Source organism: Ornithorhynchus anatinus, chromosome X5, assembly GCF_004115215.2.
Source record: "Ornithorhynchus anatinus isolate Pmale09 chromosome X5, mOrnAna1.pri.v4, whole genome shotgun sequence".
NCBI classification, from domain to species: domain Eukaryota; kingdom Metazoa; phylum Chordata; class Mammalia; order Monotremata; family Ornithorhynchidae; genus Ornithorhynchus; species Ornithorhynchus anatinus.
In genome coordinates, this window is record NC_041753.1 from 59,246,080 (window position 1) to 59,390,258 (window position 144,179).

At 43.1% G+C, this 144,179-nt stretch overlaps 1 protein-coding gene across 1 annotated transcript; it reads left to right on the forward strand.

Moving 5' to 3' along the window:
• The first annotated feature begins 6,340 nt into the window (after positions 1-6,340).
• On the forward strand, positions 6,341-112,812 carry TMC1 (transmembrane channel like 1). Its single transcript, XM_039910754.1, has 21 exons — positions 6,341-6,475; positions 7,041-7,059; positions 12,539-12,628; positions 14,935-15,106; positions 20,002-20,130; positions 42,843-42,933; positions 43,585-43,666; positions 57,889-57,995; positions 59,950-60,048; positions 71,832-71,974; positions 79,075-79,219; positions 79,834-80,028; positions 84,252-84,431; positions 84,856-85,017; positions 87,185-87,313; positions 94,755-94,822; positions 100,248-100,487; positions 106,000-106,125; positions 106,893-106,971; positions 107,084-107,271; positions 112,731-112,812. The coding sequence occupies exons 1-21, from the start codon at positions 6,341-6,343 to the stop codon at positions 112,810-112,812; spliced, it is 2,661 nt and encodes an 886-aa protein (XP_039766688.1).
• Positions 112,813-144,179: the final 31,367 nt, after the last annotated feature.

The following is a 144,179-nucleotide window of genomic DNA, read 5'->3' on the forward strand; positions in this document are numbered from 1 at the left end:
AAAAAGCTGGGTAATGGTAATCAAAAGGAATCATAATCAGTGTCAGATCATAAATCTGGGTTGGAATCAAGAGATTTACTTCCTGGAATCTTCATAGATATCTCTGCTCTTCACTAGGGCTATAATTGAACTTCAATTTGGTAGGAATCGATCAATCAGTCGATCAATCAGTGGTATTTATTGAGCCTGACTGTGCAGTGCTCTGTACTAAGTGCTTGGTAGAGCACATACAATACAGTTGGTAGACTCAAGGAGTTTCTAGTCTAGTAGGAAGCTTTGATGTTCCATTTTCAGTCAATCAATGGAATTTAATGAGCACTTTCTGTGTACAGAGCACACTGAATACTTGGGAAAGGATAATACAATAGAGTAACCAAAGTTACGTGGTGCTTAGTGACTGTGCCCTTGATGGTAATAATGGGCAAAGTTGTGCTGGAAAAAATTATACATATTAAAGATAATTAGCACATGGACAGCATTGGTAATGGCAAAGGGTAGAGGGAGCTGGACCTTGGAAACTTAATCAGATGTGAATAACCACTGTTTTGAAAGGTTGAAGACAGGCAGCTAGTGCATTTGAGTTGGAATCAAGAAACTTAAATTCTTGTACTTGTTCCTTCATTGCTTGGCTGTGGGGCATCAAGAGTTACTGCCTCTCTCTGTTGCTCAGTTTCCCACCTCATTATAAAGTGTAACTATCTATACTTACAGCAGCTGTACAGTTACAGTTAAGGAAATTCATTTGGGAAAGTTTTGAACTGCTTAGCATGAGAGGCAACAAAACCCAGACCTCTTAGGTCTCAGTTTCCTCATTTCTAAATTGGGTATGTTATTGCCCTGCCCTAGGAATGAGTTTACTTATTTTGGTGGCTCCCTGAAAGTGGAGGGCAGTTTATGACAGTTTTTTCCTCCCTCCACACATATTCAGAATGACCATCCTAAGTTCTTACATTATCCTGTCATAAGATGCGATTTTTCGGACTACTATTGGATAATTCAGAATTCCATTTTTTTGAGGGTTGGCGCCTTTCTTCTTAACTCCATTCCCACCTTTTGTCGACTGGCCTCAATCTCTTTATAATTTTGGTTTCTAGCTGCTGATTGTCTCAGTGCTTTCGCTGTGGGCGGGGAAAGTGACTACCAACTCTATTATATTGCACTTTTGCAAGCACTTACTAGAGTGCTCTGCACATAGTAATATGACTGATGGATTGACTTTTTTATGGTATTTGTAAACACTTACTAAGTGACAAACACTGTACTAAGTACTGGTGTAGATACAAGTTAATCAGGTTGGACACAGCCCCTGTCTTACCCAGGGCTCACAATTTCAATCCCTGTTTTCCAGACGAGGTAAATGAGGCACAGAGATGTTAAAGGACTTGCCCAAAGTCACACAGCAGACATGTGGGAGAGCCAGGATTAGAACCCTGGTCCTTCTGACTCCCAGGCCCGTGCTCTATCCATTAGGCCATGATGTTTCTCATGTATTGATTAATTGTTTTGGTGGGCACTTTTAAAGATGCATTGTGGATTTAAAATGCCAGACTGTTGTGTCCTGACAATCCCATATAGTTTTCCTAAAGTCTTTTGCTGAACCCTAAACTTGCTGAACCTTGAATCCTTCATCACGGAAAAGGCACTGGGCAGGGCAGTCACATAACTGGACCCAGAAAAAGTTCATAAAAGTTACCACTGGCTTTGGGTAAGAGGTTTATTTGTAGTGTCAGTTTTATCCTTCACTGCCACTGTGAATAAAAGTTAAAGCATGATGTATTCCAACTCCTAAGAAACTCCCTCTTTTGTAGAATACGTCTCTGGAATGACTGCACTTTTGGGAACAGGTGATACAATATGGAGGAGATTAAATCTCTTCCCACCATGCCAGATCCAATGACCTCTCCCATCTCACAATCCTAGGCATCAGGTCTTCTTTCTCATTCTTTCTTTTCAGACTTTCTCCTTTCAGATTTCTTATGGCCAGAGATTTGCTCACCTTAGATAGAATGGGGACAGTGTCTGATAAAAGGGGGCAGGGGGAGAGAGAGAGAAGCAGAGAGAGAGAGAGAGAGAGAGAGAGAGAGCATTAGGAGGAAAGACAGAAGAGAGGAAAGATGAGAGGGGAAGAAGGGGACAGAGAGAGTGATAAGGACAGGGAGAGTGATAAGGACAGGGAGGTAAACTGCTACCATCCTTTACTGGAAAACTTTCCCTAAATAATTCATAACACACACAACATCCACTCTCAGCACTTAGATACACATATGTACGTGGTATTTATTCAAATATGTCTCTGTACATTCAATCACTTATTCAGCTATTTCATCCTCATTTATGTGTACTATTCATTCATTCATTCAATCGCATTTATTGAGCTCTTACTATGTGCAGAACACTGTACTAAGCATTTGGACTGTACAATTCGGCAACAGATAGAGACAATCCCCACCCAACAACGGGCTCACAGTCTAAACGGGGGAGACAGACAACAAACAAAACAAGTAGTCTGGCGTCAATATCATCAAGATAAATAGAATCATAGATATATACACATCATTAACAAAAAAAAAGAGTAATAAATAATATATACAAGTATGCACAAGTGCTGTGGGGAGGGGAAGGGGGAAGAGCAGAGGGAGGGAGTAGGGGGAATGGGGAGGGGAGGAGGAGCAGAGGGAAAGGGAGGGTTCAGTCTGGGAAGGCCTCCTGGAGGAGGTGAGCTCTCATCTTCACTCCCGCTTTCAGTATATATAAATCATTTTTGTCTGCTTATTTAATTGATTTGTAAGCTTCTTGAGGGCAGGAAATCTGTGTCTTGCTCCTGTTGTGCTCTCTTAAGCACCAAGTGTAGGGCACACTATTCAGCAGGAGCTCAATAAGTAACATTGATTGATTGATCGACTGACTGATTTACCACCTTTCCCGTCTGGCCCCAGATATTTTATGAGGGTTGGGAGACTGGGTAGCCACCGCGACTTGGCTCTGCCTAAACTGACCCTTTTGGCCAGAAACTCCTAACCATGGTCTGGAAGGGCCAGGGTAGGCATGCTGGCACCAGTGATGCCAGTGGCAGTGGTGGTTGCCGTTGCCATCATTGAGGAAAGGAAAGGCCATCATTGAAGAAGACAAAGGCTTCTTCTTTAGTCACCGGAACGGTAGTAGTAATGATATTTATTGAGTACCCAGTACACTCAGCTGAGTACTTGGGAAAGAACAACAGAATCACAAGGCATTGCCCCCTTCCTCAGGGATCTTAGGCTGATGCCATTCTCACCATAGCTAAGTTTTGGTCCACCACCCTGGGTAAATCAGGGCCCTTGATTAATTTTACCTTTTTCCTGTTCAGGTATTGGACTGAATCCCTGAAACCATGATCATCTCACCTATAGCGAGATATCTTTCCTCCTTCTCTTGGGTATTTGCTGTGTCCTGTATGTTTCTCTATTCTCCAAACCTCTTTATTAGATCCTGTTTTATTTTTACCTCTTGTTTTGGACACATTTTCTTCTCTCTAGTTTTCTTCTTTCTTGCCCTTTGTTCTCCCTATTTTTCTTACCATTTTTCTATCCTAATTTGTTCCCTTTTCATCTCTCCCCTTTCTCTCTCCATGTCTTTCTCTTTCTGTCTTTCTTCATCTCTCTCTCTCCCTATAAACACACACATACACACACACACAATTTCCTTTGAAGGACTTCTGTTCCCTACCCCTAGCCTACCCCCACATACTGAGATTACAGACTTCACTCTCTCTTCAAACTGGCTCAGTCTCAGGTTATCCTGGGTTCTTGGGATTGCAGAGGAGGGGAGGAGTGAGAGGGGTGGTGGTGGGAGGGGTGGTGAGGGGGTGGTTGAGAAATCTCCTACAGGGATAATGTAACCTTGCCAGGGGGACAAGGAGGGCAGGCTTGTCCAAGAAGATCTTGAGGATTAGAGGGAGAGAAGTGCTGACTGAAGGAGGGTGGCCCCCAGAGGCTTGGCAGAATAACCCCATCCCCAGTTTCAGCAACAATAAGAATAATAATAGTAAAGATAATACCTTGTTTTTGTAGAGCATTTTTCTCTTTTCAAAGTGCTTTCCCATTAATTATCTCAGCCATGCTGAGGACAATGGCTTCATCTGAAAGGGGGCCAAATGGTCACCCTGCTCCCCTTCTCTAAATGCGGAGGGGCTCTCTCACCCCGGTGGGAGTGGCAGCTGCATTAAAATGTGTGCCCACTCCATTGTTCTGGAAACATTGGGGAAAAAAAAAAGCCTTGCAGTTATTCATCTTGAACATGGAGATGCGGATTTTGCTTAAGAAGTTAACTTTCTGGGCATATCTGGTGGCAAGTGTGATTTAGATCTCTGCCTTGAACTTGCATTTTTTCACCTGTATTGGTTTCTGATTTAATTAAAAGGGAAAAAAAATAGTAGGTGCTGAGGTTACTCTTTCTCCTTTTATTGCTTAACAACTTTTTTCTTTCTGGCTTGCAATGCCAAAGGGGAAGATGCATTAAGTAATTATGGTCAGGGAATGAATGGGTGGAAATAAATGGTCACTTTTCTCCAAATGTCAACTGCATTTGCCGTATCGTCAAATTAGACGTTAACACATCTGAAGAGGATTTTCGGGGAATTGTTGATGTCAAATTCATGGTGGAGTCTCTAAGCCTTCTGAGAGGATTGATTCTTCTTGATTTGTCGGTGTTTTTCTTTCAATCATCCCCAACTCCCTGTGAATCATGTCCTAGCGAGGGTCAGTTTGTAAAGTGGGCCCTTTTCTTTCCGATCGCCTGCCTCCTGCCAGTACAGTTCGGTCCAGCCACGGGAGGTCGGTCCACACTAGATATCCAAATGCCTGGTAACCGTCTTTCCTGCTCAGCCTTTGACGACACCTCAAGGGAGCTTAACCTGAAGGATTTGGGCGGGGGTAGGGGTGGGGATTCCTGAAGAGGTTGGAAGAGGAACAGCAGAATGCAGGATCATGGTATGAAGGGGGAACTGATGGACTCAATCCCCAGGATCCATTGAATTTTTCTATTGATGCTGTCAAGCTGAGGAGATGAATAAATCATGTGCCATCCTCATTTCTATTCTGTGCCATAATGCTGCCAGTGAACAGTCAAGCAAAGGGATTAACCAAGAGTTGGAAACCGGCCCCTGAGAACGACTTTATATGTTGTGCTGTTTGAATCTGGTTGCCTGTAAATAGATTCTTAAGGAGGCCATGAGAGTTATGCTGCAACCTCTCCAAAGAGGCTTTTAGAGCTGAACTCGCAAATGCCGACAGAGAATGGGTTTTTTGGATAAGTGCGTGATCCAGTGGCACCTGACAAGACCAAGGGAAAGCTCAGAAGTCAGTGGCTCATCCCGAGGGGAAGTCAACATGGGAACTGGACACACCCGGGTGTATTCCTTGGTCAGTCAACCAAATCAATCGATTAGTGGGATCAATGGAGCCCCTTTGGAGTGCTAGGGTTATCCCAACTCCCTTACCCCTTTTCTTTCTTCCTCCCCACCATCCAGCCTCCAGCATCCCCAGCACCTCCCAGGTGCCAATCAGTGCTATTCATCTGGTGCTTACTGTTTGCAGAGCATTGTACTAAACCCTTGGGAGAGTACAGTGCAATAGAGTTGGTAGATATGATGATAGACAGTTGTGTTTAGCTTCGTTCTGAAAGCTGTTTCACAACATGGTTAAATTTATGCTATAAAAGAAAAGGGAAGGTCTTTTCTGTTTCAGTGGCCCCAAGTTAAGCCTGACACTGGTCCATAGGCCTCAGGTCTGGAGGAAATAAAATTGGGTGCCTCGAAGTGGCTGACCTTATGAATTTGAGAGAAAACCAAGCTGTCCTTTATAGAGACCCAATCCTTCTCACTTTTACCTCCTCTCTTCTTTCCAAAGCCTCTTGTGATTGGGAAAGGGGCAGGAGAGGGATTGCAAAGGCCCTTAAAAATGAGCATGCACATTCAACTCATACAAGATCTAGAAAGCTTGAGGAACTCTCCAAGCCCAGAATGGGATCTGGGCATTTGCACCAAGTGGGGGCCCAGGTCTGCTTAACTGGCACCTGGTTCCAAGTAGGCTGACATGTTGTCTAACGGTGACAGCTCCCATTCCAGGATATTTGCATAATATTCCCAACTAGGAAGGGCAGCCTCCCAATCACCTGGATTGTTCAGGCTAAAGGTGGGTATAAGAAATAACATTCACTTGAGCACCATTTCTATGTTCTTTTGCTTAGTTTGGCAGAAATCTGGCTTGGAACCTCAGAACGCATCTGTGGTACACAGATGCTTGTGCATTCTTAGCTCAGTGATAAATGGAACTGTGGGAGGTGGAGTTGGTGGAGAGAGGCAATGACAGAAGTAAATGTGGGTATGGTCTTTGCAAACAACAAACATGGAAACATGGTAGCCCAGCAAGGGACCATCTTTGTGTGTGCTAATGGGGGTGTGGATTTCACATTGGCGTTTTCGACCATGCAGGTCCCTGTAGGAGAATTTCACCATCAGTGGTGTCTTCTTCAAATACAAAGGACAGCTCTCTCTGTTTCTCTCTCTCTCCCTGTACCTCCTGAATTTGTCCATCTCATTTAAAATGTATTGATCCCCAAGCTACAAGGACAGAGGAGATAGAAGTATAATTCCAAAGGATCTGTATCAGCAGTCAGACTTGTCATGATAACCATGGGCAGAAATTGGTGATACAGTAAGATGCCAAAATGAAGCCAATGTTGCTTCCTCCAAAGCCAGCCTGACAAGAGATGTTTTGTTTTTATATTGTTCCTCTGCAACTTCTTGAGTCTCTGGTGAAGTGGAAATTAAAAGGTGAAATGGCATCTCCCTTTTAGCAAGCCCACAATTTCTCCTCTTCTTTTCAAGTTTTTCTTTCAAACTGAAACCTCTCTGACCTACAAAACATGAAATGTCCTCCTACCTTTTGAATTCTCTTCATTAGCTGAGTCCAGATAGAGAGATGAGAGCAGTAAATTTAATTCCAGAGAGCCCGTGCCCCTCTGAAAAACATAGAGCTGATCATTTTCATCGACCTCTTTAGGTGGAAGTTGAAGCAAGAGGTGAAATGCTAAGAGCAGAAGATTCCTCCAAACTCTGGTTATCTCAGATAATTAAAAGCTCTAAGATAAATGATTTCATTTAGAAAAATACTGATTTTTTGAGTGAGAAAAATGAAATGGGCTAAATAGTTTCAGGCTGTGCAGTGGCTTTGTCTTCCAATGGGAAGGCTGCCTTGGAGATTTATCTTCAGCCAATCAGCAATCTGAGTCACTATTCCATATTCTTTCTTCTATCTGCTTCCATCTGCTTTATTTCTATTTTATCTCCTTTCCCTCCGCTTGGCCTTCATTTTTCCCTTTCCCCTTCCCCCTCCTCCTTTTGTTCTTTTGAAGACAGTCATTAACATTCATTAATGCATGCTGATGAGCATTAATTAGCATTTCCAAGCTGAACAAAGGCAGTGCAAGGAGTGAAGACAAATTGATCAGTGCTCAGCTAATCCTAATCCATGCTCTGTTGTGTAATAAGGGAAAATTCCTAGCCTGGTCTTGTCCATAGACTATTATTATTATTATTATTAATAATAACAACAATAAATTATTATTATTATTAAGAATAACTCACAAATCCAGACAAACATTCCACTTCCTCATCTGGAATATGCAGAAATAATATCCACTGACTATGACAATCACTTGATGTTCTCAGCTGTTTAAAAATGTCAATGTACCAACCAATTGTACTTTAAAATAAATTTGCCTTTTCATCTGAGGATTAGTTCCATTCCATATTATCATGAAAGATTTTAGCAACAATGGGTCAAGACTGAAAAGAGATTTTCTTCTCATTGCACTTGTTTACAGAGCTTACCCTTTATGGTAGTAACTGCACATCCTGAAGACAAGATTAAGCATGGCCAGACAAGAAATGCTTAATTTCAATATGTTTGCCTTCTTAAGCATTTTTTTCAAAGCTAGATAAATGCAACGAGACGGGAGAACTCCCCTGTGTTTTTTTTTCACCCCGAGCAGCATTGAATGTATTTGTAAATAACTCGTCATTAATGTCTTGTCATGTATATTAAAAAAAACCTCAACCTTCTAAACCACATACAATAAACACATTTTTACTGTTTGTGTAGACCAGTAGTGTCATGAAGCACCTAACTGTAGGATCTTACAGATACTCCAGGCATATAATTCTCCATTTGAAGAGCCATGCTTAAGTGTTTCATATTTACTCTTCCTGCTCAAGAGTGGTGGAATTTGGATGAATACCAGCTACCCACTTTGCTCAGCCTGTGTTTAATTATAATTTCATGTGGTAATAAAGCCAGAAAAAAAGTGCAAGGCAATTGAAGCCATTTTTTCTTGATTTCCTTTCTTTGTGTTGGCATAAAATGATGCTCTTTACTACCAGAGCATAATTTTTCATTTTCTTTTACTCCCTCCAATGTTAGCTATCCCCGCTTAGAGACTAAACAATAAAACTTCCCTCCCTACAGATCTCATCCTGTTCCATTTGGCAACCATTGTATTCTATACTGTGTTTTTAATAAAGCAGAAACCAACAACTATTTATTTGCTGTTTCTCTAGGGCCCCAGAGCCTGAGAAGATGGGTTCACTCTGAGGAGAGTTAAGTGGTACTGAAGGCCTGCTCCATTGCCAGTGGAGGAACTTTTTTATTTTTAGTGTGGGGGGAGGGTGGGACTTGTCAAAGCAAAATGATTGTTCTATTTGTGATTTCTTAACAATGGTGGTTTAAAATAGTTATGTAGAGTCTCCAGGATCCTTCAATGACTGAATTTATAACTGATACACTTGGCATTCACTGCACTGCTTTCCTCTGGGGATTGTATTAGAATGTACAGTACCTACTTGGTTATATGGGCTAATGAAGAGAAGCAGTGGCACAGGTAACAGAAAACAGCAGATAATATGCATACGCACACAATCGGTTATTCCCACATACTTTTAATAGGAGACACCCACTCAGGTACTTACTTTTTTCCGTGATCAACACCGTACTCCCTCTGACTTGGTTCTACTCTGGTAATGGTGGTGGACACGCTAGGCCCGGAACCAGCTGGGTGTCAGAAGAGAAATCAGCCGGGGGATGTAATGGTAGTAGAAATAACCCCAGGATTCAATTATATGCTGGCCATAAGGGTTCCAGGAACTCGGAAGGTGGAAGGGGAATGAGTGGATATAACAAGTGCAAAGTGGAGAGCATGAGTGCATGCTATGTACCTCTTCTTATTTTTCTCTTTGCCAGGAGAGAGCTAAAGTAGGGAAGAGATCAGGCTCACAGGTCTGAGGTAAAAGACCAAAATGCAGTACAGAATATGTGATTTTTGCAGCATGACAGATACAGGGAAAAACACGGAAGGCAACATCAAGAAATCTAAGCTGTTTTCCTCTTGCAGAACCATTTGATTCCATCGGCAGGGCTTTGGCAATTGCTGAGTGAATTCACCAGGATCCTACTCCATGATCAATCAATCAGTGGTATTTATTGAGCATTTACTGTGTGCAAAGCACTGTACTAAGCACTTGGGAGAGTGCAATACAATAGAGTTGTACAATAGGCACGATCCCTGCCCTCGAAGGATCCTCATTTCACATTCATTTCACCGGGGATATGCTTGTTTTCAACAATGGACAGCCCCCAATATAGAGATATCAGACCTACAATCGAGATACTCTGATTATTTGTTTCAATTCTCTTGGGTCCCATTCTCTAACTTGCTCCCTGCAGGGATTGGACAGCCAAGACAGTTTTTCAGTACTCAGACATCTGAAGTCTGATGAGTGTGCTTAATAACGCTAATTGAATGAATGAATGAATGAATTTCCACTTTTTGAAGTAACATCAAAAAGCTTCAAGCATCTGCCCACATGCTAAAAAAGGTGGATGAGAGCAGCAGATAAGCCTAATCAACCATTACATTCCACAGTTTAGTTGCTGGTTCATCCTGAAGTGTCTTCACTCATTTTCAATTCTTTTGATTTAGAAAAAACACCCAAATCCAGAGTACCTTCCAAGATTCTGAGGTTCTTCAATACATTTTACATGGGCTATCTTGATGTCATATTTTTATTTCCTTGGGATATGTATTCAAACTGTATTGCACGGGAGTTAATGTGTTCTTATGACACTTCTCTCCTTAAATCACCTTTTGCTTTGTTTTGCTATTTTCAACTTTTTATGGAAACGGAGAAAACATTATTTTTAAAGTACACAGTCAATATTTTTGGGAAGCATCCAGTTCCATCAGTAGAGATCTTGGGATTAGGGCAGGATAAATCAAGAGTAGGGCTAGGAGTGGGAATTGGATCATAGCATTCCAGGGATTGTCCAAAGAGAGAAGGGTGGATGGAGAGGGGTTGGAGAGATTCTATGAGGCATTTAGGTGCCCAGAGCTTTACCTTAAGTAGGGTTGAAAAGAGGGAGGACAGCTGAATTGAAACAGTTTTGACTTTTGGTTTTTCAACATTGCTTAGGAGGTGGGAGCTTGAAGTCATGGAGTTGATAATTACTTTTTTGGGTAAGCACTCTAATTGGCCAGTGTTGATGAAAAGATAGAATGGTCTAATAGTTTTAATTGGGTTTATATTCCACGCTCATTACTTCTGCAGTGAAATATTTCTGCCTTTTCATCCCCTCTTTGCCCCAGGGGCTAATTCATACCTTTTCCTAAACCTTCATTTCAGAGGCACCTACTCTTTATTTGATTTTCATTTAATCTCAGTTACCACTTTCTCCATGCATCCTACAAAACACATTCGTGGTTCTGGCTACATTTGGTTCCTCTGAATATTACAAACTATTGATTTATCTCTTGATGCTCTAGTTAGGAAGTTGGTTGATCTTGTATTTTAGTTCATTTTATTATCCTGCCTGACACAGTTGCTTAAAGATATCCTCTCCCCCTGCCATTAACATATTTCATTAACCTTAATCAATTGCACTCGATGGCAATGAAATCAGCACACTGAATTTTGGGTTATTTTCACTGGCTTTGGCTATCGTGTCTATTTCTGCAAGGTACATTTTCAGGACTAGCACATGTATCAGCATTTATTACCCATCCTCAGCTGTTTGTAGATTGTGTGCACTGATCAGAATCTGCAGCAGTGCTGATCCTCTATCATTAAAATGTTTCCTCAGGGAATTTCTCTTTGGTTGAAGGAGTTGGTGGAGCCATTAGTTGCAAAAGAAAGGCCATGTTCCAGTGTTGAATGGAAACTGATTTCAAAGTTTCCCTCTTCTACACTGCAGACTCTCCCTAATGCTGTAAAGATCTTTGTCCAGTGTAGATCCTGGTATAGCCAACAATGGAAGACATATGGCGAGGCAGCACAAAAGAACATTCATTTTCAAAATGATAACATTTTTGCATATTCCTACAAATTTTTATGCAGTTGTTGTTTAGATGACAGAAAACCCTATCACAAGGAAATGCTTTGTGAATGGAATTTAAACTCTTTGTGTGTGCCTCCTTTTCAATATGCTGTCAAATTCTGAAAAATAACCTTTGCCACATTAATGCAGGAACAGAAACAAGCCGCAGGGTTGTTTCTTGTTTTCAGGACAATGCATTTTGCCATTTTTATTTTATAAACTTGTATCTATCCAAGCTAAATAGCTAAGATATGCTCAGTTGTGTGGCTGTGCAATCCGCTTAGCAAAATAATTTATATGCTATAGTTTCTATGAAATAGTAAGCTCATTTTTACATTGGCTAATTGGTATGAGAGCTACCTCTGGGTAACTTAATGAGGTGAGAAACAGACAAATTTCAAGACCAATTGTGCGCTAGTCAGTGATGATTGACTCAAAACAGACTAAAATATTCTTTGGGAGATCATGTTTCACAGTGGATTTGTAATGGGACCATTTGGGTTTTGGAAATTCATTTTCATGCCTTGCTGACTGAAGTATTGTTTCTAGAAAGTGGAATTGCGTAGCTCAACAAAGCCCACATTCCTAACTGATGATATTGGGGAATAAATTGGTCAGAACATTTCTTAAGCGGAAGGAAGCTTCATTTTAGTGGTCCCGAACAACACTGGCATTTCCATGCACATCTCCATATGGGCATCTATTTTTCATTTCATGATAGTCATCTTGAGCAGATAATCGTAATATGGATTAAGTAGCAAAGCAGGAAATGGGCGTGTGCTTAGAAAAAGGCTCTTCCATTGGTGGGCGCTACTATGTCGATCACTAGTAATGAGCCATCCCACGATTATTGCTCTAGATCCTGCCCTTGCCACTCTCTCTCCTTCAGAGTCTTGGTTACACTCTCCAAATGGTGCACGGGAAACTCAGAAGTAGTAATAGAATTTAGAAGTAATGGTACTTAGTAAGCACATACTGTGTGCAGAGCACTGTACTAAGCACTGGGAGAGAATACACAAGTGTGAATTAGTCATGGTCTCTGTCCCTTGGGGGGCTAGCCATCTAAGAGACCCTGTAGCAAGGAAGTTACACATAACCCTGCCCCTGGTACTGAAAACAATTTTTACTTTCAGGAATTGATCATTCAACCCATGTCATCATTCATTTCTTTTTGACAGTGCAAATCGTTGTGGAGGAGGAAGAGGACAGCGAAGACAGTTCAAGTAAGTGGGATGGATTATTCTTGATAGTTTTACTTTGGAGCAAGGTGAATTGGTGGGATCCAGCTTCTGATTTATGGAAAAGGGTTTTCAGCTCACAATCTATCAAATAACATCTCTCTCTTAGCCCAGATATTTTTGATAGTCAGACATGTCTGTAACTAGTCCAGGACTTGGTTGTGTTCCCATCCAAACTCTGTTCTCCCTCTAATTTTCCCATCACTGTAGAAAGCACCACCAACTTCCCTGTCTCATAAGTCTGTAACCTTGACATTATCCTTGACTCATATTTCTTACTCAACCCATATATTCACTCTGTCACCAAATCCTGTCAGTTCAACCTTCATAACATCGCTAAAATCCACCCTTTCCTCCTCCATCCAAATTGCTACTACATAAATTCAAGCACTGATCCTATCCCGCCTTGAGTACTGCATCAGCCTCCTTGCTAATCTCCCTGCCTCCTGACTCTCCCCACTCTTCCAAGTGCTTAGTACAGTGCTCTGCACATAGTAAATGCTCATTAAATACCATTAGCCATCGACTGAACTCCAGTCCATACTTCCCTCTGCTGCCTAGGTCATTTTTCTACAAAACTGTTCAGTCCAGGTTTCCCCACTCCTTCAGAACCTCGCCTATTTCCTACTTCAACCCAGCCACACACTGCTCTCCTCTAATGCCAACCTACTCACTGTGCCTCCATCTCATCTATCTCGCCACCAACTCCTTGCCCACATCCTGCCTCTGACCTGAAATGCCCTTCCTCTTCATATCCGACATTATGATCACTTTCCCTATCTTCAAAGCCTTATTGATGACACATCCCCGCCAAGAGGCCTTCCCCAGCTGTGCCCTCACTTCCTCTTCTCCCTCTCTCTTCTATGTCACCCTTGCGCTAGGAATTGCACGCTTCATCCACCCTTCCCTCAGTTCTATAGCATTTTTGTGCACATCTTTAATTCATTTATTTATATCAATGTCTGTTCCCACTCTAAACTGTCAGCTGGTTGTAGGCATGGAATACGTTTACCAACTCTGTTTATTGTACTCTCCCAAGCACTTAGTATAGTGTTCTGCACACAATAAGCACTCAATAAATACCACTGATCTATTGATAGTACTTGGTAGAAGCACACTGCAGAGGTGGAGGACATCATTAGGAATTTTTTTTTCCCTCTCAATCTGTCCTCTAATACTGGCTATAGAGAGATAACTTAGAGTGTTGGGACTTGCAGCCTAGATATCTAGTTCGTAATTTTTCTCAAATTTGGGTTCTAATTCCAGCTCTGCCATGAACCTGCTGTGTGACCTTGGTCAAGTCACTTAACTTTTCTGTGCCTCAGTTCCCTCCTCTGCAAAATGGGGATTCAATATCTTTCTCCCTCCTACTTGGACTATGGTCCCCATGTGGTACCTGATTATCTTGTATCTACCCCAGCGCTTAGTAACAGTGCTTGGCAGATAGTAGGCACTTAACAAATACCACTGTTATCATTATTGTTATCATTAAGAATAATAATATAGAGTTCTCTTTTTTTTGGAAAATTCATGCCAGTATTGGAATTAAAGAAGGCATGGTCTTCAAGTCTATGCAAAAGTGAAAGCTTAATATGTAAAGAAGTTTCAGTTAGAGGGCAGATAGAGGATACTGCATCTTCCATGGGCCTCTAAGATACAAGTGGTGTTGGAAAGGTTCACTTAACCATTAGACTCTTCCCCTAATTTGAGCCAACCATAATACTCATTTCTGTGGGACCCAAGCAACTCAGTTATTACTCATCTATGGGCCACTTAAAGTTTTACCCTAGAAACATCTCAGGCCCACGCTGTAGCCTCTGGTTACACGAACAGTTCAGTCACATGAATAATAAGCTACCATGAGTCATGGGCCGTAAATTTGCTCATTTTGCGATCTGAATTGTAGAAATCATTTAAACCATAAAGGCTCATTCTGCCTTTTTTGGTAGTTCTGTGCAAGTCTCCTCTGAGTTGGGTTGGCTTTATGTCTCTTGGGTCCATCTGGGTCAAAGCACAAACTATCTTGCCCTTTGTTTAGGTCACTGAGAATAATATCCTTTCTCTATCGTCTTATAGGTTCCTTGATCAAGTGATGGGTGGCAATGTGTCCGAGTGAGAATGTGAGTGCGTCTGAGAGTGTGTGTCTGCGTGAAGGTTGTGTGCATGTTGCTCTGTGTGTCACTTTCTCGGCCTCCGTCTCTCTGTTTCTCCAATTCGTACCTCTTTTCTGCTCTAACCTTGCAAGAAGTCCGAGTCTTTCTGCTAGTCAAAACATAAAATGCTATGTCTAGGCCAGGATGAATCAGAGGAGGAAGAAAAGCTGCCCCGAAGAGAGAGTATGAGAACAAGGAGGAAGAGGACCAGGGATGTGTACGATGACCACGAGCCAGAGCCTGAACCAGAGGATGAAGCTACGAGACTAGAAAGGCAAAAAGAGAGGCGGAGGAAGAGAAGGAAAGGAGCGTAAGTTCTTCTATTGGTTTGTTCTTCGATTTGATTGAGGGTTCCTGAAGCACCTGTAGATAAAGAATTTCACTAAGCTCTGTCATCCCTTGCCACCCAGTGGAGGTAATTGAAACCCCGGGAAGCAGCCTCACCTGGTGGAAGGAACATGAGCCTGAGAGTCAGTGGTCCTGGGTCTTGATCCTGGCTTTGCCACATGCCTGTTGGGTGTGCGGCCTTGAGCTAGATCTTTAACTTCTCCATGCCTCAGTTTACTCACCTGCAAAATGGGGATTCATTACAGGTTCTCCTTCCTACTTGGACTGTGAGCCCTCAGTGGGATAGGGACTGTGTCTGATCTGATTATCTTATTTCTCCCCCGGCCCTTAGGACAGTATTTGGCATGTAGTAAGTGCTTAACAAATACCATGGTTATTATTGTTGTTGTTATTATTGTTGTTTGTTTTTACTATGGTTATTATTATAATATTATCGTTGTTATGAAAACAGTAGTTAAGCCTGGTTCTGCATTTTTCCATATAATGGGTCACAATTGTTTCACTGCAGGGCCACTCCACTAGTCCTATGTGAAATCACAGGCAGTGCTCTACCCCTGCATCGGTGGGGAGGACAATAAAGCCTATAGATAGTTTTAAATATTCATTCTTTCAGCTGTACTTACTGAGCACTTACTATGTGCAGAGCACTGTACTAAGCACTTGGGAGAGTGCAATGTAACAATAAACACCACATTCCCTAATATTTAATACGTATTTATGTATGTATTAGCTTGTCATTTGCCTCATACATTGTTACGGTTGTGTCTGTCACACTGCTGTTATTGTTGATTTTTCAGAAATGAAGATTTGGGAGAAGGCCCATGCCTGTTTTACTTCATTGAGTAGTTCTTAGGCCTTTGTGGAGCACTGTTTTAGATGCTGGAAAAGTTCAAGACACAGTCCCCGTACTTAAAAACTTCCAGTCTGAAGAAAAGGCGATAGATATGGAGAAATTCAACTGTGATCAGCATTGAAAATCATTCAAGAAGGGAAACCCCAAAACAATCCATAGAAACATCTTGTAACTTTATTGGCAGCTCTTCTAGGCACAGAGCCTTTGGTTTTCCCTTCATTTTTCTCGTGGCCTAAGCTGGTGATGCCTACCAGCACAAAAGGAGGCTTCTGCCTGGCTTCTGAGGTAGCAAAAGGTGAGGCGTCTTCCCTTGGGGGAAGGTGCAAAGGTTCTCATGGCACCCTACAATGCTGCCAGAGTTCTTTTTATTATCCTTAGTAATTATTAATGATAACAATGATAATATTAGTGGGGTAGATAAAAGATAATCAGGTCAGACACAGGCCTTGTCTCTTGTGGGGCTCACAGTGTAAATAGGAGGGAGAGCAGGTATTGAATTCCCAGGCACGGAGAAGTTAAGTGACTTACCCACGGGCACACATTGGGCAAGTGGGTCACACACTGGGCAAGGGCAGAGCTGGGATTACCAATTAATCAGTCAATTGGTCAATCATATTTACTGAGTGTTTACTGTCTGCAGAGGACTGTACTAAGTGCTTGGGAGAGTAGAGTGTAACAGAGTTGATAGAACTGTTCCCTGCCCTGTGCAGAGGACTGTACTAAGTGCTTGGGAGAGTAGAGTGTAACAGAGTTGATAGAACTGTTCCCTGCCCACAGGGAGCTTACAGTCTTAGAACTCAGGTTCTCTGATTCCCAGCCTCGTGCTCTTTCTTTTAGGTCATGCTGCTTCTCAACATTTCCTCCTCTTTCTGCTTAATACTTAGGATGTTTACTGGGCCCTTATTATGTGCCCAAGTATTGTGCTAAACACTGGGGTAGAGACAAGATAACTAGATTGGAAATAGTCCCTGTCCCACATGGAACACACAGCCTCAGAGGTAAGGAGACCAAGTATCTTATCCTCGTTTTCCAGATGAGGAAACTGAGGTCCAGAAAGGTTTGAGTGACTTGCCCCTCTGGTCCCACTACAGTCCAGTGGCAGAGCTACAACTAGAAGCCAGGTCTTGTGATTCCTAGGGCCATTCTTATTCCTTTTCTTGAAATCCAGAATATTCTTCACCCCAACAGATATGGATTTCATCAGTAGCCTCCTCCTCTGCACCCTCACTTTTGCTTAGTAGAGTGCTCTGCACACAGTAAGCGTTCAATAATTACCTTTGATTGTTTGGCTGACCTTTCAGAAATAGAGCTGTTATCTGAATTACTATTACTAATGTACATAGCCACTGCGCTCACCCCTTTTTTAGTTCAAGTACCTTCTACGGCAACTTTGAAGACTCTCAATTTCTTATAGGAGACAGAAACTGGAAAAGACAATAAGCAAGAACACTTTGAAGAGGATTAGTAGGCAAATCAGAATACATTCATTTAAGTAGGGGCCTATGGGAATTTTCTAAGCACTGACAAAGAAAACATTTTATGAATAACTAAAGACCAGAGATTGTAATGCTTAACTATTTTAAGAGGCAGCTCAAGGGTATTATCTTGATAGACAGTTTTTAGAGTGTCTAATAATATCACAGACTTTTCCTGACCCAAATTTAAGTGAATAAGAAGTGATATGTGTTCAGAGCTGTGAGAAACCCAGCATAAAGTGTCTCCTTTCCCTCAAAACTCGCCATTTAGATTCACTAGATATAAAGCAGAAAATTACATTTTAAACATGTGAGATTTAACCACAGATCTCCGAAGATGATATAAATCCATATGTGAATGCATAATAAATACTACTAGATGATGGTTATAACATTACATCCCATGGAAATATGATAATGAAAAGTGTTATGATGCTCATTAGAACTTTTATTCACATGAGCAATTTTCTGGATTATTAATTAGGCTTTATTGTATGGTATGTGGAAGATGAGTGAGGTGAATGTTTAATTAAAGCACAAATCCATTACTTTGAAAGCCACTTATTTCCCTTATTCCTTCTCTAGACCTTGCCCAACCTTTCTCATTTCTCTGTCTCTCTCGCCTCTCTGTCTATACTTTCCCTCCTCCCTGCCATGATACAGTGAAAAAAAACCTCCCTAAACAAAGGAGTTTCTGTATGAAAGGCAGAGTGTGAGTCATCCCAGGTTTGCTCAGCATGACCTAGAGTACCATTTTGCCTTATATGATTCTAATTAGGATAGTATAAAGCATTTCGATATGACTCAAAACAGTATCTTGGCCAGCAGCATCCTCTCCCACCTGTTTGGAAACAGGCTTGTGCTTGAGGAGACAGCTGAATTGGTCGGCATACCGAACTGCAGCCATGGGTTGGTGAAAGCCGAATTTGTGCCAGGGACTGCCGAAGCTGAGCCCCGGCCCCTCTGGAATTGGTAGTTTCTAGCCCTGGAGCCTCCAGGCTTCAAAATCATTATACATTTAAAATGTAAAATGACATCTTTCGTTGAGCTATGGCATCTCTTTCATTCTCACTTTAACATTGGAGAACTGACAGAGCCCAACCTCTAAAGGGTGAAATGGTGGAAATGCCGTGAGTTGCCACTAGAGCGTAAGCTTCTTGAGGGCAGGTATCGGGTCTGTTAACATAGAGAAGCAGCATGGCTTAGTGGAAAGAGCATGGGCTTGGGAGTCAGAGGTCATGGGTTCTAATCCCCACTCTGCCACTTGTCAGCCGTGCGATTTTGGGCAAGTCAATTGCCTCCTCTGTGCCTCAGTTACCTCACCTGTAAAATGGGGATTAAGACTGTGAGCCCCACGTGGGACAACCTGATTACCTTGTATCTTCCCCAGTGCTTAGAACAGTGCTTTGGCCCATAGTAAGCACTTCACCAATGCCATCATTAACTCTACTGTACTCTCCCAAGCACCTACTAGAGTGCTCTGCCTGGAGTGAATGCTCAGTAACCATCACTGATGAATTGATTAATCGATTGAGGAAGGATTTGAATGATCAACCACAGACCTAGTTTATAGCCCTTCCCATTCCCCCACTGGCCCTTTAAATCATGATTTTGGCTAAACCCTGCCTTTCCTTCATTACAAGCTAACTAAGTAGAAAAATATGAGTGTTCCTGAATAATAAAGAACCCAAAGGAGACATGAATAAGTTTTCCTAATGTTCCATGGTGAACTGTGTACACAGTGTAACATAATCCATTATCAAAGAATTGATCTCTGCTTTACGGTACTGCATTCCTCACTTTGGAAAACATACGGTACCCATCGTGTGCGATTTATTTTTAGTCCGTTAAGAACAGAAGTTGGAGAATAAGCAGTGGGCAGAACATAACATCTATTCTCCATAGGTAAATAAATCTCTGCTTGTCCCTTCCCCCTTTTCTTCTTCCCAAAAGGATTCACTCCACATCAAATATGTTTCAAATTGAGTTTCGCCAATTGAACTCTTGAGTTTAATTAACAGATTAGGTTACCTTTGAGGATCAGATCTTTATTCCTCTCTTTCTCAATTTCTTTCTGTCTCCCAAGGCAACGCTAACTGTAATTTTGAGGGCACTTAAATGAAATCTTCACCTTTGGCTCATTCTCTCTGCTGGAAGCTAAAGTTAATGGTGAATGCAAGCTGGGGGAGGGTAGAAGAGGGAACAAACCACCTTGATGAGCTTCTTCTCTGCTCTTTTCCCAGGCTCCCTTTTTCTCTGCCTGTCTCGGGAAATGGCTGACAAGAACGGCTCAGTTTTGAGACTTTAACCTGGGAAAACTCCCCTTTCAGGTTCACAGTTAGAGAAATTCAAATTCCAAGTTGGAAGGCACAAAGCCCGAAGGTCACAGTACGGCTTCTCGTATTTCAAGTGAAAGAGGTTTGCTTTGAGCTTCTATGGCATTGGTAACATAGGTCTTCCGTAGGTTGGGAAACCGAGCCAAGCTTGAATTTGCAGTGTCTATCTTATCCTTTTCTTTTCTCCTTAAAGGGATGACGATGAGGAAATGGATGAAGAGGAACTGAACAAACTGAAGGCTGAGCTAGATGAAAAGAAGCAGTTAATTGCCACAGTAAAATGTAAACCATGGAAGATGCAAAAGAAACTAGAAGTCCTGAAGTATGATCTCATTTTCCATAAATATCCATTTTTTTCAATGATATTTGCACTTGTTATTACTCTGCCCATTTTATATATTGCCTTGTTATAAACTGATTGATAGTCTGGTATATTTGGGAATCCGTTTCACTTAGGCCTCTCCTCCTGTCTTAAAATCAATCTGGCTGGCACTGTGACCTTTCAAGCTCTATTATTGTGCTGTCTGGGTTTGAAGAGACTTAGAATCATAGGAAGTATTCTCAGATCCTCTCCAAGAGTGTCATGGAAGCAGAGAATCCAGCTCCTAGCTTTTTCCTCCCAACCTGTGCCCCTCATTAGAAAAGCTCCCAGATCTTGAATCTTTCCCAGTAGACAGATGAGTTGTGGTGCTAAACAGAGGAGGAAATTTTCTCCCCCTGGAGTGGCCCCTCCCCCTACCCCCCATCCCCCTGACCTGGCACATCTAGGTCAGTCCCAGAGCCTTTTTTTACTGTCAGACAAAACCTCCCGGACCCATCTCTCTTGTCCTGAAATCAGTGGAGCATTCCTGCCTTTGTAATTTGCGTGGGGAGGACCCCCAGGTGTTTGTGGAACACAGTTAAATAACGAGTGGAAGGAAACATGGTCAGCTCCAATAATGGTGACTTTCACTGGTTATTAAATGGGTCCTTTGAATTCAGGGCATCATAGCCTGTGCACAGGGCCTTGTGAGATTTCCATGTATCATATAGGTGCTGGGGGCAATTAATGAATCACCTTCAGTACCAGAGAGTTGCTCTCAGGAGATCACATGTTAAGACAGGTGCCTGAGCTTATCTTTTTGTTTTGTAAATAATATTTAAGTGCTTACTGTGTCTCAAGCATTCATTCAGTCATATTTATTGAGCGCTTACTGTGTGCAGAGCACTATTCTAAGCACTTGGAAAGTACAAAACAGCAAATAACAAGAGACAATCCCCGCCCACAACAGGCTCACAGTCTAGAGGGGGGAAGCATGGTTCTAAGCGCTGGGATTGATAGAAATCAATCAGATCAGACCCAGTCCCTGTTTCACATGGGACTAAGTAGGAAGGAGAACAGGCCATTTTATAGTTGAGGAAACTGAGGCACAGAGAAGTGAAGTGACTTCCTCAAGGTCCCACAGCAGGCAAGTGGAGGAGCTGAGATTAAAACCCAGGTCCTCTGTTCCACTAGGCCACGCTGCTAGTTTTTCAACTAGCTCTTCTCTTATATTTCCTTAACCTGACTTTCCCTCCCCCTGCCTGCTATGACCAAATGAGATAAGAATCATGAAAGGGCTTTGGAAAAATAAAATTGATCTGCAAGTTCAGGCCATTAGTCCTTTTCTTACTACTGGTTATTGAGCTATTTAGGAGATAGGGAGCGGGCACTTGTGTACTCTGAGTTTTCCATTCTAAGGGCATCAAAATTACTCTCTTCCCAATCATGGCACTCTCTCCATACCTACTGAAAAGTCCCTTAGTATCCCTCACAGAGTCTTCAGGTTTTGTTAAAGGAGCTTCAAGTGTCGAGGGTTCTCCATAGCCACATTCATTTCTGCCTCCCACTTTTTTTTTAATGGTCTTTGTTAAGCACTTACTGTGTACCAGGCACTGAACTAAGTGCTGAGGTAGACACAAGCTAATTGGGTCACCAGTGACTTCCTTCTTACCAAATCCAGTGGCTTCTACTCCATCCTAATCCTCCTCAGCCTCTCTGCTGTCTTTGACACTGTGGACCAGTCCCTCCTCCTGGAAACATATCTAAATTTAACTTCACTGACACTGTCTTCAATCAGTTGATCATACTGAGGGCTCACTGTGTGCAGAGCACTGTTCTAAGTGCTTGGAAAGTACCATTCAACAACAATCCTTGCCCATAAAGGGCTCACAAAACAACTAAACTGGCATCAATAGCATCAAAAAATAATGTGGGCAGCAGAGTGCAGTATAGACTGGAGTCGGGAGAGACTAAAGACAGGGAGGTCAGCAAGGAGGCTGAATGCAGTAGTCAAGGCAGGGTAGGAGAAGTGCTTGGATCAACATGGTAGCAATTTGAATGGAGAGGAAAAGACAGATTTTAGCAATGTTGTGAAGGTGGAACTGAGAGGAATTAGTAACAGACTATGTTGGTTGACTGAGAGAGATGAGTCGAGGATGGTGCCAAGGTTACAGATTTGTGAGAAGGAAGATGGGAGGGGTTGGATGGAGGATGGAAGGTGGTTCTCATCTCGTCCTACCTCTCTGGACACTTCTGAGTGTCTTTCGCCAGCCTCTTCTCTATCTCCCACCCCCTCACTGTGGAAGTCCCTCAAGAGTCTGTTCATTCATTCGTTCATCCAATCATATTTATTGTTTACTCTGTGCAGAGCACTGTACTAAGCACTCCTTAATTTACACTCAGTCCTTTGCCTTCTCCTTGCTCATCTGCTCCTCTGGCTTCAACTATCAGCTCTATGTGAGTGAGTCCTTAATCTCCCTTGCTAGCCTTGACCTCTCTCCTTCTTTGCAATTTTGCATTTCCTCCTGCCTCCAGGACATCTCTGCCAGCTTCTCAAGCTCACTTTGTCCAAACCGAGCTCTGTCTTCTCTCTCAACCTTTCCCCACCTAAATTTCCAATCACAATTAACACCATCACCTATCCTCCCTGGTTCTCAAGACAATAATCTTGGTAGTGTCTTGATCCCTCCACCTCAATTCCAATATTCACTCTGCACCACATCTTGTTAGTTCTTCCTCTACAACATTTCCAGGATCCGCCCTTTCCTGTCCATCTTAAATGGCCACTGTGCTCGACCAAGCGCTTGTCATTTCCCGGCTTGACGACTGCATCAGCTTCCTCATTGATCTCTCAATCTCCAGTCTGGGCATGGATCAAGTCTTCTAATTCTATTGCACTGTCCCAAACACAGTGGTCCCAAACACAGTGGTCTGCTTACAGTAGGCTCTCAAGAAAGGTTATTGCTATATTGATTGATTGAGAAGGGGTTACATACAGGAGGCAGATCCTTCCACCTAGTCATGGCCAATCTGCGTCAGCATCATGGAAGTCTTCTTGGAACTCTTGGAACTCCTCCATCAGTATGATTGCAGTAGCTTGTGCCTTCTGTTTAGGGGTCAGCGTGGGCCTACCTCTGGCCTAATTCTGCTATGTAACTCCATTTCCTAGAACTCTTCCTGAAAAATTTCTGCATAAAAGTTGTTGGGTTGATGCAGAGTGTCAGGAACATGGCATTTAATAATGTGTTGCTGTCGTGGAGGTTTAGACAATTTTGGGAGCCTACCATGTGGGGATCAAGTGTGAGAATGAATGATTCTTTATAAGACTGCATTTTCCTGATGACTCATTTGAATATTGCCACAGGATTATTTGGAAGATAGGGCATAACTGAACATCAGTCTTCTCCAATATCTTTTAATCACGGTCCTTCTTGATTCCTCTTGCCTTCTCCTTGCCTCTTTTCATGCCATTCTATACATGTTTCTTGGTGATCTGCTTCCATTCTCATCTGAAGAACAGATGTCTTAGGGGACGGGCCAATTTTTTTTAGTGTGACAGTTCAAGAGGCCCCTTGAGTGTCAGTACTTTGTTCTGGGAACTGGAAGGGTATTCAGGGCCCTTACAACATGCCTCAGAAAATCAAGCCCAATACCCCTTTAAATTGGTGGGAGCTTGGCTCATATGACTGGAAGAAGAATTTGGCTCACTGATGGATTAGGCCTTAAACCTTTATTTCTAAAATTGTTTTTCATGAGTCTGGGCAGATTAGCATCCTCCTTCCTTAGCCAGTTTAGTTGCGCCTCTAGGAAAAACTCAGCTCTAGCAAGCAACTAACGCCTCTCTTTCAAAAATACACCCACTGAACTATCCAGTGCCTGAAATCTGTTAGATTGATATCTAATTGGATAGAAGAGATGAGGATGACTTGCACTTTTGTTTTCCACATCCCAAACCTCACAGAAGGGTCTTTTGGGACAGTGTGGATGTTCAATGGTAATACAAATCTTGAAGTGGGGGAGTAAATTGGTTGTGTCATGAACGTAGAGAAACGTCCTATTCATCAGTAAGAGAAGCCAGTCTGCCATGCTCAGAAACATAACCCATGTCCTGGATGAAATGGTTATTTTAAGGGAAATCCTTTCTGTGATTTAGTTGAACCCAGTCACTCACCCAGTTATGGTCAAGAAGACCCCTTAGCATGTGTTTAAACAAACAATTTAAAAGGAAAAGGCTGAATCTAGGTGATCTTTTCATTGCTATGCCATGTACTAAGGGCTTACAATGTGGAGTGCTCTGGGATTAATGCCGGGAAAAAATACAAGTACATATGACTCAGACTTTATCTTTGGCCCAGGGAGGCTCACAAGCTAAAGGCAGATGATGGAGCTGGAGGTGAAGAGACACAGGGAAAGAATAATAGTAAATTTAGTGAAGAACAATAACAATTCCACAATAAAAGTAGTAATTACTAGTGGGAGGAATAGTCCTTAGCTACTCACTGCTCCGGGCACAACTTTCTCATCTCTTCACCTGTCCTCTGCTCTAGCAGGGGAGCAGGGTGGGCAGAAGCCTGGGAGGTACCTAACCCAAGAAGCCCCACCAGCAGCCTAGCCCTGGGAGAAGAAGGCACTGGCCACTCTAGCCTACTGTTAGGCCAAATCCAAACCTGACTCAGTTCTTTGGAGAGTTCCATAAAGAAGAGTGACTCATTCACATGTCCTATCTCCCCAAAGAAAGATTTCCTAAAAGTATTGCTGCAAGATAAAATAAGGCTTTGGATATGGTAGTGAGGTACATTTTATCTTTCACTTTTCAATCCCAATTTGAGGATAGATGTGTTGATTTAAGGGCAAATGCTCCACCAATTTCCTTTCAAGTGCAGTAACCAAATCAGAGGCAGGTTATGATTGAAAGTAATGCATTCCCCCAATTTATTCATAAATGGGTCCCAGAATTGTATGTCTCTCAGAAACATGCCTGACATAGCATAAATTTTGCCAATCTAAGATTGAACTGATGGGAAAAACCCCTAACCCAGCACCCCCATGAGATGGTGCATTTGGTCTTTTCTTTCAAAAAACTACCATTCCTGAGTGAGGGGGAAGAAACTTAGTAACTTGTTTGGCATTGACTCTGAAGGTACAACAATCAGTGGTATTTAATGAGTGCTTACTGTGTGCAGAGGACTGTACTAAGCACTTGGGAGAGTACCATACAACAGAGTTGGTAGATGTGTTCCCTGCTCACAGTGAGCTTACAATATTACTTTGGATTTATAGAGTGTATTTTCCTATGATGAAAAGTCAGGTTACAAAGTCAGCTACAGTCTCTGTCCAGAGCTGGATGTCATAGTTTTAGGTTGGTTTTTTTTCCAGAAGCAGAATATTATTCACAAGCAAGATCTAAATTAGATTCTCTGGGGGTAGGGATCGTGTTTTATGCCCTCTAAACACCTAGTACTTTTCTCTGCATATGGTAGCTTTCAATAAATATTATTATTCATTATGATGGGGATGATGAAGTAGTCCTTATAATTTCTGAGATCCAGTATCTTCGTTTATAAATGGACAAGGAGAAATGTCTAGTTCTCACCTTAGTTGTGCATTTCTCTTTGTTTATGGCTCCCCTCCTGGGTTCCTCTGCAGGCAGTCATACTGTCAGTCAATCACCTAGTTAATCACACTTCAGCTGTGCGTGCAACACACACACACACACACACACACACACAGAGAACTATTTATTCCCAGAGACCATCAACCCAGGAGCTGCACTGACTCTGTAGTGAGAGTCATTGGAGAGTCAAGGCATAGTTTACACATGACCCTTATGCCCTAAATCCAGCAGTCAATTACTGCCTGGGAGCCATCTCCCAGCCAATTACAGGGCAGGGAGGAACTGACCCAAATGGTGAAATCTTCTTTTTTATACACTCATACATGGAACAAGAGCATACTGTTGACTCTGGAGAGAGACATCTGAAACTTTTTTCTCTTTGAACCACAAAATCCCTGCCTGTGGATATGAGTGTTTCCTCAGTTAAAAAAAAAAAAAAAGAAATCACAGTGAGATTTTTGACTGTTCCTCTCCATCATGGGAAGCAGCGTGGCTCAGTGGAAAGAGGCGGAGCTTGGGAGCCAGAGATCATGGGTTCGAATTCCGCCTCTGCCACTTGTCAGCTGTGTGACTGTGGGCAAGTCACTTAACTTCTCTGTGCCTCAGTTCCCTCATCTGTAAAATGGGGATTAACTGTGAGCCTCATGTGGGACAACCTGATGACCCTGTATCTCCCCCAGCGCTTAGACCAGTGCTCTGCACATAGTAAGCGCTTAACAAATACCAACATTATTAACATTATTATTATTATCATTATTTACCATTTACCCAATCACAGAAATTAGTATTCTTCCACAGGCCAGGCCTATTAAAAACAATCTCACTGCAAGAAAGTCAGCATTTGGAAAGAAAATGGAAAAAATGATCTGCAAAGCCTATACTACATATCTTTAAAGTAGTAAGGCACCCTACTTCAGATATTTCAACTCTTATGAAAGTGGCCAGTAAAGGGAGGGCTAGTGAACATTTTTCTGGCCAGTAAAAGTGTTTGGGTGCAGTGCTCTGCACCCAGTAAGTACTCAATTGATTGATCGGTGCCTCAAAGTCTTTTGAACCTAACTGTAAGACTGACTCAGTCCTAAAACTACAGGAATCAGAGCCCAGAGGAAATGGGTCCGAAAATTGTATGTCTCTCAAAAACATGCTTGGCATATTAGCATAAATTTTGCCAGTCTAAGATTGAACTTATGGGAAAACCCCTAAGCCAGCAACCCATTCCTGAGTGAGGGAGAAGAATCTTAGTAACTTGTTTGGCCATGACTCTGAAGGCATATCAATCAGTGGTATTTATTCAGTGCTTACTGTGTGCTGAGTACTGTACTAAGCACTTGGGAGAGTACCATACAACAAAGTTGGTAGATATTAACTTGATATTCCTATATTTTGAAGAGGATCTGTGCCTCGGTTTGTGTTGTGTGGGGGACAAGATTTTGCATACATGTGTAGTGGAGCTACGTTTGCTTTGGCCTTAAATAGGTCCTGCATGTTCATAAAGAGAAATTTTGAGTGCTCCTGTGGGCAGGGAATGTGTCTGTTATGCTGTCATAGTGTACTCTCCCAAGGGCTTAGTATAGTGCTCTGCACAAAGTAAGCGCTCAATAAATATGATTGATTGATTGATCATATGCAAAATGTGCTGTATCCCTGCCCACCCTCTTGCTTGCTGCACTCCTTGCTCCAATGAGAATACCCTTGCTAGGGCTAAGAGAATTTGAGTGGCCCTGGGCAACGCATGAGCACGTCAATCAATTCCTCTGGGCAGGTTCTCATTTCTAAAGGTTGTAACTCCTCTGTTTTTCTTGACGGCTGATTCCATCATTATCAGCATGATCATGGTGATTTCTATGTTTCCAATGTCAGTGCTCTATCAGGTCTTAAAGAGCTGAACTTAAACTCCCTTCAAAATCTTGTTATTAGTTTCATGCATTCAGCATGGTGCTTCCAGTGCATATATACCACTGCCTTGATGTACAATTAGATATAATGCATCCTATAAGCAGCGTGGCCTAGAGGAAAAAGCTCGGGCTTGAGAGTCATAAGACCTGGATTCTAATTCTGGCTCTGCCACATATCTGCTGTGTGACCTTGGGCAACTCACGTAACTTGTCAGTGTCTCAGTTATCTCATTTGTAAAATGGGGATGAAATCCTACTCCCCATAATAAGTGCTTAACAAATACCATAATTATTATCATTATTATTATCAGTATTATTATTATTTTGTATCTGAGGAATCAAGTGGTATTAGGAAATGTCCACGTTTACTTAGCACTGTACTGTGCACAGTAGAAAGGAAGTTATACAGATGACTTTCCATTCCATTAGGAGTTGAAAATCTGCAATATCTCTTTCAGGCCACAAGGATATCATTCAAGAAACTACTGTTCTGGTGCACTAAAGGGTAATCACAAAGCACCTAATTGACATCCAAAGAATAATTTATGCCCCAGGAGAATTGAGCTGACCATTTACTATGGATAAGACATGTTATATTTACAGAGTACTTTACTGTCACAACATTGTGTTGTGGGTGAGTGCTCATTTCACAGGACTGAAACACAAGGAAGTGAATTGGTTCTGTAAGTCCACTGCAGAAATAAGATTGGGGCAGAGAGCATCTGACTCTTTCTAATCCTGTGCTTGGGCCATGGAGGCAGGGAGTTCAATTGTAATCATTCATTTCCCCATTACATGCCAAATGTCAGTACAAGCGATTGATTTTCTTAAAGAGCACAGGAAGGTTTCAGAAGCAGGTGGAGGAGCAGATCAAGGCCACTATTTAGCCCTGAGGGTGGCAATCTTGATTTCTCCTTTAGGGTGCTCCCTACCACACCTAGTACAGTGGGCACTCAGTGTATGGGGTTGATTGAGTCTTGGACTGAGATGAATTCAATTACTTTTAGAACTCACTTCCTTTTAGAACACCCAGGCTGCTTCTTTCTTTTGAATATAGAGCTCCAACCTATCCCATTTTCAGAAAGTGAGAGAACTGTCTGCAGAAACTCTTATGATTGATCACTGTTCTAGACTGTTTGCAAGACCCTAGCCAAGAAGTCTCCTGAACTGACTAGTCTACTGGGCTAGTGGAAAGAACTGGGTGTGGGGGGGGCTTGTGGGGGGCAGTGAGGAGGCCTGGGATGTAGTCCTGGCTTTACCACCAGCCTGTTCCTTGATCATAGACAAAGCCCTGAACTTCTCTGGGCCTTACTTTCCCCAACTGCAACATGGAGATAATAATGTCTGCCTCTCCCTCCATCAAATGGATATGGTGAGAATAAAATGAGATAATTGATGTGCAAATGCTTTGGAAGAATTTTTCAAGTGCCCTCCTAATTCAAGAAATTATTTCTGGAAAATTCATAAACCATCTACTTTCAGAAATTTTAGTGCAGCTTCAGATTGATCAGTCACTCAGTCAATCAGTAGTATTTATTGAGCACTTACTGAGTGCAGAGCTCTGTACCAATTGCTTGGGAGAGTACAATATAATTCAGCCAGTATACACATTCCCTACCCACACTGGCTTCTGGACCAGCATCAAAGGCAGACATTGAAATAAATTACAGATGTGTGCATCCACTCATCTGGTGCTGGGGATTGAGTGAATAAAGGGTATAAATCCAAATGCAAGGGTGAAACAAAGGAGAGGGACTAGAGGAATTGAGGACTTAGGGAAGGTCTCTTGGAAGACATGGGATTTTAACTAGGCTTTGAAAAAGGGAAGAGCGATTGTCTGTCAGATATGAAGGAGGAGGGAGTTCCAGGCCAGAAACAGGGCATGGGCAGCAAGATAGATGAGATCAAGGTACAGTCAGTAGGTTGGTGTTAAAGGAGTGAAGTGCTGGGTTGTAGTAGGAAATCAGTGAGGTAAATTAGGCGGGGGCAAGGTGATTGAGTGCTTTAAAGCCAGTGATAAGGACTTTCTATTTGATGCGGCAACCACTGCAGGTTCTTGAGGACTAGGAAAACGTGGACTGAACTTCTATTTTGAAAAATAATAATTGTGTTTGTTAAGCACTTACTATGTGCCAAGCACTGTACTAAGCACTGGAGTAGATAAAAGATAATCAGATCCCACTTTGGGGCACACAGAAAAATGATCTAAGCAGCAGAGTGAAGTACAGATTGGAGTTGGGAGAAGCAGGAGGCAGGGAGATCAGCAAGGAGGCTGATGCATTAATCAAGGTGAAATAGGAGAAGTGCTTGGATTAATGTGGTAGCAGTTTGGATAGAGAGGAAAGGGTGGATTTTTGCAATGCTGTGAAGGGAGAAATGACAGGATTGGTGGGTTGAATGAGATAGATGAGTTGAGGATAATGCCAAGGTTATGGGCTTGTGAAAATGGGTTTGTGAAAGTGGAAGGATGGTGATGCTGTCTACAGTGATGGACAAGTCAGGTGGAGGAGAGGGTTTGGATGGGAAGATGAGGAGTTCTGGTTTGTACATGGTAGGTTTGAGGTGTTAGCAGGACACCCAAATAGAGATGTCCTGAGGGCTGGAGAAAATAAGAGACTGCAGAGAAGGAGAGAGATCAGAGCTGGAGATGTAGATTTGGAAATCACCCACATAGGGATGGTAGTTGAAGCCATAGAAAACAAATGAGTTTTCCAAGGGAGTGGGTATAGATGGAGAATAGAAGGGGACCCAGAAATGAGCCTCTAGGGACTCCTGTAGTGTAGGGAGTGGGAGGCAGAGGAGGAGCCTGGGACCTGGCAACTAGTAAAAAGACTTGACTGAGGATCAAGATCCTAAGACTACTCCATAGTGATATTTCTGACCACATCATTATTGATGGGGCCTTGACTGATCCTTTTCCCATCACCGACAAATAAAGTAGAACTGTGCACTAGACCTACTCTTTCTTGTTCAAACCTATTCTATGCAGTCATGATTGAAGATGCAATATTCTAAAAGCAGTTGTTGGACCATGATTCTGATCCTCTGCAAAACATTTTGAACTCAACAGGTCCTATATGCTGAAGACTACACTCCAGAAACACATACTTAAGATATGCATTCAGTTATTCATCCATTTAATGATATTTATTATGAACTACTCAATAGTACCTATTATGGACCACTTTTCAGAATTTGCCAAGTACTATGGATTTCAGTTTATCTGAAGAAGAACAAGATTATATATCAGCCTGTACCTAGCAAACCTTGTAAAAGCAGCCAAGGGTCTAAATCAGCAAATCTGTTTCCCAGACAACTGCTATCTATCATCCAGGGAGGCATCAATAGTCAAAGACAGGTAGAAAACTAAATCAAGAAGGCTAATGTATCCTTTGGGGAATTGAGAGTGTGTGGCACTAATAGGGCATCAAGATCCAGACCAACTATAGATCTTTAGCACGTCTATAGTGTTCAATATTCTGGAAGTCCTGGTCGTCCTTCAGATGCTACATCCAACTCCTAGAGTAATTTCAACAATAATAAGAGTAATAATAATGGTAATATTTGTGAAGGACTTACTCTGTGCCAAGCACTGTGCTAGCACAACATAGAGCACCAATAAATGAATTCCACATACCAGCATGGGTTAGAATTGTTACCTGTTTAATGACTACTTTAAGGTCTTTTGAAATGTTCTGATAGTACAAATTCATTTTGTTTTCATGAATAGTTCACACTGGACATTTCAGGGAAATGTTTGCAAAGTGAACAATCTATCCAGAGTGGACTTTAAAAGAGGGCCTCAGGATAGCAGGGCAGAGAACATGATTGTAGTTCTTTGCTAGAAACCAAAAACTGAAACAAATTCTTAGATTATTCCTTGGTGGCAAAATAAATGAGAGAAGAGATTTTTGTCATTTTCCTTTTCACAGACACTCTATCAAACAAATAGGAAACCATGTGTACCTACAGGATTTTCCCTCCCCCCATTGCCTTCTTGGTTCAAGTCGGGTTGTGAGAATGGAAAATGGGATTGGGTCAGGAGAGGGTAGGGGAAAAAAGGAAGATGATCCCTCAGTAATATTATTCTCAGAGTCTGGAAATAGAGATAGATCTCTTAACAAATGGTGGCCAGGCTAGGGAAGAGTTGTTTTTTTTTTAAAAAAAAAAAACACCCTCCTTCCTTTCAGACCGAGATTAAAGTCCCGTTTCTCTGTCAGTGAAGGACCTGCAGGTTGTCATCGTTGTCATCGTCATCATCATCGACATCATCGATATTATCAGGATTTATTTTTGTGCCTGCTTAGTACAGTGCTCTGTATACAGTAAGCACTCAATAAATATGATTGATTGATTGATTGATCACTGTGTGCAGTGTCCCCTATACCAAAGTCTTTGTCAACAGCAAAAGCAAGGCAAGCATTCTGTCCCCAACACCTGCTAGGGTTAGTTTTGGTCACTCAGAAGTACAGTCTACGACAAGGCCGGGCCACCCTGAGTCTGTGGTGACCGATTCTTTCGGCCCAATGGGGAAAGTATCTCAGACTTCCCCCTCAGACTGGCATCTCTGAAGTTTATGCGTGTCTTCTGTCTGCTCATCTCCCTTTCAAGTGTCCTTGAGACAGTGAAGAGAGTCTAAAGATCGGTCCCTTGTACTCTGGCGGAAGAAAGTAGAGGAGGAACCGAACAGAAGTGCTTCCAAAATTCGTAGAAATCTCTAAGGCAAACTGCTCCTGAAATAAAAATGAGATTCTGATTGCTGCTGAGGGCCAACTACCAAAGATATATAATTTAATCAGGTTTTTAAAAAGAGTCCCTTTGTTCAGATTAGGTCTGGGGCCCCAGGGCCGAGGTAGCTCTGAAGGTCATCATCCTCACCATCATCATCATTATCGTCATCATCATCGTCCTCATCATCCACAAGCACTGTTTGTTCCCATTACCCACTTCAAAACCACAGTAGAGATGTTGATGTCTCAAGCTGCCTTTTATGTGTGAAGATGTCGCTGTTGCTGCGGCTGCTGGTGAAATTGCCTCTGCGTGTGTCATTTAGAGATATTGTGCTCGGAAAAATATACTAGGACACTTATTGGGTCCTTTGACATTTGAGATGAGCATTGCAGCCCTAAATAGGACTACCTGGACCCCAAGAGTGCTATTAAATGGCACCACTGCTTCTCCATCAACGGGAAAGTAGAATGGGGCTGCCTGTGATTCACTGGACTTTAAGTTACGACTGGGGAAAGAAGAAAGGTATGACCATCAGGACAAGCACGCGATTTGTTTTTGCAGTAGTGGTGATGGTTTGTGCTAAGTCGCCTACCCTCTCTTGCCCGGTTTCCCTGTGCCCAGCAGCATGCGTTGTGATTCGACTGGCAAGGACAGAGGGTTCAGTCTGTGCTCATGGAATGGAATGTCCCTGTAAGGCCTCCTGAGCATCAGGAACAGCTGCACCTTTGTCCAGTTTGTCTAAAGCCATTGTTGAGTATGACCCTCAGGTAGAGCTTTAGTAAAAGCACAGGTCTTTTCTGCTTCCTAGCGAAATCCAGTGGGAAGTAAATAAAAAAATGGCAAATTCCCTCCCCCCTTCAAAATATAAAATCAATAAATAGCGGAGGGAAGAAAAATGCAAATCCACACACTCACCAAGCCCTAAAACTTTTGATTTACTAATTACCCTTTCTTCAAGGAAAGTCCCTCTTGTACACTGGACTCTGTCTTTGGCTTCCATTTCCCACTTTCCTCTGCGCTGCCCTGCCCTGTCCCTCTAGAATGGAACCAGTCCTGTCAAGAGCTGTCCATTCCCCTTCCCAGGACACAGGCACTCATCAAGTCTGTCCTCTGAAGAAACTCCAAGGTTCTGTATGAATTTAGAGGGTGTCTTGGGGCAGTGCTAATTTCCCTTCCTTAAATTCAGAGAAAAGTCCATCCAGATGAAAATGACCATGTGATACAAATTCCTGGGATAAGGAAGTGTCAAAAGCAGCATAGAGTGACAAAACTCTTCAGTGTAATTGAGGTTGTATCCTGTGTTATAGGGAAATGATCTATTTCGTTGTTAGGTTAAAGTGTGCTCCCACATCTACTGTGAATGCTTTTTTTTTTTAATCTGAGAGACTTTATTAATCTAATTACTAACACAAGGAGTCAATGAATATTTCATAGGGCTAGGTATTATTGTCATTAAGTAGCCCAGGTTAATTATTTATCTTGAGTGTGGGGTTACAGCTCACAGAACTGTGCATGTTGTCCTGGAGATGGTTGAGCTTTGTGATGCAGGGGATGACTTTCAGAGCTGATAGAATGCTCCTACTGAATACATTTCAAGTGTATTTTTCAATCTGACTGCAGGACTTTTGGGGCCATCAGATTCTAAAAGCTTACCAATCAAAAGGTTCTTTCTTAGAGATCAGTTTATCTCCAAATAGGTTTGCTTCAGGTTACGGAAGTTTCCCAATTAGAGTTGTGTGTGGGAAATGACATAACAATAACGTATCATGTAAATTAAATCCCTTTTTAATTACTATCCTGATGTTGTCCAGAGGAGTTGAGACATTCATTTCAACAGTTTCATAATGCAGGTGTACCCCTTGGAACAAACACCCCACGATCAAATTAAGCTGCTGATATGACCTATAGTGCTGATGCTTTAGCCCAGGGTACATTCGCACAGCCCTGATGTTTAGGCTGAGAACTGAATGCAAGTAAATAATTCCCTGCTCCCACCCCAGTTCTCAGGGTCTTTCCTGTATCGCTTTGGCACATCCTGAACTGTCCTGTTCTATCTCCCCCGTCTCGCCAGGACCCCTCTTGCTCCCTGCCCCTGCTCAAAGCTTTAAAAAAATGAATCCTAGTTGTCACCAATGGTCTCCTGGACTCTCTCCCTCTCCCCCCTCCCCCTTCCCCCCTCCCGCCTCCACCCCACACATACATTCTCTCAGCATGGCAAGAAGCATCATAGCTTAGTGGAAAGAGCATGGGCTTGGGAGTCAGAGGTCATGGGTTCTAATCCTGGCTCTGCCACTTATCAGCTGTGTGACTTTGGGCAAAGCACTAACTTCTCTGTGCCTCAGTTACCTCATCTGTAAAATGGGGATTAATAATAATTGTGGTATTTGTTAAGCTCTTATTATGTGCAAAGCACTGTTCTAAGCACTGGGGGATACAAGGTGATCAGGTTGTCCCTCGTGGGGCTCACAGTTTTTTTATCCCCATTTGACAAATGAGGCAACTGAGGCACAGAGAAGTTAAGTGACTTGCCCAAGGTCACACAGCTGACTAGTGGTGGAGCTGGGCTTAGAAACCATGACCTCTGACTCCCAAGCCCACGCTCTTTCCACTGAGCCATGCTGCTTCTCTAAAGACTGTGAGTCCCACGTGGGACAATCTGATTACTTTGTATTTACCCCAGTGCTTAGAACAGTGCTTGACACATAGTAAGCGCTTAGCAAATGCCATGATTATTATTACTATTATTATTATTAGCCTGGCCTGTGACAGTGGATGGTTGCTGCTAAGTTTTCCCCACAAACCCAAATTAGAAAACAGCTGGGCTGGTTGTGGGGGCCAGGCTAGCCAGGTGAGAGAGCAGGAGAGGAGTCCAGGTGATCCCTGGTGAAATCTGGGGTATATACATTTTTTAAAGCTTTAGGAAGGGATGGAGATGGGTACTGGAGATACAGGGGTTAGGACAAGAAACTTCAGGATGTGCCCAGGGGGTACAGGGATGCTCCCAGGAACTGAGGAGGGAGCAGGGAGTTGTATACCTGCGTTACTTACCCAGCCTAGACTGGGAGCCCCATATGGGACAGGGACTGCGTCTGATCTGATTATCTTGTGTCTGTCCCAGTGCATAGTATGGTGCTTGACAAACACAGTAAGTGCTTAAGAAATACCACAATTACTGATTATCATCATCTACCTGTGGTCCTTACATGACTGATAGATTAATATGAATGGTACTTTCCAAGCACTTAATACAGTGCTCTGCACACAGTAAGCACTCAATAAATACGACTGAGTGAATGAATGAATATGGCACCCACAAGTGCAACCCGCTGGGCACACACAAACACCACTCCTTGCTGTGCTGTAAAGTTTATTGTTTGCAGCACTGCATATGTTTTCCTTTGGAGAAGCCTTCCCCTCTCCAAATGACAGCTAGGAGGACCTGGATCTGCAATCAGACAATCACTAGTATCAGGCCTTTCGATTTTGCCCAGAAGGTTTAAGTGACCTTCTGATGCTGTTAGACCTGCCCTCGAAACCAAAGCACTTTGCCACCATCATCCATACATATGGCCCCACAATGATGAACTGTAATGGAGAAAGAGAATGTTTCTACAAATATTTAGACACTGCCTGCTTGGAATCGACACACTCAGCTCACTTGGGCAGAGAGAATGGGCCAAATACCACCTTGCCTACCTAACAGAGGAAAAACTTCCCGGCTACATCGATGTTCAAAACAGTGGCATATCATCAGCTACATCAAACTGTGGCAGGGGAACCTTGGGAATGAGAAGATCCCAGGAGCCATGCCTTAAGCTGAATGCAGGACAAATCATTGCCTGATACACTCCTAGCTTAAACTGACTACATAACCATTGCCTTGAACAGTGGCGTCCAAACCACAAAGAGAGCGAAACATTACAAAGAGAGCGAAACATTACATGCCTGGAGAACAAAATCATTTGCAAGATACTCTGCAGCAATATCACGGCAGCCACATTGGAACTGGAAACTTAAATCACAATCCCTAATATAAACAAGAAAGGGCATCTATCTGTGATACAGTCTGCCAGGTAACTGTCAAGACACTGGGCATGGCTAAATGCCGTAACCAAGATTGATCTGATGCAAATGACTCAGGAATAGAGTTTACTTGCAGCAAAATGAATACTGAACTAGGGACATCATATTTCTCAGACCAGAGAAACCTGTGTCACAACATGTAAATCAAGGTAGATGTCAGAACTGAAGAGATACAAGGTTATGCAGTTCAAAATGAATCCAAGAACTTTCGCACCTCGTTAAAGATGTGATATGTCACCATACTTGCCATCCCAGCCCTCTGAAGAATGGAGATGACTCTGGCCTCATCACAGAGAAAGAGAGAATCTTGAAGAGATGGGAACATTTCAGTATTCTCCCCTACAGAGGTGAGAGGTGAGAGGTGAGAGAGCGGATGGTAGAAATCATCTAAATACTTAATTTCTTTCCATTGGAGGCAAATTCCTAGCCAGACTACTCCTGAATCAACTATTGAATAAAAGTATCGATTGAATGGCCCTGGAATCACAACAGGGCTTCAGATCACAGTGTGGCCCAGCAGACATGATCTTCACGGCATGTCAGATTCAGGAGGAATTCATGGAAGAGCACCAACGCTTCTATGTTTTTCACAGACTTTGTGAAAGTATTTGACACCATCATTAAACCAGGACTCTGAGACCTGATTAGTAAATTTGGCTTCCCTGAAGAGTGCATTAAAATTCCAAGACTACTTCATTACAACATAGTTGGCTGGGTCAGAGTTTGGCTGCCCTGTATGAGTCATTCACCACTGCCAGTGGAATGAAGTAAGGATACAGAGTTGTACTGGTCCTGTTCAACTTGAATCTATGTAACCATGCTGGAAGATACAGCAGTCAATCAATCAATGGTATTTATTGAATACTTACTCTATGCAGAGCACTGTACTAGGTCCCTGCGTGAATACAATGCAAGAGACCTGGATGTAGATATAACATCCAGGAAATTCTTCCAGTTCAATAGATTTTGAGTACCCTCCAAAGTCTTTGTGAAGGTCAGTCAAGAATGACGGCATGCTGATTTCACCCAAGCCACCCACATAAGAGGACATATAAATGACTAAAAACTTTTTCACCGAAGCAGTGAGGTTTCGTCAGCTGACCGTGAGTCTAAAGAATAATGTTGGTATTTATTAAGCGCTTACTATGTGCAGAGCACTGTTCTAAGCGCTGGGGTAGACACAAGGGAATCAGGTTGTCCCACGTGGGGCTCACAGTCTTAATCCCCATTTTACAGATGAGGTAACTGAGGCACAGAGAAGTTAAGTGACTTGCCCACAGTCACACAGCTGACAAGTGGCGGAGCAGGGATTCGAACCCATGACCTCTGATTCCAAAGCCCGTGCTCTTTCCACTGAGCCACTCTGCTTCCATAATTCATGTATCAACCTGCCCCAGAGAAACTGTACCTACAGCTAAGAATCTATACTGGCAGTACAGAGCAAAACGGTGCCTCGGCATTTTGTCAAACAAGAATCACACTGATTCATATTGCAACAACAGACGAGGAGGTAGAAAATGGAATCAAGAAGACCAGAACATCCTTTGGAAGATCAAAAAAATGGAGTGTGGTGACAAGGAAGTAGACTCCAGACTAAAGTACATGTTAACAGAGCCATAGTCAATTAATCAGTGGTGTTCATTGATGATCTACTGTGTCCAGAGCACTGTACTAAGCACATGGGTGGCTGCTTAGTAGATATGCTCTCTCCCCTCAAGGAGCTTACAATCTAGCTGGGGAGACAGTCACAAAAATGCCTTTTCCATTACTTTGAGACTTGGCCTCCCCACAGATGCCACACCTGAATCTTTGAACAGTTCCTGGTCGAGTATTATACTCAAAATCAAATAGCAAGACTGTATCACAAACAATGAAGACCTGGAACAAAGTATACATCAAAGCTTCCCCCAAATGTGAAAGGGACATAGAGAAGGGGTCTCCAACTTGCCTGCCTTGCCAAAAACAATCTGGGCTCACCATACCACAACTGGTGAGGTATGAAATTGCCATGTGTAAATAAATGACAGAAAAAGGACTCATGCTAATAAGCTAACCATCATGTCATGGGATAGCTGGAAGGCATGCGATGATGAAGACAGTCATTGGCCTGTAATAGGATCAGCTTTAATAGAGCATAGCTGGGCCAGTTTACAGTGAGATCACTAAGTGAGATGTCTACCAGGTGAAGGAGAGCTCATGAAGATTATAACAAGTAAGTCTATGGGAAAACATACCCCACAATATAAACACTCACGATAAACCTGTGTTTTTAAGGAACATAACCTAGTTGTATCGTGAGGTACACCTGGGCGACAATCAGTCATATTTATTGAGTGCTAACTGTGTGCAGAGCATTGCACTAAATGCTTAGTAGAATACAACAGAATCAGTAGACACATTCACTACCCATGGCAAGCTTACAACCTAGATTTTGTGCAAAAGGTCAATATTACAAATTGAATGACATTTTTCTTCAAAAGATCTCCAAGCACTTCAATGTATATGATCTTGTTTTTCCTCACATCTGGGTGTGGTATGGAGAAACATAAATTATATCCCCACAGTACAAATAAAACTAAGGCACTGAGAGATTAAGTGACTTACCAAGATTCATACAAACAGTGATAGAACATTGGCTAGAATATAGATTTCCCTTTTTTTACAATGGCCCCACTGTGCCATTTTGTAGATTCAGGGACTTCATGCTTTACTTGAGAGATGGATGACCACAGGCCATGAACTCAATCTGCCCCACTGAAGAAGTTCCAAAAGCCCAGTGTTAGACTCAGCTCCTGAGCTGTTGCAACACTGCTAGTTGTGATTCAAAGAATCTATGTATCTCCAGCCTGACATGGCTCACTCCATACTGCTCATTTTGTCGGTCTGAGGCAGTTCAAGGGGAAGTAGGGTGGCCTGGAGATCCATAGTGATCCAGGGTAGGCATAGGCCCTGCTTTGGGCCTGGCCAAGACCCTGAAGCTTTGAAGGGTTCAGTCAGGTTCAACAATGCCAGTCTCTTTTATCCAGAGTGTGGCAGTGAAGATTTTGAAGACAAAACAATGTCAGAGACAAATATTCTATTGTTCTTTAGGACAATATCCACTGAACTACTCAATCAGTGGTATTTATTGAGCACTTACTCTGTGCAGAACACTGTACTAGCTCTTGAGAGAGTACAATAGAGTTAATAGCCATGATCCTTGCTCTCAGAAGCTCCCAATCATTGGATTAGTGACTACTATTTCAGCAGGCAAAACTATTTTAATAGCCAAATTTGGCAGTTAAGGGTGAGTCCATGAGATTTGCTGATGCACAAAATGGAATTAATTGTACTTAAGAATTTGCCACAGTTTGGGGAATTTACTCTTGCCCCTCCTCCCCCAAATACCCCTTGATCTAGAAAATTCTGTGAAGACCAAGAAGCCAGAGTCTTCCCCTCTGCAGAATCAATCAAAAAGGATGACATTTGAGTTGACCCTTTTGGAATTTGAACACCCCATATCCAAAGCAAAGAGGAGCCCTGTTTAGGACCAGCTTGATCATTTAGTCTACAGAAATATATTCTTGAGTAACCAACTCACATTCTTGTTCTGTGGCCAAAATGAGAGATGTAACCCACTGCATTGGATGGCAGGGATGTCTTGAGAAAAAACAAAAACAGGCTTTAACACCGGAAGATCTAGAATAGCCATTCATTAGTCCCTTTGGACTTATCTGTGATGTTAGTCACCTGACCCCTCTCTGTCTCGGTGTCCCCACATAACAAGTGGAAATTTTGCCCCTTACCTCTCAGTTACACTGTACTCTCCCAAACACTTAGTACAGTGTTTTGCACACAGTACATACTCAGTAAATATGATTGATTGATTTTGAGGAGAAATAAGATGATAGAGACAAAGAGCTATGATTAAATTGAAAGAAAGTTGCTATGTATATCGAAGCTACTGTCACTTCTGCATGATATAGTTGGATTGAAGTTGAATGAAATTGCAATATAGCTATATTGTAATTGGTAAATAAGTGATGCATACATACCTCATCACTTGGAGGATAGTAATCCATTTCTAGAGTTTATTCTTGGATGAAACATGGCACAATGTGGATATTGAAAGATGATGATTACAAAAGCACAGGGTGAAAGCATAAAAATGAATATTGTTTAAAAAATAGATGATCTAGTTGCAAACGTGTTCCCAGATGAGATATTCAGGTTTGCTTGCGCTCTTTTTTCAAATCAATAGCCCTTTTCTGGCATTTAGTCCATGGTAGGAATAGGATGCCTCAATTTTTATTCCATCTTGTTTATATGGCTCAAGTTCTTTGGCAGATGCTCTTGCATGTGTTTACGGAAGTGAGACTTAGTTTTTCTTAAGCTTCTTATTTGTTCGATATTGGGGAATGAATCAGAAGAAGGTTCGTTTGCTATTCTAAAACCAGATTAAGCTAGCACACAGGGAGAGGAAGGTTAAGCTAATTTCAGGGTAATTAAGCCCCTAAACCTGCTTTTTCATTAGGTGACTAGATAATTTTGGCAAAAGCAGATGTTTTTCTTCCTGAATTATCTGGCACGGAGATCTGACCAAAGAAGCTTTTTGGGATGGTGCATTGTGACAGTGCTGAACTTTCATTTGAATGTGAATTCTGAGACACTACAGTGGACATTAAAGGCCAGGTGTTCAAGAAGCCTGTCATTGGGCCTCCATTTTTTCATGTTCAGTATGTGTGTCGATGAGACATTCATTTTTTTTTTTTTGGCATGAGAAAAAATCTCATATGCAAAACACTTTCTAACAGGTGCGTGCAAATGAATCCACCATTACCCCAGCAACTTTAGGGCCCAGCCTTGCAAAATATGGAGTGAAAAGGCATAATGAAAAACCCAATTTTAGTTCAAAGTTGGGTAGAATTTCTCTTTTAGCATAATGTGCAGATCTAAACTTTCTGCCAACATAAACTGAAGCACTTGGAAATGAATAGGGATTTTGAGAAGCACACACTCTGCCAGGCTATGGGAGAAACTTCTGATTCAATTTCCTTCATGGGTAGAAATAGGAAGAATCAGAGTGGGAAAGTGTGGAGTCTGCCTTTGAACTACACATCTTCAGGAATCTTTTGCATGTTATCGTCCATGACAACAGTCTGTCCACAACTCAGAACTGAACCTGAAAATCTATTCTCTCTTCATCTGATTAGGTTTTTTTTTTGTTTTTGGTTTTGTTTTTAATATTCAAATGCATAATGCATATGCGCTTGTGAGCTAATAGAATCTATTTAGTGTGGGTTGATGCTTAACCCTTAAGACTTAACCCAAGAACTGGTTGAAAGAAGGGTGACGTGTAAGAAGTAGAGTGGATGGTGAGAGCCCATTTTATTTGGAAAACTGGAACTTTTGCAGGCTAAATGATTTTGAAAATGACTTTCAAGTGTAGGTCAAACCAAATAACCCTGATTTATAGGAAGAAACAGACAAGAGTCAGCTGGAACTGGGAGATATCATTAAGTAATCATAGTAGTGGCTTGTGTTAAGCACTTACTATGTGGCAGGCACTGTATGAAGTGCTGGGGTGGATACAAGTAAATTGGTTTAGACACAGTCCCTGTCCCACGTGGGGCTCACAGTCTTAATCCCAATTTTACAGATGAGGTAACTGAGGTACAGAGAAGTGAAGTGATTTGCCCAAGGTCACCCAAGTAGCAGAGCTGGGATTAGAACCCAGGTCCTTCTGACTACCAGGCCTGTGCTCTTCACTAGGCCATGCTGCTTCTCTGGTAGTCAAGGAGGAGTATCCAGGGTAGTGCTTTACCCAAAGTAAGCACCCAACAATATAATTGATGATCATTTAGGAACTGTGTTTGAAAACAGAGTCCAAAGGAGGGTATGTGCATAATCCAGAGGGTACGTGCATAATCCACTGAGCTTCTCTACAGAGTTGATGTGCACCAAGAAAGGAATTTTAAAATCTGGAGAAATGGGGAGCCCTGAGCTTAAGACGGTACCAGGGTAGAGGATAAAATGGCTTATTCGAGGCTCCAAGTAGGAACAACATAAGAACGGTGACGGAAGGCCATTTGAGTAAAGATTTCTAAGGATCAGTAAATAACTTGAATAACTTCTTGTCAGACACTGTCCTCCTCTGGGGATGGACAGGCTGATGCAAGGTGCTGTTCACCCTGGTTCGTTGAATTTTTTGTTCATTTCAATAACCTCTGGCTGCATTATATATGATCCTGTCGGGATGTTTGGAGGAAATGTGAATTCTAAGAGGATTTTATTAAATGGTGTGAAGACTGCAGGTCATTTTCCAGGATGGTCTCATGTAGCTTCTCAATTTCAAAAGTGGGGGATGATTTCTTTTTAAAAATAACTCACACTCCTGTATGGTTTTTGGTTTTTTTTTCTTCTTTTCTCAGGGAAGCCAAAGCATTTGTGGAAGAATTTGAAGGGCAGCTTGGGAAAGGCAAAGGAAAACGGTGGTTTGCATTCAAGATGATGATGGCCAAAGTAAGGCAAAAGAGTGGATTTGATTTACTGGGAAGAAATATTTTTGTGTGCCGTGATCCTTTTGACCCTTATGAGAGATGCCCCATCGACTTTGCTAGCACTCTTTTCTGCTCCCCGGCAGGGAGTTCAACTGTTGACTGTTTTTCCAAGTTTTCAGGACTAGTTACCCATTTCCTTCTCAGGAAGCAACCCCGTAGCACATAAGGAGACACTTCAGTAATGATAGCAGTGGGGTGTTGAATTGGCACATGTTTTAAGTCAGGTTGCAGTCCCTCCTTTAAGGGGAAGGGCTAAATGGTTTGAGCCCAGGAGAGAGCCTGTTGGAGCCAGAAGTTCTGCTGCCTCAATAATTAAGATTTGCTTGCCTCTTGCTGTTGGGTGTAAGATTCAGAGGAGGTTCCTGCCAAACTGACTGCTGATGGGAAGGATCTGAGCTGCCTGCTGAATGCCAAGAGATTTATCACTATTCCAAAATAGGGTGGGGACTCTGTTTAATTCTATGTGAATACATTTGGGGTTGAAGTGACAGGGGTGGAGGAGCAGACCCTTATATGGTCTCTGTATACTCCCTCCCTTTGCCTTCCATTGGCTAATGGGAACATCCTGTGTACCAAGATGCTGAGTGTTCTGTTCTCCTGTCTTCCTTTTCAGAAATGGGTAAAATTTCTGCGAGATTTTGAGAATTTTAAGGCAGCCTGCATACCGTGGGAAAGTAAAATCAAGACAATTGAAAGTAAGTGCGTCGAGGCAGGGTTGGATGGGGGAGGGTGCCCGAGAAGAACCCCTAGTTTCGGTCAAACTTGCCAAGGTTGTCAATTGGCTTTTTCAGGCTTTGCTCCATTAGAAGTAAAATAGCTTCATTTAAGCCATCTCTTTCCCACAGTGAAGGCTTCCTGGAGCCCAGATCACTGCACCTAACCATGCCAATTCTGCACAGAGTACCGGTGGGCTTCACCCTCACTCCCTAGGATGCAGCAAAACATTTCCCTCTGACTCTGCAGTGGAATTTCGTTCTGTGAGAGGGAAAATGGGTCGTTTCAAATGGCGTCTATTCATACCCTGGTAACAACAGGGACTACTTTACTGACATGAATAGAATTTCAAAAACCAAACTGTATATACATTTGCAGTAATACTCATAATTCTAAATATCATCAAAATTTAGAAAATAGCCAGATCTCATTTTAAAATGGCTCAAGTAGGAATGATAACAATCATGTAGGAAGCTGCCATTTTGGTATCGACATAGGGAAAGGAAAGGAAAGAGAGAATTCAGTTTCAAAATACAACAATCCAGCTTGGAATGAAGTTTATTTCATTTTATGATAATAATAATAATAATAAGGTATTTATTAAGTGCTTACTATGTGCCAAAGCAGAGACAAAGTAATCAGGTTGTCTCACATGGGGCTCACAGTCTCTAATCCCCATTCTACAGATGAGGGAACCGAGGCACAGAGAAATGAAGTGGCTTGCCCAAGTTCACACAACTGACAAGTGGCAGAGCCGGGATTAGAATCCACGTCCTCTAACTCCCAAGCCCATGCCTTTGCCACTAAGCCATGCTGCTTCTCATGACCAAGAAGATTCACTGAGCAGATAGAACCTATTTATTATTACCCCAATTAATTCAGCACCAATAATGATACTTTACTAGAGGTTTTCCAGAGTTTGTGAAGAGGAGCTAAATTTTTTCCACCCTACTGTGGATCATCAGAATAGTCCACCTGTCATTCATTCATTCAAAGCAGCGTGGCTCAGTGGAGAGATGCCGGGCTTGGGAGTCAGAGGTCATGGGTTTGAATCCCGGTTCTGCCATTTGTTAGTTGTGTGACTGTGGGCAAGTCACTTCACTTCTCTGTGCTTCAGTTACCTCATCTGTAAAATGGGGATTAAAACTGTGAGCCTCATGTGGGACAACCTGATGACCCTGTATCTACCCCAGCTCTTAGAACAGTGCTCTGTACATAGTAAGCGCTTAACAAATATCAACATTATTATTTTTATTATTTATTGAGCGCTTACTGTGTGCAGAGTGTTGTTTAATTAGAATGGTGATATCATAGGGAGAGGTAATAGCTCATACTTCACCCGATCCCTGGATGGGTTTTCAGAAATGCCTCTATTTGTGTACACACACACACACACACACACACATACACACACACATACACAACCCCCCCCCACCCCCACCCCCCATTCTTCATTTTCAAAGAAAATGCTATTGACGGTCGGTTCCCGCCCATGAGTGTGAACATGATTGGGAAGAACAATGTGGAATTGACATACTCATAGGTTATAAATCATAGGACATGATTTATAAGTGAGGCATAGATCCTTGGGACATTGCTGGTTTTTTCCACATCCAGCCTGTCTCTGTGTCAACTGCTTTCTCCTTCTGTTTTGGTTTTCACAAAGCCTTAGCTCTAGTAGAGCAAGTGATCTCCTGATTTCTGCCCACCACTCTTGTCTGTCTGTTGGAGTGGTCTCCCAACAGTTCACAGCTTGGTTGCATTATTTAAGATTGAACTTCATCATGTCTTTAATGTGCTGTTTCTGGCCTCTGGGTTGTGTATGCCCCTTTTCAGCTCCCCATAGGGCAGCAGCTTGGGTACTCTGCTGTCAGAGAAGCAGCGTGGTTCAGTGGAAAGAGCATGGGCTTGGGAGTCAGAGGTCATGGGTTCTAATCCCAGCTCTGCCACTTGTCAGCTGTGTGATTTTGGGCAAGTCACTTAACTTCTCTTTGCCTCAGTTACCTCATCAGTAAAATGGGGATTACAACTGTGAGCCCCATGTGGGACAACCTGATTACCTTGAATCCACCCCCAGCACTTAAAACAGTGCTTAGCACATAATAAGTGCTTAACAAATACCATCATTATTATTATCCTCTCTCCTCACATATCCCACTCAGTGGAGAGCTGTGTTGCTGTGAGAATTGCTTCAGTGATGGTGAGTTGACTGCATTCCAGGACCTTTTTTTTTTTAAGTGAATCAATCCTGAAATTGGACCTTGAGTACTATATATAGATAATGTCACTGTAAGTGCTCCAGGAGTTGGTTGTGTCCTCTTGTAATAGGTCCAGATCTCACAGCCGTATTATAAGGTTAGGTACCACAACACACTTACAGACCTTCACAGTTGGATTCAGGGTTAATAATAATAATAATAATGTTGGTATTTGTTAAGCACTTACTATGTGCAGAGCACTGTTCTAAGCGCTGGGATAAACACAGGGGAATCAGGTTGTCCCACGTGGGGCTCACAGTCTTAATCCCCATTTTACAGATGAGGGAACTGAGGCACAGAGAAGTTAAGTGACTTGCCCACAGTCACACAGCTGACAAGTGGCAGAGCTGGGATTCGAACTCATGAGCCCTGACTCCAAAGCCCATGCTCTTTCCACTGCGCCACGCTGCTTCTCAACCATCTATGAAGAACACTATCTTCACTCACTTTACTTATCTGTTCTCTCCACCTGCTATTTCCTAACTCAGTGTCTTAATTCCTTAAATCGGCCTCTTAGGTGTACCTTACACACAAATCTCTTGCTTCCATCTCCTCCCCTTGCTCACTCTGTTCCCCAGGTTTGGAACTTTCTTCCTCCTCACATCCTTTCCCCGACTATGCTCTCATCTTCTCTATTCGCCCTCTTCTGCTTGTTAGCTGTGTGACCTTGGGCAAGTCACTTAACTTCTCTGGGCCTCAGTTACCTCATCTGTAAAATGGGGATGAAGACTGTGAGCCCTACATGGGACAACCTGATTATCTTGTATCTACCCCAGTACTTAGAACAGTGCTTGGCACATAGTAAGCGCTTAACAAATACCAACATCATTATTATTATTCTGCATCACTTATGTGATTGGACCTATATGCCTTAAGCACTTGATATTCACCCTACCCTCAGCCCCATAGCACTCGTGTACATATCCTTAAACTCTGCAATTTCCCCTGTTATTTAATTTCTGTCTCCCCCTGTAGACTGTAAGTTTCTTGTGGGCAGGAATCATGTCTACCAACTCTATTGTATTGTACTCTTCCAAGTGCTCAGCACATAGTAAGCACTCAGTAAATACCATTGATCAGAGGGATCACAGCTCTCCTGCCATTCAAAGCCCTCCTAAAATCTTATCTATTTCAACAAGCTTTTGATTTTCCAGCCATATCATCCCTTCAGGTCACTCTACCACTTAGGCATAGTTACACCCTTCTTAGCCCTCATGGATATATATGAGAAGCAGCGTGGCTCAGTGGAAAGAGCCCGGGTTTGGGAGTCACGGGTCGTGGGTTCTAATCCTGACTCCGCCACTTGTCAGCTGTGTGACCTTGGGCAAGTCACTTAACTTCTCTGGGCCTCAGTGACCTCATCTGTAAAATGGGGATAAAGACTGTGAGCCCCACGTGGGACAACCTGATTTCCTTGTATCTACCCAGCGCTTAGAACAGTGCTTGGCACATAGTAAGCCCTTAACAAATGCCAACATTATTATATGCATTTAATTATTTATTTTTACCATTTGAGTGTAAATATGTTTATGTGTGCTTCCCCTGTTAGAGTGCAAGCAGCTAGTGGGCAGGGAACATGTCATTTATTCATTTGGTATTTCCCCAAATTTTAGTGCAGTGAACCACACCAAGTGGGCATTCAATTGATACTCTATTGTCACCCCACCCTTGTCTTGCAGTTTGGTGAAGTTCGGTTTAAAGTTTGTACTCTTTAGAAAATACCTTAGAGGACAAATATAAAATTAAACTCAAATGTAAAAATTAAAAAAATATATAAAACCAATAGAGAAGAGGCAACAAAATGCACTTGAATAGTCCATAAAAGGTTCTCAGCATGGAATCAGATTTCATATTTACCTGAGTTATCCAGCTGGACTCTCTAGGTTACCCACAGTCAGTGTATAAAGATGCCGTAGACTGCTTGGCTGTGGTGGAATAGGTGGAATAGTGAGGGATAGTTTAAAAATACTAATCCTACACCCGGCCCTCAATATGGGCAAATGGGGCTTTGGCCAGACCATGAAGGGAAGATAATTACAAGTTCTCCCCCAATCACTATCTTTCTCGCTGTCTCTCCATGCTTTAAGCATTCCATTTGGGGTCCAAAAATATCAATTGAAATTGACAAAATAGATGGAAACAATGACTTCCAATTTTTAAAATCATTTTCTAAATCTTCCATGAGTTTATCCTATACATTTTTCAGAAGCCTTGCTTTGTACAAAAATTTCAAGTTCATGAAAATATTAACTGAAATCAGAAGGAAATGTATTACTCTGACCAGTGAGATTGTCATTTTCTAACAGTTGGCTAAACATATCTGCATTTGACCTGCTGACTTAGTTTAGCAATCCAACAAAAAATTACCATTTCAAAAAAAAAGACAGAGAAAAAATGGACATCTTGTCAGTTTTGGATGCTTGCATGAGTAAGTGAAAGATCATGTTCAGGGTGGATACTTTTCTCAAAGTGTGGCAAATCACTGAAACAGTACAGTGGAAAACAGATGTTTACCAAAAGGAGACACATAATGCCAAGAAGTGAGGTTTTCCATGAATGCATGGATGATCCAGGTTTCCAAGTACTTCAGCTATTTCATGGTTTGAATTCAGTTTCTGATCTGATGCTTAAAGTTCTGGACTAGGAGGGAGAAGACCCAAATTCTAGTTCTAGTTTGGCCACCAGCACAATGGTTGTGAACTAAGCTCTTGAGCTCTGTTGAATAATTTCCTTATGTAAATGAAGAGATTAATTCTTGGCCCATGGTACTTCATAGGGATTTTTCTGAAGATTAAGTAGATAAAAGAAAAGTTCTGAACAGCAGTTTGAACTCCACAGAGTCTTACTGTAAGTGCTACCCTGAAACATAAATACATCCAAGAGTGAACCTGCAGGCTTAAACCTTATTAAAAGTTTGGTGAAGAAACTACATATTGTAGCTTCTGGGAAACATAACCAGTATGATGCAAAATTCAGTAATTAAAACATCCAGGAGAAGAGACTTCATTGGCTTGCTTTCGAGGGTGAAATGCAAATCCTACTTTGAATATCTGACAAATCACGTGTTTCCACTACTAATATATCTGATTCACAGAGGAAGGAAACATCAGGAGTCAATCCGAATCAGGGAGAGATGGCCTGCTTATCAGACCGGAAACATTTTCAAAGCTTTGAAAAGGTGGCAAGAAGCCCTACAATAAGGAGTGCAAATCTTGTGATATTTGGCACAATGTCTGTTGGTGGAACCAATCTGATACAATTGTATTTCATATTCCAGAGAAATAGAATTGCTTTTAATATTTAATTTAAAATCCAAAAGAGTATTTTTACAGGTATTTTTCAGATTAGCAGTCAGTCTCTTTATCAGAGGATCCACTGTACACACAAAAGGAAGATAACCTTGACAATTAGCAAAAACTCAACTAAACATCAACAAGGTGATGATATTTCCACACTTCCCAAGTCAAGTCTCAGATATTTTAAGAAAACTAGATGTCTTTCCAGTATCAAGAAACAGAGGGTCCATTTAAACCTTAGCTACAATTTCTGAGAAAATGACATGACATGAATATTTTTGTAGGTCCTTTTCTTTGGTTCAGTTAGTCAACTCAGTGTTTCCGCATAAAATCAAGGAGAAGATTCACTGAAGAAAAGGTACTGTGGTGCTTTCATCTACATATTTATGTATGTAGACAGGGGCGTATCTGTGTGTGCATATATATTTCTAGAATACGTCACTAAAATTCTTTGATACATTGATTTAGTTAAAACTCAGTTAAATCATATGATTCAAAGACAAAGTTAATTTTACCTGAGAGAATCACCATTTGAGATAGAACTTTTATGAGACCTGTGGGTTGGTTATCTTTTGGGTATTCAAAACCCTTTCCAGTGCGATCCATGCCTTGGCAGTACCACTGGAAAGTCTTTTGGGGCTCTGTTAAATTGTACTCTCCTGAGTGCTTAGTACAGTGCTCTGCAAACAGTAAGTGCTCAATATATGCTATTGATTGATTAATGGATTGATATGTGATCCCATGCAGCTGCAGGACTGAATTCAATTCACAAAGTGAGTGGATTGTTTTGAGAGAGTAGTTCTTTTGGGTTACTGCATGACTAGGCTCCTCCTCCAGTTAATGAGTAATAAATAATGAGTTCTAAGTTCATTCCATTCATAAAATATGCTGAGCTAGCTGAAGCTGAGGCCATTCTTAACTAGTTAAGGACTCAGGGAGTCCTTATCAGAGAAAATTGGTAACCTAGTAATGAAATGGTATGAAATCATTGGAAGTTGGTTAATGATCAAATATCCGAAACCAAACTGTGCTGCTTCTTTAGAGAAGCTGGCTCCGTGGAAAGAGCACGGGTTTTGGAGTCAGAGTTCATGGGTTCAAATCCCGGCTCGGACACTTGTCAGCTGTGTGACTTTGGGCAAGTCACTTAACTTCTCTGTGCCTTAGTTACCTCATCTGTAAAATGGGGATTAAGACTGTGAGCCCCACGTGGGACAACCTGATTCCCCTGTGTCTACCCCAGCGCTTAGAACAGTGCTTGGCACATAGTAAGCGCTTAACAAATACCAACATTATTATTTATCATTAAAATTGTCACAACAATGTGTCCAGTTCAGCATCACCAGGTGTGTTGGCCTCCGCACATCCCTAAGATCTGAAATACATAGTTTGGGTCTTTATTTTGTTTTTGTTTTGTTCTCTTGAAGGCAAAATGCTTAGAAGGGCCTAGGAAGCCCCTTTTTTTTCAGTGCCTGATTTAAAAAATCTGTCACTGCACTGTGGGGATTACTGAAACTACATCTGTGTAGGCTTGTGAGTTTCTTGAAGATAGGTACTTCCCAAAGACAAAGGAAAACACTTTCAAGAGTGGAATTTTCTTTTGTCATCCCCTTTTATATCAGGGGTGTTCAAGATCAATCAAGCATATTTATGGGGTGCTTACTGTGTGCAGAGAACTGTACTGAACACTTGGGAGAGTACAATACATACAATACAATACTCTTGGGAGAGTAATAATAATGTTGGTATTTATTAAGCGCTTACTATGTGCAGAGCACTGTTCTAAGCGCTGGGGTAGATACAGGGTGATCAGATTGTCCCACGTTGGGCTCACAGTTTTAATCCCCATTTTACAGATGAGGGAACTGAGGCTCAGAGAAGTGAAGTGACTTGCCCACAGTCACACAGCTGACAAGTGACAGAGCCAGGATTTGAACCCCTGACCTCTGACTTCCAAGCCCAGGCTCTTTCCACTGAGCCACGCTGCTTAGTTTACATTGTCCCCAGGTCCTGGAACTCTCTTCCCCTGCTATATCTACCAGAATTTATTCCTTCCTACTTCCAATGCCCTGCTAAAATCCCACCACTGTCAATAAACCTTCCCTGACTAATTATAAATCCCCTGATTCCCATCAACTCTTTAGCCCTCCCTTGCACTTATTGAGTTTTGTTGTATCTCCCAAGCACTTAGTATATTGTGGCTCAGTGGAAAGAGCCCAGGCTTGGGAGTCAGAGGTCATGGGTTCGAATCCTGGCTCTGCCACTTGTCAGCTGTGTGACTGTGAGCAAGTCACTTTACTTCTCTATGCCTCAGTTACCTCATCTGTAAAATGGGGATTAACTGTGAGCCTCATGTGGGACAACCTGATTACCCTGTATCTACCCCAGCGCTTAGAACAGTGCTCTGCACATAGTAAGCGCTTAACAAATACCAACATTATTATATTGCACTGCATTTGATAGGCACTCAATAACTACCTTCAGTACTATTGCTAGTTTCCTCTAAACTAACCAGTTTTCTCCTGAAAGCAGCTTCCCTTGGGGAAAATCCTGGTGAAAAGACATGCCCATGTGACTGACCCTGGATCCTTCAGATTTATACACAAGAGATAAAATTGGCCTATGCCATGAAGCAACTGTAGCTACCAACCCCTGCTTTCTAGAAGCCCTCTCCTTTCCAGGATGACAGTGGCAGGAAACAGAAATCCCTTTTATTGCTACTGAACCTTTCCCTTTTAATTTCGGCACACCTGAAAACTTTGCTTAATAAAATCTTGTAGATGATGATCCTTTCAGATGTTTATTTATCATATATTTTTCTGGGGCATCATGCAGGGCACCTATTTTAAAATTCTTTCAAATATAGATACATATACGCAGGGATGAATTCATTTTTGGGCTTGTTTTCCAACTGACCTGTCCTTACCTATTGATATTTTCACATCAACTAGAGAAAGCAGCCTCTACACTAACCCTCACTAAAATATTTTCATTTATGAAAGTTTTGATCCAGTGGCCTTTCTATCTCTCATAACATATCTGTCAGGCAGCTAAGGGACCAGGTATTATAATGTCTGATTGATAAATTAAGAAATTGATGCATATAAGGAGGACAATTAGCTCCATCAGGGTCAAGTAGTATCTCATTCAGGATTTCTGCTGTGCTGAGGTGATACTGGATGAGCTTTAATTCAGTACGCCTGATTCTGTTACCTGTAAAACATTTGCAGGCTGGTAGGTCTTGAAACTGTTGCCACAAGTTTCCCCCAATCATTGGCCCTAACAGATTTTTTTTTTTTTAGTCATGGAAAAGGAACTAACTTCAGGACCCTTGACTCTATTTCTTAAAATTGTTTGTGTAATCATGCATAAATACACAGATGCTTTGGCTCTATCAGCACTCTTCATTAGGGAGAAGGAAGCACTAAGGGGAAGAGAGGTCAATGGAGAGAGAATGACAAGTCACCCATATTCCACTCCATTCTCAAAACTCAGGTATTCTAGTTTGGGCTGTGCTCACCCCTGTGGGCTCTTGGCTGGAACCTTCACCCACTCAACCTCACCCTGTCTAAAAAGGGAAAGAGTGCAGGCTTAGAAGTCAGAGGACCAAGATTCTAATCCCCGATCTGCTACTTTCCTGCTGATGGACCTTGGGCAAGTCACTTATTTTCTCTGTGCCTCAGTTTCCTCAACTGTAAAATGAGAAGTCAATAGCTGTTTTCCCTCCTACTCAGACTGTGAGCCCTAGGTGGGACAAGGGCTATGTTCATTCTGATTAACATGTATCTACCCCAGCACTTAGAACAGCGCTTGACATGTACTAAGTTAAGTCTTTAACAAATACCATCAAAAAAGGGAAGGAAAGGGATTCCTTGTCTCTGGACTAGCTGTGGCCCTTCATCTCCACCAAATTGAAGCTACAGCCACAGAGTAATACTTTGGCATTCCTGGGACATGGCTGGAAGGACCTTTCCCTTTCCCACATCAGAATTGGAGTTCCAGAACTTAAAAGTTCCTCATAGCTGACTCCCCACCTCAGATGTGAGTTGGAAGTAAGTGAGGATTGTGACAACATTACCAGGAGCCTCCACTACGACCGTTTCAGCATGGTTGGTAATAATAATGATTAATAATTGTGGCGTTGGTTAAATATACTAAGCTCAGGGGTAAGTATAAGTTTATCAGGTTGGACACAGTCACTGTTCCACTTGGGGCTCACGGTCTCAATCCCCATTTTAGAGATGAGGTAACTGAGGCACAGAGTAGTGAAGTGACTTGCCCAAGGTCACTTAGCAGACAAGTGGCAGAGCAGGGATTAGAACCCATGACTTTCTGACTTCCAGGCCTGCTCTCTAGCCATTATGCCATGCTGCTTCACGAGTGTGACTGTTTCAGGTTTGGTGTCAACATTACTGTTTCAGGGTGAGGACATGGGGTAGGTGAACTGAGAAGAAAGAGGGAAAGCCCTCTGGGAAGTCATTGATTAATCATTCAATCAATGGTATTTACTGAGTGCTTACTGCATGTAAAACACTGTACTAAGTGCTCGGGAGAGGACAGTACAATAGAGCAGGTAGACATGATCCCTGCCCACAGGGAGTTTACAGAGGAGAGAGGGAGACAGACATTAAAATAAATTACAGATGGTCATCTCCATAAATGCTGTGGAGAAGGGGTGAAAATCAAAGTGCTTAAGTGATACAGACCCAAGTATGTCGGTGACAGGGAAGGGAGGATGAATAGAGGGACTTTCCCTGACTTTCACATCTCTGTATGTAGCACCATCCTCCTCCCTGTTTCACAAGCCCATAATCATGGCATTATACTTGATTCATCCCTCTCTTTCAACCCACATATTCAATCTGTCACCAAATCCTCTTGGTTCTACCTTCATAACATCATTAAAATCTGCCCTTTCATCTCCATCCAAATTGCTACTACATTGATCCAAGTACTTGTCCTATCCCACCTTGTGTACTGTGTCTGCCTCCTCACTGATCTCCTTGCCTCCTACTTCTTCCCACTCCAGTCCATACTCCACTCTGCTGTCCAGATTATTTTTCTAAAAAAAAAATTTGGTCACTGTTTCCCCACTCCTCGAGAACCTTTAGTGGTTTCCCAGCCTCCTCCACATAAAACAGAAATTACTTACCAATGGCTTTAAAGCACTCAATCACCTTGCCCCCTCCTATCTTACCTAGCTGATTTCCTACTACAGCCCAGCATGCTCACTTCGCTCTAACACCAACCTACTCACTGTACCTCGATCTCATCTATGTGGCCACTGACCCCTTGCCTATGTCCTGCCTCTTGGCCTGGAACCTCCCCTTGCCCCCCCATCACCTTCATATCAGACAGATGATCACCTTCCCACCTTCAAAGCAGCATGGCATAGTGGATAGAGCATGGATCTGGGAGTCAGAAAGTCATGGATTCTAATCCTTGCTCTGCCACTGTTCTGCTGTGTGACCTTGGACAAATCGCTTCACTCCTCTCTTACTTATAAAATAGGGATTGAGACTGTGAGCCCCACATGGGATAAGACCTGTGTCCAACCCGATTTGCTTGTATCCACCCCAATGCTTAGTACAGTGCTTGGCACAGAGTAAGTGCTTAACAAATACCATAATAATTATTATTATTCAAGGTCTTATTAACATCATATCTCCTCCAAGAGGACTTCCCTAACTAACCCCTCATGTCTCTACCCCCTCTCCCTTCTGTGTTTCCTGTGCACTTGGATCTGTACCCTTTAAGCACTTCATATTCATCCCACCCTCAGTTCATTCATTCATTCATTCAATAGTATTTATTGAGCGCTTACTATGTGCAGAGCACTGTACTAAGCGCTTGGGATGAACAAGTCAGCAACAGATAGAGACAGTCCCTGCCGTTTGACGGGCTTACAGTCTAATCGGGGGAGATGGACAGACAAGAACAATGGCAATAAATAGAGTCGAGGGGAAGAACATCTCGTAAAAACAATGGCAACTAAATAGAATCAAGGCGATGTACAATTCATTAACAAAATAAATAGGGTAATGAAAATATATACAGTTGAGCGGACGAGTACAGTGCTGTGGGGATGGGGAGGGAGAGGTGGAGGAGCAGAGGGAAAAGGGGAAAAAGAGGGTTAAGCTGCGGAGAGGTAAAGGGGGGGTGGCAGAGGGAGTAGAGGGAGAAGAGGAGCTCAGTCTGGGAAGGCCTCATGGAGGAGGTGAGTTTTAACTGGGTTTTGAAGAGGGAAAGAGAATCAGTTTGGCGGAGGTGAGGAGGGAGGGCGTTCCAGGACCGCGGGAGGACGTGACCCAGGGGTCGAAGGCGGGATAGGCGAGACTGAGGGACGGTGGACGGTGAGGAGGTGAGGAGGCTCAGTCCCAAAGCACTTATGTACATATCCATAACATTTTAATGTCTATCTCCCCCTTTAGACTGTAAGCTCCTGGTGGGCAGGGAACATGCCTACCAACTCTTTTGCATTGTACTCTCCCAAGTGTTTAGTACAGTAGAGAAGACATATGCTCTAGTGGAAAGAACCTGGGCCTGGTAGTCAGAGGACCTGGGTTCTAATCCTAGCTCTGTCACTTATCTGCTGTGTGGCCTTGGGCAAATCACTTAACTTCTCTGTGTCTCAGTTTCTTTGTCTGTAAAATGGGGGCTCAATACCTGTTCTCCTTCCTACTTAGATTGTGAGCCCCATATAGGAGCTGATTAACTTGTATCTAGCCCAGCGTTTAATACAGTGCTTGACACATAAGTGCTTAACAAATATCACCATTTATTTATTTTTATTTTACAGTGCTCTGTTCAAAATGGGTTTTCAATAAATATGATGAACTGATTGAATGAAAACAAGAGCTTAGTTAGGAAAGGCCTCTTGGAGGAGATGTGATTTTTAGTAGGGCTTTGAAGATGGGGAGAGTGGTAGTCTGTTGGGAGGATGTCGGCAATGCGTCAGTGGTGAGATAGATGAGATCGAGATACAGTGAGAAGGTTGGTGTTAGAGGAGCGAAGTTTGCAGGTTGGGTTCTAGTAAAGCAGCAGGGGGTGGTCCACACTGTTGAAGACAGCTGAGAGGTCAAGGAGGATTAAGATGGAGTAGAGACCATTGGATTTGTTGAGAAGGTGGTCATTGGTACCTTAGAGAGGGCAGTTCCCATGGAGTGGAAGGGTGAGAAGCCAGATTGCAAGTGGTCAAGGAGAGAATTGGAGGAGAGGAAGAAGAGGCAGCAGGTATTAGCGCCTTGCTCAAGTTTTGAAAGGAATGGTAGGAGGGAGATGAGGTGGTGCCTGGAGGGTGTCATGAGGTCACAGAGGGGCATTTATAGGATAGGTGTTCTTTGGGCATGTTTGGAAACAGTAAGGAAGGGCCTTCTGGAGAGTGAGCAGCAGAAGATGATGGTCAGGGAGGGGGCAAGTGTTTTAATAAGGTGCAAAGGGATGGCGTTGGAGTTACAGGTAGAGAGAATAGATTTTAAGAGGAGGTGGGAAGTCTTCTTGCAATACTGCTGGGAAGTGTGGGTAGGAGTAGGGGGGATTGGGGAGGTGCTGGGGGGATTTTAGGAAGATTACGCTGGGTGGTTTCAATTTTCTTTGATGAAATTGAGGTCCCTAGAGGCAGCATATGGGGGAGAGAGGGAGACCCAACTTCCCTGTATATTGCTGCTTTGGGGCCAAAGGTGGACCCAAAAGGGGGACCATAAAATAGGGGACCAAATCCTCAACCAAAACTTTCGTTTGTGTCAGAATTGGTTTGGAGCCACAGTGTAGATTCCTGCCCTTCCCAATGCCTAGGTTGGTTCTCTGAACACCCTGCACAACTAAGAAAAACCTCTTCTCTGTACCATTATGCTTTTTGTTCCAGTAAACAGAGTTAAAACCAAAGTCAAAAAGTACTCTTCCAACAAGCTCCAGGTCAATGAAGTTGTTCCAGAGTTTCACTGTAGTAGTCTGTGTCAGGCTTGCAATTTCGCATTGTAAAGGGATGTGGTTCAAATGCCAATAGTTAGTAACCTGTTTCCATGGAGACAGTAGTAGTTATGAAAATGGGGTAATTTGAGAAATTACAGAGATGGAAATATCCAACCTTCTTTTGGCTGAGAATTGGACCTGTCTCACGCAAACACATGTAGCGTCTTTCAACGGTGTCCATCATGCCACCTACCAGGTCCAAAAATGGAGTCAGTTCCCATGCACAGACATGAAGCTAGCTTGCTGTGACATAACTTAGATGGGTAAGCAAATGCTGAGGGCTGTGCTGTGAGCTGAACTGGAGTGACCACACATGGGGCAGACAGCTAAAGCAACTCTAGAAATACCTGGAGATCTAACTTCAACAATTATGCCTAGTTTTGGAACGAGGGCCCCCAGCAGAAGACATGTCCTCCACTCAGAGTCAGAGGGTCTCTTCTGAAGCAAAGTCTCAGAAAGGCGAAGCCATATACAACAACATGGTCGACATGTTTTTAGTTGAAAATACATTCTGCAGTCCTTCAGTTGCAAACAGTAGTTAAAGCCATTAGCAGCAGCAGCATCTTCAAAGGTGAAAATGATCAATTTTAATTCCTTGTATTTTCTGCAAGCAGTTTAATCTTAGAGGAAAATTAAAGCAGGAGCTGTTATTTTAGTTTGGTCACTTTTTATTTTTTGTAGGTACATTTGGCTCCTCAGTTGCCTCCTATTTCCTGTTCTTGAGATGGATGTATGGCGTAAACATGGTTATGTTTGTTCTGACACTTGGCCTTATCATGATACCAGAGGTGAGACTATTGGGGAGTAGTTTGGAAAGTAGTTTGGTAAATGTCATAAAAAAAGTCCCCTTTGTCAGAACATAAAAACGAACAAGTTACATTTATCTTCCGGAGTGATGGTACACAGACTGTGCTGCGTCAATATGATGCTGCTTGGAGATTTGGAAATTCACCAGAAGATTCCAAACTTTTCCTGAAACTCTGATCCACCCTTCCTTCAAGGGCTAGAGGAAACTTCACCCTCATGAGTTCTCCAGGTCTCTGGGACCACCCAACTCTGAAACCAAGTGGATTTCTCTGGTTCTGCTCCATTCCAAACCTGTAGCTCTAACCTGAGGTGACCCCGAGGGCTTTGATTTGGGGACACTCTGGTGGGGTCACTTGCTGCCAGAGATAACAGATGATTCCTCTAACCCACTGATTCTTAGACTGTAACTCCTTGTGGGCAGGGAACATGTCTACCAACTCTGTTGTAGTGTGCTCTCCCAAGCACTTAGCTTAGTGCTCTGCACAAATTAAGCACTCAATAAATATCATTGATTGATTGATTAAAGTTAAGCAGTGGGGTAGATACAAGTTAATCCAGTTGGACACAGTCTCTGTCCCACATGGGGCTCACACTTTTACTCCCCATTTTATAGATGAGGTAACTGAGGCCCAGAGAATTTAAGTGACTTGCCCAAGGTCACCCAGCATGTGACGGAGCTGTGTTTCAAACCCAGTCCCATTTTCTATCCACTAATCTACACTGCTCCTCAGTATGACCCATACACTGGATCTGGACCACCAATTGATTTACTCACGTGGTGGGTCTGATTTGGGCTGTCAGTTAACTGGATCTGTGGTTTCCACTGTGTCTAGTAGCTCTGGAAGCTGAAGGTTGAGCTTGTTGTGGGCACAAAATATGTTTGATGTTACACTGTACTCTCCCAAGCACTTAGTATGGTGCTTTGCATACAGTAAGTACTCAATGAATATGATCAATTATATAATTATAATAATACTTCTTAGACAGGCTTGGGATCAGTAAGGAGCCACGGAAGGCAGAAGTACAGAAACTTCTGCCTCTAAAATTGTCTCTAAGCTCATTGTGGGCAGGGAATGCTTCTGTTGATTGTTATATTGTGCTCTCCCAAGTGCATAGTACAGTGCTCTGCACACAATAAGGGCTCAATAAATACCACTGACTGGCTGACTGACTGCCCCACTCCATCCTTTCCCACCACTGAGTGGATCAGCAAGGGGACATTTTGTTTGCAGTCCTCATTTGGGTAGTAAAAATCACCCACTCCATTTTCAATGAAGAGACCCTCTGCAAAACCCTTCTCCTAGTTCATCAGAATCCCAGGGAAGACCAGCACCCACTTAATCCTCTCTCCATACACCTCTTGAGCCTCTGCACTGGAAGCTGGACCCAGCCTAGCTTAGACCTCTCTGGGACTTCTGCATTCCAAAGAGGTTCCCTTGAGGTGGTCCCGAGCCAATCCATACCCCTTTAGCAGGTGCGTTATGCCCCACATTTGTCACAGGACTCAAGGACGGGGGCAGCATTCCCCCAGCTACTTAATTTCAACAATATGGTAAAAATCTTCCATTTCAAATATTAGGTGTCATTACTGGGCCAGCAGTGGGATGAAAATCTAATGCTGGATTTCTGTCATGTTGCCCACAAGAGGACAAGCGGCAGAAACATATGAATGTATAAATTCTACTTAAAAGGTGCTGAAAACATAGTGACTAGAGATCGATTGTGAGATTTATGTCAGGAAAACTCAAGGAAGAGGAAATGGAGACTAGTGTTGGTATTTATAAAGGAGTGTCTCGGGCTGGAAAGCATAATCATCTCTCATCAGAGAGGAGAAAAACGTCTGACCCAACAATGCTTTTTTAAGACATTTGTATGGATTGAGTTTATGATACTGCTTCTCAAAACGCTAACCATTTTCCACCTTTCTGGATACAGGCAACAATGGGTAAACCGTATGGAAGTTTACCTAGAAAGACCGTACCAAGAGCAGAAGAGCCAACAGCCATGAACTTTGGTGTTCTGTATGACTTCAGTGTAAGTGTCTTTCAAAAGAAGCGATATTGCAATCTCCTACATTAACCGGGCTCTCTGGGGAACTTGGCTTTCAGGACGTACTGAACATTTAATAGGCAAAACCTCCAGAGAGTCCGTTGCAAATGTGTAGCAATCAGTTCAAATCCCCATTTGAATATTTCTCAACACAGAGGGTTTCCTTAGCTGCAGAATATTATATTGAAATTCTGAGCCTAGATTTCCATTACAGTGCTTCTGTGACTTAAAGGAGAGAAACCTAGTAATAGGATGCTATGATTGAATGTAGATTAGACTTCAGAATGAAGCTGAACTCAAAGTTCAAAGAATGGAAACAAATATTCTTATTTCAATTTTTTTTCTTTAAAAAAAACAGTAGAGTCTGTCATCTAAACTTGTGTTTGCATCTCCGCAAACTCTTATTGCAGAATGACCGAGTCCCTTTCTGCCTCTCTAGAAGGTCAGAGATGTGAATCACTCCTTTTCCCTAAATATAATAATAATGATAATAATGACAATAATTGTAGTTGTGTTAAGCACTGACTGTACAAGCACTGTACAAAACACTGGAGTAAATACAAGATAATCATTGGACATAGTCCCCATACCATATGATGCTCACAGTCTTAGTAGTAGGGAGAACAGGTATTGACTTCCCATTTTACAGACAAGGCGACTGAGACCCCGAGAAGTCAAGTGACTTACACAAGGTCACACAGCAGGTAAGTGACAGCCAGGATTAGAACTCAGGTCTTCCGACTCCCAGACCTGTGCTCTTTCTGCTAGACCAGGCTGCCTCCTACTTAGTTTCCACATAGGTTATTTGGTAATATATTAGTAATTGTTGGGGATGGCATTTAAAAGTTGCTTCATTGACATTTATGCACCTCTTGAGAATACCTTGGGAATTTAATTAATGTGTGTGATAATAGGCATCATCATCATCATCATCAACAACAGCAGTAATTGAGTGCCTTCTCTATGCAGAGCACTATATGAGGGACTTGGAGAACGTACCATAGAAGTAAAAGACGTGGTCCCCGGAGCTTGCGATCCAAAGGAGAGGCCCAAATTGCTGAATGTACAGTGAATAAAAGTGTGAGACTATAGATACAAATGATAAAAACACAAGTGAGCCAAAAAATGATTAAACAATAAATGTATCAACCAGTCCATACATGAGTGCTAAGGTCTGGTGAGATGGCATGATGGAGAAGGCAGGGGGAGTGATTTCAGAGGTAAATTTTTAGGAAGACTTTGAGGATGGGGAAAGGGCAACACAGGAAGAGGGAAAAGTGTGAGCAATAGGTCAGAGAGGGGACAGTCCAAAGTAAGGTATATTTAAGAGGTTAGCTTGGGAGAAGAAAGAATCCAAGATGGGATGAAGAGGGATTAAAGAACAGATAAGTAAAATGGAGGGAGTGGTTGAGAGCCTTCACAGCAATAATTAAGAGTTTCTGTTTGGTGTGGAGAGAATAGCAGCATGGCCTAGTGGAAAGAGCACGGGCCTAGGAGTCAGAAGACCTGGGTTCTAATCCCAGCTATGCCAATTGCTTATTGTATTATCTAGGGCAAGTCATTTAACTTCTCTGTGCCTCTTCTCTGTGCCTCATTCCATCAACTGTAAAATAGGGATTAAATACCCATTCTCCCTCCTACTCTAGTGTGAGCCCCACGTGGGACAGAGACTTGTACAGCCTAATTAACTAGTACCTTCCCAGAGCTTAGAACAGTGTTTGACACGTAGTAAGTTAGAGAAGCAGCGTGGCTCAGTGGAAAGAGCACGGGCTTTGGAGTTAGAGGTCATGGGTTCGAATCCCCGCTCGGCCACTTGTCAGCTGTGTGACTTTGGGCAAGTCACTTAACTTCTCGGTGCCTCAATTACCTCATCTGTAAAATGGGGATTAAGATTGTGAGCCCCACGTGGGACAACCTGATTCCCCTGTGTCTACCCCAGCGCTTAGAACAGTGCTCGGCACATAGTAAGCGCTTAACAAATACCAACATTATTATTATTATTATTATTATTAAGTGCTTAACAAATACCATTAAAAAATAGGCAGCCTTTGGATGTTTTTGAGTAGGACTTTGATATGTCTCACTATGTAAGTAAGGGTGGACAGGAAGCTAGGAAGAGGGCAAGTTATGGGAGGGAACATGAGAAGTTCTGCTTTGTATGTATTGAGTTAAAAGTTCTAGCAGGCCATCCAAATGGAGACGTCCCAAGGACAGGAGGAAACATGAAATTGTAGAGCCAGTTCAGGGCTTTGTCAGGAATGGATATTTAGACATTGGAGTCCTTAAATAGATGGAGTAGCTGAAGCACATGAGTGAATAAACTCCCCGAGAAAATAAATATGTAGGGAGACAAATAGAAGAACCAGACCTGAGCAAGTCTGCAAATTGTCTGCAACATTATTGAATTCATTGTGTATCAATGAGTGGTATTTATTGAGTGTTTACTGTGTGCTTAGCAGAGTACTAAGCACTTGGGAGAGTACAGTATAACAGAGTTGGTTATACACATTCCCTGCTCACAATGAGTTTACAGCCTAGAGGAGGCATTTGTTCTGCTGGTTTTCAACATGCTATGTAAACTGATTTGTTTTTGAAGCAGTGACTTTTTTTTCATACAGCTGTGGAATTCGGGAAGCGAATAAGATAGTTGTGACTCTCAGCCTAGCCAAGGGTTCGCTCAGCTTTGTGGTCAGAACAAGATGTCCTCCCTTTTCCCTACTGCTATGTCAGTCAGCAGCAGCCAGACCCAAGCTCCAAAGGAGCACCATGAATTCACATTAAATTCTGGGGTTCGGTAGGTGGACACATTGTCTGCACACACAGGTTTGAGTGAATCATACTCTTTGGGTTCTCAGTGGATAACTTGGGCCAAGGCCCCATTAAATGACAAGTTCCCCCAACAGATGAGCATGATCACTTTAACTCTACAATTCCATCCTGGATTATCCACTCTGTGATTGTTCCTCTGTCACTAATCACATGGTTTAAGGCGATCCAGCATCAAATTCAGCATGTAGCAGTTTCTGAGTTTTCTCTATTATTTCTGGAGCACTGTAAACTGTTACATTCCCCCCTTACCTTTCATTCACTGTCACTCGACTTTGAGTGCTTACTGTGTGCAGAGCACTGTACTAAGCACTTGGGAGAGTACTATATAACAATCAGCAGACACATTCCCTGCCCACTCTGAGCTTACAGTCTTCAGTCGACCTCCCACGCAGCCCAGAGCTTCCATATTACCAAGGCTCTGGGGTCCGTGGTGGGTCGTTCGATGGCAGGGGTATGCACCCCACTCCCACCCAACACCCCCAACTGTCTCTATATATTTTCAAACGTTGGGAAGGTTGTGGCAGCTTGTACCAAGGACTGTTTACCCGAGTGGTGAAATTCCCAAAGACTGTCCCCTTCAAGTACTGTCTAGATTGTAAGCTCGTTGTGGGCAGGTAAGGGGTCTGTTTATTGTTTTTTTGTATTCTCCCCAGTGGTTAGTAAGATCCTCTGTGCACAGTAAGCGCTCAATAAATACGACTGACTATTTAACTGATAGACTTCTTACTGTCGATAGGTGTTGGATTTTTATCCTGTGTTTACTGTGCTTGCATGATGTGGACAGGGGTTGTGTCTGTTCTGATTGTACTGTAGCTCCCCCAGGATTTAACACAGTGCTCGGCACCTAGTAAGTGCTTAACAAATTCCATAATGATTATTATTCTAATTAATTAATTACAGGATGCATTAAGTGCTTACAATGTATTAATGGTTGGTGTAGTTACAAGGTTATAAATCCTTTACAAACTTACAAGGTTATAAGACATAGTCCCTTTCCCACATGGGACTCACCATCTATCTTGTCCGCATTTTACAGAGGAGAAGGAAACTTAGGGTCAGAGAGGTTAAGTGACTTGCCTATGGCCACACAGCGGGTGAGAGGCAGTGCTAGGATCAGAACCCTCTATTCAGACTGGGAGCCTCTTGGGAGCTAGAGATGGGGTTTGAATAGATTTTATTGAATTATCCCATTGATTGGAACAGCGTTTTAGTTAATCCATGGTATTTACTGAGCTCTTTGTGCAGAGCACTGTACTAATCGTTTGGGAGAGTACAATAGAGGTGGTAGACATGATCTCTGCACTCAAGGATCTTACAGTTGAAGGGGGAGACAGGCATTAAAATAAATTACAAGTAGGGGAAGCAACAGGGGATGAGGATATGTACATAAGTGCTTTGTGAGTGGGGATGGATGGCAAGTATTTCAGTGCTTAGGGGTGGGAATAAATGCATGGGAGAGGAAGTAGAGAGAGAAAATAGGGTGGGAGGAGCATTATAAGTGCTTAATGAATGCTATCATTAATTCATGCAATCATTTATTCACTATGTACTGAACTGAGCAATGGGATATAATATTCAGAGTCTCTGGAATCCAAAGAGCCCCAAATCAAAAAAATAAAGGGGTGGAGAAGGGTCGGTGAGACAGACATCCTTATATAGGTAAAGGTGAACATAATAAAATCACAAAAACAACATTGAGTCCAGGGCATTGATAAACATGAAAACACAATGGGAAAATTACAGTTAACGGATTAGAATTTCGGGTTCCTCACCTCTCAGGTGTGGTTGTTAATAATAATAATGATGATGATAACAATAATAAGAACAATCTGAATAAATCCCAAAGAAGGGAATTCATATGTGGATGACGTTATGGAGCTAAATATGCTAATTAGCCAGGGAAGCTTTAGCTTGTGAATAGCCAACTTTCAAAACACAAAGAGTTTTCCTGCCAGTCTTTGGGTACCCAAGTCAATTCATTATGTCATGAAGTGAAAGTTCTTCAACCTATTTCATCCTTAGCCTGTGTTTTCGATTCATTTTCGCACCAAGCATGTCTGATATGATTGCTAAGTAGTTAACTAAACCTCTTCAATTATTTTCCTATGTAAAATTACTAATAACGCTTGCAGATCAGGCAATCTGTATAGCTTTTAAAGAGGCAAGTGAAATATTAATACATGATAAATACAGATTATTTGCATTAGGACTGGCTAAATGATAAGTCTATTTGTTTGGCTTTAAATATGCAAACATGATGTCTTCAGTTATAGAAAGGAGAGTCATCTGATCTGTTGCAAAGAGAGGGAACTCAAAAAATCAAGATTCTAAATCGATGTGTTCTTGTTTGCCTGCTTATCCTGGATTTGTAAGTCCCCCTTTTTACTTTTTAAAGCAAAATCTAGTGATTCATGGCCAGTTAGCTATGCCAAAGTATTAAAATGCTTTCTAAACTATTGTAGGAAATCTAGCAGCAACCCAATAGGAGAATTAAAACATTTAGGTAATCCCTTCACTGTATCTGAAATATAATATTGCTTCTTTTGACCCAACTGGGACACTGTGGAACAACATGTTTTTAGATTTCTAGGGAGTCTACTGGCTTTTGGTTGTCAACCTCATTCCCACCTAAGAGATGATTCCAACATTCGATTACCTATTCATTATACATTATGCAGACCTACCCCAATAAAATCAGTTTTCAAGGAAACTAAAAATGGAATTATTAGAACCAAGAAGGGTTAAAACTTTCAAATCAGGACCAGGAGGATATAATCTGATGATTATAGATGATGATAGATGATTGAATCTATCATTCATTCAATCAATCAATGGTTTTTATTAAGCACTTACCTTGTGCAGAACACTATACTAAGCGAGTGAGAGAGTACAGCAAAACAGAGTTGGTAGACACAATCCCTGCTCACAAGGAGTTTACAGTCTAGAAGTGGAGAGAGACATCAAAATAAATTATAGATGGATATCTACATACATGCTGTGGGGCAGGATAAGGGGTGAATATCAGATTGCTCAAGGGGAACAGACCCAATTGCATAAGCCACAAAACGGAGGGCTCAAACAGGGAAGTGAGGGCTTAGTTGGGGAAGGCTTCTTGGAGGAGATGTGATTTTAGTGGGGTTCTGAAGCAGGGGAGAGTGGTGGTCTGTAGGATATGAAGAGGGAGGGAGTTCCTGGCCAGTGGGATGAAGTGGGCAAGGGATCAGCTATGAGAAAGACAAGAACTAGATACAGAGAGAAGGTTGGGGTTAGAGGTTTGAGGCGTGCAGGTTGGGTTGTAGCAGGAGATCTCTGGGGCTTTTAATTCTGAAATCTCTATCTTGGTCCGTTGGCAAGTATTCTCAGACAGGGGATCGGAGACACTGACAAGAGCAACTATTAGGGAAGCTGAAATTGGGATCTTGATTACTTCATTCCCTTTCCTTCCCCCATCCATGAGACTACAGAAAACCAAGTGGCTCTACTCAAGGTCCCAGAGAGCACGACAGCTATCAAACTAATAATTCACTGAAAGGAAAGGACTGAGACAAAAATCACCGCCAAAGCAAGTGAGCATAATTTGATGAGGAGAGAAAATCAAGGAATCTGCAGAGCTAATGAGGCAATGTTCACCTCATGACTTTGAAATGTTGGCCTTGCTCCTTTGGGAGTCTGGATGGGTGAGAAATGGTTCCACGACCCAGGGAGGATGGCCTAGTATGATGGAGCTGTCTAAGATGCCCTGAGTAATCTCATGACTAGTATAGTGTCAGTTTCACCCCTAATTAGGGGGCAAAAAATGGAACAGAATGTCTTCTGAGACTTTTCACGTGAGGCAGCATGGCCTAGTGGAAGGAGACTGGGCCTGAGAGTCAGTGGACCTGGGTTCTAATCCAAGATCTGCCACTTCCCTGCTGTGTGACTTTGGGTAAGTCACTAAACTTTTCTGTGCCTCAGTTTCCTCAACTGTAAAATGGGTATTCAATACCTGTCCTCCGTCCTAACTTAGATTGTTAGTCCCATGTGGGACAGGGACCGTGTCTGACATGATGAAATTATATCTACTCTAGTGCTTAGAACAGTGCTTGATCCATAGTAAGTGCTTAACAAACACCATAATTGTTATTATTATTATATTCTGGGGAAGAGAAAACAGCCATACAGTGGATGTATTTGGGACTGGGACCCAGGAGAGTGGCCATCCATCCTTTTTGGATGTCCCCACTAACAATAATAATAATGATGGTATTTGTTAAGCGCTTACTATGTGCTAAGCACTGTTCTAAGCACTAGGGTAAACATTATCAGGTTGGAGGCAGTCCCTGTCCTACATGGGGCTCACAGTCTTTAATCCTCATTTTACAGATGAGGTAACTGAGGCACAGAGAAGTAAGGTGACTTGCCTGAGGTCACACAGCAGAGAAGTGAAGGGGCTGAGATTAGAATCCAGGTCTTTCTGGCTCCCAGGCCCATCCTTTATCCACTATGCCACATTGCTTCTCATCACTAACCCCTTTGGAGTTAGTCTGCCCGCCACCTAAAACTCAACATGAGCAAGACTGAGCTCCTCATCTTCCCTCCCAAGCCCGGTCCTCTCCCAGACTTCCCTATCACCGTGGATGGTACGACCATCCTTCCCGTCTCTCAGGCCCGCAACCTCGGTGTCATCTTTGACTCATCTCTCTCATTCACCCCACACATCCGATCCGTTACCGAGACCTGCCGGTCTCACCTTTACAATATTGCCAAGATCTGTCCTTTCCTCTCCACCCAAACGGCTACCTTACTGCTACAGGCTCTCGTTATATCCCGGCTAGACTACTGTGTCAGCCTTCTCTCTGATCTCCCTTCCTCCTCTCTCGCCCCGCTCCAGTCTATTCTTCACTCCGCTGCCCGGTTCATCTTCCTGAAAAAACGTTCTGGGCATGTCACTCCCCTTCTTAAACACCTCCACTGGTTGCCTATAAACTTCCGCTCAAAACAAAAACTCCTCACTCTAGGCTTCAAGGCTCTCCATCACCTTGCCCCTTCCTACCTCTCCTCCCTTCTCTCTTTCTACTGCCCACCCTGCACACTCCGCTCTACTGCCGCCCACCTCCTCACCGTCCCTTGGTCTCGCCTATCCCGCCGTCGACCCCTGAGCCACGTCCTCCTGCGGTCCTGGAATGCCCTCCCTCCTCACCTCCGTCAATCTAATTCTCTTCCCCTCTTCAAATCCTTACTTAAAGCTCACCTCCTCCAAGAGGCCTTCCCAGACTGAGCTCCCCCCTTTTTCCCTCTGCTCCCTCTACCCCCCTTCACCTCTCCGCAGCTAAACCCTCTTCTCCCCCATTCCCCTCTCCTCCTCCCCCTCTCCCGTCCCACCCCCTCAGCACTGTACTCATCCACTCGACTGTATATATCTTTATCACCCTATTTATTTTGTTTATTTTGTTTAATAAGATATACATCACCTTGATGCTATTTAGTTGCCATTGTTTTTATGAGATGTTCTTCCCCTTGACTCTATTTATTGCCACTGTTCTTATCTGCCTGTCTCCCCGATTAGACTGTAAGCCCGTTAAAGGGCAGGGACTGTCTCTATCTGTTGACGATTTGTACATTCCAAGGGCTTAGTACAGTTCTCTGCACATAGTAAGCGCTCAATAAATACTATTGAATGAATGAATGAATGAATGAATGGAGCCCTGGCTTCCCCATCTCTTCCTGAGGGATAATAATCCCATTGCCTCCCTCACCTCAGAATACGGGAGTTAAGTGAGTGAAATTGCTGAAGACCTTTGCACTCTTTATAATAATAATAATAGTAATAAACAACTCCTCCTGTGACTGTACTATATTCAGTAGTATTATATTCAGGAGAATTCCTTGAAAGAGGTCTGAAGATTCAAATGTGGAGAGGAGAAAGGGAGTGGAGGAGGAAGGGAGTGGAGGAGGGATGAATGAGTACCATTTGTGTGGTAAAGCCACTACTGATCCAATTGATTGATGGATACTTTAATATTTACTGAATGACTATGGCTTGTTAGATGTGGTAAAACGTATTAAACGATTTGCAGTTTCTGCCCTCCAGAGCTTGTATAGTAGGAAAATAAATTGGCTCTATATCTAGTCTCTGGTTTTTGACCTTACAATTTTTAATTTAATTTGGACCAGAGGAAAGAGATGTTCAGATCAGCATAATGTTTACAGAAGTAGATGTGCTCTCCCTGATTCCCTTTGGGTTTCTAGGATGATGGAGGGACTAAAGAAGAGTCTTATGTGTGAACAAAGGTTTGGTGTAGTGGATGCCAAGTGGGAAATTATTCAAAGTGTATGGGACTGTGAAGAAAACCTGGAGAAGTAGAAGAAGGAAACAAGCTAAGGGGAACAAAAAAGACTGTCCAATTTGCCTGAGGGAGTTAGCAGTTGGAGCAGCAGTATTTATTGAGAATTCTTTTGGTGCTGTGCGCTGAACAAGGTTCTTGGGAAGTACAGATAACAAAGATACCTATCCTCTACCCACAAGGAGTTTACACTTTAATGGGGGAGGCAAACATAAAAATATTTACAACTAGAGAGTTCAAAATAAAATAAACTGATCAGACATATATGTATGACATGACATCAATCGATCAATGGAGTTTATTGACTGCTCGCTGTATACAGAACATCTTACTAAACACTTGGGAGAGCACAATTCAACAGAATTAGCTGACATATTCCCTGGCCATAATGAGCTTACAGTCTAGGGAGGGAGACAGACATTAGAATGAATAAATAAGTCATTTAGAATATATAATTTAAAGATGACCGTAAGTGCTGTGGGGGTGGGGATTGGGTGAATATCAAATGTCCAAAGGTCACAGATCAAAGTTCTAGACTGTGAGCCGTTGTGGGCAGAGATTGTCTCTGTTGCTGAATTGTACTTCGAAAGCACTTAGTACAGTGCTTTGCACACAGTAAGTGCTCAATAAATACGATTGAATGAATGAATGACACAGAAGAGACAGCAAGCTGGGGAAAAGAGAGATTAATTGGGGAAGTAGTGGGAGAATTAACTGGGGATCTTGAACTTTAGTGTGAGGGTAAGGAATGTATTTTTTACTTTTATTGTATGTTTCCATGCACCTAGTTCAGTGGTCTTGACGCTTCTTCCCCTTGACGCTGTTTAGTGCCATTGTTCTTGTCTGTCCGTCTCCCCCGATTAGACTGTAAGCCCGTCAAACGGCAGGGACTGTCTCTATCCGTTGCCGACTTGTTCATCCCAAGCGCTTAGTACAGTGCTCTGCACATAGTAAGCGCTCAATAAATACTATTGAATGAATGAATGAATGGTCTGCACAAAATAGGCTCCCAGTAAACACATAATGATAGTGGTGATGGCAATGGCGATGATGATGATGGAGATGAAGATGGTGATGACAATGGTGTCTCCTACCATAAATAATGGAAGAGGTTTGGGCCGGAGGCTTCAGGACCTAGAATTTACGTGGAGGAATAGTAACAGTAAGCAAGTGGAAAGCCGTGTAAGTGTAATGAAGTGTGGAAGATATGAGGGCTTAGTTCAGTTCAGTTCAGGTTGAGTTCTGTGTCTCCTTCTCTTCTCCATCTACACCCACTCCCTTGGAGAAGTCATTCGCTCCCATGGCTTCAACTACCATCTCTATGTGGATGATATCCAAATCTCTATCTCCAGCCCTGGTCTCTCTCCTGCTCTCCAATCTCACATCTCCTCCTGTCTTCAAGGCATTTCTACTTGGATGTCCTCCCGTCACTTCCAACTTAGCATTTCCAAAACAGAGTTCCTTATCTCCACACCCAAACCCTGTCCTCCCCTGACTTTCCCATCCCTGTAGATGGCACCACCATCCTTCCTGTTTCACAAGCCTGTAACCTTGGGATTATCCTTGACTCCTCTCTGATATTCAACGCACATATTCAATCCATCACTAAATGCTGTTGCTCCCACCTTCACAACATCACTAAAATCTGCCCTTTCCTCTCCATCCAAACTGCTACCATGTTAATACAATCACTCATCTTATCCTGCCTGGGTTACTGCATCAACCTCCTTGCTGGCCTCCCAACCTTCTGCCTCTCCCCACTCCAGTCATACTTCACTCTGCTGCCCAGATCATTTTTCTATAAAAACATTCAGGATATGTCACCCCGCTCCTCAAAAAACTCCAGTGGTTGCCCATCCACCTCTGCATCAAATAAAAACTCCTCACCATTGGCTTTAAAGCACTCCTCCACCTTGCCCCCCCCATCTCACCTCCCTTCTCTCCCAGCATGCACACTTTGCTCCTCTGGTGCTAACCTTCTCACTGTGCCTCCACTTCGCCTGTCTCGCTGTCAACCCCTGGTCCATGTCCTGCCTCTGGCTTGGAACACCCTCCCTCCTGAGATCCGACAGACAATTACTCTTCCTCTCTTCAGAGTCTTACTGAAGCCAAGAGGCCTTCCCAGACTAAGCCCCCCTTTTTCTCATTTCCCACTCCCTTCTGTGTCACCCTGACTTGCTCCCTTTGCTCTTCCCCCCTCCCAGCCCCACAGCACTTATATACATATCTGTAATTTTATTCATTTATATTGATGTCTGTTTCCCACCTCTAGACTGTCAGCTCATCGTGGGCAGGAAATGTGACTGTATTGTTGTATTGTACTCTCCTAAGAGCTTAGTACAGTGCTGTTCACACAGTAAGTGCTCAATAAATACTAGTGAATGAATGAATTAATTAATTAATAGTTCCATCTTGTGACTGATTAGAAGTCACTGCATTCACAGTGAACTGTGGTTGTCAGTCATCTTGGCAACAGATCATTCACTATTAAACAGAGCATGACAGGGATCTTACCCAGAGTCACTACTGTTTTCTCATTCCTTGTTACATTTGCTATTATTTTGCGCCATGACTTTTGACTCTATAGATTAAGTTGATTTGTCTTTGGATTTTCAGGGCATGGCACAATATTCGGTTCTCTTTTATGGATATTACAGCAATCAGCGAACAATCGGATGGCTGAAGTTCAGACTGCCACTTTCCTACTTTCTTGTAGGAATAGCTTGCATAGGATACAGCTTCCTTGTTGTCATCAGATCGTAAGTTCCATCTGCCTCGAGGGGAGCAAAAATAATGATTTTTGTAACTGAGTGAGGAGTGATTTTGAACACTGACTCTGATTTGTTGATGTTTCATGTTCCAAGGGCACACAGATGGGTTGAATGGTACACCTAGTTCTCCCATGACCCAGAAGTTGCATTCTTGAAATATCAATCAATTAGTGGTATTTATTGAGCATTTACTTTGTTCATGGAATTGTTTTAAGCACTTGGGAGAGTACAATAAAGGTGGTCCACCCAATCCCTGCCCTCAAGGAGCTTGCTGTCTAGCAGGGAAGCACTGTTCTAAGCATTGGGGTAGATACAACAAGAAAATCAGGTCAGACAAAGGCCCTGTTCTACAAGGGCTTCACTATCTAAGTGTGAAAGAGAATAGGTATTAGACCCTCATTTTGCAGATGAGGAAGCTGAGGCCCAGTGAAGTTAAGTGACTTGGCTAAAGTAAGTATTTATCTCCATTTTACATCTGAGGAAACTGCGGTGCATAGCAGTTAACAGACTTTCCCAAGGTCACCCAGCTGGTAAGTAGTGGAACCCCTCATGAAGAAAAACTTTTCTTCTGACACTACATCACTCTTTACCTAAACAGGCTCATTTAGTCAATGAACATCCTGTTTTCCCTGATAATCAATAAATCAATGGTGTTTATTGAGTGCTTACTATTTGCAGAGGACTCTACTAAGTGCTTGGAAGAGTACAATACAACACAATTAGCACACACATTCCCTAACGAGCTTACAATCTAGAGGGGAAGACAGACATTAATATGAATCATTAGGTAATTTATAATGTATGATTTAAAGATATGAATCTAAGTGTTATGGGGTCGCAGGTGGAGTGAATATCAAATGTCCAAAGGTCACAGATCCAAGTGCATACATGGCAGAGAAGGGAGAGTGAGCCGGGGAAAAGAGGACTTAATTGGGAAAGGCCTCTTGGAGGAGATGTGTCATTAATAACACTTTGAAGTTGGGGAAAGTGATGGTCTGGCATATGTGGTGAGGAGGGAGTTCCAGGCTAGGGGAGGGATGTGGGAAAGGGATCGGCAGTGAGATGGATGAGATCAGGACACAGTGAGTAAGCTGGCACTAGAAGAGCAGAGTGTGTGGGCTGGGTAGTGTAGGAGACCAGTGAGGTACGGTAAGATGGGGCAAGCTGATTGAGTGCTTTAAAGCCAATAGAAAGGAGTATCTGTTTCTGGCAGAGGTAAATGGGCAACCACTGGAGATTCTTGAGGAGTCAGGAGACATGGACAGACGTTTATGCTGATAAATGATCTGTGGAGTGGGGAGAGACAGGAGGCAGGGAGGTCAGCAAGGAGGCTGATACAGTAAGCAGGATAGGCTAATCGCTTAGATTAACATGGTAGCAGTTTGGCTGGAGAGGAAAGGGGGGATTTTAGCAATGTTTTAAAGGTAGAATGGACAGGATTTTGTGGCAGATTGACTATATGGGTGGAATGAGAGAGATGAGTTGAGGAAAATGCCAAGGTTATGGGCCTGTGTGATAGGGAGGACACTGGTTGTCTAAAGTGATGGGAAAGACAGGGGGAGGACATGCTTTCGGTGAAAAGATAAGAAGTTCAGTTTTGGACATGACGGTGCTCTAGCCAAAGTAAGTAGTGAAAATATGTGTTATGGCAACCCTAAGTGTACACTATTTTAAAGCCAGGCTTGTGTGGGATTCTTTCAATTCCAAGAGGGAACAATTACAAGTGAAGTATGAAATTGCCTTGATGTTGCTTCTCATTATGAGTTAGCCTCTCATACCGCAAAGAGGGAAAGATCTGGAACAAGATAACATATCAGCCTTTTAGCAATTGAAAGGTATAAACAAATACTGTTTGTTCCAAAAACACTGGAAACCCAAATTTTGACCCCCTGTTTTCCTTTCCAGCCTGCTTTGCGTTTGTAGTATCCATGCATATTGGGGAAGGTGCATCTTTTTAAAGCCTACCCTAGCCATCTTACAAATATTTCAGCAATGTAAAATCATGATAAACAAATGGCCCTCGTTATGACTGCTGTAGTAATTAGATGTCTATTTGTGGTTTGCTTTGGAAAAAGGATTTATTTGATTCTAGGAAAGAATTTCAGGGGGGAATAAAGTAACTTCCCATTTATTTTTCTACATGAAAAGCATCTGCAGCAGCAGACTCAGGAGGATTGATAGGAAGCTAGGTAAATCAGTAAATTAATGTGGTCAGTTGGACCACTGAGGTCATGTACTAGCCTTTAATTAATTTCCTGCCCTATCTTAGGTTGAGAGTTAAAAATCTCAACTGAGACTTAATTTTCTGTTCATGCAATGTTAAGTGACCATATGCTGAATAACTAGCATCTATCTGAAAGTGCTGGGGTAGAAAAGATATGTTGGAATATTGGACAGGTAGCTTCCCTACCAATTAACTTTTAAGCCATCCCTCGTCTCTTGGACAGGCTGATCTTAATTCAAGAAAAAGTAGTATCAGAGATATATGTCTAAGGTGGTTATTTAAGTATCTGATCACCTTAACTTTGGGGAGTTGAAATGTATCTCAAAAAATACAGCATACATCACTGCCTATATTGCTTTGGTCATGAACCTTGAAAGGGAACCGTAGGTGAGTATCATCACCATCAACCAGAGAAGCAGAGTAGCCTAGTGGGAAGAGCATGGGCCTGGGAGTCAGAGGACCTGGGTTCGAATCCTGATCCACCACTCCTGCTGTGTGACCTTGGGCCAGTTACTTCACTTCTCTCTGCCTCAGTCACCTCATCTGTGAAATGGGGATTAAGACTGTGAGCTCTATGTGGGACAGAGACTGTGTCCATCTGATTAGCTTGTATCTACCCCAGAGCTTAGTACAATGCTTGGCTCATGGTAAGTGCTTTACAAATACCATAGAACCAATCATAGAATCATAAAGTTGGAAAGACCTTGAGAGATCACCTCAAGGACCCTGCCTTCAGGCAAGTGAATAAGTAAATCATCCATGGTAGTTGATTGTGTTATTTTTTTCAAGATCTCCAGGGTTAGAGAGTCCATAGCCTTCATTGGTGGTCCATTTCAGTGTTTTATGACTCTAAGAGTCAAGAAATTCTTCCCACTCCAAATTTCTCCTGCTTTAATTTAAGCTCATTTTGTTGTTTTCAGTAATTATGATCTAGAGCGTCAAGCTAAACTGGGCTCGTTAATAGAACATGGGCCTGGGAGTCAAAGGGATCTGGGTACTAATCCCAGCTCCACCACCTGTCTGCTGTGTGACCTTGGGCAAGTCACTTCACTTATCTGGGCCTCAGTTACCTCATCTGTAAAATGGGGATTAAGACTGTGAGCCTCATGTGGAACAGGGACTATGTCCAGCCTGATTTGCTTGTATTCACTCCACCTCGCACATAGTAAGCGCTTAACAAATTCCAGAATTATTCTTATTCTTATTATTATTCTCAACATGACAGGCGAGCGAAAACAAATGACAGAAAAAAGATTCAATAAGCAAATAACCTTTGCATCATGGTATCTCAGTACCTTATGCGACGGTGAAAACAGTCATCGGCTTATAAGATCTTCGAGTGCATGAACTGGCCACAGGTATGGAGTTGCTATTGTGGCACTGAGCGAGAGTAGACTACCTCTCTCCAAAACCTCCCAGGGACTTTGAGTGATCTTTACCCAGAAAAAAAGAATTTTTGTCGCCAAAGAATCCGTGGTGGTTAAATGAAGAGTATATGAGGAAGTAGAGTATGCTAGAAAAAATAGGCCATTTCCTTTGTTTCAACAATTATACTTCAAAAACCTCCCCAAAGTTGGACCTACACCTCACTGTGGTAGGGAGGTGAATGGTCCAAAAGTAAGTGGTAAAAATTTCTGGCCCAAGGACCATTGAGAGGAGCACACATGGTGGAAAGTTTTTTTAATTTTTTTTTCCCAAGGTATTTGTGTAGCATATGTGCCATCTATGTGCCAAACACTCTTCTAAGTGCTGGGGTAGACACAAGTTATTCAGGTTGGACACAGCCCGCTTGGGGCTCACAGTCTAAATAGGAAGGAGAACAGGGATTGAATCTCCATTTTGCAGATGAGAAAACAGAAGCACAGAGAAGTTAGGTAACTTGCCCAAGGTCACCCAGCAAGCAATTGGTGGAATGAGGATTAGAACCCAGGTCCTCTGACTCCCAGGCCTAAGCTCTTTCCACTAGGCCACACTGTTCCTCTAGAGGTTCAACAAGAATCCTGAAACTAGTTGGTTAACAAGGGTAGCAAAGACAATGGAGGTCAAAGAGGAGGTTTCCCTGGCAACCACCTTCTGATCTTTCGCCCCACAGCACAGCATCGGTCATATATGTATATTTTTAATAAGCATACAAAAGCCAACTATCATGCAGGTCTTCATGATTATGAAGATGATTATGGTGTTTGTTAAACACTTTCTATGTGTCAAGTTACTGTACCAAACTCTGGGGTAGATAGGAGGTCAGTCTGGTCACGTGCAGTTCCTATCCCACGTGGGGCTCAGAGTCCCCATTTTACAGAGAAGAAAACTTAGGCTCAGAGAAGTGACATGATTTGCCCAAGATCACACAGTAGGCAAGTGGCAGAGCTGGGTTGAGAACCCAGGTCCTCTGACTCCTAGGTCTGGGCTCTTCCCACTAGGCCACGCTGCTTCATGCTTTTTGCTAAATTCTTATCATTTCAGCTGTTGCTCCATTGTTCAGTTAGGCCCCTTATGGCTGAGATAGCACGAGCCTTTTTTGTGAGCCATGGAAAGTCAGGTTCAGTGTGATGCTTCAGGGAATGTCAGATCCGAAAACAACATTTCCAGTTTTGTCCAGTTTTGCTTTAATAGGGGAGTCATTAATTGGAAAGTCAAACACTGATTCCCAGATTTGAACATCAACATTTACTGTCATCAGCATTAAAGAAAGTCTTTTATTATTGCATCCAACAGATCAAAAATGAAATTGTAAAAGTCCTGAGGGAAAATTTAAAAATACTTTACTCAAAGTACACTGAGCTCATATTACGATAATAAATGCTGTATGACATGAATTCCATGATTGAATACCTCAGATATTATGCATGCTAGATTGTTGATCTGCTCAGGATAGGAGCAGCTGAAACCTTCATCCCCATCTTTGCCAGTGAACAGTACCCAAGCAATGTGAATTTCACTGACCTCTTCCCAATTCACTAAAACACTGGGATTTAATCATCCCTCTTGGGAGTAGCTTAATCCTTCAAAGCACTGCTTATAATGGGACCCTGAGCTGGACTGGAAAGCAACTAGTTTTTCCTTCCTATCTTTGGCAAAGGTATCATCCTGCTTTGGAAATTCCCAGGATATAGAGCAACTCTTTATCCAGCAAGTGATTCTGGGCCCCAGTGTTAATGGGAAAGGGTGTCAAGTATCTTTTCTCAGTGACAAATATTCTATTGTCTTAACCCCTGAATTGGAGGTTACATTCTGTATCACATGCTCACTCCGGCCCTAGCAGTTTTTTTAAAAAATTCATTCATTCATTCATTCATTCATTCATTCATTCATTCATTCATTCATTCATCTCTATTAAGCACCTACTGTACTAAGCACTGGGAAAATGTAAAATGTATCCACATGAGAATTAAAAATGGTCCCTGGCTCTCCAGGAGCTCACAATCTAAGAAGTTTTTCTAAGTTTTTATCAGTTAGCAAAGATTTTCCCTAACTTTTTCTACATTTATCAATGCCATAGTAATGGCAACTAGAATGGCAGGGAACATTCAAAGCCAGAAGAGGTACAATTTAAGTGCCATGGCTTCACCTTTTGCCTAATTCACTCTAGGCCTTGGTCCCAACACATGTGCATACATGCAAACACAGACACACACACACATACTCAACAGATATATATGTATGGAGAGTTGGGTCTTATGGTAAGTGTGATAATTGTGGTTCATCAGGGTTAAGATATAATTTGTTCTCTGACCATGAAATCAGTGAAATATTTGAGACCTAAATTTCTTTTTCTCCCACAGCATGGCATTCTTTCTTGGTATATAATCATCTGCATCAAGTATTATAAAATAGTTCAAGTGCAGACATTAGTAACAATGGGAGTAATACATTGGCACAAGGACTCTAACCAACATGTCCAGCCATTTAGGAAATTATCTGGCAGCAACAAAGGCTACTACTGTTCAGGCCTAAGGAGTTTTAACCATAAATACAAAAAGCAATATTTAAAGCACTTGTAGTTTGTCTACCAGCTCTGTTGTATTATACTTTCCCAAGTGCTTAGTACAGTGCTTTGCACACAATAAGGTCTCAATAAATACCCTGAATGATTTATTCAAGGGGACTACTTTTTTAAAGTGGAAGAACAAACAATCCATCAATAATAGATTATCCCCAATGGTTAAGACCTTCCTTCCACTATCAGTCAATTTGGGAAGCACACTAACTCTTTCAGACCACTAAGGGGTCATTCTAATTCATTATTATATTACTGTTCAGGAGAGATCAAGATTGATCAGTCAGTGGTATTTATAGAGCGCTTACTGCAGAACATTGTACTAAGCACTTGGAAGTGTACAATACAAAAGAGTTGGTAAATCACGATCCCTGCCCATAATGAGCTTACAGTCTACAAGGTGAAACAGACAGTTAGGCAGGGTTTCCTAAAATCTCCCTAATAATCTGCTGTAAAAATGGATGTATTTAAAGTTGCTTCTGATTCAGGGATTATCTCTGTGGAACTGCTGCCAGGGAGAAATCCCAGGGGAAAATCCCAGGGAAGTAAGTGACATGAAATTCCCCCAAAGAAGGCAGAAACCCATGTCCCAGCTTTCTTTTCCTCTGATTTCCTCCCTCTTTCTCCTCTCCCACCAAGGTCATTGGCACCCAAGGATGACAGAGTACAGGCTACTCTCAAGATGATAAATGTTCATGGCCCTTTCCTGAAGTGCTGTGGGAATTTCTGTTTCTAACACTGAATTTGGTGAATGCTAGCTTTTGAAATTATGAAAGTTCCAAAGTTGAAATCTTTAGCCGTGACTGTGACGCTCTTTTCTTTGTCTTTTGATTCATGGGTGTTCTGTTTCCATGTCTGGACTTAAAGGATGGCAAAAAACATCGATGATGATGGAGGTGGGGATGACTCCACTTTTAACTTCAGCTGGAAAATGTTCACAAGCTGGGATTTCCTGATTGGAAATCCTGAAACAGCAGATAACAAGTTTTCCTCCATCACAATGAATTTTAAGGTATGAAAGAGACGACCACAGCCTTTGACCTTGTATTCCAGGGAGCAAAATATCTTTAAAATCATAAGAGTCACGCTACGTGCTCGGCCAAAATATCTCCATGGTAAATAGAAAGATAGAGAGTTTGGTCCTCCCTGTATGTTGGCTAGAATTTAGGGAGAATTATGCAGGAACTGGAATATACTTGAGGAAATGTTTCAATTCTCCAGCATTCTCCCATTTTTTTAAATTTGGCTGCATTTGTCATAGACATAAAACAAGAAATAAGGGACCTGAATTCTGATCTCTTTTAGTAGCTGAAAAACAGATTTTAATTATTCACAAATGATGACTACTTTTGAACAAAGTTCAATTTCAAATTAATATTTTGAGATGCCTTCTTAAAAGCCAAAAGGGACAAGAATTCCAGCCAGAATTAAGCACGTTCTGAAGGTCACAGGGATTGAAGTAGAGTAAGAAGAAGTCCCACCCCTTCCTCTTCAACCCCCAACTCTACTCCTTGAGTATCATATCAAATTGCATTCAAGTGGCTCAGCTATGAAAAATACTCTGTGGACTTGTGACCTTTTATGTGGGTCAACTGAGCTACTCTTTTCTGTTTCTCATAAGTACAGGAAGCTATTCTGGAGGAGCAAGAGAGTCGGAAAGAAGAAAACGTTCATTTGATCCGATTCCTGAGGGTTCTCGCTAACTTCTTCGTGTTTTGCACACTTGCCGGCAGTGGATACCTCATCTTTTGGGTTGTGAAGCGATCCCAGGAGTTTGCGCTGCAAGACCCAGACACACTTGGGTGGTGGGAAAAGAACGAAGTTCGTCCATGCATGCTTTCTATGGTTTAGAAACTGCCTTTGACTCTTCTGTTTTGGGTTGGAACAGTATAATGATAAACATTGACTTCTCTCCCTCAGCTTGGTTTTTCTCTTGGCTTCTTACATTCATTAATTCCTACTCAACCCTGCTTTTCCAATTTCTGTCAGCATTGAGTACGTGGCTCATTTTTCTTATTTTCTTATCTGGAGAAGGATGGGTGAAGCTAAATGTATTTTTGTTTTAGCAGATCTTTCTGAAGTTTCGTCAATTCTTTCTTTCCTTTTTCATTTAGTGGGAAAACTTAACTTGCATTTTTGTAATCTCACTTGAGCACTGTTGTGAAGCTCATGGAAACATGGGCCAAAGAGGAAAAGGTCATAAAATCCATCCTCCTGTTTCAGGAAGAACCATATTTAAACCAGCCCAGCAGATGAGAATGTATTCTATTTTGAACATCCTCCACAGAAGAGGATTCCATAAATTCTCCTGGCAACTCATAAGAGCCCTCATTGTCAAAAAAATTATTTCTTATATATAAATCCCCTCTATATTGTAAATTCCTAGTGGGTGGGATACCCACTAGTATACCAAGATACCACCATACCAACTCTTTTATACTGTACTCTCCCAAGTGATTAATACAGTGTTTTGCACACAGTAAACACTCAATAAATACACTTGATTGATTGATTGGAAACCTAAAATCCTCATTCTGCATCTTAAGCCCACTTCCTGTTATTCTGTTCACAGTGTGAATGAAGAACAACGGTCACCATTTTCTGAGAAATACACATATTAAAGTGTGTGATATTTAATATATATGCGTGTATTAAAATCAATTTATCAAGTCCCATTTTCAACTATTTCTTCTCCAGGCTATCCAGTCAACTCTTTCCCTATTTTGACTTCAGCATTTGCAATTGAGAAGGGTGTTTGAAATCTACTGCTGAGAGGTTTGGAGATCATATAGCATCAGTGTTTGCATCCCAATCCTCATCACCCTCATCACTAGACCCAGCTCTAAATAAAAAGAACCCAAGCAGTGGAGTATTTATTAATCACTTTTTTGGGTCACAGTTTTGTGCTAAGTGTTGTGGTCGATACAGGATAATCAATCCCTGTCCCACCTAGGGCTTACAGTTGAATAAGTAGGGAGAGCAAGATCTTATCTCCATTTTACAGATGAGTAAACCGAGGCCCACAGAGTTTGTCTATGATCACACAGCAGGTCAGTGGTAGAGTGGGGATTAGACTCCAGCTCTCCTGACTCCCTGTCTCTTGCTCTTTCCACTAAGCCGTGCTGTAACCAGGAATCAATCTTTTGATTTTTTCAAGATATTGGTAACAGAATTATCCATTATGTATCAGAGAAGGCAATATGAGAGGTTGATTGGTTGGCCAGCAGAGAGTGGTGATGATCCAAGGTCAGGGTGGTTTTGTGGAGGCAGGTGAAAAAGAGTACTTGGGAGAAAATGGAATTGGGATGAAGAGGAATCGAATGGTACTGCTTAGGAAGATGCCCAGAAAGGGTAGATGTCAGACAGAACAGGACAGAAAAGGACAGAAGATGCCCTTTCCTGTCAGGGTAGAGAAGCAGCGTGGTCTAGTGGAAAGAGCATGGGTCTGGGAGTAGGAGGACCTGGATTCTAATCCTGTCTCTGCCATTTGTGAGCTGTATGACCTTGGGCAAGTCATTTAACTCCTCTATGCCTCTGCAAAATGGGGATTAAGACTGTGAGTCCCATTTGGGACATGGACTGTGTCAAACTTGATTATCTTGTATCTACCCCAGCATTTTGAACAGTGCCTGGCCCATAGTAAGTGCTTAACAAATATCATTAAAAAAGTCAGTGAAGCTAGAAAGAAAGGAATGAGACAGGAAATAGGAGGCAGATCAAACTGTGTAGGTAGGGAAGAGTGGTGAAGAGACATGAGGTGAGGATAAAAGGTTTGTATTTAACAAAGAGATGTACCAAAGAGGAAATTTGGAGATGTGGAAATTGGAATCAGCTGGAGGTAGAGGACGTGGCCAGCTGGGAAGCCAGAAAGATAAAGGCTAGAGACAATCTGCTTGGAATCAAGGATTGTAGGTACAACTGGAGAAGATAGGGCTCTTTTACGGATTCCGTTTAGAGTTACCACTAGCTGGTTGTGAAGAGTGGCAAATGCACACTAAGGTGGTTTGATTGGGAGACAGGCAAACTTGTAAAGACCAATGCACTGACTGGTAACCAAGAAAGGATGTGATGTGATGACCTCAGCCGGGTGGATGAGTTCTCTACTGCAACTCTGCATGGGGGCTAGGAGTTAAATCACTCTCTTTTGGTCTGGATCCTGCCCCACTAAAGGCTGGGCCTGCCTGTAAGTCAGGCATTGGCTTTCTAGCCACATTCAAAACTCATAAGAGAATATCAGCAGGAGCAACAGGGAGGGGCAAGAAGGAGGCTGGCTGGTGGGGAGGCGGGTATTAATCATGGCAGAGGCAATGTGTGCTAGATCTCAGAGCCACCTGCCACGGCTGATGCCAACAGAGCTTCCCAGGCCACGCTTAGCAGACTCTTTCCCATCTGGTAAGAATGTTGGAGTCCAGGACTTAAGCTCATTTCAGTCTTTCACCATGGATTGATTGGTGGTGTGGTTGTCAGAAAAAAATGGGGGAAGTGGCGATGGGCAGGTCAGTGAAGTCAAGGATCGAAAATCTGATAATTACCCCCGACAAGGGTTCCTATCATAACTGGAAAAACTGCAGAAGCTCCCAGGCAAATGTATTGTATTAGGACAATTAAGTGTCCCCGATCATAGATTTTCCTAGAAGGAGAAAAGGAAAAACATTCCTCTTTAGAATCTTGTGGTTCAAACAGTATAGCATATTTCCAAAAACCATGCCAGACCCTTCAAAGAGGCATTGGAGCTGAGGTTCAGTACAACATGTCATGCATAAGCTCCCAAACAATAGAGATATGTTCCCTTTTAATCCTCCAGTTCCCAAGGTATGCCTCAGTGCTTTGAAAAAGAAACTATCAAAGCAAGCGCTAACATTTAATTAATTAGTTAATTCATTAAGCAAACACTCCCCAGGTTTTACTCTACCTGAGTGGAAAAGAGTATCATGTGGCTGATTTATATCATAGGGCAAAGCTAGCTATGTTGTTTGCACGTTGGGTGAAAAGGCAGTTTATGCTTATTATGTTATTTATCTCTAATGAATGTATCATTTTGACAGGAAGCCAGGATCATTAACTATTAATCACTGGTATTGGTATGGTTTAACTGGCTGGGGAAGGGAGGAGAAGGAAGGATGTTAGAGAGGAAAGTGGAATCCAATATTTAGAGTCTTCATTCACAGCCCCACTTACCAGATTTTTAATCGCTGTGCAATTGCCAAAACAGGACTGTTGCGCACTCTGTAATTTTCTTGTCCTCCATATCCCAAGCTAAGTCTTGATATGGGCAGCAGTCACTCAATCCACGAAGGAGGAAAAATCCGGAGGGGCCATACAGAGATTTCTTTAGCTTGTGGCTATTATTAGATTCTCTGTTATCCACAGCAATTCCTGCTTCCCACATAGGAGGTAGACAGCCTTCTTCATATGCAGATCGCTTCTAGCATCTATGAATTTTAACTGAATCCCCAGCTCTCACAGAATGCCATCAAACAAGAAGGAACCTGGTTAACAGGCTATAAAGAGAAAGGTTCAAGTACTGTTAATATAATAATGCTGATAATAGTAATGATAATAATGTTGATTCAAATGAACCAATATAGCACTTTTCTTCCTGAGAGGAGAGAACACATTGGACAGGGTGAACAGATATAGCTATAATTCCAAGTAGACATCTGGGGTTTCCCAGAGTCCCAGAACTTGGAGACCATCTCTATTTCATTGATTTGTAAAAACTACCAGGAAGTTGCATAACTTTGTGGTAGTTTCAATTTGCCATTAGTACTTGCTGAGGGTTGGTTATGGATCCAGATAAGTGATGGAGGAAGACCTCATCAAAGGCTACCATTTTGGAAGGTCCAAACCAGCCTGTGACTGAATAGCTCTCCCCGACTGATGGTATCTTCACTTTGCTAGAAAAGATGAAGTTCACCACAAGTTCTGACTACAGAATGTGTCCAAGAGGATCTGTCTTGGCTTCTTGCCCCACATAGAAATTGAAGGAAAAGAAAACCACTTCAGTGTCTGTCACTGAATTCTTCTCATGGCCTTTCTTTTAGGTGAACATGGTCATGTCACTGTTGGGAATGTTTTGCCCAACGTTATTTGATCTCTTCAGTGCTCTAGAAAACTACCACCCTAGAATAGCACTGAAATGGCAGCTGGGGCGCATCTTTGCTCTTTTTCTGGGCAACTTGTACGTCTTCATTATCGCCCTGATGGACGAAATCAATGTCAAGGTAAGTACCGTCAGGCTTTGCCACGACTTCACCATCTTGATCAATTCACAGTTTGGAGGCCCACCTCTTGTGGGGGCTGGCCATCACTGGGCTGGCTATTAGAAGTAGGGAGTAGTAATAATAATAATTTTTACTGAGCTTCCACTGGATGCAATGCAGTGTATTGAGCATTCGGGAGTTAAAGAACTGAGAAGTGACACCATCGCTACCCACGAGGAGCTTAAACTCTAACTGGGGTTGTCATTTAACCTTGATCAACCTCTGTAAAGACATACCCCCTACAGACCGTAAGCTCACTGTGGGCAGGCGGGATCATGCTTGTCAACTCTGCTATATTGTACTCACCCAGGCACTTAGTACAGTGATCTGTACACAGTAGGCACTCAGTAAACAACAGTGATTGATTGATCTGCTTCTTTTCTAGCTTGAAGAGGAGCGACTGGTAAGGGAAAACATGACTATATGGGAAGCTAATATCATCAAAGCTTACAACGCCTCATTGGCTGAAAACAGCACCGCCCCTCCTTTCCAAGTGCATCCTTCTGACGTTCCAAGGGGACCCTGCTGGGAAACAATGGTGGGCCAGGTAATGCCAGGAACTAAACTTCAATGTTAGACTGATTACCATTTGGGAGGTTCAAAAAGCAGGCGATGGGAAACGGGTATTTTTCAGGCCAGTCTACGTGGCAACAGGGGTCGTGGTTCTCAAAACTGTGCCATCTGGAAACGTTGGCATGAGGAATCTCCAACCCTTCTCAGAAACTACTGGGGGCACACCCTCATTATATCAGCTCATTCTTCTTAACCAGTACAGTGTGTAGTGTTCATTTCTTCTTCCCAAATCAGTACATAGACACAGATAAATTCACTCTCTTAGATCACTAGTTTCTCATAGGTCATTGGAAGAGATGTTGGATAGAGCCAACCCCAGAAATTGACCAGAGAAAAACACAAACTGCTGTGGTAGGTTTGAGCAAAGAACCATAAGAATCTCTGGGAGGAAAGAAATTGGCTTCCAGGGCTATCCTATGTGAATTGTTAAGTTTTTGGAGGATAAGGCAAGATGCTGTGTAGCAGGTCTGAGAAACTAGCTTCCTATACACACTTTCTACAGGCAGAAGAGGAAGTCTGGAGGCTAAGAATCTGAATGGCCCAATTTGAAGCAAAGGGAAAGGTTATTGGATTTATTGTTGATCGCTATGAATGCAATCTAGCATTGCAATCAACTTGCTGTTCACTGTATAGAGAAGCTCACAGGCTATCTCTTTACTGACTCAGGACCAAGGGCAGAGCTGATCTTACAATTCCTTCTTCTCCAAGGCTTCTGGAAAGTTTGTCCTGTCCAGAGGTATTGATTCTTTTTCATAGCTCCCAGTGACTTTCTTTGCCTCTGCTTCTCTTCATTATTGAAGATTTATTTTTCCTTTCCCCCTGCCTCCCTCTCTATAAAAGGGCATTTAGCACTTAAGAGAAGGCTGGATGAAGCAGACAAGAGATGAGTGGGATCATTACGAATGGAATTTTGATGAGACAGGCTGAATACATGGAGGCAAAGTGAACGTGCTGAAGATAAAAATACCAGGCCCAACAAGGCCACATCACCTGCCATTTAAAAATTTAATATGGCCTAGGAGGAACTGTGATGCCTGTAAACCATTCAAAAGTGGTACATGGGATTGGACCAACGTCGCAAGCCCACCTTAGATGACCTTTCTAACTCTATAGTCTTCCCAAGAGTGCCTTTTTTCTCTATGGGTCCCTTCGAAGCCACCAGCGTCCTCCTTTACTGAACCAAATGATCTCATTGACTTGCTCTCCCTGCAAGGAGAAATGCTTTTCTTCAGGAAGGATTTAGCCTCTTCTCCTAAATGCAAGTTGGCAAAGGGGAGCTTTTAGCCTTCACTCCTGCAGCTCTGGGTAAGACTTTGACCCTGTTGGTGTTTTTCCCATGAGTGCCATCAATAGGCATTTTGGAACCAGCACATTGGAAACTCACGTTGAGTTTCAGGCCTCTAGAGGCTGAGGATCAATTCCTTTCATAGAAATGCCCCTGTTCTGCTAACTCTGAAATACTATGCTGGACCAATGGCAACAACCTTGGCTTCTCTCCTCGGGCAGCGGCGGTGCCATCAGGAGCACCGACAGCCTCCTGAAGGCTCTCTTCGGATTCGAACTTCACACACAATGAACCTTCCTGCTTCAAAGGCAGGGATGGTCCAGAAGTCCACGCTGACCCTCCCACTTCTCCTTCAGGTCTAGTAGGGATGGGAGGCCATTCTGGGCTCAGATACTTCCTTGCCTACCTGGACTACGATTGCATGTGGAGTCGGAGGTGGAGGAGGTACACATTCACTGAGCAACCATGCTTGTCGTCCAGCTTTATTTCTTGGCCAGCCTTAAAGCAGGTTGGGGAATACCGTCATGGGCAACAATCCCCAGGAACAGTGGATTTTTTCTTCAGTAGCTGCCAACAGACAGGAAACCATCGACCCTCCTATGTAACAGAAAGATTAGAGATTAAGTCTTGAGGATTGCATGGGGAGGTATCTTAACCCAGACAGGAAGGCCTACTGCAAGGTCAACTTTTCACAGGACCAGATGACTGTAGCGTAGCTAGCCATCTGAGAAGGTTCATGACAAATAATTGCGACCAACTAGCCATTGATTTTTCATTAATGAGAAAAATAAGGTAATTGCATGGAGGTCATATTAAGGTGGAAATGCCTGTTTTAATATAAATAATATCTCAACAGGAATTTGTGCGACTGACTGTTTCTGACACTCTGACAACCTTTGTCACCATTCTCATTGGTGACTTCCTGAGAGCCTGCTTTGTCAGGTTTTTCAATTACTGCTGGTGTTGGGACCTTGAATATGGATTTGTAAGTATCTCATTGATTTTCTCAAGTCCCTTATCAGATTGTTTATAGCTCACCTGATGAAGCTGCAAAGGCAAAGGGAAGATTCTCAATTAGTTGAGCTGCTGAGATCTCCTTAGTCCATGAATGTGTCAACGGTAAATGCAAATGGAAAAGAAAAAGAAGACAAGAATTGCCAGCCCAGAGTTGGCTGGTATGCATATTCCTAAAGAGAAGGAGCCAATCCCAATCCTCCAGCCCATCTGTTTGGTCATCACTATCACCCTATTTGAAAATGTCTCCCCCGATTTGTGGTAGAGCTGAGCACCAATAAACAAAAGCAGCTGAATAATGTTCTGTGGCAAATGGCGGTGAGGTAATGCAATAGATCTAGAATGCTATCGAGAATCTCTTTTGCATTCCTGGCCATGAGGGAGTCAGCTGGCTTGGTTTCATTTCTATTTTTTCATGCCTGACTCAGCTGTTCTGACACAGACATGAAAACTGAAGGTTTTCCACTTCGAATTTTACACCACTGCTTGGGTTTTGCTTATTTATTATTTCTTGCTACTCTTTTTACATGCTAGAAAAATTTGCCTCCAACATGGAGTCAGTAAAACATGACCTAGGGGCATAAAAGCTGTAATTAAATGACTGTAACTTATTATTTATTGAAAGTTGACAGTGTAATGGCTCTGTACAAACTAAGAAGATGCCGAAGTTCCTGGCTTTGCTATACACAGGGAATGAGCCTATGTCTTGCCCTCTGGTTCCCATCAGCAAGATGAGCTCGGAGAGCAGTTGAACTCTTTTCCTGAGAGCTGGGTTCATTTCCCATCTTCATTACCAGCTTGTCAAGTTACCATGGACAAGTCACCTCCCTTCTTTATGACTCAGTTCTCCCACCTGTAAAGTGGCTTTGTCTTTTCACTTCCCTACCCCTCAAATGGATTGTTGTCTGGATCCATTAGATGAGTTCTGAAGTGTTTGCGGTTCCATATGAAAGTTTGGTAGAATTATTATAACCTGTGACATATTCCACCTCTCTCCAATCCATTAATCAATCACATTTACTGAGTGCTTACTGTGTGCCAAGTAATGTACTAAGCACCTGGGAGAATGCAGTGTAACAGAGTTAGTAGACATGTTCCCTGCCCAAAAGGAGCTTACAGTCTAAAGGGGGAGACAGTCATTGATGTAAATAAATAAGTTATGTACGTAAATGCTGTGGTACTGAGAGTGGGGTGAAAAAAGGGTGTAAATCCAAGTGCAAAGGTGGCGCAGAAGGGAGTGGGAGAGGAGGGAATGAGGAATTAGTTGGGGAAGGCTTCTTGGAGGACATGTGGTTTTAATAAGGCTTTGAAGGTGGGGAGAGTGATGGTTTTGGGATATGAAATGGGAGGGAGTTCCAGGCCAGAGGCAGGATGTGGGTGAGAGCTCAGCAGCGAGATAGGTGAGATCAAGATACAGTCAACAGGTTGGCATTAGCAGAGTGAAGTGAGTGTGCTGGGTTGTTGTAGGTAATCAGCAAGGTAAAATAGGAGGGGACAAGGTGATTGAGTGCTTTAAAGCTGATGGTAAGATGTTTCTGTTTGATGCAGAGGTGGATAGGCAACCACTGGAGGTTTGTGAGGGGTGGGGAAATACGCACTGAACGGTTTTGTAGAAAAATGATCTGGGCAGCAGAGTGAAGTGTGGACTGGAGTAGGGAGATACAGGAAGCATGGAGGTCAACGAAGAGGCTATTGCAGTAGTCAAGGCAAGAGAGGACATTTGCATGGATTAGGGCACCCATCACTTTAATGAACCTCAAAGTGTTTGCACATTTGTCTCCTCAGCTGCAATTTTTAAGATGAATGTCTATGCAGTCCTGTGGTATATATTTTATTATTATCATATTCATCTTTACCCCTTCTCCTCATCACAAATCCAGGAGCATTCTACACTATTAGGCCCTCAGCTCAGCAGCTCTGGACAACCAAAGCTAGACCCTCTACCCCTAATGTTGTAGGGAATAGATCAGAGTGAGGCAGATATTGAGTAGGGAGTAAGGGTGTGTTGACTGGGAGACAGGAATGTTATCCCAGTAGTAGGCTGAAAGAACCCCATAAAATCAGTACTATCCCATCTAAAATGGGATATCTGGTTGCCTGATCTTGGCCAGCCTCTCTCTCCTTCTGAGGCCTGCCGACTGTGGGGAGCAGTTGGAGGAGAAGGAAGGAGAAGAGAAGGAAGGATGAATGGAGCTAAATTCATATTTAACTGTCTTTTGTGTGGCTTTCATCTCCCTCTGGCCTGATCAATCAATCAATCATTCGTATTTATTGAGTGCTTCCCATGTGCAGAGGAAGCAGTGTGCCTTAGGGGAGAGAGCACAGGTTTGGGAGTCAGAAGGACCTGGGTTCTAATCCCAGCTCCACCACATATCTGTTGTGTGTCCTTGGGTAACTCACTTAATTTTTCTGGTCCTCAGTTACCTCATCTGTAAAATGGGGATTAAGACTGTGAGCCCGATGTGGGACAGGGACTGTGTCTAATCTGATTTGCTTGTATCTACCCTAGTGCTTTGTACAGTGCTTGGCATGTAGGAAGTGCTTAAGAACCATAGTTTTTTTTTTAATTTCAGAGCTCTGTACTAAGTGCTCGGGAGAGTTGGTAGGCATGTTCCTTGCCCACATGGAGTTTACAGTCTAGAGGGGAAGACAGACATTAATATAAATAAATAAATTGAAGGTATATACATATATAGGGCTGAGGGAGGGGTGAATGAAGGGACCAAATCCAAGTGCAAGGGCGATGCAGAAGGGACTGAGAGAAGAGGAAATGAAGGCTTAGTCAGAGAAGGCTTCTTAGAGGAGATGTGATTTTAATAAGGCTTTGAAGGTGGGGAGAGTGATCATCTGTCAGATATGAAGGGAGAGGGAGTTCCAGGCCAGAGGCAGGATGTGGGCAAAGGGTCGAAGATGAGATAGATGAGACCGAGGAAAAGTGAGTAGGTTGGCTTTAGAGGGGCGAAGTGCTGGGTTGTAGTAGGAAATCAGTGAAGTGAGATAGGAGGGAGCAAGGTGATTGAGGGCTTTAAAGCCAATGGTAAAAAAATTTCCATTTGATGCGGGAGTGGATGGTGCAACCACTAAAGGTTCTTGAGGAGTACAAATGTTGATGGAATGGTTTTGAAGAAAAGTGATATGGGCAGAAGAGGGAAATGTGGACTGAAGTGGGGAGAGAAGTGAGGAGAGGCAGGGAGATCAACAAGGAGGTTGATGCAGTAATTAAGACGGGATAGGATAAATGCTTGGATTAGCATGGTAGCATTTTGGATGGAAAGGAAAGGAAGGATTTTAGCAATGTTGTGAAGGTTGAACCGACAGGATTTGGTGACAGATTGAATATGTGGGTTGAATGAGAGAGATGAGTCAAGGATAATGCCTGAGCTTGGGAGGAAATGAGACTAGACCAATGAAGCACACATCAACCTAAATTAACCTTTGCCTGTCACTGTAGCCTCCACTTGAGCTGAAATTTTTTCAGTCTTTTAAAGGAACTACACCTACTTTCAATGTTGGCTCTTTCTTCCAGGCACATTTGAAGAATACTGGGGTTTTGGTGGCCAGGCCCCTCAAATATGGCCAGTTCAGAGTTTTGGAATGCATTGTGCCAGGGCAACCTGGTTGTTTAATCACAAGGGAGCTGTTAACTCCAATAGAGTAATTTACTGAGTTGACTAGGATTAGACCCAAGAAAAAGCAAAGCTGATGAATCCAGAACCCTGGCTGAACTTGGACAGAAGCCCCAGTGGGTTCTTTCTCCTGCTGGCTGCCACCAATTCAATTGAGAGAGTGAGTAAACCAGAGCACTTCAGTATGGCTACCCCATCGACTTGTTTTCGAATATCTTTGTTTTCATGAAAATGTATTTGGCTCTAGCTTTTAAGTCAAATGTAATCAGGCTATTTTGCATCAATTTGCAGCTAAATCATTAAAATATTCTTTAGAAAGACCTGTTGAGCAACCAAGAGAAAGAAAAATTAATTAGTCCTTCAGAATGAGTTGAACTTTGCCAAAGAGAAATCTCATTGAACTCCAGGGTTTGGTGGGAGAGTCAGAGTCCCTTAAAGTTTGCTGATTACTATTATTCATCAGAGCCCAAACAACTCTTAATTCTATTTGCATTCAGAGAGGCAGCTCTGGGCACATCAGTGTCTCGTTTTGACAAATGCACAGTAATAACATAACAATGAACAGTAATAATAGCTTGTCATAGTAGAGGTTTCGGTGCAATATCTCTCCACCTAGTCAGGTGATCAGTCAGTGATGAGGTTTCTCTAGTTGCCAGGACTGCCGGCCCGGTGTGGAATCTGCAGTCCACCCGGGGTATTTTTTCACTTTATCATCATCTCCCCAATTCCCTCCAGGAATAAAATTTCTCTCATTGCAACTGATTACTTAGGGGTTCTCAGCCTGGGTCAAATATTTCCTTGAAGGATCCCCCACTTGGAGGTTTATAAAGGCCTGAATGCACATGCTTTCACTCAGTGGAAATAAATGGGTTGGGCTCTTTCAGACTTAGATTTTGACCTATGTGACTGGGGTGGCTTCCAGGCCTCCCAAATGACCTGCAACCATGCACAACAATTAGACAGCAGCCACTCAGAAAGGACGACATGCTTGAGAGTGAGGAGATAACTTGTATGTAAGCCAGGTCCAGCGGGAAGGGCAGAGTGAGTTGTTGGGAAGGGGGAAGCAGGTGGTTTTTAGGGGTCTGCCTTTTCCAACACCACCCTTCTCGGCAAGCTGGAAATGCTGCCTGTTGCTCTTCTCCCCACTCATCACTGTCATCATTATCAATGGTATTTATTGAGCGCTACTGTGTGCAGAGCCCTGCACTTGAGAGAGTATCCTACTACAGAGTTGATATACACGTTCCCTGCCCACAGTAAGCCTGCAGTCAGAAGCTGGAGACAGACACCGAAACAAGTAATTCTCAATATATAATTTATAGATATGTACGTAAATGCTGTGGGTTGAGAGTGGGGTAAATATTAGCTGCCCAAAAATCGCAGATCCAGATGCACAGATGACACAGAAGGGAGAGGGAGCCAGAGGAAAGAGGGTTTAATCAGAGAGCCTCTTGGAGGAGACATGACTTTAACAAGGCTTTGAAGGTGCAGGGGATTCATGGTCTGGAATATATGGAGGGGAAAGGACTTCCAGGTTAGAGGGAGGACATGGCTGACAGTGAGACAGATGAGACTGGGGCACAGTGAGTAAGCTGGTGCTAGAGGAGCAGACGTGCTGGCTGGGCTGTAGTAAGTATGAGATCAGTGAGGTAAGGTAGGAAGGGGGTGAGCTGACTGAGTGTCTTAAAACCGATGGTAAGGACTTCCTGTTTAATGTGGCGGTGGATGGGCAACCATTTGAGGTTCTTGAGGAGTGGGGAGACATGGAATGAACAGTTTTTGTTGACGAATGATCCATGCAGCAGAGTGAAGTAAGGACTGGAGTGGGGAGAGACAGGAGTCAGGGAGTCAGCAGGAGGCAGAGGCAATAGTCAAGGTGGGATAGGATAAGTGCTTGGATCAGCAAGGTAGCAGTTTGGATGGAGAAGAAAGAGCTGATTTTAACAATGTTGTGAAGGTTGAACCGACAGGATTTGGTAGCGGATTGAATACGTGGGTTGAATGGGAGAGCTGAGTCTAGGACAACGCCAGGGTTATGGGCTCGTGAGATAGAGAGGATAATGGTATTGTCTATGGTGACGGGAAAGACAGGAGGAGGACTGGGTTTGGGTGGGAAGATTCTGTTTTGGACATATTTGGATTTAAGTGTCGACTGGACATCCAGATAGAGATGTCCTGAAAAGCAGAAGGAAATGTGAGGCTGTAGAGAAGGAGAGAAGTCAGGACTGGAGATGTAGATTTGGCAATTGTTCACAAAGAGATGGTAGTTGAAGCCAGTCCAATGGTGTATTTGGTAGCTCCACGTGTGGTGGGGAAGGGCTTCCCAGAGCAAATCCACCTCTGTTCTCATAATCCTGCTCTTTAAACTGTCCCTTGCCCAGATCAAGCCCAGGGCCTGGATCCACTATTCTCCAGATCCAACCGTGAGCTCATCTGAGGTAGCCCACTGGCTGAGCAGAGGCAGGGGTGATCTACAGGCCCCTTTCACCTACCCCCCCAAGCTATGCATATGTTGTGCAGTAAGGCACAGACAGGGATACCTCTTCATAAGCAGCCAATCAGTTCACTTCACCATGTATCATTAGCATGAGAAGGCAGGTCAGGCATTTATCCTGGACTCTTAGGCCCAGAGTGTCCTGACTGATAGGCAAGGAAGAAAAGCTGGAGTGGGGAAATGCCTGGGGTCCGAGTTACTGTTGGCCACACTGATGTCTTGGTTCCTGGAGGGTTGGGGTGTGGGGGGAGTTCTCGGGTGGCACCAGTAGTGTGGGCCAGGGCTGTTCCTGCAAGTGATTACTTAGTGCCTAATGGTTTGACCCACGCAGACACAGGTCACAAAATATGCTTTACACTATCTTTCATTGATTCCTTCCAAAAATTTGCTGGCCCCACCCCCAACAGCAATGCTGGTCTCCTCAGCACAGAGTGAAAGGGAACTATGGCAATTATATAGTGAATTTGATCACTGTAAGCTGCCAATCTGGATAACCCAATTCCCTGAGTGATTTTCTTTTGAGGCTGATTTGCTCCTGTTGGACTTTCCGTGCAATCAAAATGACCAGAGAAGTGCCAACTACCCCTTTTTGGCTGTGAAGACCCCCAAATCAGTTGGTAGTTTCCTTACTTCTGAAAACAACGGAAATTGACACCCGGCAGCTTGTAATTGTTCTCTTTTGCTTTCAGACCAGTTTTTGAGTTCTGCCAGTAGGAAAATTCAAGGCAATATGCAAAGTATTGGAATGTTTCCTGGGTTCCATTAGCTCCTTCATTAGCAACTTGACAATACAGTGAACTTGTGGGCTATGTTTCTGGGCCATTTGATGCTGTAGCAGGTGGGCTCTTGCATTCATGGTTTTCAGAGTTTTCTCATTTTACCACGTTATTTACCATTTCCATGTGTTATTCACCAGTTCTGGGTTCATAGTTACTCCACCCCATCATGCTGGGAGTTTCGTGGGTGAGTATGATTATGCCCATTTTATTGAAGAGGTGGCTTTGAGGGTCACTTGCCTAAGGGTAGACAGCAGTACAAGAGCTTGTTGTAAATTTTGGATACCTGGTTGAGTGGTTTTTCCAGTGGACTGTGCTGCTTCTTTAAAAGCAACTTAATGGTCTTGAATCATCCTAATTTGGTGTGAGTGCTGCAAAACTGCAATGGGAATGAAGGTTTGAAGAGGTAATCTCAACATGCTACTTCTGCCTAAGTGACACTACTCACCTGCTCAATTTGAATTCTTCTTCGTGAACCTAATCCCGATGAAAATACCATATTGTGTCTCCTTTCAGCCCTCCTATACTGAATTTGATATCAGTGGCAATGTCCTGGGACTGATCTTCAACCAAGGAATGATCTGGTAGGTAAGAGACCCACAGTCTGATAGATGATGGGAAACATCAGAGGCGGAATAGTGATAACAGTAATAATGATGATAGTAATAATAATGACTGTGATATTTATTAAGTGCTTTCTATGTGCCATGTCCTGAACCTAGCACTGGGGTAGATATATATAAGATAATCAAGTTGGTCCCCATTCCTGACCCACATGGGGCTCACAGTCCAAGATGGAGGGAGAATAGCTATTATTCCTGCTTGTACAGCTGAAGAAACTGAGCCTAGAGAAGTGAAATGATTTGTCCAAAGTCACACAGCAGGCAAGTGGCAGATCCGGGATTAGAACTCAGGTCCTTGACTCCCAGACCCATGCTCTTTCCACTAGGTCATGCTCCTCAATAAAGCCACATAACAGGCCCCCACCTTGGGGAATGAACTAGGGCTTGCTAAGCAAAAGCTGGAGACAATGCGTGTCCCCACCAGGCTCTCAGAGGAAATACAGAGTCTGATGGGTGGTTTTGCAGAGGCCTTTTCTACAGAGTGCAAGTTAGCCCCTTCCTCTACAGGAGGGCTGCTGGAAGTCTTTGTTTTCCCTAGAAACCAAGAGTAAACCGTCGCAGTCCACTTCCCTTCTCCTCTGCCATTTTAGTGGACTACTTGCAATTGAAATGTTCAGGGGCTTCAGTCAGAATAATTATACAGTACCTTGAGTTGGAATAGTGTTCTTTCCTGGTTAGTTTTCCAAAGCGCTTTCCCATCAGTTATCTTGAAATGATTATATCATTTAGGAGCCTGGTTTCCTTTGTAAAAAGTTCAAATCTTCTAGCATATATAGGTGAATTGTGAAAAGGAGATCCTACCCTGTATTTTTCCCTTGCCAAGATATCAGGCTTCGATCCCTGTTCTCTCAGCTCCCATGGCACTAAAAGAGACTAAAAATCTGGGTCTGTAAAGACTGGACTCTTTTCAGACAGGATCTTCACTGATACGTCCAATCAAATTAATTAACCTGTTCCTATCCTCTAGTTTTCTAACCTGTTGAGAGCTGGAGTTTGTGACTTGCCCTATTGGAGGGAAACTCATGCTTCCTACCTGCTATGCCCTGAAAAGAAGTCCCACTGATAAATTCTTCATGGCCTTTTGCCCAGGTCTCAATCAGAGAGGAAACAAAGGGGGTTTTATGGGATTTCATATGGAGGTGGTCTGCTACTGGTGAGGGAACATTCATGAGGGATTTGGAGCCCCTCAGGATGTCTTGTTGCTCTGCTGGGTTTCTCTTCTCATGGAAGAGAGTGATGCACCCTGCTGTTTCAATTATGAAAAACCTCCATTTCATGCTGCAGTTTAAAAGTTGCCCAGCTTTTACAGAAAGTGTCACATAAATCCGTAAGTCCTGATTGCAGCCATTTGTGCAGACATATGTTGCTTGTCTACAGGGTATTTCGGACTTAAGACAACAGCTTGGCTTAAAAATCCGTTTTTATTGTCAGGGAAGCTATTATAATAAGAATCCTGATTGGTTGCTCTCAGCGTTGACCGAACTAGTTCATTCACTATTCTTCAAATGGAATAAAAGGGGCAAAGGCCATTCGATACTGACACATGAGCACATACTATTAAAATCTTTCACAGCTTCCTCCACCATCACACACTTATCAAAAAGCTTGGGGAAATCCTCCTGCTTGCTAGTGGGTGGTGGATGTGAATGATGAGTTGGAATGCGGATTTGAGACACTATTTGAGACACTATCTTTTGAAACGTCCTTGAGGTCTGGAAACAAAATGTCTCATTTTCAGGACAGACGACCAAATTATTTCCTCAGATTCTCCATTCTAACTGGTAGGAGTCAATGGGATTGAATTTTGGAACACCTTAGGCTGTGGCCTGTACTATTCCTGCACAATAACCCTGCTGATTTACCACATGGAGATATTTGGGTGGAATTTGAGTTTGCTAAGAGAAAAGACAACATGGTTAAGGAACTGTATTATCAGTTAAGCTTGCTTGGAGGAGGGAGTAACAATGACTTTCTTATGAAGGAGGTGAGGATTTAAGAGACTATCTTTTGTTGATTCAGTTACTTGATGCTACAGAAACCTGGGGTTTAAACCTAGTGCTAGTTACCAGGTTATGATGATAAAGATGGCTTTGGAGTAATCTTTGTGAGTTACTTCATTAATGGCACCCAGAGAGGTAAGGATAAAATGAGGTGATATCAATTGATAGTATTGATTGATAGTACACTAAGTGCTTGGGAGAGGCCAGTGGAGTTAGACACGATCCCTGCCCTCAAGGAGCTTACGATCTAGGTGAGGAGATAGATACTAAAATCATATCCAGGAAGGAGGGAGCAATAGTGTGCAAAAATATGAGCATAAATACAACAAGGGGATGTGAGTACCCAAGTGCTTAGGTCAGGCAAAAGTGCTAAAGTGGCGATTGGTGGTGGATATATGGAGGAGAGATGTAAGATTGATCTGAGAAGGCCTCCTGGAGGAGAAATGATTTTAGAAGGACTTTGAAGATGAGGAGAGCAATGGTCTTCTGAGTGTTAATGGGGAGAGAGTTCTACGCAGAAGGGAAGGTGTGAGCAAGAGATCGAGGAGAAATGAGAAAATGAGAAAATGAGAAAACTTCATTAACCCTAGATGAGCAAATAGGAGACCAACCCTCAGAAAGGTTAATTTAGCCAGGCTGGTTCAGGAGGGCACTGGGAAAGCTAGGATCAAAGGTATTACTTATTCCCAGGTATTGGGTTGAGTCTACGATTCCTTTGTTAATAATAATTGTGGTATTTGTTAAGCGCTTACATGTACCAAGCGCCATACTAAGCACAGGGGTCTTGTGCTGTAGAGTCATCTCCAATCCATAGCGACACCATGGACACATCTCTCCCAGAATGCCCTGCAATCATTCCGCTAGTGTATCCATAGAGTTTTCTTGGTAAAAATACGGAAGTGGTTCACCACTGCCTCCTTCCGCGCAGTAAACTCGAGTCTCCACCCTCGACTCTCTCCCATGCTGCTGCTACCCAGCACAGGGGAGTTTTGACTTGTAGCAGATTGCCCTTCACTTGCTAGCCACTGCCCAAGCTAGGAATGGAATGGATATAATAATAATAATAATGTTGGCATTTGTTAAGAGCTTACTACGTGCAGAGCACTGTTCTAAGCGATGGGGTAGATACAGGGGAATGAGGTTGTCCCACGTGAGGCTCACAGTCTTCATCCCCATTTTACAGATGAGGGAACTGAGACACAGAGAAGTGAAGTGACTTGCCCATAGTCACACAGCTGACAAGGGGCAGAGTTGGGATTCAAACCCATGACCTCTGACTCCCAAGCCCGGGCTCTTTCCACTGAGCCGCGCTGCTTCTCTGCTTCTGCTTCTGCTTCTGCTTGACTCTCCCTCCCTTAGTCAACACTGGTAGACTACTGGAAACTCTCCAGGTGTGACCCTGAGAGGGGAAGCACTGGGGTAGATACAATAATCAGGTCCCACATGAGGCTCATGGTCTAAGTAGGAGGAATAACAGGTATTGAATCCCCATTCTGCAGATGAGGGAACTGAGGTACAGAAAAGTTAACTGACTTGCTCAGGGTCACACAACAGATATGTGACATAACTGAAATTAGAACCCAGCTCCTCCTTTGTTAATAGCACAAATTAGCTGTTTGATTTTTTCCACTTTAATCATGAAATTTCAAAATTTTCAATTATGGACATTAGAGAAGCAGAGGCACAATCACATTATATTATGCACCTAATAGATGCTACATGGGCATACGACCTTACAGTTCCTGACTTTAATTCCTGTACTCAACCCAGGATTTTTCGGTCACTTTTAAACCTACTCAAACCTGTCTGTCTAGTCTACAGTTCTATAGCCTCACTGATTGAAGAGCCATTTTAATGGCTCCTCTGGGTTTCTTTGATGTTCTTGTTCATATTCAGTCACACAGCAGGAGATGGGTTTTCCTCCAGTTCCAATATAATAAATTCAGCTTTGCCAACGGATATTTCAGGGAGATGTTGGGAGATGAGTTTTGTAGCTAAAAATGGTTCAAGGCACCTTCTCACCCAATGCAGTCCATGGCTGTGGGCACTCAAAATGGACTCGTCGGATTACTGACTATTGACGGGAAGGGATGTGGAGTTTTGGGGAATGCAATAGGTTAAAGAGAAAGGAAAAGCTTCTATCTCTTTAGAAGGAAATTCAGCAGAAATAATAGAAACATCTGAAGAACTATGTTATTCTGGAATGGTTTTCTCTGTAGCAATGCCACTATATCTTTGAATGGGGGAGGGTGAAAACCAAACAGTAGGGGTTCAATAAGTGTCAGGAGACCTGGCAGAATTCATTCATTCATTCAATCATATTTATTGAATATTTATAATCATATTGAGCAATTACTGTGTGCAGAACACTGTACTAAGCGCCTGGAAAGTACAATTCGGCAACAGAGACAATCCCTTCCCAACAGGATAAAACATCTAGATGAGGAAATGATTGATGTGGGATTGGAGTTTGCTTTTAAACTTTTTAAAACTTTTAAAAGCAACCTCAACTCCCCATACCTGGACCTCACAGCTCTTCCAAATTGCCAGCTAAGTCTCTAGGAGTTTGACCTGCCCCTGCCCACCAAGACAGACTTGGGCCCAGAAGCAGAAAATACTAGGACTGTCCTGTAAGAAAAAAAATCACTACCACAACATTCACCCATGTGGATCTACTTTTTTCATTCTAAGGGTTCATTATCCTCAAAAATGCTGTGCTATCAACTGAGCCTGACCTATTCTAAATGGTCCATGTGTAGAAGAGTTGTTTTAAAAGTAAGATTAGAATTTAATCATGAAACGTTTAGATTCTCAGAAGGGGGAAAAGGGAAAGCATGAACTGAAATAAACAAACCCCTAGCGTTTCAACAAACAAACTCATAAAACTATCCATAAATGATCACCAAAACACATCATAATGGATACATGCACTTCATTATAATCAGTCACTAAATCACCATAGCACTGTGAGAGAGATAAATATTAGTGTTGGAGAAATGAGTTTTTTTGTTTGCATTTGAAAGGCCAAAATTAAGTAATCGTCAAAAGAATAAATATACTAAAGGTGCACATTATTCAGGAGAATGGATAAATGATTTTAATGGTTGAAGTATAAAATACCTGTAGTCTATGATTTAAAATGCTAGGTCTACCGACCATAATGAATATGACAATGAAGGAAAGAAAGTGGAAGACATTTTAAGTGCTGGCAAAAGGAGCAACTAAAATTGCTGATGCCAACGTAGATGACTAGTTCCCTATTTTAGACTTAAAATGCTTTTCCCACAGTTGGAAAGGGGAGAATGAAATAAACTCTGACTGGGCTGTTTTGATGCAGACACGCGATGGAAAGAATTGAGCAGAACTCTTCTCTATCTCATTTCTAGGATGGGATCTTTTTATGCTCCTGGCCTCCCAGCTATCAACATATTACGTCTCCATACCTCCATGTATTTCCAGGGCTGGGCTGTGATGTGTTGCAATGTTCCTGAGGCAAGAGTCTTTAAAGCCTCCAGATCGAATAATTTCTACCTGGCCATGCTGCTCTTCATCCTCTTCCTGTCCACGATGCCTGTGCTGTACATGATCGTCTCCATTCCGCCATCTTTCGACTGCGGCCCATTCAGGTCACCTACTTACTGGAGGATGGACATAGTGGCTAAGAGTTGCACCCTTTTTTCAAACAGTAATGTGGCTTGTCCACCCTAGGAAAACAATCCCTTAGAGTGGCATCTGGGCTGATGGCAAGGCAAGGGGGAAGGATTGATTGGTGGAGTGGGTGGGAGGAGGAGAGAAGGAGTGGAGAGCAAAGCCTGAGAAAGGTCTCTTCCAATGGTGACCACCATGTTTCTGGGGGCGGGCTCCAAGGTGAAACTAGTGGTGGAGGCTTCCTCATGGATTGTGGCACCTCCAGGGACTTTCCATGGTGAGCACTCATTAGGCTTGCTTCATATAGTGGAGTAGCTGAAACATAGCTTGACAATGACAAATTAATACAGGAAGACAAACTTGACTGTTCCAGACACCATATGTAGGTAGCATAATCTTCTCTGTAGAGCGGAGTTTCTGGAAATCATACTGACAGAACAAATTAACTGGCATTGTGGGTGTTGTGCTGTCATTGCTCTTCTGGGCAGGATGGAAGCCTTGAGTAACTGTACATTCCTGTGTAGCGAGATGATTATTCATCTATGAGGGTGCCCTTGAGGTGTAACCTCTTTCCAATGAAGGCAGGAGAGGAAGGTGAGGGAGGAGTTGGAGGAGGGAGCTGAGTTGAGGTAACCCGAGAGATACAAATGCTGTCATGGCTGCACAACTGAGCCCTCCGACTGACTCTAGTCTTCAAAAAAAAAAACAAACCAGAAGTTTCCTTTGCCTACCTGCACACCATGAGACCATTTGCCATTCAGAATGGAGCTGCCAGTAAGGAAAATGATACAAATGAAATGCTAGACCACTTGAAGAGAACAAAAAGAGCTAGAATGTTGTGTGAGCTGATGATATCAGAACAGGTGATGGTAAGTCATGGTTTTCATTTCTCGATTGGGCCACCATAAATAATATAGACAGTGACATCTGGAGACTGAATATGAAATTGCAATCTTAGAAGAAGAGTTTTGAAAAGCTAAAATGCCTTTGGAGGGCTGTTCCCCCAGTATATTTTCCAATGGACAAGCCCTTCTTCAGTTTCCGAGGTTAGCATTTCCTCAGCTAGACAGCAACTCATCCAGGGCATTGGTTGTCATGATGAGCTGAGCCTCCATTTGGATTTGCAAATAAAAGGTGTTCCTCCCATACTTATATATGCTTCAATGAAATGATCTGCCCTCTCCCTCTTTTCACATAACATTGCATCTAGTTAAAGAGGGTTGGATAACCCCTTGAGGAAGCACGCCCACCCCCAAGTCCCCCTCTCATAATGTTGGAGTTGAGGGTATGGCCTACCTTTAGATGTGTCTGGACAGTTGAGCAATGGCATACTACCCAGACTCTTGTCCTTGTCCAGAATCCAGTCCATCTTCTCCATATCAAAAAGAAAGTCCTTACCATTGGCTTTAAGCCATTCACTCACTTCTCTCCCTCTTACCCTAACTTTGCTCATCTCCCACTCTACCACATCCTACATACTCTGCTTCTTAGATCTTGTCTCTCTCTCAGTCAGCCCCCAGCTCACAGCCTCTCCCCAGTCTGGTACTCCTTCTCCCTTCAAATCTGTCAGACCACAACTTCCCAATTTTCAATGCCCTACTAAAATCACATCTCCTCCAGGAAGCCTTCCCTAACTAGTTTCACATTTCCCCAGCTTTTTTGCCATCCCCTTCTGCACGTGCTTGGGCCTGTATCCCTCAAGCACTTTGTCACTCACCCCACCCCGAGCCCCACAGCATTTATCAGTCAATCAGTCAATGATATTTAGTGAGCCCTTACTGTATGCAGAGCACTGTATGTACTTATCTTTACACTCTGATGCTTCCCTCTACCTGTAATTTATTTTAATGTTGGCCTCCCCCTCTAGACTGTATGCTTCTTGTGGCCAGAGAATGTGTCTACCAAGTCTGTTGAATTGTACTCTCCCAAGTGCTTAGTATAGTGCTCTGCATGAGGTAAGCCCTCAAAAAATACCATTGATTAATTGATTGATTAGTTGACTGGGCAACCTTGGTCTCACTTGAACTGTAATGTAAGAAAGAATCGAATGGCCCCCTCAGGGTCTGAAAGAGTTGGTGTGCCTTCCAAATTACCTGACAATGGGAAGAAGCCCTTGGGGAGAATCTGGCTCAATGACTAAGAAACAGTTGAGGAAATGCAGAGATGGTTATGCATTTAGTGAGCTGATAAGCTTTTAGGATATAGGAACATTCTTCCTCCAGGTGGGAGGTGGAAAGGAGAAGTCTGGGTTCCCAGCAGAGGCCAGATTATGCAGAGGTAAGCAGATGTCATCTCGAGGTGAGAAGACAGAAATATAGCCCATAAAATAGAGTGGAGTAGGTCCAGTCAGAAGGGAACACTGCAAATTGATGAGCAAAACCCACATGTAAATGTGGGTTCCGAATCAACAGGGAGCGGCAGGCCAAGGTTTCATCTGAATAGATGGGGTAAGGGATAACTCTCCTGGCCCATCTGAAGGAACTTCTATTGACAGGAGGAGAGCAATTTTGAATTGAGAGCTGTACGTCATGCAGATTTAATGTGTGAGAATGCTTGGAGATTCTTTTAAAAGCACAAAGCAGAGAAGCAGGCCACCCTTGAACCCAATCGTCTTGAAGCATTCAAAAGAACTGAGGCAAATATCTCTTTTGGCTCTAATTGCTTTTCATCATAAAGTCAGTATGAAAACCACAGAAAACAATAAGCTGACCTAATGGGAGGTACTCTATAAATGCTGACTAGAACAGGCTGAAATAAAGTTGGCGCTTTCTCCTTTAAAGCCTTGAGTCTCCAGTTTGTGGGTTGTCACAGCCCTTGGATTTTCCATGCCTCCTCCCCACAGTAGATGCTCCTCTTGGGTCCTCAGGCTCCCCCTTCTGAAGTTTTCTGCCTTCAAATGCCCTAGCAAATGCTCCAGCAAATGATAGGGAGGGAGGGGCAACCAGGCTAGGATGCAGGGAGAGCTACTGCTCCTGGCTCCCCTGGTGACTTCTCCCTGAAATTTCTCAAAGATGACTCTCCAACACCTTTGCTGTGTTAATATAGAGGCTGAGGCCATCTGGACACTTGGCGATCTAAAACAAGAGTTCAGGAGGGGGAATGCATGGCAGAGTCAAGAGGTGTGCACTTAATAATCCTAACTGTGGATTTGTGAAGCCCTTACTATATGCCAAGAACTGTGCTCAGCCCTGAGGTTGATAGAATATCAGCAGTTTGGACTCAGTCCCTGTCCCAGATTGGCTCACAGCCTAAGCTGGGAGGGAGAACCTGTATTGAGTCCCCATTTTAAAGCTGAGGTAAGAGAACTTAAGTGATTTGCCCAAGGTCACACAGCAGCAAACGGCAGAGCAGAGAGGGGTGCAAAATACCGCTGTAAATGAAAGAGATCGTTTTGTCTCCCAACAGCTGGAGAGCGGCTGTTACCATCCAGAGGAGTAAGGCTGTAGTTATCCTCGGCTCATTCCTCTCTTTCAACAAGCATATTCAGTCTGTCACCAAATCCTTCATTCATTCAAACATATTTATTGAGCACTTACTATGAGCAGAGCACTGTACTAAGCACTTGGAATGTACAATTCGGCAACAGATAGAGACAATCCCTGCCCAACAACGGGCTCACAGTCTAAATGGGGGAGACAGACAACAAAACAAAACAGAAAAATATGGAACACTTCACAAATTTGGGTGCAGTTCTACCTTCACAACATCTCTAGAATCCCCCCCTTCCTCTCCATCCAAACTGCTCCCATGCTGGACCAAACACTGATCATGCCCTGCCTTGACTACTGCATCAGCTTCCTCACTGACCTCCATGCCTCCTGTCTCTCCCCACTCCAGTCTGTATTTCACTTTGCTGCCCAGATCATTTTTCTAAAAAACGTTCTTCCCACATCTCTCCACTCCTCAAAAACCTCCAGTGTTTCCTTTTCGATCTCCTCATCAAACAGAAAGTCCTTACTATCAGCCTTAAAGCACTCAATCAGCTCTCCCCCTCCCATTTTACCTCATTAATCTACTACAATCTAGCCTGCACACTTCACTTCTCTACTGCCAACCTACTTATTTTACTTCAATCTCATCTCTTTCACCGTGAACCACTTGCTCACACCCTCCCCCCGGCTTGAACTATCTTTCCCTTCACTTTCAACAGACCACCACTCTCCCTATCTACAAAGTCTTGCCTAAATTATATCTCCTTCGGGAAATCTTCCCTAACCCCTCATCCCCACCTTATTCACTCTCCCTCCTGGGTTGCCTATGCATTTGTGTCCATACCCCTTAAACACGTTGATACTCACCCACCCCCCACCACCGAGCACATGTATATATAAGGATATATATCCTTATATTCTGCTGCTTCTTTGATATGTAGTTTAAATCTGTCTTCCCCCTCTAAACTATAGGCTTCTTGAGGGCAGGGATTATATTTAGCAATTCTCTTTTATTGTACCCTTCCAAGTGCTTAGTAATTGTGGTATTAATTGTAGTATTTATTAAGCACTTACTATTTGTCAAGCACTGACCTAAATGCTGGGGTAGACACAGGATACCCACACCTTACACAGGTACATGTACCTGTCCCAAATGGGAAACACAGCCTAGCAGGGAGGGAGAATGGTACTGAATCCCCATTTTACAGACTAATAAACTGAGGCCCAGAGAAGTGAAATGACTTGCCTAAGGTCACATAGCAGGCAAGTGGCAGAGCCAGGATTAAGACCCAGATTTTCTGACTCCCAGGCCCGTGATCTTCCTTTCTACTAGGCCACGCTGCTTCCCTTAGTTCAGTGCTCTGCACAGAGTAAGCACCACTGATTAATATTGAGTGATTGACTGATTTGTTGCATGAGATGAGAGGCCAGCTCAGAGTATCTGGGAGGCCAGGGAAGAAGGCAAGGGAGAAGAAGGTGCTGAAGAAGTTTTCAGCAGTAGTTCTCCTGATCCATTCCATTTTAAACATGACATTTGCCCCTATGTTCTTCCTCATCCCTAGCTTCCATATTCAGGATAATGGAGAGTTGATTTGATTACCTCTGCGGGCCTCTGCAATAGTGAAATTGCCAAAGAGCTGGGCAAATGATCCAATGTCTAATTATCCCCAGTGGTTTGTTTATGTAAGAAGCTTAGAAATGAATGAAGCATTCTCTTACCATTTCTGAGTGGGACTGTCTTGCCTCCTGTTTGGTCAAATCTGTCCTCCCAGCTCATATCCTGTTTACAGTAAGTCTTGTTTCCCCTCATATAGGATGGCAAGTTGTTGTTATGGACCCAAAGAGGTGCCTTTGGGTGATAGAGCATGTTTCATGCAACTCAGAAGCAAATCTGATTAGAATGGATTAGATGTGGAGTACAACACTTCACTGCTTCTGTTTGTTTTCCTCTTCTCATATAGAAGAGGCCCAGACAAGCCTTGAACAGGTTTTCTAGCTGCATTAGTACTATATCGATCTCTCAGTTGTGCATCTCATTTCCTCTCCTCTACTTTTACAGTGGCAAAAACAGGATGTTTGAGGTCATTGGAGAAACTCTGGAGAAAGATTTCCCCTCTTGGTTGGCGAAAATCTTAAGCAAGGCCTCAAACCCCGGACTCATCATCGCCATCATACTGCTTATGGTGTATGCATCTTTACTCATCTTTTTTGGTCTCCCTCTTCACCCTCGCCACCCCCGCACCCACCACCAACCCACCACCACCTCTGACTCTCTCAAAGTTCTATGGGGTTACTTTGAAACCTTACCAACCTCAGCGCTGATTATCCCGGGGTGAGAGGCTGGAAGAATGAATCCCTGAGCCATTTTTTTTGTCATAATGTATACAAAGGGCAAATCTCCCTCATCTCTCCTTTTCATTTCAGGATTTAATGATTTGTTACCGAGAGACCAAAGTGGTCATCGTTAAAGACCTAACTTTAGGGACTCTCAAAATTAATCATTTCTCCAATCAGCGCACTGAGTCCCACACATAAAAGAGGCAGAAAAAATAGCAGTGAATTTGCTCTTGTTTTATAATACGCTTCTTTCTTTTTTTAACAAGTAAATTCTGTGGAACATCCATGTTCATGAAATGTAACTATGAGAAATTATGTCCTTAACTACCATAACAACCAAAGAGAAGGCTTTAATGCAGAAAGTGATTTTTCCTTTCCGGTTGGCGTGCTTCACTAGCTCAAGCACTTTCTTCTCTCCTGTGAAGAGCCCCTTAATTGAACTGTCAAAATGCTGGTATTAGTAAGAAAAGGGGGCAGAGTGAAAGCCCTAGTCTCCATATTAACACTTTACCCAGCTGAGAAATAGCTGGTTCAAACGATAGAAGTGTAAAAAGGATTGTGTTCGACAGATAGAAAAACGACATACCAAGCTGCATTGTTTTCCTTTCAATTTAGTTTGACAATCTATTATCTCAATGCTACTGCCAAGGGACAGAAGTTATCCAACCTGGAGCTAAAGAAGAAGATGAAAATGGTAGGATATCATTAATTGCACGAAAATGCTACTTCTTGTTGCTTTCAAACCCTAGAAGAGAAACAGCCATTTAAAGACCGAGTCTCTTGCCTTTTGTCCTTCTTCATTATAGCAAGCAGAGGAGAACAAACTGAGAAACAAAAAAATGGCAGCTGCAAGAGCAAAAGCAGCACAAGGTAGGGAAACATCATCTGGCTGGGTATTTTCTGCAACTAGATTCTATTGCTTCTCCCCTGTGTTTCAAGGAGGCAGATTGGTAAACCGTTCTCCTGACAGTGGCCTGAGGGCCATTAGTGGCCTGTCAGAAGTGCCTATTGACTCTTGCTGTTTTCTCTCACCATTTCTGGGGCTCCTGGTACCCTTCTGGGATAAGGGAAAGGGGTTAATTAGGGCTCAGTGAGAGAAAAATGAATAAAGCTGCAAACATTCGAGAAATGATGACCTCAAAGGAAGTAATGTTAAACTCCAAAATTAAAAATTGCCTGAGAATAACCTGCATTAACAAAGAGTCTAGGAAGACACAGCAATCAACCAATCATTGTTTTGATTTGGGTGTATTGTGCACAGAGCACTGTATTAAACACTTGGGAGAGTACAATAATAATGATGATGGCATTTGTTAAGTGCTTACTATGTGCCAGGCTCTGTTCTAAGGTAATCAGGTTGTCCCACGTGGGGCTCACAGTCTATTGTGCTGGTACAAGCTCTCATAATATTCTGACTGGATTACTGTGTCAGCCTCCTCTCAGATCTCCCTTCCTCCTGTCTCTCCCTACTCCAGTCTATTCTTCATTCCGCTGCCCAGATCATCTTCCTAAAGAAATGCTCTGGGCATGGCACTCCCCTCCTCAAAAACTTCCAGTGGTTGCCTATCAACCTTTGCACGAAACAAAAACTCCTCATTCTTGGCTTCAAAGCTCTCTAACACCTTGCCCCCTCCTACCTCACCTCCCTTCTCTCTTTCTACTGCCCACCCCATACACTCCACTCCTCTGCCGCTCACCTCCTCACTGTCCCCCATTCACGTCTATCCCACCATTCACCCCTGGCCCACGTCCTACCGCTGTCCTAGAATGCCATCCCTCCTCACGTCCGCCAAACTAACTCTCTTCCCCTCTTCAAAGCCCTGAGAGCTCACCTCCTCCAAGAGGCCTTTCCAGACTAAGCGCCCCCTTTCCCTCTCCTCCCCCTCCCTTGCCCTTCCCCCCACACCCTTGGCTCTTCCCTCTTCTCCTCTCCTCAGCACTTTGCTCATTCATATATATTACCCTATTTATTTTGTTAATGAGGTATACATCCCCTTGATTCTATTTATCTTGATGATGTTGTCTTGTTTTTGTTTTGTTCTGTTTTGCTTTGCTGTCTGTCTCCCCCGTTTAGACTGTGAGCCCATCACTGGGCAGGGATTGTCTCTGTTACCGAATTGTACATTCCAAGTGCTTAGTACAGTGCTCTATACATAGTAAGCGCTCAACAAATACTATTGAATGAATGAATGAATCACCATTCTACAGATGAGGTAACTGAGGCCCAGAGAAGTGAAGTGACTGGCCCACAGTCGCACAGCTGACCAGTGGTGGAGTCGGGATTAGAACCCATGACCTCTGACTCCCAAGCCTAGGCTCTTTCCACTGAGCCACACTGCTTCTCATACAACAGTCCTTAGACTGCCCACAAGGAGCTTACAGTTTAGAAAAGGAGCTCAATAGTGTTTATTGAGCACTTACGGTTTGCAGCCAATAGTGTGCACATTATTATTTAAATATACTTTCAGCCTGAAAGAAATTCATACCCCAGAATGAGAAGGGTTTGGGACACCAGGTAATGGGTTTTATTATTAGCCCACCACTGAAAAGTCTTTCTTAAATCCCTTTACTTCATTGGATTGTAAGTGCCTGTTTCAATGAACATCTGTTGAACTCTCCCAAGCACTTAGTACAGTGTTTCACACTCAGTGGATACTCAGTAAATACCATTAATTCAGTTTTTCCACCTGTAAAAAAGCACTTACACTTTTAAGATCAAATTCCCCCAGATGTTTTTATTTGGGAAGTACTCTGAGGACCTCATTAGAAAGCCACAGTGTAAGGTCTGCCCCAGTTCTTTCTCATTTGTCCCCTTCACATCCCTTCTGGGAGGCTGATATTCCATTCCTAACCTCAATTCAACCTTCCCTCTGCCTTTTCCTTTTCCACAGAAGAGGAGAAAGAGTTTCTCTGTTTTAAACCAAATGAATTCATTGACTGAGAGAGGCAAGATCAATAATCATGTTTCCTTTAATGCTGTCTTGTCCCTTCCTGGGATGTGGATATTCCACAGCAATATGACATTGATATTTAGGACAGTGGGAGCAGAGAGGTATGAGGGCTGGAATCTAATGCTGTACAAGACAGATGTGAAAGCTGGGTAATTCTCAACTTTTCTCATGCATCTTTCAGGCTTCAGTCTTTCCAACCTCTCTCCTGGCATGTGTGTGTCTCCCAGTCTTTTCTCAGTCTCCCCTGCACTTCAAGGGAGAGGGAGTTTTTCCTCACTCTCCTCCACCCATTAAGATGGTGTTTAAGATGCTTCTTTAAGTGCCTAGGGTTTTTCCGACCTCATTTGGGCACACAGAGACCTGGGGTCATAGCTCTGTGGGGCCATCTTGATAAATTGCCTCTACACCACAGGATTTTCCTATAAATGTCAATGTGTGGGTGGTGGTGAAAAATCTCTGAAAGAATTCTTAGCCTGTAGGAAAGTATGTGTGGCTCAACAGATGTGGAAAACTCACTTTTGACTCTTTCACAACTATCTCACTCTCTCCAGATAATTTTCCTTCATTATCCCTGCTGGACACCTTGGAATTTTTTTCCTTATGTATTCTCTAAAGGCAGATGAATTCTCAAGTGTTTTCATCAGCAGGTTCAAGAGGAGTTTAGATAAATTCATGGACCAGAAATTTATAATGAGTCACTAAAGAAAAGCCTAGGGTTGTAGAGGGAAAGGTTAGGGATATTGACTGATACATCGCTAAACATAAAGAGCTACATTAAGGAGGGTGAGAAATGGCTGCTATTGTCGAACACAGAAATCTTTCCTGGATGGACCATTGGCCTAGCTCAGTAATGGCATTGCTTGTGTTCTTATGGGATGCAGTTCTAATTCCTTAGATAATTTCTACAGTCCTGACATTGTCTTTGCCATAGCAGGGAAATCTAAAGATAGACTCAGTCTTCTAAACAGCTGAGGGGACCCAACAAGGATTTCCTCATAGTCCCCTCAGGGTCCCAGCAGCTAGCACAATCTCACTGAAAGGTTTCTTGGGCTCCTGGGGAAAATATTTGCATGAGAAGTCTTTCTGGATAGCCTACTTAATAAGACCCCCCCTCCCATGGAGATGTCTGTCAGCCATAGTGTGAAAGATGACACTGAAGGCTTCAGCTTTGCAAAGGGGAATAACAGGTTTGTTGGTCCTAGTGGTGCCTGAGATACATCTGTTGATGGAATTCTGCCTCTCTGACAGTTGAGAAGGACCTGACATTGGTGGCAGGCAGGTGACTGAATGGCACAGTAATGATGGGGACAGAGCCGATAAGTCAGAGTGGTGAAATCAACCTGGTGGAAACCAGTGAAGAGGAAATCGTGTCACTCACTTTGAATTCCTCACAATGAAGTGAGGAAGGCTCAGTGAGAAGCTAAAGGTGACAATTTGCACTTTATTCCTTTCTGGAAAGCGGACAGTTTAAGCAGCGCTGTAGGCTACTCGGAGAATACCTTGGACAGTCACCATCAACGGAAGGGTCATAAATGTCAGTCACCTCCAAGAGAGTGATAGGGCTGCCCCCACAGGGCTCCAACTCTGGGCGTGCTCACAGATTTTTGAGGTTGGAGTCTCTGTTTGACTCACCCCAGGAATTCGACAAGACCTGAGACCAGCTGATCAGGTCTGAAAAGAGCCAAGAGTTACTGAGTGGATCTGAAAGGACCCACTATTTTTGTTTTGACACACCCATGCCCCTGCTAACTCCCTCCCTAAAATCCCCTTCCCCTTTTTGCACTCATACTCAAAAGGAATAATAGAACTTGGGGATGAGAAGTTCCTGTGAGTGATCCCAATGCCTCTAAGGAAATGAAAAAAAGTAATAGAATGTACATGAAAAAATGCTGCTCTATGATCAGTGAAAAAGTTGCATGGTGGTTAGATATGCTGTTTTTGTGGCTTCATGGACAAAGAGCAGAATTTCTAAAGCATTAAAATGAAATTTGCCAATTTTTGATGTGGAAACAAAAATCCTTCCCCTGCCTTTCTCCTCTATTCTCATCTCTCTTCTATGTCTTCTGCATGTCTTTTTCCTCTCTGTCTCACCCTACGGCTTGGCCACTGCTCCCGTTCATTCATTCAATCATATTTATTGAGCACTTACTGTGTGCTGAGCACTGTACTAAGCGTCCTATCTCTACATACATCTCTGTTTTTGCTCCTGTGTCTCCCTTTCATTTTTCTTTTATTGGGTCCCTTCTCTTTCTCCCTATCTGCCACTTATCTACTGTGTTACCTTGGACAAGTCACTTGACTTTTATGTGCCTCAGTTACCTCACCTATAAAATGGGAACTGAGACTGTGAACCTCACTGTGTCCAACCCAATTTGCTTGTATCAACTCCAGCACTTAGTACAGTGCTTTACATATAGTAAGTGCTTAACAAATACTATTATTATTATTATTATTATTATCATTATTATTATCACAATCCCCCACTTAGAGCCTGTTGAGCTTTACGATTGTATTTCCTGCACATTCCTGGCTTGTCCCTGTCCCTTTTTCAGGCTAATAATAATAATAATAATAATAGCTATGGCATTTGTTAAGCACTTACTATACGTAAAGAACTGTACTAAGTGCTGGACTTGTACGATATAAACTGATCGGACACAATGTCCCACATGGGACTCCCAGTCTAAGAGGGAGGGAGAATAGGTATTTATCCCTATATTATAGATTAAAAAACTGAGGGACAGAGAAGTTAAGTGACTTGTCCAGAGTCAGACAACAAGGAAGTGACAAAGCCAGGATTAGAATCCAGGTCCTCTGACTCCCCAAGGAAGATGTCAGCACCAGAGTCCTCATTTTCTACTCTACTCTTCCGACCTGGGACTCATCCTCCCTTCCTCTTTCTCCATCTCAACAGAACCCAAGATGAACAGTTAAGTAAGAGAAGTCAGGGTTGTGAGAAACAGCAAAATGGCTGCCTCAGCTTTCACCAGTCACTTATCAGCAGCAGGGTCTTTATCAATGGGCCATTTCAAAGCAATTCTGAGGCTTTTCTGCACAAAAGGAAAACCATTCACTAGCAGTAGGAGTTAGAAGACCTCCCTTTCTCTTCTACCCTTTTGTTGGAGGAGTTTAAATAATAATGGGGGTATTTGTTAAGCCCTTATTTTATGTCAGGCACTGTTCTAAGGGTTGGGGTAGATACATGTTAATCAGGTCAGACACACACTCTGTCGCACATAAAATGTGGGTATTTCCCTCCTCTTCTCTTGCCAGTTCTAATGAAAGGACAGAAGGTTTGTTCACTAACTTTGTCATTCCCTGGTTCAGGCACAGCATTAAGAATGACACTTCTTTACTAGTTTAAAGAGGCTGCTGTGAGTTATGACCATATATCCAAGAAGACATTTGCCTTGCATATTGTGAGAAGATACAGGTTCGCGATGCCCTTCTCGAGTGTCACTTATTTAACCAAAAACGTTCAATTCTCTATTTTTTTTAACAGGTGGAGGAGACTCGTAGACCTCATTATGGATCATCTTGGAGCCCGAGAAACACTTCAGGCCCTGTTCATTAGGAATGATTAGTTGCCTGGATATCTGGTAGACATTAAGGGAAAATCTGTTTTTGTCTTTGCTTTCCTGAACCTTTCAACTGCCTTACTGGACAGCTTTTGGCCCACCCAAACTGTGATCGGCAAAAACTACACTAGGCCATTGGTTTTTCAGCAGTGATTGGCTCCTCTAATTCACCCACTGTAGCCACATTACCTGCTTGCCTGAAATCCTGGAACTAACCATCTTTTGCCTGAACCATAGGGGTTCAATGGAAGGGATGATGGAGCAATGCAAAATCATTGATTTGCATTGAAATTTAGTTGAAATATGTGACTGGGTGAAACTCCTGCATTTGATTTTTTCTTTCCTCAGAAGTTGCTCTCTGGGATGGGTGGGAGTAGGAACATTGTTATTTTTTTTCAGGCCTTACTAATTTATAACCAATTCATTCACTGGCTCACTGGCCCTAAAAACAATACAGCTTAATTGTAGGGTGTCCGCTTTTAGCATCAACATTAGTGGATTCTTTCTGGAAGAAATTGATAAAATCAAGAAGACTGATCAGTCATGATGAATAAGGCACAGATTATAATGGAAAAAAAAGGAAAGGTATAAAGCAAGTCCAAGATGCTAATAGTAACTAAACCCACAGTCTGTTCATTTCAATGTGTTCAGGAAAGAATGATGCCGTCTACTGTGTCAGTGTAATTCTCAATGTGTAAATATTTTTTTTTGTCAAGAGTAAAAAAAAAAAATAAAACCTTTTTTGGCTTTAATTTCTGGAAGTGATCCAGTATTATCATTTTTTAAACTGAGAGCACTAGTAGGATTTAGATAACAGTTTAAAAGGCAGAATGGAATCGGTTTGACTTATAGCTAATTTAGAATGATAAAAACATCCTGCTGCTTGAATGAAAAAATGTCATCGTGGTGTAATTAATCTGTTATCTCTGTCTGGAGGGGTACAGGCAAGTAGATCTTGCACTGGAAGGGAAGCCTGAAGAACTGGGTTTGATTTCTAGCTCTGCCACGGGGGCGCTATGTGGTATGAGACAAGACATGCATCTGCTCTGTTCCTCAGTGGATTCATTTTTGCATAAGGTCTGTGAGAACTAATGAAAAAAAAATGCCTGTTGAGTGTGTTGAGCTCTTGAGAGAAACATATTCTCAAAATTCATGGTTGTAATACAATGTATCCACTAATGGCACCTAGATGAATGGTACTAATGAATGCAGTATTTAATTATATGATTTTATTCCTTCAGTAATTCAAGCAATTTGAGTCAGACTCCCCAGTTCTAAACCAGGCCCCAGAGTTAAGTTAAACTAGGGCTGCCAAGCACCCCATCGATACCAGATTTCCACTAGATTTAAGCTCCTCGTGGGCAGGGATCAAGTATACCAACTCAACTGCATTTTACTCTCCTGGCACTTAGCACAGCGATTTGCACACAGTAAGCACTCAATAAATACTTTTGATTAATTGATTGTTGCCTCCTTCTGTTTTCCAACACCCAATTATCCTGTATCTGAGTGATCACATCCCGTATTCCCCTGGAATGGAATGCAGGGGGAGCCAGAAGGCAGCTTCTGTCCCCTTTCTCAAAATACACTTGGAAACCTTAATTAAGTTAGGCCCCATTACAAGAGTTTGTGAGATAGCTTCAGTGACCACCCCTCTCTCTCCCAACTCCCACCACCCAGGATGACACTAGATGCCCCAAACTGACTTAGGACCCAGGTAGGCTTGGATGCTTGGGCAACTGGAATAAAAAGGTCAGGGAGGGAAGGATGCGTGTGTGTGTGTAGTATGGGCGATTACTAAATAAGATGTCGAGTGTGTTGCCTGGTTGTGGGGTCCAATGTGAGTGTGCCCTGTCACTTTCCATCCACTAAGGTTATCCCTACTCCTCAGAATTTCCTTCTCATTCCCTTGGCAGCCCAATTTTGGACCTGCCCTAAAGGTTGGCTTGTCTAAATTACCAAGTTGACCATCGTTTGACTTTCTGTCTCGCTTTGACTTGTTGCACTATAGTTCTTTAATATAAGCTGAGCACTCATGTATTGTGTCTAGAACAAATTGCATGTCACTTTAAGTGAGACTCTGAGTAGACATCACATACTCTTCAATGATCACTTAATAATCACTTAATGATGAATCTGAGGCTGTCCTAGCCTCATATTGAATCCACTAGGAGCAGGATTGGTAAGGCATATTTTTTCCACACAATACAGCCTGGTTTATTCATTTATTCATTCATTCAATAGTATTTATTGAGTGCTTACTATGTGCAGAGCACTGTACTAAGCGCGTGGAATGAACAAGTCGGCAACAGATAGAGACAGTCCCTGCCGTTTGACGGGCTTACAGTCTAATCGGGGGAGACGGACAGACAAGAACAATGGCAATAAATAGAGTCAAGGGGAAGAACATCTCGTAAAAACAATGGCAACTAAATAGAATCGAGGCGATGTACATTTCATTAACAAAATAAATAGGGTAATGGAAATATATGCAGTTGAGCAGACTAGTACAGTGCTGGGGGGATGGGAAGGGAGAGGAGGAGGAGCAGAGGGAAATGGGGGGAAAAGAGGGTTAAGCTGCAGAGAGGTGAAGGGGGGGTGGTAGAGGGAGTAGAGGGAGAAGAGGAGCTCAGTCTGGGAAGGCCTCTTGGAGGAGGTGAGTTTTAAGTAGGGTTTTGAAGAGGGGAAGAGAATTAGTTTGGCGGAGGTGAGGAGGGAGGGCGTTCCGGGACCGCGGGAGGACGTGGCCCAGGGGTCGACGGCGGGATAGGCGAGACCGAGGGACGGTGAGGAGGTGGGCGGCGGAGGAGCGGAGCGTGCAGGGTGGGCAGTAGAAAGAGAAGGGAGGAGAGGTAGGAAGGGGCAAGGTGATGTAGAGCCTTGAAGCCTAGAGTGAGGAGTTTTTGTTTGGAGCGGAGGTTGATAGGCAACCACTGGAGTTGTTTAAGAAGGGGAGTGACATGCCCAGATCGTTTCTGCAGGAAGATGAGCCGGGCAGCGGTGTGAAGAATAGACTGGAGCGGGGCGAGAGAGGAGGAAGGTTTATTGAAGAGCATTAGGTTGGGTCTGTGGAAACAAGGTGGGGGATCCATGTTAGCGTGCCCCTTGTTCATGTATTGAGACATGGCCTGGGGAAAGGGAAGATCGATTGCTAGCTGAGGTTCCAGAACCCTGATGGCCCTGCAGCTTCCTGAGCCCCTGGCATCCCAGGAACCTAGGGCTGCCCTACCTGGATTCTGAAGACAGCCTTGAGTCAGGCTGAAAGTCAGCTTGGCGGCAGTCAGAGCAAACTGAGACTGGAGGAATGACCAAGCCACCGAACCCACTCATGGGTCAACGGTGGCTCTTGCCATGAGCTTAGAGGTGAGACTCGTGATACATGCCTCTCTAATTATTGCCTCTACACCACCATCCAAACACCAAGGGTTTGTCCAGCACAGGCACCAGGGATATGCTATACAGAATCGTATTCAAATAGCAATTTCTATTGGTGAAAGCACCAATTCTCTTTTTGGCTCCAATAGCAATGTGATAGGTGCCTCTCAGAGTATTCATGGGCCATGATCCCTGTCCTCTAGGAGCTCTCTCTCTAAGAAGTATAGCATTTGCTCCCACACAGTCTGCCCACATTTCAACATGTAAATTCTACACGGAATCTCTGCTGATGATTTTAAAGGTCAGTTTTTACATTCTTGCCTCCCTTCCTGCTATGAATTGCTGTGTTGAAATGCTGCTGTTATACTGTAGCCTCATGAACCATTCCTTGTTCATATCCATGCAAATTGAAAGGCATTGCTTAGGCCACCAGAGGCTAATCAATGCAAATGTCTGTCTTTCTATGGCTAAAAATTCTGTTTCCTGTTTGAAAGGCATTAAATTCAAATCCCGCTAAGGTGGATTTTTTTTCAATTAGTTCTTCATATTATTTTATTTTGGGGTCAAGTGGAGCTCATTATTTCAACAATTGTAGCTACTATTCAAAAGCTTTTCATTTCATAGAAATGGTTAAACTCATTTTGTTTCAGAAGCAAAACTTTATATGCTACATTAAATCTGATAACTCCTACTAATGCTATGGTAAGGAATGTTGGATTAGTGAAATTTGGAACGCATGAAGATTTCGGTCATGAAGTAGTACTCTGAACTTTGTATTCATTCTGGTTCTATTGGAACCATCAGAGCTTTCAGCATTCTTATCATAGCTAGATTTATTGTCAGAATTATTAACCAAAAATCTCATAGCCTAGAAGATTAGAACTACACATTTATATCCTATTTATGTGAATGTGTACAGAAAATTCTACTCACATTTTAATATTGCATTTTTGAAGCAAAAAAGCACAACTCTGAAAAATAACCTTGTACCAAAATGGATCTAGATCAAGCCCCTTCTGGATCTGTAGATTTGCCAGAGAAATTAACCAATCTTCTGGAGGGAAAGGTCTTTTCTATTCCCTCCACAATTCCAATCTATTGCAGGAATTTATTTTAATGTCTATCTCTCCCACTAGTTGGTAAGCTCCTTGAGGCCAGGGAACATGTCCACCAACTGAATTGCATCATATTCTCCCAAGCACTTAGTAGAGTGCTCTGCACACAGTAAGCACTTGCTTGCTCGCTTGCTTGATTGTTGATTGATTAACTCTGGTCTGGGCTTGGTGGGGCACAAAACAAAATGAGAAAGCAAGATGCCAATGAAGACTGCCTCGGGTGAGGAGGGGTGTATTTCCCTGGAGGGATATTTCTGGAAAAATTGGATTCTAGTAAAATTGATTTTGCTACTGCCGACTCGCAACAGTAAATACAAGATGCACTGGAGTTGCCATTTTGAATACCAGCAATGACAAGTGATCCATTTGGTCAGTTTTGGGGTGTTTGTCCCAACCTGGACCAAACCCAGATGGGTTTAACTTGATGCCAGACCAACCAACCCCGCAGTTTTGACTCTTCTAGGACCCACAAACTGCCCTGGAGTCAATTCAGAGCTCAACCAGATGGTCCAGTGATGGGGCGAGTGGAGGAAGACAGGGCTGCCAGTATTCTCTGGCAGTAGCTATGAACTGGGCAGACCTCCACCACACTGAAGTGGCTCTATGAGCTCAAGTGAGAATAGATTGCTGGATAGTGGGGAGAAAAAGAAAAAAACCCACCCAAAAAGCTTGGTTTCCAGTTCTATTTGAGAGCTTGAAAATCAAGGCTGTTAACATTTGTACCCTCAGGAAACAGATGGAATCTATTCACTTTCTTTTTTCCCTTCAAACTGCAGTGCACTTCACTCCAGGGAGACATGTCTGGCCATCACTTTATTTTAAAGGTGTGATACTCATATCGAAAGTTGCAGAAGAGCTCTGAAAGGGTCAAGAGAATTGGAGCGACACAGTTCTTAAAAGCTGTTTGTGAGTGAGGTGAGCCTGCGTCTGCTCATGGCCCTTCCCTTATACCCCCTCCTTCCCTCTTGCTGTAGAGCTGAGAGGGCGCCTCTGAAGGCCATATGATTGTGAAGGGTGGGGTGGGATTTGGAGTTCCAGAATGAAAAGGTTTGGGTGCTACCAATTATATGTGAATTGTATCCCTCTTGAGGATTATTACCTATCAGACAATGTGGGGATAAAACTGAGCTGCCTTCTTGCAAAATGTAAAAGAGAGTTGCTTCCATGCTACCCACCCCCACTTTTATTTATTTCTTGATGGACTAAGTTAGTGGTATTTGTTAAACTCTTACTATGTGCCAAGCACTGCATTAGGTGCTGGGGTGGATACAAGATACAACATCTGGGCCCGGTGCCTAACTTTAGGTTTCCCAATGTGCTTAGAGAAATGGGGACAGAGGCTGAAGTTTGTCAAAGCTCACAGGTTGTCACCTCTTGACAATCAACCCCTTCGTGGACCCCGAGGCCTAGACGGCAAGCCCCTTTTGGGCAGGGATTATACTTACCTACTCTTTTCTGTCGTACTTTCCCAAGCTCTTAGTAGAGTGTTGTGCATGCAGTAAGCGCTTAATAAATGCCTTTGACTGATTAATAGCCTTCTATGAGGCACTTGTGTCTTCCCGAACTTTCAGGGCCTTACTTAGCAATTTGATATACTGACTAGGAATCACTGACAATGAAAGATGCATTAGAAAGAGCTAACAATGGTGGGCATTGAGGAGGAGGTCTTCTTAATGAGCTTCTCTGGCTTGGCCATTTGGCTCCTTGATATCCACTTTGCAGCATCTCCTGCAGTTCCGAAATGATGATTTCTGCTTCGGGTAGATTTGTGAGAAGGAATCTTCCCTGAGGAGATTTCTGCTTTAGGCATAGTGCTTTGGGATGGTGAGCAGGAACCATATTGCTAAGCTTGAGCAAATGTGTTTCCAAACTCTTCATTTTAGCAGTCCAGTGGCAGGGAACAGTATTAATTCACCTTTTTGTGCTATCAACCCCTCATTTTGACCCTTTTTACACCCCAATCTACCAGAAAACTGCTATTCCATCATTTTCTCTGCCATACATAAATCATCAGGCTTTTGGGGATGAAATACATCGTGTGGGGTGTTGTCAAATAGGGGTCTTTCTGTATCTTCCTGTAAGAAACTCTGTACTATAGTGCTGTACACTGCCAGATTGTATCATATTTTATCATTGATTTTCATTGGGCAATATCTGTTTTATCCTTCTATCATCTTTTTTTTTTTAATTGTCATTCTTTCTCTTTCTTTCTTTTCCCTCTCTCTTTGCCAACATTATTGGTGTTGCTATATTACGGGACATAATAATCTCTGCTGTACTAATAATGCCTTTAAACTACCTGCAGGTTATTTTCTACATCTGTAGAAACAGCTCTGATTTCCTCTGGTCTTTGGTGCCTATCCTACAGGCTCAGAATTTGCTTTAGGGCAGCAATCTCGCATATCCTGTGACTCATCTGGATATTGCTTTGTTGGAGAAGGCTTCCTGGTCTGGAAGAAAATCAGTCGCCCTTTAGTCAAAAGGAGTAGCAGTGCTTAGTAATCTGACTCAAAAATCTATTTTATTTTATGGAGGCATAAATCCAATGAGCTAGGAAAGATTGGGGCTCTTGAGATCAAATGCAAATCTATCCTGCTTGCAGTCCTGCAGAGCCAACATGGAAGCCATTTTGCAAGAAGAACTGGGTGAAGTAGGAAAATGGGAGGCTGTGTAATATTAGCAATAGACTATAGAGCCTGTTGTTTGCCTTTTGACTATAGTTTGAGGGGGTTCAAGTAGGAATTCCTCCTTGCGAGTATTGAGAGGTACTGGTTTCTAACATATTTGGTCCTTTCTTTTCTAACTGTTGGGATACCACCATAGGCACTATACAAAGTGAAGTAAAAGGGAAAATCCCTGCCCTCCAGGTGCTTTTAGTCCAAGGCAGCCAAAATTCATATGGACAACCTTAAGGATATCAAAACAATATGATGAGCATTGAATGGGTCCAAAAGTAAACGGACCATGTATTTCTGCAAGCAAATGTGAAACGTGCATTGTGGAAACTGTATTTTCAGTTAGGTTGGATGGATCTAGGGAAATTTGCCACCCATTTAGACAGGGAAAGCTTCATGGAAGAGAGGGCATTTGGGGAGGTGCATGAATGAAGGGTTGGAAAGGACTGGTTGAGCTGGAAGTGTGGGTTTAGAGGGAGGTTTCGGAGTAGGGCTGGGGGAGAGACTGATAGACCAATTTGCCTGAGGGGATTGGAGATAGTGTGGCCTAGTAGAAAGATCATGGGCCTGGAAGTTAGGAGACCTGTTTTCTAATCCTCACTCCACCATTTGCCTGATGTATGAGTTCAGGTAAGTCACTTAACTTCTCTGGGCCTTTCTGGGGATTCGGTACATGTTCTCCCTCCTACTAAGACTGTGAGCCCGAAGTAGGATGGGGTCTGTGTCTGAAACAATTGTCTTGTATCTACCCCAGTGCTTAGTTCAATGCTTGATACATAATAAGTGCTTAACAAATACCACAGTCATTATTATTACGGGGGAAGAGAACAGGAGACTCAAGAGAGGGAGACTGGGGGTTCTGAAGTAGAGGATGAGTCTTGGACCTGCCTGCTAGAGCAATTAGAAACCACCAGCGTGGCATAGGAAGGAATGTCTTGATCAAAGAAATGGGCAGAGAAGGCAATTTCAGCCACAGCTGCTAATTACGATCAAACAGAATGATGCCTTTACTAATGCAATAATAACTAGTGGTAATTTCGTGTACCCATATAAGTGCTTTAGTAAAGCATGTTAAGAAACATGTTAAAAAAGTGTGAAAAGGGAAGGGAGGCCAGAGTTGAAGATATTTAAAGGTCTTCAAACCACCCCAATCCAAGGACTACTATGATTTCACCCATATCGAAGACAAAGAGGGAAATCCTGCAGAGATAGCAAGAAACACTGCAGCATTCTCATGAACTTATCTATTTTTGAAGAAACTGTCCTGCAAAGTAAAAGGGATCCCACCAACAAGGAATCAACATGGTCTAGTGGATAGAGCACGGGCCTGGGAGTCAGAAAGACCTGGGTTCTAATCCCAGCTCCTCCACTTGTCTGCTGTGTGACCTTGGGACAGTCACTTGACTTCTCTGGGCCTCAGTGACCTCATCTGTAAAATGGGTATTAAGATTGTGAGCCCCATGTGAGACAGGTACTATGGCCAGCCTACTTAACTTGTAGCTATCCCAGGGTTTAGAGCAGTGTTTGACACATAGTAAGCACTTAAACCATAAAACCATCCCCCAAAACATGTCCACTTTACACACAGTAAGCACTCGATAAGTACCATCGACTGATGTGAAGGTATACCATTTGTTCCAACTATTGAAAAAGTTACCACCACAGTCCAGAGTCATGAAAAATGACAGAGCAGCTGGTCCTGACAGCATACCTGCTAAAAATCTATAAAAAAAAGTGGGAATAGACTCCATAAGCACACACTAGCATCTCAATATATGGAATACTGAAGGACAGTCACAGGATCTCAAATACACCACTGTAATGTTACCGAGGGTCATCATCCCCAAATTTGGGCCGAAAGATCCCCCCAGTCACTTTGGGAACACCTGGACCCCAGTCAGACTCTACTGGGTCCTGAAACCCACCAGTTCTCCCATTCTTCTAATGCAGATTTGGGGATCTTTTCTACTCAGTGCACCCCAAGCCCCTGTACCCCAACATCACTGCCACCACTCTTCAACTGAAGCTCAGGTGCCTCCCCAAAAGTGAAAGGGGTTAGTGGGGAACAGCCAATGACCCCCTTCCTGGGGCTGGCTGAAGGAAGTTCATGGAGAAATTTCTCTGTCCCTTGCCTGGGCTCTCCAAGTCCAAGTGTCTCCCTGATCCCAGAGTTTTTCCTCCAACCCCTACTGTAGGCAGATACCAAGATCTGAGATCTCAACTATGTTGACTGATTGAGTGACTGAGCCAAATGTTATGCTAGGCAATGGGTTAGAGGAGAGAAAGTTCTCTTACTGTGAATGTGTTTTTTTATTCAGTTTTGAGCCATGAAACTGGCCTGAACCAGGTAGGAGAGCAGTGTGGTGGAATTAAAAAAAGGTTTCCATGAGTCATTCAGCGCATTGTCACTGACTTAATTCCCATCTTCCTAACAGAAGTTTGCCAACTCTGGAGGTCCCTAGTGATGTAGGGTCCACAGCAGTTGCTCCTTTACTCGAGGGGTAACTCTGGGGTAACATCACATCCAACGGAGGATCTTCTTAGACAACGTAACTAGGTAATAGACAATATAAATGCTGTCATAGGATTCTATTACCTAGGCAGCACGCCATCCAATGATGCAACGGTAGGCGAGGAAATTGTAAAATATATTTAGAAGCCGGAGCATTCTTTCAAAGATTATCAGATAAAATATGGTGGCGACACATTATCAGGATTCAGACTAAATTGAAGTTCCGAAATACCATAGTGCTGACCAACCTTTTCTATGACTGTGAGAGCTGGATCCCCAGCAACTCCAGATTCGCCTCCTTGAGGGAACCCATAAACATAACTACAGGCCATAGACAATGACTAGTGTCAAGACAGGACCACAAATGGCGAAGTCCTGGAATTAAGTCTGTCTACTAGCTTTAAAGTGCATCTCCCCTCAACATGGCAGGATATGCAAACAGCTGCTATGGTGAGTTGAAGTGGGTGTGACCCATAACAAGGGATCAGAGAACATAGTTGAAGGACTCAGTAAAGCCTCAGACAATGAGGCATCACAGCTGAATTTGGGGAGATGATTATGGTAGACAAACCATGGTGAAGCACTGTGATCAGTAAGTCTAAAGCTTTTTTCAAACAGAAACTTCGAGAGTAGGGTGAGGCAAAGAAACAAAAATGCAAAGGCACCAGATGGTGCAAACATATCAACACAAAGGACAGATTCCACATCAAGCAGAACGTCCTTACCATAGGCTTTAAAGCATTCAATCACCTTGCCCCCTTCTATCTCACCTCACTACTCTCCTACTGCAACCTGGCCTGCACACTTTGCTCCTCTAATGCTAACTTTCTCACTGTATCTCCATCGCACCGCCAATCTCTCACCCATGTCCTGCCTCTGGCCTGGAATGCCCTCCCTCTTCATATCTCACAGTTACTCTCCTCCCCCTTCAAAGCCTTAATGAAGGCACATCTCCTCCAAGAGGCCTTCCCTGATTAAGCCCTCCCATGCTTTTTTTCCACTCCCTCCTGCATCACCCTGACTCGGACCCTTTGTTCTTCCCTCCACCCAGCTCCACAGCACTTATATACATATCTGTAATTTTATTTATCTATATTAATGTCTGTCTCCCCTTCTAGCCTGTAAGCTCATTGTGGACAGGGAATGGGTCTGTTATATTGTTCTATCGTACTTTCCCAAAGGCTTAGTACAGTGCTCTGCAACACAGTAAGTGCTCAGTAGGCACTCAATAAATAGGATTGACTGACTGACTGACTGATTGGTTGGGATCATGTTTTCGGTTATTGGTCGGATCAGCCAGGTTTGCATCCATGGGTAAACTTGGCATTCAGTTTCTTGCTCTAAACGTCTCTGTTTCTGATCCATTGTTAAATTTCCTTCCCATTGGATGGAACTTCTATCCCATCATATCTACCAGACAATATCCCTCCCACCCTTCACCTTTATCTATGTCTTTACTGTTGTTCTTATTCCATATAACACATGGTTTGTTTCTGCCTGCCTCCTCCATTAGATAGCACGTGGTCTCTTCCCTTCAGGAATGTATGATCACCATGTGCTCCCCAGCACCAGGCATGGTGCAATTAACAAGCAATGATAATAATAATAATAATTAATAATAATAATAATAATAATAATTGTGGTATTTGTTAAGTGCTTACTATGTGTCAGGTACTGTACTAAGTGCTGGGGTAGATACAAGCAAATTGGATTGGATACGGTCCCTGTCCGTGTGGGGCTCACAGTCTCAATCCCCATTTTACAGATGAGGTAACTGAGGCACAGAGAAGTGAAATGATTTGCCCAAGGCCACATAACAGACAAGCGGCATAGCCGGGACTAGAATCCATGACCTTCTGACTCCTAGGCCGGTGCTCTATCCACTATGCCGTGCCGCTTCCTGCTTTATTAATATAAAGGAGGACTACACAGAGTAACAATAGCATTTCTTGTGTACCTAGTACTATGTGCTTGGGAAGTACAAAACAAAAAGTGGCACATTCCCTGCTCAGAAGGAGAGAGAAAAAGAGATCAAGAGAGAGAGAGTACACATCTAAATATCATTGTCTTTCTGACTTGAAGTCTCTGTTGTTGGTTTTTTTTTCAGGTTTGTTTTTGATTGATTATTTAATCTTATTATTTGGGTTCTTTATAAGTGGTGGATAACCTGCCAGATGATAAAAGGTTTTTATCTGTAGTCCAACCCTTAGGGATTAAAGTTATTAGAGTCTCTTACCAATCCTTAAATTACTGGTTTTCAATCCTGAATTGTTTTAGGGGATTGGTAAAATGTCAGAATAAAAACCTCTAGAAACTGCAAAAACCTGTCCATTGCTACAGGTAATACAATTGTAGAATTTTCTGATGTGCTAAACAGGAAGAATAGCTTTAAAAACTTTTTGTGTGTGGGTTGAGAGTGGGACATTTGAGGGATGATGAAAGCACAAACATACTCAGGCAAATTAACCTGCAGAGTGAGCAGGCATTTGTGGAAATCTCTTATGAAGCGATCAGAAGCTCTCCATCTGACTGTAAGATCATTGTGAGCAGGAAATGTGTCTGCTTATTGTTATAGTGTACTCTGCCGAGCGCTTAGTGCACTGTGCTGCAAGCAGTAAGTATTCCATAAATACGACTGACTGACTGACTGGGAAACTCTCTGGGAACATCTAGGTTTGAGAACTGTTAGCTCCTCCAGATGAACAACCCTGTCTTTAACTCTTTTGTATGTTCCCCAAGTGTTCAATTCAGTGCTCTGGACACAATCGATACTCAATCATTGCTGTTGATGATATTGAAGGAGGTGAAGGGTCACATTTGTTAACCATTGCCTCATATCATCCTGTCCTCTCTCAATTCCTCTCTCTCTCTCTTTGTGCTTAAACATTTGGTGGCCTAAAGCCCAATTGGCTTCATCTTCTCACATGAAGGCCCACCAAGCAATCAGTATTACAACTTGGATTGAGGGAAAAATGAGACCCAGGAGTAACATTAGACACAGTGAGTGATCCAAGCCAATAATATTTCACATTGTCCCACAGGCTTCAACGTGTCAGCAAATGAACTAGGATCAGGGAAAACCCTCCACAACCCTCTGGCCTTCTTTCCAGGCCATTCATTCCACTGAACTCTCTCTATAGCTAAAAACAAATTGAATGCAGCTGCCACTAACTATATGATCATTAAATCGGGATTTTGTAAAACCCAAGAAATATTGATTCAATTACAGAATGCTTTCATCTCTAGGATTGTGTCACAGAAATCCCCCACTGCTCAGGTACCGGCTGTACCTGAAAGTATAGTCTCTTATGGATTTAGACTTTTGGTTCAAAAAGGAATTGCGACAAGGAAATAGACTTTATTTGGCTTTGGAGAATTGAATGGGGCTATTGATAAAGTCGAGATAGGTAATCAGCAATCATGCATGATTTCTTTTCCTGATCCACCAATAGTACATGGTACAGTGGTACACAGCATGGGTGTGAACCGTCTGCAGAGTATGGCTATTCTGGGAGTCCCTATCTGATCATCCTTCACTCATTTGAAGGGGTTAATTTATAACACGGATATCAGCCCCATCTTCTTCTTGGTTTCGGCCGACAGAATCGGAAACTTTCTTTAGACTTTATTAGAGACGGAGAGAGTATTGAACAAACAAAACCAGTATCCTTCCCTGTTCCCAGATCCAATAGTTCCTGCTGAAGGAGGGGCACAGAGCTGCGGAGCATCAGAGAGGAAGTGTGGAGGGGGGTACATGGTAGGGGCAGAAGCCAGGCTCGCCAGCACCAGTAGATTTATTTTTTATTTATTTTGAAATAAATAGAATGCCCACCACTGCCTCCCCCGTCAGTCGTATCCATAGACCGGGGACTGTAGGACTGCAGTAACAGCATCTCTCCGACTCCTCCCCTCCCTTCCTGTAGCCCCCTAAGACTGGCAGTGGGGTCAGCGGAGGCAGGGGCAGCTGCTCTCCATGACTAGCCAGGAGAACCCCAACTGCGGCAGTCCAGACTGGGGTCACCCCTGCCATGGAGGTCGACTCCAGGTTCTCCCACACATGCTTCGGTTTCATAGGAAATCACGCATGCCCCCGTGAGCATCCTGGGTTCCTTCCTACCAGCTTCACTGAAATAATAATAATAATAATAATGATGGTGTTTGTTAAGTCCTTACTCTGTGCCAGGTGCTGTACTAAGCGCTGGGGTGGATAGAAGCAAATCAAGTTGGACCCAGTTCCTGCCCCATGTGGGGCTCACAGTCTCAATCCCCATTTTACAGATGAGGTAACTGAAGCACAGAGAAGTGAAGTAACTTACCCAAGGTCACACAGCAGAAAAGTGGTGGAGTCAGCATTAGAACCCACGACCTTCTGCCTCCCAGGCCCGTGCTCTATCCACTATGCCATGCCATCCCACTTCCCTCTTCCTCTCACCCTTGTTTCGCCAGAGTAGGTGATCTAGTAATACAAACTATGAGACAGATTGCCCCAGAGACATTTAACAACTCGGTTTGATATATCATCTTGAAGGATTTCTCCTGAATAATGTGCCATGGTGGAAAATGTGCCACCCTGTCATGGAACCCATTTGAGAAGTCATTTAACCACTTTCTACTTCACTGAGATCCTAAGGCTACTCCACATTGATATAGCCATTTGTGTCAGAGTTAATGGGGCCTTGTTTGGCTCTTTCTCCATCACAAACAAAGAAAAGCAGAGCTTTGTATTATAAAATCAGCCTAGTTTTCGTATTCCATTCTGGAAGACACTGGGCTTTCAATGCACTTAACATCTATGAAATTCTTCCAAACCGTAGAGCAACAAACCAATGGAAATCTTTGAAATGGTCATCCTTGGGATTACTATATGCTGATGAATGCTCTGGAGGTTATGTCCCGGTCAGAATTAGGAAAACCCTATAAACAATCTACCTTACAGTTTAGCTTACAGTCTAGACTGTAAACTCATTATGGGCGGGGAATGTGTCTGCTAATTCTGTTGTATTGTACGCTCCCAAGCACTCAAGACGGTGACCTAGTAAGCACTCAATAAATACCACTGATTGATTGATCATCATGGAAATATTTTCATTGGGAACCCATTCATTCAAAAGTATTTATTGAGCACTTACTATGTAAAGAGCACTGTACTAAGCTCTTGGAATGTATAATTTGGCAACAGATAGAGACAATCCCTGCCCAATGACAGGCAAAGCTGAAAAACCTAAGGCACACATTTTCCAATGATGCACTGATAGACAAAGTAGTAGAAGATCAAATACACAGCCAGGATGCTCTTTGGGACCTGACCCAACATGGCAACAAGGAGGCATCAAACTTTAGACCAAACTGAAAGGTAAAAAAGTTACTATAGTATCTTAGCTTCTACATGGGGAGAAGACCTGGACCTACCTCATAGAACACATCTAGCTTCTCGAGCAGTTTCATCAGTGCTAACGATAAACTCTAGCTACCATCAGAGAGCAAGATGGGATCAGAAACTACGATATGCCGGCACAGTCGGTCTGTAAGCAGTATCAATATTTGCAATTCAATTTCTCTGAGTGGGACATATGAGGGACATATGATGAGAAGCAGTGTGGCCTAGTGGAAAGAGCATGGACCTTGTGAGTCAGAGGACCTGAGTTCTAATCCTGGCTCCACAACATGCCTGCTGTGTGACCTTGAGCGAGTCACTTAAGTGGCTCCGTTTCCTCATCTGTAAAATGGTGATAAAATGCTCATTCTCCCTCCTTCTTAGACTATGAGCACGTGGGACAGGGACTGTGTCCAAACTGATGATCTTGTATCTACCCCACTGCTGAGTACAGTGCTTGGCACATAGTAAGCACTTAACAAATACTATAATTATTATTATTATTGTTATTACTAGAATATATGCTATCAGGGTATCTATGCAAAAACTGTTGTAAGCTTAAATGGGACAATCCCAAGAAGGAAGGAAAGGAAGAATACTTTTAAAGACACTGTTTCATTGATCAGAGATCGTGTGCCATATCAGTAGACTGCTGGGATACGAGAGTTGCAGAGCGACCAGCCTAGAAGGCAGCAATTACAAATGGGGTTATTTTCCTGAATAGGGGCTTCGGGGAGATGCCAACATAAAGAGAGTACCAGATTCTCTATGGAGTAAAAGCAGTACTATAGCAAAGGGCATTAAATTGCAGAAAGGGCTGCTAGGTGTTTGATTTTCATTTCAATCACAAATGTACATGAAATAAAGTCACCTTCAGTATGAAGATGGATGACTATAGATATGCCTCATTCATTAAATGGGTAATAATAATAATGGTTACTTACATTTAGTGCTTACTGGGTGCCAGGCACTGCACAAAGCACTGGGGTGGATACAAGCAAATTGGGTTGGACACAGGCCCTGTCCCACATGGGGCTCACAGCCTCCATCCTCATTTCACTGATGAGGTAACTGAGGGACAGAGAAGTGAAGTGACTTGCCCCAGGTCACAGAACAGACAAATGGCAGAGCTGGGATTAGAACCCATGACCTTCTGACTCCCCCCATGCCGATGCTCTGTCCCCTATGCCAAGCTGTAAGAATTTCCAAAGAGTACCTTCAAAGGCTTCTTTGCCTTCACTCAGCTGGAGGTAATGCAGCATGAGTTTTTTTAGAAAATTGATCTCAGCCAGCTGAATGAAGTATAAATTAGAGGCAAAGAGATCAGTGAGGGGGTGATGCACTAGTTAATCAGTTAATAGATCAGTAATATTTATTATGTGTTTAAGTGCAGAACACTGTATTAAGCATTTGGGAGAGTACAATAAAGTAGAGAAGCTGCGTGGCTCAGTGGAAAGAGCACAGGCTTTGGAGTCAGAGGTCATGGGTTTGAATCCTGGCTCCACCACTTGTCAGCTGTGTGACTGTGGGCAAGTCACTTAACTTCTCTGTGCCTCAGTTACCTCATCTGTAAAATGGGGATGAAGACTGTGAGCCCCATGTGGGACAACCTGATTCCCTTGTGTCTACCCCAGCGCTTAGAACAGTGCTCTGCACATAGTAAGTGCTAAACAAATACCAACATTATTAATAAAGTAGACATGATCCCTGCTCTTAAGTCAAATTAGGATGACAAGTGTTTCAACCAGCATACCAGCTGCATGATGAGAAAGGAGCAGATCCTGGAAATGTGGTGGAGGAAGAAATGACAGGATTTGGTGACAGACTGAATACGGGCGTGAGTATCCTGGCTCTGCCACTTGGCAGTTGTGTGACCTTGGGCAAGTCATCACTTAACTTCTCTGTGCCTCAATTCCTTCATCTCTAAAATGGAGATTAAGTTGTGAGCCCCATGTGGAATTCATTCATTCATTCATTCAATAGTATTTATTGAGCGCTTACTATGTGCAGAGCACTGTACTAAGCGCTTGGGATGAACAAGTCGGCAACAGATAGAGACAGTCCCTGCCGTTTGACGGGCTTACAGTCTAATCGGGGGAGACGGACAGACAAGAACAATGGCACTAAACAGCGTCAAGGGGAAGAACATCTCGTAAAAACCAATGGCAACTAAATAGAATCAAGGCGATGTACAATTCATTAACAAAATAAATAGGGTAACGAAAATATATACAGTTGAGCAGACGGGTACAGTGCTGTGGGGATGGGAAGGGAGAGGTGGAGGAGCAGAGGGAAAAGGGGAAAATGAGGCTTTAGCTGCGGAGAGGTAAAGGGGGGATGGCAGAGGGAGTAGAGGGGGAAGAGGAGCTCAGTCTGGGAAGGCCTCTTGGAGGAGGTGATTTTTAAGTAAGGTTTTGAAGAGGGAAAGAGAATCAGTTTGGCGGAGGTGAGGAGGGAGGGCGTTCCAGGACCGTGGGAGGACGTGACCCAGGGGTCGACGGCGGGATAGGCGAGACCGAGGGACGGCGAGGAGGTGGGCGGCAGAGGAGCGGAGCGTGCGGGGTGGGCGGTAGAAAGAGAGAAGGGAGGAGAGGTAGGAAGGGGCAAGGTGATGGAGAGCCTTGAAGCCTAGAGTGAGGAGTTTTTGTTTGGAGCGGAGGTCGATAGGCAACCACTGGAGTTGTTTAAGAAGGGGAGTGACATGCCCAGATCGTTTCTGCAGGAAGATGAGCCGGGCAGCGGAGTGAAGAATAGACTGGAGCGGGGCGAGAGAGGAGGAAGGGAGGTCAGAGAGAAGGCTGACACAGTAGTCTAGCCGGGATATAACGAGAGCCCGTAATAGTAAGGTAGCCGTTTGGGTGGAGAGGAAAGGGCGGATCTTGGCGATATTGTAGAGGTGAAACCGGCAGGTCTTGGTAACGGATAGGATGTGTGGGGTGAACGAGAGGGACGAGTCAAGGATGACACCGAGATTGCGGGCCTGCGGGACGGGAAGGATGGTCGTGCCATCCACGGTGATGGAGAAGTCTGGGAGCGGACCGGGCTTGGGAGGGAAGATGAGGAGCTCAGTCTTGCTCATGTTGAGTTTTAGGTGGCGGGCCGACATCCAGGTGGAGACGTCCCGGAGGCAGGAGGAGATGCGAGCCTGAAGGGAGGGGGAGAGGACAGGGCGGAGATGTAGATCTGCGTGTCATCTGCGTAGAGATGGTAGTCAAAGCCGTGAGAGCGGATGAGTTCACCGAGGGAGTGAGTGTAAATGGAGAACAGAAGAGGGCCAAGAACTGACCCTTGAGGAACTCCAACAGTTAAAGGATGGGAGGGGGAGGAGGCTCCAGCGTAGGAGACCGAGAATGATCGGCCAGAGAGGTAAGAGGAGAACCAGGAGAGGACAGAGTCCGTGAAGCCAAGGTGAGATAAGGTACGGAGGAGGAGGGGATGGTCGACAGTGTCAAAGACAGCAGAGAGGTCAAGGAGGATCAGAATGGAGTAGGAGCCATTGGATTTGGCAAGAAGGAGGTCATGGGTGACCTTAGAGAGAGCAGTCTCGGTAGAGTGGAGGGGACGGAAGCCAGATTGGAGGGGGTCTAGGAGAGAATGGGAGTTAAGGAATTCTAGGCATCGATTGTAGATGACTCGTTCTAAGATTTTGGAAAGGAAGGGTAGTAGGGAGATAGGACGATAACTGGAGGGGGAAGTGGGGTCAAGAGCGGGTTTTTTTAGGATGGGGGAGACGTGGGCGTGTTTGAAGGCAGAGGGGAAGGAGCCCTTGGAGATTGAGTGGTTAAAAATAGAAGTTAAGGAAGGGAGGAGGGCAGGGGCGATGGTTTTAAGAAGGTGAGAGGGAATGGGGTCCGAGGCGCAGGTGGAGGGGGTGGCACTTGCGAGGAGGGAGGAGATCTCCTCTGAGGATACTGCAGGGAAGGATGGGAAAGTAGGGGAGGGGGTTGTTGGGGGGGAGGGGAGAGGCGGAGGGGTGACTTTGGGGAGCTCAGGAACAGTGGAACAGGGGCTGTGTCCAACCTGATTAGTGTACATCTATTCCAGCTCTAAACAACAGTGCCTGGCATATAGTAAGCACTTAACAAATACCATTAAAAATATTTGAGAAGGAGGAGTCAAGGATGATGTCTGCATTATAACCTTGAGAAGTAAGGAGGTTGCATGGGTGGTCAGATGTTAAGGGAAAGTTAGGTGGAGGATGGGATTTAGGAAGGAAGATGAATTTAATTTTGGATGTATTGAGCTTGAGGCGCTGGCACGACCTCCATGTAGAGATGTCCCAGAGGCAGAAGGAAATACCAGATTGCAGAGGAGGAGAGGGTGAGAGCTAGTAAGGTAGATTTGGAAGTCATCCACACAGAGGTGGTAGTCTAAGCTGTGGGAGCAGATGAGTTCCCTGAGAGAGTGAGCATATATTGCAAAGAAAAGGGGAGTCCAAAGAGAGCCCAGAGCCCACAGTTAGGGGGTAGGAGGCAGAGAAAGATCTGGCACATGAGACTGAGGAGGATAGGCCAAAGAGACTGAGGAGGATAGGCCAAAGAGACAGGAGGAGAATCAGGAGAGAAGTTTGTCAGTAAAACCCAGGTTAGATAGTTTTTCCAGGAGAAGGGAGTGGTTCACAAATCCGAAGGTGCATCATTCATCTTGATAAAATACAAGGAATACTATCCCTCTTCACCCTCCAAAGACTTTGCCAAAGACTTTTTTTTTTGAGAAGCAGTGTGGCCTAAGGGAAAGAGCACAGGATTGGGAGTCAGAGGACCTGGGTTCTAATCCTGACTCTGCCTCTTGTCAGCTGTGTGACCTTGGGCAAATTGCAACTTCTCTGTGCCTCAGTTTCCTCATCTGTAAAATGGGGATTCAACACCTGTGAGCTTCCCGTGGGATCGAGTCAGTGCCTGATCTGATTGTATTGGATCAATCAATCAATCAGTGGCATTTATTGAGCACTTACTATGTGCAGCGCACTATACTGAGTGGTTGGGTGAGTACAACGATCGTTAATATTTATTGAGCACCTACTACACACAGAGCATTAAACTGAGTGCTCCGGAGAGTAGAGTACAGTAGAGTTGGGAGACATGATCTGTCCCTATGAGGAGCTTAGGATCTAAAGGGGAAATAGACATCGAAAACAATTGCAGCTATCTTCCTCATTGCTTGGCACCTAGTAAACCCTTAAATACCACCACCACTTTCCTTCAATCTGCTCCTCAGCTCCTTCCCTGCTCTGCACACTGAGCCTAGCGCTGGATTCTGGCCTGGTTTCTAGAGGTAGTACCGCAAGAGGGAGCCCAAACTGTGTGCATAGCCCTGGAGAAACCGTCCCTCGCTGATCAGATGAAGCACCATAAACCATTAAACTTGGGCCAGCCACAGGCTCCTTCCCTCCTTTTCTCTGCGGCCAGCCTGGGAACGGGTCTCTGCAGCAGTTAGGGATGGAGCTGTTTCACCCACTGTAGGAAAGGCATCCGGTAATAGCACCTTGCTTTCAACTTCCATGAGCGGCGTTGTGAGGGCCAAACAGATCATAGAGTTAAACACCATCCTGCCTCTGGGGGTTTTCAATCCATTTTTTAGATTTATATCAACCAAGCAGGATTAGACTTCATGAATTCTTCGATGGAATGCTGGGTAGGCGTTTCAAAAGAATGAAATGCCGTACATTCCTATCTGCCTGGAATTTATTTTCATTTTGAGCTTCATTATCAGAGTCTATTGAAGCACCCCTGAGCTTCACTTCACAGACAGCCCAGCCTCCCCCACCCCCGCCCTTTCCCTCTCCATTTCCCACACACTGCTAACCCATCTATTTACATTAGCAGCATGCATATTACTTATACAATAGAGAGCGTTGCTAGAGTTGATAGAGGTTTGGAAAGTTACCGCCTCGGTACTAGCTTGTGAAAATCTAATAGTGAGGCGTGAATTTGTTGCTAGACTAAATATCACAGGTCCTCTAAAAATATATTCTATATAAAGGAGAGAGAGAAAGTAAAAGGTGGTGGGGGTGGGGCTGAAGGGATGAGAGGGAGGTAGAAAGGAAGAAAAAAGAAATGTTAACCAAAGTCTATTAAATCTAACGTTAAGCGAAAACAGCAACCCAACAACTTATTAATGATGAACTGACTAGGTGATCTGGGATAGAGTTACACATCCCCACTGCAAAACATTTTTTATTTAAGAATCAGATGTGAAAGCTCTCACCTGTGCAAAATTTCAGGTCTCAGTGGAAAATAGCATGCACTTTATGAACTTCTCCTCTACCCAAAAGGGAAGGAGAACTAAACTGATGTTTCAGTATAATTCGGAAGGCAAAGCTGAGCCCTTCTTAGCAAAATACCCAGTCAGTAATGAGGTTCAGCTAAATAAATTAAATGTGGGAAAGTCTGCTAAACATTCAAGTTTCCTAATCCTCCAAAGAGGTGGTGCTCATTCCCTGTTTAAAAAGTTGAAACCAGATAGTAAATAAAACCTGCCCTTGTGCAGAACATAATTCAAATTCTTATAACATTTTGATAAATGTGATTTGACTTAAAGACGTGTGTTATTTACATGGTACAGTTCATTTCCCTTAGCAGGAAGGCTGTGATTGATTGGCTATTTCCATTAGAAACACTGCAAAGACTTAGAACTCAGGTGTAGACATTCATGGCAGCTTGCTACGCGGCATGCAGAATGTCAGGGTAAGGCCGTGAACTATTTGTTTTGTTCTGCATCAGTATTTCTAAAGTACGAGAGTAAAGCAAATATGAACTATCAGTCTACAGTTATATTTTGAGATCAAGAAGGGATTCTGCTCATCTTTGGTTAAATGGTCAGGGAACATGTCTACCAACTCTGTCGTATTATACTTGCCCAAATGCTGAGAACAGTGCTCTGCACATAATAAGCACTCTAAGTACCATTGATTGATTGTTATATCCTTAGAAGAAATACATCATGCTTACCCTAGTGAGCCCAGTTAGCCAATCAGCAGCCTAAAATTTGGGGGCATTATATTTCTAATTTTGACAACTGCCTCCTTGTGAATGGAAAGTATGCCTAGTTTTCACTGTCCTCCACCATGGGCAAAATACTAGCCTGAATCCTCCTGGACTAGCTGTTGAAGAATATCATTGACCCCACACTCCCTTATTCACCAAGTGACTTCAGACCACAGTGCAAGATGGGGATATGACATTGGCAGAAAATCAGGTCCTAAACAGATGCAGGGAGCAACACCAAGATCTCTAAACAGTTTTCATGGAACTGATGAAAGCATTCTGGCCTAGTGGATCTAGCCTGAGTCTGGGAGTCAGGAGGCCCTGAGTTCTAATCTCTGCTCCACCACCTGTCTGCTTTGAGGTTGTGGGTAAGTCACTTCATTTGGCCTAGCGGGTAGAGCATGGGGCTGGGAGTCAGAAGGCCCTAGGTTCTAATCCTGTCTCCACCACTTGCCTGCTGGGTGGCCTTCGGTAAGTCACTTAACTTCTCTGTGCTTCAGTTACCTCAGCTGTAAAATAGGGATTAAGATTGTGAACTCCATGTGGGACAGGGACTGTGTTCAACCTAATTAGCTTGTATCCACCCCAGTGCTTAGAACAGTGCCTGGCACATAGTAAGCGCTTAACAAATGCCATTCTTATTATCTCTATCTGGACAATGGAAATTGCTCAGTAAATCTGGATGCTTTGAGAAATTAATTAAGATTCAGAGACTTCTTCATGATGGCATGGCTGGCCAGGTCAGAGTTGAGTGCACCGTCTCATCCATTCTCCATCCCTAACAGAATAAAACAGGGATGGAGAGTAGGCCCAGTCCTGTTTCACTGATTCTACACCACCATGGAGGACAATAATAATAATTGATAATAATAATTGTGGTATTTATTAAGCACTTACTCTGTGCCAGGCACTGTACTAAGCGCTGGGGTGGATACAAGCAAATTGGGTTGGACACCCTTCCTGTCCCACATGGGGCTCACAGTCTTAATCCCCATTTTACAGATGCAATAACTAAGACCCACAGAAGTGAAGTGACTTGCCTAAGGTCACACAGAAGACAAGTGTCCAAGTGGGATTAGAAACCAGGTCCTCCTGCCTTCCAGGCCCATGCTCTATCCACTAGGCTAATCTGCTTGCCATACAACAAAAGCTCCCACTGCCCTCCAGGATTTGGGGAAGGCACTATCAGAGACTCTAATGGCCCAGAGGCCCTTATAAGACCTGGAAACTCAGAAACTCTGCTTGAGGGGAGGGATCCTGTCAACTTACTCCATTGCATTCTCCTAAGAGCTTAGTACAGTACTCAGCACACTATATGGGGCTCATAGCCTAAGTAGGAGGGAGAACAGGAATTGAATCTCCATTTTACAGATGAGGAAACTGAGGCACAATAAATTTAAGTGATGTGCCCAAGGTGACACAGCAAGCAATTGGCAGAGCTGGGATTAGAACCCAGGATACAGTAACACCAAGCCTCAGACAATGCTGAATCTCAACTGTAAAAAGAGACAGTAGCATCAGACTGACTGGTAAGGAGCATTGCAATCAAGACACTTCAAAAACATATGAGCCTGGGAGGCAAAAAGCACCAGGCACTGTGAACAACACACATGATACCATATCAAAGGATCTAGTCTTTGCGAGTACACGGTGTCATCAGGACTGTGGGTCCCTCATTGGCATTTTCAGTCACACATGCACCGATAAGTGAATTTCACTGTCAGTGGCATCTTCTTTGAGTAAGAAGGAGAACTAAATACCCAGTCTCGGTAATCAGCACCATCCAACATTTGCTTTCATTTCCATGTTCAAGGTGTTGGTGGTGTGTGTGTGTGTGAGTGTGTATAACAAAGCAGGGAGCAATCCTGCTGAGCATCACTATAAACTGCAATCTCTTTCACACTCCAACTGGCTCTGCCATCCCTGAGTTCTTGAGGTGGCCCTGCCAATGGAGGGGGGGGGGGAGCACAAATTGAAGGAAGGCTGCTGCACCACTACAGCTAAGTTCAATTTAGCTAATGAAAGAAAGCATGTGAGGGGTGCCTACTTAGTGTCTTGACCTTCTCTCTTTCTGAGTGCCCAAGATACTTCTTGCAGCAGGGTTGTTCCATTTAGAGTTCTGCTAGAGTCCTGCTCCTTCCTCTGATATGGTCTTACTCACACATCCTCCCATTTCTGAAAAGGATTAGTTGGCAAGGTACAAAATAGGACCTAATTAGAAAGGAAAGCCTGAGATTAGTTTAACTAGGTGGCTCTGTTGTAAAGTGAGCCTAATAGTGCCCCACCAGGTGATTTCAGAGGCTGGTTTGCTGTTGGGGAGAAGATGGTTAGGACAGCTAAAGAATGGAGAGTGCTAAAGAATGGTTTGTTTTTCAGACTCATTAAGGAGTGTGATGTATTTACGTGGTCCCTCTCAATTGCTCACAGAGTCCAGTCTCAAAATGTTGCCTACCGGCCTCAACGAAGCCTGGATTTTCCCCTGTGCTTTCACAAGGGGCTCACAGTTAAAGGGGGAAAATAGAGAACTGACACTGCACAGTGTAGAGTTGACTGTTCTTTAAGGGCCAGCACCATGGAGACATTTTTTTCCTGAGGAGTTACTACTGCAAGAAAGGAAGGATCTTGTGACAGCAGGTAAGTGTTATAATGCAACCAAATTATGCCACTTGTACATCTTTGAATAGTGTTGCTGGTTCTAGAGCAAGAATGATTCATTCAACCATTTATTGAGCGCATACTGTGTGCAGAGCACTGTACTAAGGGCTTGGGAAGTACAATTTGGCAACAGATCAAGACAATCCCTACCCAACAACGGGCTCACAGTTTAGGAGCTCAAGGCAGCGATTTCCAGAAATACTCTTGACTGTGGCTGCCACCTCTCTGAACTCAGAATGGCCGTCCTTATCACGAGGTTGGTCAAGGAGATCTTTACTTTTCCTGAAATCTTTGCCCTTCTGATTTTGAATGCTGGGCCTGGGCATCAGTAGATCCTCCTGAGAGTCTGCACAGTTTCAGTGGAAGAAAAGTCACCCTGTCTCTGTTGTAATCAGATCTGTCCAACTGCTAGGGAGTTTTCAGAATTCTGTGACTTTCACATTACTTGAAACAGTGTAGTTTTCCTGCTGTAATCGATCCATCCATCTTATGTGTCCCACTGGTGTAGTTCCATGCCGTTATCCTTGTTACAATCTAGGCTGTCACCGATGGTCTTGCCTTGACATTTAAGGTTCAGTAGGGTGTGCGATAGTGATGAAACTCCTCAGCAAACCAAATATTTTATCTGTGGCATGTCCAAGTCTTACAGCAGAAAGACTGAAGCCAACCCCTGCTTCATAGAATTTGAACTAGGTGCTACGCTGAAGCCTTACTGAATGGAGCAGCAAGAGACATGCTCGAATTCTCGACTGAGTTTAAGGCCTAATCTACTAGCACGTTACTGAGCAATGGGCTGTCCAAGTGGCAGAATTAGGTGTTGCTGAGGAAAACTTTGGCTTTTTAGGGTTTGTGGGGTAAGATTCCAGCAAGATGGAGAAAGATCAGCCAACTCCTATAACTGTGTTTTCTCAGTAGAGATAGGAGCACTGTTGCCTAGTGGATAGTGTACAGGCCTGAAAGAAGGACCTGGGTTCTAATCCCAGCTCTACCACTTGTCTGCTGTGTGACCTTAGTCAAGTTATTTAACTTCTCTGTGCTTCAGTTCTTGCATCTGTAAAATGGGGATTAAAACTGTGAACTTCACATGGGACAGATTGTGTCCAACCTTATTAGCTTGTATTTACTCCAGTGCTTAGTACAGTGCCTGGCACATAGTAAACTCTTAACAAATATCATAAGAAATCCCTCTCTCAATTTTATTTTAATTGTACTTGGGTTTCTTCAGCGGGCCATGAGGCTAAGTCACAATAGTCTAGGTAGTTCAATATTAATGTATATTGATATAAAAGGGCAGTGTGGTCCCCTGGATAGAGTAAGGGACTGGGGGGCATGAGACCAGTGGTATTTATTGAGTGCTTACTGTGTGTGCAGAGAACTCTACTGAGCGCTTGAGAACAATACAAGAGTTGGTAGATGTATTCTCTTTTCTCAAGGAGTTCACGGTCTAGAAATAGGAAGCTAACAATAGAAAGCTGGGGCTACTGCCTCAGGAGATCTGAGTTCTAGTCCCAGCTTTACCACTGGTTTGCTGTGTGATCTTGGTGAAGTCACTTAACTTCTCTGGGCTTCAGTTCCATATATTTAAAATGGGAATAAAATACCCACTCTCTCTACCTCTAAGAGTAGGAGGTAGAGAGACTCATCCAGTCTGTTTTGTATCTAGTGTAGGACTTGAGTACATGTTTAATCAGTTGTCTACCATTTACATTCTTCTCCCCCAAGAGAGAGAGCAGTGTTCTGCATATAGCAAGTGCTCAGTAAATACCACTGATTAATAAATACCCTATTTTTGGTGCCAGGTAACACAGAACAGTTTGGAAACACCTCACGGAGACATGGCCACTAACTATTTTCCTCTGGAAACACAAAAATGCCTGGGCTATGTTCAAAGCCCAATGGAAGCATGTCCACCCCTGAAGACAATTTACATTACATCCTTCATACACATAACAATACATCAGAATTCATCAGCTATTAATTTGTCTATATTTTCACTGCATAAGGGATGTAAATATTCTTCACATCCTGTTCTTTTCAGTTTTGTTAAAAAAATATGGAAAGTTAACTGTCTAGAGCTTTACTTGGAGTACTGAGACGATAGCATCTGCAATCTTGAATGCTTGAGATCATGGCATTAGCTTATAGATACTTATTTAAGGGTAATACATTTCTCAGTCTGTTTTGCATTTGCTATTCCCAGAATGAATTTAGTATTGCCTGATAGCATTCTATTAGCTCTAGGGCTTACATTGTTAGGATTGCCAAATGATAAGCCACTCATGATATAAAACCCATTTCGCTCCATGGAAGTTAAGAAAACACAAGAAGAAGAAGTTATTTTACAAACCTTTCTGTGGCTGCAAAGGCAAGAACCCACTCCCTGAATCAACCAGAAGAAGCTGGTACTGAGGCAGATAGAATGAAAATGTTGGAGAATATTAAACACCCAAATGTTGTTTTTTTTTCTCAACATCTAAGCACACATTCAGGGAGAGTTTTGTATTTGAATGGCTTGATCTTGCACATCTGAGCAGTCAGTGTGGCCTACCAACTCTGTGATATTATACTCTCCCAAGAGCTTAATATATTGCTCTGCACACAGTAAATGCTCAGTAACTATGATTCATTCATTGATTCTAAGGGCTATATTTGATGATAACCAACTTATATGAAACCCATGTCATTTCATGGAAGTTAAGAAAAAAATAACACATGCTTTTCCTCATCTGTCAAATGGGGAATCTGTTCTCTCTTCTTCCTCCTTAGGGAAGCAGCATGGCCTAGTAGATAAAGCACAGGTCTGGGAGTCAGAAGGACCTGAGTTATAATCCTGACTCTGCCACCTCTCTGCTGTGTAACATTGGGCAAGTCACCTCTCTTCTGTGCCTCAGTTCTCTTATCTGTAAAATGGGGATTAAGACTGGGAGCCTTGTGTGGGTAGGGACTGTGTCCAACCCAATTACCATGTGTCTACCCCAGAGCTTAGTACAGTGCCTGGCACATAGTAAGTGCTCAAATATACCACAATGATGATGATTATTATAATACTGTGGGTGCCTGATCTGATGATCTAGTATGGACTCTGATGTTTACTGCAAAGCTTGGCACATAGCAAGCACTTAAATACTACAATTATTTTTATTAGGGCTTAGTTTTCTCCATCTCCCTGATAACTGTCAGGGTAGGGCCCAGGCCCAATTGGCCACACTGTTGGAGAGGAAGTAGGGGTGGGTGTGTATTAAAGGGCTATTTAATGAGCAGAACTTCTCCTCACTACAGTACAATAGTATTTTTTGCTTAAGAACAATTCCCTCCCCTCCCAGCAGACTGAGTCTAAATAGTCATTGGTGTGGGAATCTGGCTAGGCATAGACCAATTTCTTCCTTATCAAGCACCTCTGTTATTTGTTCTGGGGGTGGGGGGAGGGAATCCCCAAATATGGCGAGCAGAACAGCAGCCCCAACTTGCCCTACCCTAAGACCAGCCCTGGAAAATATTTTCTGGTACTGAAGCTGTGCCTGTTCAATGCTTGGTCAAATACTAATGTCTGACATAACACGTCCTCTATATCGTTTGTCTGCTTGGAGCTAGAGAAGTTGTGAGTTGCCTATTGCTAACCAATCAGAATCAACTGAGCGATCACTGTGTGTAAAGCACTGTACTAAGTGCTCGGGAGAGTACGATGGAGTCAGTAGACAGGACCCCTGCCCTCAAGAAGTGAAGCTTCCCTAGATCCAGAAAAAAATGTTTATCCCAATTTACTTAAAATAGTTTGCATCCCCAAATCAATGATTCCGATAGCAATCTGCCCCAAAGAAAGGACTCTGGTATTTGGATAAAGTTAAGCAAACAAATCAGGATTGCAATAGGACTGATTTAGTATAAAGAATAGCTGAGGGCAGCTTCCCATGAACAAACAGTCTGTGGTGCTTTCCCTAGGCATTGGAAAAACAAACTCATTTCTCATTTAGCAAACACCCTTTCCCTTCTTGCAGTTGGGATTGAGATAGATTGAAAGCAAGGGGAGCTGCCTGGAATCTGACAAAGGTAGTAAATGTTCGATTGACTAGAATGAAGAGGATTTATGTTTGTCCAAGTGATTGTAATCTTCAGGATCAGCATGAGATCTTTGGAAATCCCATCTCCTCTTACCTAGAAATCAATCATTTATTGAGCGCCTACAGAGCATTGGACTCTGCGCTTGGGTAGGAATTGTCTCTGCTGCCAAATTGTACTTTCCAAGTGCTTAGTACAGTGCTCTGCACACAGTAAGTGCTCAATAAATACGATTGAATGAATGAGAGTGAGTATAACTGAGCTGGTAGACATGTTCCTTGCCCACAATGAGCTTGCAGTTCAGAGTGGAAGACAGACATTAATGTAAATAAATAAATTAACTGTGGATAGGTACATAATTGCCATGGGGCTGAGGCCCAGGGTGAATAAAAGGTGAATATTCAAGTGCAAGGGGACCACAAAAGGTAATGGGAGAAAAGGAAATGAGAGCTTAGCCGGGAATGCCTTCTTGGAGGAGATGCACTTTTAATGTCTTTGACGGTGAGGAGACTGTTCCCTCAGGGGGTCACAACAGCCTCCTCCAGGAGGCTTCTCCTTAGGTCATATCCACCCAGCTGCAACCAGATCACTTTGGCATCACTACCACACTTATGCACTCACAACCTCCCATAACTCTTCTGTACTTGGTGATTTACATGCTCTATTATTGAAGCATTTACTCATCCACATATCTATCTCTCCATTCTCATCTTCCTCCTCTCCTGAATTTATTTTGTGTCTATCTCCCCCACTAGACTGTCAATTCCTTGAGGGTAGGGATCATGTCTTCTAACTTTACTGTGCCAATTCCAAGTGTTTTGTACAGTAGCTTAATATACTTAGTCACTCAAGAAATACTATTGATTGGTTTATTGTGTGTTACACTGGGAATTAAAGAACTAAATAAAACTCTTATACCTTTCTCTAGAATGGGAGGACTGAGAGAGCAGCTATCTGGCTCAGACCACCCATTCTTTCTAAAGAGGCACTAGATTTTTCCAGGTCGTGGCCTATTGGATAGAGTATGGATCTGGGAATCAGAAGGACCTGGGTTCTAGTTCTGCCTCCACCACTTATCTGCTGGGTGACCTTGGGCAAGTCACTTCTCTATGCCTCAGTTACCTCAACTGTAAAATGAGGATTAAGACTGTGAATGCTATGTAATAGAGGGACTGTGTCCAACTAGATCTGCTTGTAACCACCCCGACACTTAGAACAGTGCCTGGCACATAGTAAGTGCTTAACAAATACAATTATTTGCCTCTGGGCCAGACTCCATTCAAGCTACAAAGATGACTGTCCATCCTCTCCTTGATGCTTGCCTCAGAAAGAACAGCTGCAAACTCCTGGGTAATTAGCAATCAGGAAATAGATCTTTTTGTTTCACCCAATATCTAGTTTTACAATTTAAGCTTTTATTCAGGAACAGAAAGCACAGTAACACTCAGACACTGTAACCTGACAGTGTGACAAGATATTATTCTAGCCCACACTCCTTACACACACACACACACACAAATAGGAATTGATCTGATAACGAGTCAGGAAGAGTAAATGATTTTTATTCAGGGCAATCTGGCAAGCTAAACTAGCAAAATGAGGAGAATTGAAGCAATTATCCAGAACATCCAGTTGCAGCCTCCCTCTCTTTCTCACCTTTCAAAATTATCAGTATTTATGCACCTGAAATACAGTACCCAGATCAATCAAGCATATTTATTAAGCTCTTACTGTGTGCTAAATGTTTGGGAGAGTACAGCAAAACAGAGTTGGTAGAAAACTTCCCTGCCCACAACGAGCTGGTGACTGAACCAAAAATGTTTTAATTTGATTTTACTTCAAATTATCCAGACCATTGTATCAATTCTCCCAGTATAGGCCTGGTTTAAGGGTACCCAGATGATTAATGAATGCATTGTTTCCCTCCTCCAAGATTATTACTAAACCTCTTCTTTACAATGATCCTCACACATCCTGTTCCCAGCTTCTTCTTCACCCTTCAGTCAGTTAATCAGTGGTATTTATTGAGCACTTACTGTGCACAGAGCACTGTAAGGAACACTTTATTATGATGATGGTATTTAAGTGCTTAGTATATGCCAAGCACTGTTCTAAACACTGGAGGAGATACAAAGTTATCAGGTTGTCCCAGGTGGGGCTCACAGTCTTAATCCCCATTTTACAGATGAGGTAACTGAGGCACAGAGAAGTTAAGTAACTTGCCCAAAATTACACAGCTGATAAGTGGCGGAGCCGGGATTAGAACCCTCACCATTGTGCTCGGGAGAGCACAATGCAACACAGTTGGTAGAGATGTACCCTGCCTGCAACAAGAAGCAGCATGGCCTCAGGGAAAGAACACAAGTCTGGGAGTCAAAAGGCCTGGGTTCTAATCCCAACTCTGCCAATTGCTTGCTGTGAAACCTTGAGCAAGTCACTTACACTTCTCTGTGCCTCAATTCTCCTCTTCTCCCTCCTCTAAACTGTTAGCTCGTTGTGGGCAGGGAATGTGTCTGTTTACTCTCCCAGGTGCTCAATACAGTACTCTGCACACAGTAAGCATTCAATAAATATGATTGACTGTGAGACCCATGTGGGTCAGGGACTATATCTAGCCTCTCTACC

Coding starts and splice junctions, on each gene's coding strand:
- TMC1 (XM_039910754.1), top strand. CDS start 6,341: ATGACAGAAGTAAATGTGGGTATGGTCTTTGCAAACAACAAACATGGA. Junction 60,049..71,831: donor GTGTTCTGTATGACTTCAGT/GTAAGTGTCTTT, acceptor TTGGATTTTCAG/GGCATGGCACAATATTCGGT. Junction 71,975..79,074: donor TTCCTTGTTGTCATCAGATC/GTAAGTTCCATC, acceptor CTGGACTTAAAG/GATGGCAAAAAACATCGATG.